At 42.5% G+C, this 144,179-nt stretch overlaps 1 protein-coding gene and 1 non-coding gene across 2 annotated transcripts; both read right to left on the reverse strand.

Annotated features, from left to right (window-relative positions):
- Window positions 1-11,006: 11,006 nt before the first annotated feature.
- On the reverse strand, window positions 11,007-113,750 carry FRMPD1 (FERM and PDZ domain containing 1). Its single transcript, XM_053578315.1, has 17 exons — window positions 113,649-113,750; window positions 66,558-66,662; window positions 51,919-52,076; window positions 50,950-51,052; window positions 47,314-47,359; window positions 42,113-42,247; window positions 40,284-40,391; window positions 34,409-34,504; window positions 28,441-28,566; window positions 27,071-27,190; window positions 26,060-26,196; window positions 24,951-25,077; window positions 24,723-24,818; window positions 22,535-22,717; window positions 21,523-21,667; window positions 17,200-17,994; window positions 11,007-13,504 (listed from the first exon to the last, which is right to left on the reverse strand). Exons 2-17 carry the CDS (start codon window positions 66,656-66,658, stop codon window positions 11,130-11,132), a joined length of 4,851 nt encoding a protein of 1,616 aa, XP_053434290.1. The 5' UTR covers window positions 66,659-66,662; window positions 113,649-113,750; the 3' UTR covers window positions 11,007-11,129.
- On the reverse strand, window positions 31,410-31,516 carry LOC128579996 (U6 spliceosomal RNA). The gene has a single exon (XR_008378361.1). It is a non-coding gene; the product is annotated as a U6 spliceosomal RNA (small nuclear RNA).
- Window positions 113,751-144,179: the final 30,429 nt, after the last annotated feature.

Genomic DNA, 144,179 nt, shown 5'->3' on the forward strand with positions numbered 1-144,179 from the left:
GGTCCCGGGCTTTTCTTTTTGGGGAGATTTTGTATGGTTGATGTTATTTCTGAACTTGATATGGGCCTGTTCAACATTTCCACTTGATTTTGGTTAAGTCTTGGAAGGTGACATGCTTCCAAGTAACGGTCAATTTCCTTCAGATTTTCATATTTCTGAGAGTAAAGTTTCTTGTAATATTCATTAAAGATTTTTTGGATTTCTGAGGAGTCTGTTGTTATTTCGTCTTTGTTATTTCTGGTTGATGATATTAGAGATTTTACACTTTTTTTCCTGATTAGGTTGGCCAAAGGTTTATTTTGTTGACCTTTTCAAAAAACCAGCTTTTTGATTTATTGATCTGTTGGATTATTCTTTTGTTTTCAATTTCATTTAGCTCTGATTTTGGTTATTTCTTTTCTTCTACTGGATTTGGGGTTGGAGTGTTCTTCCATTTCCAGTTGCTTGAGATGTCCCATTAAGTTGCTTACTTCCTCTCTTTCCGTTCTCTTGAGGAAGGCTTGCAGTGCTATAAATTTCCCTTTTAGAACTGCCTTTGCGGTGTCTCTGAGGTTCTGATAGTTCGTGTCTTCATTGTCGTTTTATTCCAAAAATTTGGCAATTTCCTTCTTGATCTCATCTCTGATCCAGCTATCATTCAGCATAAGGTTATTTAACTTCCATGTTTTTGTATGAGTATGCAGATTCCTGTTGTTACTCATCTCAAGTTTTATTCCATGATGGTCTGAGAAGATGCATGGAATAATTTCTATTCCTTTAAATTTACTGAGATTAGACTTGTGACCTAAGATGTGATCGATTTTGGAGTAAGTTCCATGGGCTGATGAGAAGTGTGTGTATTTAGTTTTGTTGGGATGAAATGTTCTGTAGATGTCTGCTAAATCTAAATGCTAGATGGTTAGATTTAAATCTAGAATTTCTTTACTCAGCTTTTTGTTGGAGGATCGATCCATCACTGCCAAAGGAGTGTTAAAATCTCTGACTATTATGGAGTTGGAGGAAATCAAGTTGCTCATGTCTGTTAGAGTTTCTCTTATAATTGAGGTGCATTCTGGTTGGGTGCATAGATATTAATAATTGAAATCTCATCATATTGAGTCTTACCCTTAACAAATATGAAGTGACCATTCTTGTCCTTCCTTACTTTTGTTGGTTTAAAGCCTATTGTATCCGCAAATAAAATTGCAACATCTGCTTTTTTCTGGTTACCATTTGCCTGAAATATGGATCACCATCCTTTCACCCTGAGTCTGTATATGTCTTTTAAGTTAAGATGTGACTCTTGTATGCAACAAATATCTGGCCTGAGTTTTTGAATCCTGTCAGCTAACCTATGTCTCTTTAGAGGGCAGTTTAAGCCACTCACATTAATGGAGAGTATTGATAAGTTTGGTGAAATTTTGGGTATTGAGTTTTTCAAAAGTCCAGTGGACATTTTTAATCCTTTTGCCATTGTGGAAGTTGGAGTTTGATCAGAGGATTCTGAGTGAGTTTACTTTTGTAGTAGAGGATTGGGTTGGTTATTATGGAGGATAGGTCTGAGAATATCCTGAAGAGCTGGTTTGGTTATGGCAAATTTCTTCAGCATATGAGTGTCATTAAAGTATTTAATTTCTCCATCATAAATGAAACTCAGTTTAGCTGGGTACAAGATCCGGGGTTGAAAGTTATTTTGCTTTAGGAGATTAAACGTTGATGACCATCCTCTTCTGGCTTGAAAAGTTTCAGCAGAGAGATCTGCAGTCATTCTAATGTTCTTCCCTTTGAAGGTAATAGTTTTCTTTCGCCTGGCCACTTTGAGAATTTTCTCCTTCATATTAACTTTAGTGAAGTTAATTATGATATGCCTGGGGGATGTCTTATTGGGGTTGAGTCGTGCTGGGGTTCTGAAGCTATCTGCTATCTGAATTTCAGGTTCTCTAGGCATGTCTGGAAAATTCTCTTTCATAATTTCATGCAGAAGGGCCTCTGTGCCCAGTGAGGCCACTTCATCTGTTTCAGGAATTCCTATGAGTCTGATATTTGCCTTCTTCGAGTTATCCCAGAGCTCTCTGAGAGAATGATCCGTTTTTGCTCTCCATTTCTCTTCCTCTTTGAGAGTTTGGGAGCGTTCAAAGGCTTTATTTTCAATGTCGGAAATCCTTTCTTCTGCTTGGTCCATTCTGTTGCTAAGGGATTCTACTGTATTTTTCATATCTTTGAGGGCTGCAAATTCTTGCTTCAGTGTGTGGTGGTTTAGTCTTTAAATTTGTTAAATTCTTGAGACAGCTTTTGAATTTCTCCACGAATTCCTAGTTCCATTTCGTTAATCTTGTTTGCCATCCAAATTCTGAATTCGATTTCTGACATCTCAGCCAGTTGTTTGTGAATGGGATCTTCAATTACATCTGCCATATCTTTCCTTGGGGGGGTTGATCTATTCTGGTTATTCATGTTACCAGAGTTTTTCCGCTGATTCCGCCCCATGATTGTTTTACTCCCTTTGATTTCTCCCCTGGTGTTTTGTCGAAGACCCATACAGTGCTGTGGCCTGAGAAACTGGGGCCCTGTTTGGTGTAGAGGGGCTAAGTGGTTCTGTCTTGTTTTCAGCTGGTTTCTATTTGACCCTAGTGAAACAGTTACTGGTATGCTTTATTTATTTATTTATTTTTATTTTAGACACAGAGTTTCACTATGTAATTCTGGGGAGAGTGCCTCAGCCTCCCAAGTAGCTGGGTCTACAGGCGCCCTCCACGACACCCAACTATTTTTTTGTACAGTTGTTGTTTTAGCTGGCCCAGGCTGGGAACCCACCAGCCCTGGTATACATGGCTGATGCCCTGTCCATTGAGCTACGGGTGCCACCAGGGCATGCTTTTTTTTTTTAGAGACAGAGTCTTATTTTGTCACCCTCGGTAGAGTGCTGTGGCATCACAGTTCACAGCAACCTCCAGCTCTTAGGCTTAGGAGAATCTCTTGCCTCAGCCTCCTGAGTAGCTGGGACTACAGGCACCCGCCACAACGCCCGGCTATTTTTTTGTTGCAGTTTGGCCTGGGCTGGGTTCAAACCCACCACCCTTGGTATATGGGGCTGGCGCCCTACTCACTAAGCCATAGGCTCCGCCCAAGGGCATGCTTTTTGTAGAGATAGGGTCTTGCTCATGCTCAGGCTGGTCTTGAGCTCCTGGCCTCAATCTATCTTTCCACCCCGGCCTCTCAAAGTGGTAGGATTATAGGATTAAGATGCTACATGTGGCCCTGTTGACTTTCTTAATTGAAAAAGAGAGGTGAGAATCTGAGAGACAACATAATTAGTTCTTTTCCAGGCTTAGGAGGAACTCATTGTCTAACAGAAATTCTGTTTATAAATGGGGATGACTACAAGCATTCCAAAGGATTCCCCAGATGCTTCCTCAACAACTGAGATAAATTTAAGTTAGAAGGTCTAAAAAGAAAGATACTTTTATCTTCTATTGCAATACTGCCTGACCACAATACTAATTTGGAGACGAACAAAATGGCCCCAAAACGGTTCTTTGAACTATAACACAATTTTCTGATTGGGTTTATTCTGTAAAAAAGAAAGGAAAATAGGGAGAAATCCCTTAGGTACAGGCCTATCCTTTATGGCCCTCGATCAAGATCATGTTTAAGCAACAACAAAAGGATACGGCTTATGTTACTCTCAGGCACCAAGAAACCATGTTGGACATCCTAGATGATCTCCTTCAGCCATCCTCTCAGGAGGCCTGCATCCCAGCTTGGAGTCTCCTCGGTCCTCTGGCTCTGGAAGGGGTCCCTCTAGCTCTGTGGCACAGGATCTACCCCAGCGTTGTTAGATATACCCACCCCCTCATCCAACCTGTTAGAACATTTTAAGGTGTCAAGATTTAACCCAGAGATTATAAAATTGATGGCTTAATAACCATCAATAACTTTTTCAGTTTTCAGCAAAAAATACCCATGTGCTTAACTTTAAGGGTCTTAAAGCACCCGTAGCTCAGTGGGTAGGGCACTGGCCACATTCACCGAGGCAGGCAGGTTCGAACCTGGCCCAGGCCAGCTAAAAACAACAATGATAACTTCAACAACAACAAAAAATATCTGGGCATTGTGGCGGGCACCTGTAGTCCCAGCTACTTTGGAGGCTGAGGCAAGAGAATCGCTTAAGCTCAAGAGTTTGAGGTTGCTGTGAGCTGTGACACCACGGCACTCTACCAAGGGAAACAGCTTGAGACTCTGTCTCAAAAAACAATAAATTAAAAAATAAATAAATAACATTTAAGTTACTCAAAAGAGGAATTCTAGTTGATTTATGTGATTCTATATTTGGAACTATATTCTATACCAAGGAACAGGATGTTCTGTGCAAGAGGCATGAAGTGTGTCTTTATTGAAACAAAATATACGTAATTTTGTCTAATTCAGAGGTTGCTGGGAGCTTGATTCAAAATATGTGTTTGGAGGGGAAAAAGCAAGACAGAAGTAACTAGTAAAGTGGGAGAAATACATGTAGAAAAACTATGAGTATGAAAATGTATTTTTGGTAAGAAAGATTGTAACAGAGAGGGAATGTTTTGTGTGGGAAAGGATATTGTGTGGTGAATTTTTTTTTCCCCTGGAATGGAATGGCTGGTTACTTGGCAAAGGGGAAATTTAGGACAAAGAAAAAACAAAAAGCCCAAATGTGTCATAGATAGTCTGTGTAGGTTGAGATGGCGTTCACAGAGGGCAATTTATAAAATTTTTTTTTTTGTAGAGACAGAGTCTCACTGTACCGCCCTCGGGTAGAGTGCCGTGGCGTCACACGGCTCACAGCAACCGCTAACTCTTGGGCTTACGCGATTCTCTTGCCTCAGCCTCCCAAGCAGCTGGGACTACAGGCGCCTGCCTCAGCGCCTGGCTTATAAAATATTTTGTATGTGGTTGAGTTGGCTATAATCAAAGGAGAAACGTTTTGGTCAAAATCACAGGTTTTCTTAAAATATTGATTTGCTCTTAATAGAACTGAAAAAATTTCAGTAGATTTAATTCTATAATCTGCTTTTTTTTTTTGAGACAGAGCCTCACTTTATCACTCTCAGTAGAGAGCTGTGGTGTCACAGCTCACAGCAACTTGAAACTCTTGGCTGAAGCAATTCTCTTGTCTCAGCCTCCAGAGTAACTGGGACTACAGGCATCTGCCACAACACCTGGCTATTTTTAGAGATGAGGTCTCACTCTGGCTTGGGCTAGTCTTGAACCTGTGAGCTCAGGCAATCCACCAGCCTCAGCCTCCCAGAGTGCCGGGATTAAAGCCATGAGCCACTGCACCCACCCTCAAATGTTTATGTTTTGTATAATAAGATTCTCAATGCTTACAGATAAATTAATTTTGCAACATTGCCTTTGGTATTTTTGATTTTGCTTTTACGTTTCCTCAAGGGTTTTTTTATTTTGCAGTTTTTGGCCGAGGCTGGGCTTGAACTCACCACCGCTGGCATATGGGGCTGATGCCCTACCCCTTTGAGCCACAGTTTTTAAAGGATTCATTGTAACAAGGGTTCCCTTTTCCATGACATACAGCAGTGGTCAAAAGAACAAAACATAGATTGGAGATTTCACCAGCATATAATACAACAGGGACAGGTCTGCTAAAAAAAAAGGGGGGGGGGCAGCGCCTGTGGCTCAGTGAGTAGGGCGCTGGCCCCATATGCCGAGGGTGGCGGGTTCAAACGCAGCCCCGGCCAAACTGCAACCAAAAAATAGCCGGGCTTTGTGTGGGCGCCTGTAGTCCCAGCTGCTCGGGAGGCTGAGGCAAGAGAATCACGTAAGCCCAGGAGTTAGAGGTTGCTGTGAGCCGTGTGACGCCACGGCACTCTACCGAGGGTAGTAAAGTGAGACTTTGTCTCTACAAAAAAAAAATAATAATAAAATAAAATAATAATAATAATAAAAAGTGCTGTGCCCTCCACAGCTGTTAGGTTACAGGGAATTGCTAGTTGGGAACAGTTGTTTAGGATTAATTCTGTTTCTCTGAGCACCCACAGGTTGGCACAGAGGAGCTAGCATATTCCTGTGAGCCCAAAGAGGACCTCAAGTACTTGTACAAAAGGCTGCCTCCCAAAGACAGCAAGAAAGATAATACCCTCATTCAAATGACTAAAATGAGTGTGCTTGCTTTTCTTAATCTTTGTTGTTATTTTCCTAATAATCTACTGGATATCGTTACTTTGCTTGCTTTCTAGTGGCTGGAATCAAGTCACTTGCCAAAGCACAGTTATTAACCAAACTTGCATTTTGCTTTATTTGTTCACCATATTTATATTATACTTCCTCCTCTCCCTGGAAAAGACCTTTTCTGTCCATTTTGGATACAAGAGCATAACCATGTTGCATTTTAGCGGAACAGGGAGAGGTATGTGCTCTTGTAAACACATTTTATGTATTTACATTCATGTTTCAGGGGAGGTAGAGCAAAGAGCAGACATTATCTTCCAATACGCTACTTGGCTGATTAACATCAATAACCCTATTGCCCAGACCATCTGAGATTCCATTAACGCAGTGATCCCTAAACTTTTGGGCACCAGTTTCATGGAAGATAATTTTTCCATGAACCAGAGGTAAGGAGGGATGGGATAGGCTGTAGAGATCAGGGGGCAATGCTGTGTGGCCCAGTTCCTAACAGGTGACAGTACTGGTCCATTGTGCAAGGGTTGGAGACTGCAATATTAAGGTATATTTGTTCAGCATCATTTGGTTCCTTGCCCTCTTAGGGCCTTTATTAGCTGCCTTTTTTCTTTTGATCTTTGGACTATGTTTGTTTAACTCTTTGGTAAAATTTGTGTCTTTCAAGTTATAGTAATTTCAGTTCACATTATGTCACAATGGGGATTCTAATCCATCTTGCTGGCTATGCCATCCTGCCTTTGGGACTCTTAGACCAGGTTTCCAGAGATTTTTACTCCTCCAATACTAGGCAGGGTCAACACCCAGAAGACAGATCTCAATCCTTCCACAACCCCGTATGATTAAGGAAGAGTCTTATCTGTGGGGGGAATGAGACAGGAAACTGGCCAGCCCTGCTTCAGGTGCTGCTTAATTATGCAGACATTTCTTTTTTTTAGAGACAGAGTCTCACTTTATGGCCCTCGGTAGAGTGCCATGGCATCACACAGCTCACAGGAACCTCCAACTCCTGGGCTTAAGCGATTCTCTTGCCTCAGCCTCCCAAGTAGCTGGGACTACGCTGGCTATTTTTTGGTTGCAGTTCAGCCGGGGCCGGGTTTGAACCCGCCACCCTTGGTATATGGGGCCGGCGCCTTACCGACCGAGCCACAGGCGCCGCCATGCAGACATTTCTTAACTGGGTCAGGAAGTCTCAAAACAAAGTTTCAAACTATCCTGATGAAAACAAGATGGGGGCAGGGCAAGTTCTAACCAGTCAGAACCAAGGTGGCAGAGAAATCAACCATTCTTGACATTACAGCTTCATTATAGTGTCATTACCATAAAAGTTTCTAAGGAGATCTCCCACTTCCAGCATGCACCTGATACCATGACACTTCTTATCTGATCATATTTAGGCAAAAGGAGAGTGTCACCCTAATTCCAATAAAATATTGCCCCCCACTCCTTTTTTTTTTTTTGAAACAGAGTCTCACTTGTTGCCTTCAGTAGAGTGCTGTGGTAGCTCACAGCAACCTCAAACTCTTGGCTCAAGTGATTCTCTTGCCTCAGCCTCCCAAGTAGCTGGGACTACAGGTGCTCACCACAAAGCCCCACTATTTTTAGAGCTGGGGTCTCACTCTTGCTCAGGCTGGTCTCAAACCCATGAGCTCAGGCAATCCACCTGCACCCAGCCATTGACCCTTTCTAAGAAAAATAATTTTTTTTTTGAGACAGAGTCCCACTTTCTTGCCCTTGGTAGAGTGTCGTGGCATCATAGTTCACAGGAACCTCAAACTCTTAGGCTCAAGGAATCCTCTTGCCTCAGCCTCCCAAGTAGCTAGGATGACAGATGCCCGATGCCCACCACAGTGCCGGCTATTTTTTAGAGATCGGGTTTCATTCTTGCTCAGGCTGGCCTTGAACTTGGGAGCTAAAGTGATCCACCTGCCTCCATCTCCCAGAGTGCTGGGATTACAGGCGTAAGCTGCCGCACTCAGCCCACTTTCTAAGAAATTTTAATATTTCTCTCCTTATTTATCCTATAATTAAGCAATTGCTTATGTCCCTTTGCCTCTGGATAAGCTCATGGCCACTTTCACATGGAAGGAAAAGACCTTCTAGCTTGTCTTGCTTCTTCCCTCACCTCAACTCCATCCATTTACCAGATGATTGTGGGTCTTCCCTGCTATACTAACCCCCTGTATGTGTCTTCTTAATCTCCACCAGGAGCTCTTGAAAATAAGATTCTCACTCAATTATTTATATCCATAATCCTGCATCAGGAATCAGTAGGCATGTGTGCCATAAATGTTTGTTGGAAGAAATGCATCAGAGAATGTGGTGGTGGGTGGGGAAAGGAAGGAGTATAAATACCCACCAGTTTCTTAGTCATTAAACAATTGACTCTTGTCATTGCATGTGAGAATTAGGCCGTGGGATTCAAAGAAAGTGCTAAACAGTGCAACTTCCCTGGCTTCCTTGGCTTCTCAATAAGTAATGATGGGTTTCCCAGCAGTTTGGGACTTATTCCTCCTCATGGGAACCGCAGAAAGACTGCAGTGCCTATGGCTAAGTGAGTAAGGTGCCAACCCCATATACCGGTGGTGGGGGGTTTGAACCCGGCCCTGGCCAAACTGCAAAAAAAAAAATAGCCAGGCATTGTATCAAGCGCCTGTAGTTCCAGCTACTCAGGAGATTGAGGCAAGAGAATTGCCTAAGCCCAAGAACTGGAGGTTGCTGTGAGCTGTGATGCCACAGCGCTCTACTGAGGGCAAAAAGTGAGACTCTATCTCTACAAAATAATAATAATAACACCAGCTCCATGTAGTACCAATCTAAGAAAGTGAATGAATTGGAGGGGAGAGAAAGCAAAGAAAAAAGGGAACATTGACTGAGTGCCTGAGTTGGAGGTTTCAATATTCTTCCTGCCTTCCATGAGTATTTCTCACAACTCTGCTGTATATATATAACAATCCCTAGGGTGGTGGTTCAGAAAATGCATTAAAGGTTTCTAAATAAGGCATGTGGCACATTGTAGGCCCTTATTAAATGGAGACAACTATTATTTCCTTATATCAGTTGGGGAAACCGAGGCCCTGAGAAGTGCCTGTGATGACGCAGACCACAGCTAGGAATGTCCTGGTTGAGTGAAGCCCTGAGCTCCTTCCCTAAACTTGTAGACATACAGATTGCATTCACATAAGTTATTTAGCTCCTATTTAACATCTACATTTATTTATTTAGCCCTGTTTAACATCTACATTTTTTGTTATACTGGTGTCCAATTGTTCCCATTTTTAATGGCCATGAAATCACTTCAAATCTATGTTCGAGTCTTTTTTGAAGAAATAAGAAAATAAACAGGCCTCTAAGAAACTTGTTACCAGTTAGTTAATAAATAGCTGGTAGCAGGGGATGGGGAAGAATATTTTTCCCCTCTTCTCCCAAGTATAGCTTTCCTTCTGACTGGAGAGAGCTTATGCATGTAACTTAGCACTCTTGTCCCTGTTTCTGTGTTGCTGGGTGAAGGAGAGAAATTAGGAAACCCTGGAGGAAGAAAGCCACAGGGGTGGCCCTGAGCTCACCACTGCTCAGGAGCAGCAAAGTGAGAAAGTTCACTTTCGTGAACTCTAGTAGCCAAAGATGAACGATGAAACCATCTTTGGGCTGGACAGAAAAGCCAGGGGAAAGGCATCACAAGAGATTCTGCAAAAGAGTTTCCCTAGAATCAGAAAGCAAAATTCAGGGAGGGGTTTCAGACTAGGAGAGACATCCATAAAAGTTGAGGATTATTACTAACACTCGTTTAGTATTTACCAGTTTTCTATCCCACAAAGTGGGCTCTGATAGTGTCCCAATTTGCAGAAGAGAAAACGAAAGCATTGAGAGCTTAAGGAGCTTGTCCGAGGTGCACCAAAATTAACTGGCTAACTGAGATGAGAAAGGTATCCAATGTATTTCTTTTGCTCTAATATTATTCCTGAAAGATACATTTAATTCAGGAATTTAATGTTTGACCTGTATATATTTTTTATCTTTTAAAAAATTAATCTAATATCGGCCAGTGCCTGTGGTTCAGTGGGTAGGGCGCCAGCCCCATATACCGAGGGTGGCGGGTTCAAACACGGCCCCGGCCAAACTGCAACAAAAAAATGGCCGGGCATTGTGGCGGGCGCCTGTAGTCCCAGCTACTCAGGAGGGCAAGAGAATCGCCTAAGCCCAGGAATTGGAGGTTGCTGTGAGCTGTGTGACGCCACGGCACTCTACCGAGAGAGATAAAGTGAGACTCTGTCTTAAAAAAAAAATCTAATATCAATTCTGATCTTTAGATACAATGTTTAAAACAGAAATAAAGTGCAAGATTCAGGGATGCAATCAACCAGCTTAAGCACAGTACACGCCTGCGTGTGGGTGGAACCGTACTGCCACCTAGTGGCTATCTGTGCATGCCACAACAAGAATATTAGGCTTCTGGCACAGGTGCTGCAAACCCTGTGAAGGCAGAATCTACCAAATACCATGCGTTCAGCCCTATTTGAGAAGGTTATGCCACATAAGCACAGTCAGGACTGTTTCAGTGACTCCTCTACCCTCCTTCCTCATCCCTTGATCCTTGGAACAAAGTCTATAACTTTCTTTACTTCCAAACTCCCAGATGATCTCCTTTTATTATACACACTCTACTGACAGTGATCTACTAATCTGTACCCCAGAGGGTGTGTGGGCATCCTGATCAGGGGCCGGGATTTGTCTTACTCATCTATGAACCCTAAGCTCCTAGCACAAGACCTGGCACAAAGGAAATATCTAGTGAATGTTGAATGAATACGAGTGAATGCTTTTTACTCAGACTTATCACTCTGTATGATTCAGGCCAAGATTAAGCAGCAGTTTATTTGAATATATAGTAAACATTTGAAGGGGATGGCTGGGAAATGGAGGGGCTTCTCAAGGTCGTGTCCAGGGCAGGATAGGGGGCCCATGGGCAGTTGACCTGCTTACAGGGCAGTGGAAGCCCGAAACTTCTGGGTCAAACAAAACACAGCAGCTGTGAGGGCCGTGCACTGACGGGCTAGGAGTTTCACACTCAGGTCATGGTAGCCCCTCTCGCAGGTCAATTTAGCGGCCTCTACAAACTGGTGGTAGGTGTATACCACATCCCTGAGGTTCCTGGCTGCTTCCCTGTGCCGGGCTGAGCAGTGGCTGCAGTCTGTGAGCTGAAAGCACAGGCCAGCCAGTTGGACCAAGTACTGGAAAGTGTCACGCACAGCACCCTGTCTCTCTTCGGGGGACTGGTCTATTTTGATAACATGCTGACAGCTCGACAGAAGCTTCTGGGAGCCCATGCAGAGGCGGCTCCGGCTTTCAGAAAAGTGCCAGGTGCACTTCTCTGGGGGATGTTTGTTTCCTATCCCCCAGGAAGTTTCTAAAATGTCTTGTAGCTCTAGCAAGCTCTCCATGAGTTGGATGAAGCCCTCTGGGGGGCTGGCAGGAGTGGCCCTCAGCTGTCTCAGAGCTCTGGAGCAGTACTCTGGCCAGATGTGGTTTGTCCCTGGCAGGGGCACCGCACTGCAGCTGTGGGCTCTGGCAGACCTCCAGGGCAGAACCATCTGGCTTCCTGCAGAGGGCGGCGAGGTGAGGGGAGCTGTGGGGTGTGCGTCTAAGTCCCTGTCTTCTTCCTCTGTCTCAGGCTGTGGGCCACGGAAGCAAGTGGCATAGGAGAATTGACAACTGCACTGCTCCATCCCAATCCTTGGGGCCTCTGTGTCATTCATGCCTGCAAAACCCAAAGAGGTGGCCATCCTGAGACCCGCAGAAACTTCAGGATGGATTTCTGGAGCAAAGCATAGAAAAGAATTCTCAGCAGGAAGGCAGATGCTAGAGCTGTTGTCTTTGTTTTCTGAAAGTGAGCAATGGTTTGAAGCTTCTAAGTGAGGCTCCTCTTGTGGACATGGTAGTACCTTTGGCAAAGAAGGCCCTGGCACCCACTGAGAGGCACCCCTAGGGATTGTATCTTCCCCTATCACCTGGTTAGGTGGCTCTGTCTTGACTCTTTCTAGAGGGAAGTTTGATGAAATGGTTGGCTCCTCACGTAAAAAATCAGGGTCTAAATCCAATTCTGCCAATAGTTTTTGTTCTTGGGCCTGGAAGGCCTGACCTAAGGTTTCTTTACTTTGTCCTTGAGGTTCTCTGGGGGTATGTGGTGGGGTCTGCTCAGTCTTTGTTATGGGAGCATCCAAGGAGAGGGAGGTTATTATTTCACTAGCTGGAGTATTAGCATCAAGAGCCTGTGAAACAGCATTTGACACGTCACCCTTGAGGTCATCTGAATCCTTCCTCGATTCCTCCTGAAGTAAGTTGGTGCCATTTTTGTTTGTAACTTCTCCATCATTTTCCAAAGATAGTTGTCCTTGTTGCTTTTCCTTTGTAGGCACAGAAGCCATCTTCTCTCCTGAATTTATTCCACATTCATCACTTCTAGGCCCATCTCTCGGAGATGACAAAGGCTCTGTGTACTTGGAGGCAGTTTCTTGCATATGATTTCTAAAAAAAGATCCCAACCCCATTTCCAACTGGACTCCTCCCATCTCCAGTGTGTCTCTTTGAAAGACATTATGTGACCCTGAGCTTATGGGCAGGCAGACTATGTCTGGGTTAGGGCCACCACCGGAAAGGGAGGAGAAGCTGTCCCCACACTCTGTGGCAAGTTCTTTGGGGACAATGCCATCTGGGTCTTGAAATGAAGATGAGGTTTGGGAAGGCTTTGCCTGAGTAGTATCTGTGCCAAGTAAACTTGGATTGGAACAGTGAGGAGTACTTGCTGAGGAACTTGTAACAGTGGTAATCAAAGGAGCAACTCCAGGATTCTCTTTAGGGTTGGAGTCAATCCGGAGGCGAATGGCAGAAATAGAAGACACTCGAGAATCGATGACAGACTTGGTTTCCATGGTCTCAGGCTCCATCTCCATGACCCTGGAGACTGGGTTTGTGTTCTTGGTTTCCCTCCGGGGAGCCTGCAGGCCTAGGGCCTTGGTTTCTAGGAGGCCAGGCTCACCTTGCACATCCTGCAGAGAGGACACAGTGGGAGAGGGTGCACTGAGGGCCATGTAGGGCTCTCTGTCATAGTAGCACACGTCGTCCATGCTCTCCAGGGAGGCGGATGGCTCCAGGGGAAATGAGACCTGAGAGGTGTAGTCAGTCTGTAGGAAAGACCTTCTTTTCCTCAGGGCCTTGGCATACTTCTTCACCCCTCGCCTTCTGCTTGGCTCTTTTCCATCTGGCCGGGGATTCAGGCTATTCTCAGAACTGCAAGCGCTGGCTTTATTCTGAAAGCTTGTGGCACTGAGTTCTGCATCAGAAACAGCTCTGGGCCCTGGGAGTCAGGAAAGAAAAAAGTACATAAAAAACAAAAAAAATAAAGAGGTTTATAGAGCCTGGGCTCAGGCATTGGGCTTGCCTGCGTTCAAATCATGGCATGTATAACCTTAGGCAAGTTAAATTTTGATCTCCTCATTTGCCTCATCTGAAAGATGGGATCTGTAAACATGATAGACTTATCTTTAAATTTTTGATTGCCCAAAATTTTTACTGTCTTTTGGTTGAAGTACCTCAACTTCTTTTCAGGGAATGACATCTCCACCAGAACTGCTAATGAAGATGCCTTGTCCATATCAGCCAAGTGATTAGATTCATGACCTGTCCAGCCAGCTATAAATTCCTCAGAATTTCAAACCCTAACACATTGATTAAAAAATAATAAAAGTAGAGTCCATTCTTTCCAGCCACAATATCCTGTAAGAAATCCTACTACCCAGGCTCCTGGTGGGGGTGCCGTCCATTTCTGAACCCAGTTCTTCAGGCTTGCCAATAATACTATGAGCTATCTTTTGTCCTTGTACCATTTTTTTCTTTGTGTTTATATTAACCCACGTCTGTTAGTACCAGGGGTTCCGATCAGTGCTGCCATGCAGGTTAAGTGAATTAGTGCATCACTGTAAAGCATCTGGCACAGAATGCCTGTGCCTAGCAGGTGTTCTCTAAAAGAGAGTTGCTGTTGTTACTGTCATTTCATGTGTGAGGGTTCTGAAGGCACTTTCTTTTGACAAAAAGGGGCCAAAACTCTCAGTCATAGCATGAGGGATTTTGTGCATGCTGGGACGGATCTTTCTGAGAGGAGAAGCACACTTGTAAAGAAGACCTGGGAATCAGCCAGAAGGAATTAGGCTCCGAGCCCAGCACTGGAGAAGCAGAGAGCTAGTATACTCAGACCAATCATTTCCCACCCGGCTGCACATGATTAAAAATCTTATTAAATGCAGGGCTCCCCACAATTCCTAATTCAGAATCTCTGAAGCTAGGAGTGAGGAACCTATACTTTTCATTTATTTATTTTTTTTGGAGACAGTCTCTCACTTTGATGCCCTGGGTAGAGTGCCTTGGTGTCATAGCTCACAGCGACCTCTCAAATTTGAGCAATACTCTTGCCTCAGCCTCCCAAGTAGCTGCAACTATAAGCATGCACCACAACACAGGGCTCATTTCTCTATTTTTAGTGGAGACAGGGTCTCACTCTTGCTCAGGCTGGTCTCAAACTCCTAAACTTGAGCAATCCACCCACCTTGGCCTCCCAGAGTGCTGGGATTACAGGTGCGAGCCACTGCACCCCACTGGAATCTATAGTTTTTAAATAAGGCCCCTCAGGTGATTCTGATGCCCCACCATGTTTGGGAGCTGTTGCCATAGGCTACCAATAGCCACTGAGCACAGAAGTTTTTGAGGCCTAAATTAGGAGAGGCTCTCACAGTGAGTCAGGGGCTGGACAAGAACCTGGGGGCAATAACCCAGTTTTAGACTGTCTTCTCAACACTACACTGGCTCCCAGTGAAAAACAGACCATACAGTATGAAGCTTATGTCCTTGGTTAGATTCTCATGTGTCTCCCTGTCTAATGGTCTCTGTCATGACCCTGTTCTACCCCTAGCACAACAGCTAGCCTGGCAGGGTAAGCGAGGGGCACAGAAAGCTGTTGGCTGGGTTCTTTGGGAAGTAAGTGCATGGTCTGGCCATGGTGTCTCCTTTCCCTCGCAGAATAGTCAATTATTAAACTCAGGGTAGATGGTGAAGAGTTCACTCATTAATTTAGCAACAACTGCCAAATGCTGTGTGCCAGGGACACACAGTCCCTGCACTCAAAGTTCTCAGTCTAGTGATGGAAAGAAACATCAACACAAAATCATACAAATAAATACAGGCAATGCTAAGTGCAAGGCCGGAAAAGCCTTAGGGTGCTTTAAGAACGAGTGACAGAGATAGAGGGACCTGCCCTGGTCTCAGAAGTCCAGGAAATGTTCCCTGAGGAAGTAAGCTTCCAGCTGGGGACCTGGTAGATGGCACCAGCAGCCAAGAATCAGAGTAAGGAATGTTTGGGACAGAAAGAGCAGCACGTGCAAAGGCTGGAGGTGAGAAAGACATTGGCACTTGTAAGCTGGGTGGGGTGGTGAGCATCTGTAGTCCCATCTAACTGGGCAGGGTGAAAGGAGAGGACCACGTAAACCCAGGAGTGAAACTCAAATCCAGCTGGGGCAAAATAGCAAGACACTGTTTGAAAAAAAAAAAAATCAAAACGAGAAGTTGTCACTGTGAAAAGTGGCCAGGAAATCTCTGTGGCGAGCATGGCAGGAATGTAGAGAGAGAGAGAGATGTAGAGACCATGTCATGATGGCCTTAAAGGGTCTCACAGGGCTTATGAAAGATCTGGCATTTTTCCCCAGAGCATGGGAGACCAGGGAGTAGGGACTCAGAGAGCAAGAGGAAAGGGCCACAGCCGTCCTATCACCTAGTAGTCTCCCTCGATATCTCTATTTTCCAATATTTTTCCTTCAGCATATGGTATGAGCAAGTGTGTGCATGAATGTATGTGCACATGTATGTGTCCTGCAAGGATCTCTGATCAGCTTTGGGAATGATTTCATGTGGAAACACACTCCACGTTCTTTGTGGAAGAATGTATGAGGAACTTGATAGGGACAGAGGCAACACATCCCTCACCTTTTTCCTTTTCTTTTTTTTTTTTTGAGACAGTTTCATTTTGTCATCCTCGGTAGAGTGCTGTGGCGTCACACCTCACAGCAACCTCAAACTCATGGGCTTAAGCAATTCTCTTGCCTCAGCCTCCCAAGTAGTTGGGACTACAGGCGCTCACCACAATGCCTGGCTATTTTTTTGACATGGGGGTATCGCTCTGGCTTAGGCTGGTCTTGAACTTGTGAGCTCAGGCAATCTACCTGCCTCAGCCTCCCAAGTGCTAGCATCACAGGCGTGAGCCACCGCGCCCAGCCTTTTCTTTTTTGAGTCTTGCTTTGCCACCCAAGCTAGAGTGCAGTGGCATGGTAGCTCACTGCAACCTTAAACTCCTGGGTTCAAGCAATCCTCCTACCTCAGCCTTCCCAGTACTGGACTATAGGCACTTGCCACCATTCCCAGCTAGATTTTCTATTTTTAGTAGAGATAGGGGTCTCATTCTTGCTCAGGCGGGTGTCCTCCTGCCTCAGCCTCCTAGAGTGCTAGCATTACAGACATGAGCCACTGTGCCCAGCCCCCTACCTTCTGACTTCAGGGTCACTTGGCATCTAAAAGTCCTTGCAGGACTATTGATGGCCTATCAGTCAGGTTCTTCTTGCTTTGAGGTCTCATTTAATGCAACTTCAGTGTCAATAATGACAGTGGATTTCCGTTGTTGGGTAGTCCTATCAAACCTTTTTCTTTTTTGTAAATTCTATCCCACAAGGCCCAGCCCATTTGCCACCTCTTCTGGAAGCCTTCCCTGATTTCTATTGCTGAATGAATCCCTCCAATTTGCTTGTCCACAGAACTCTGAACCTCCCTTGCAACCCTGACTTGAAGCCATGACACTTGTAGTTTGGTAGAATCCAGCTCTGCCTTCTCAAAAGTGGACAAGGCCCAGTTTTACTCATAAGTCCTCCTCCCAAGCTTGGCCCTGGGCCCTGGGCCCTGGTGGGTACTCAGGAGCTGCCTGCTATGTCTATAGACTTGCTGGGACGGACTCACCTGAGAGGGTGTCTGGGGGTGTGAGCTTATCAGCTGCATCATAGTATTCCTCATCTGAGCTGCCATCCTCAAAGGCCAGTGGTGGGTGCAGGGCCAGGGCTTCCACTGTGGAGCTGGGCTGGGCCTCAGTCCAGCCTTGCTGACCCCAGGCTAGTGGGGCTCCCCACTGTCGGGATACTGTGCTGTCTGAACTGTCGCTCAGGTGGCTGGCCAGGGAGATGTTGGAGCACAGGCTATAGTAGTTGGTCCGGCTGCCTTCATACAGCCTGACTGCATTCAGTTCTGGTCTCCAGCTGAATGTCTCAGGAGTAAGACTCTCAGAAAACTCTGTTTTCTGGCACTGAGGGTTGGCTTTCTGGGCCAGATCCAGGAGACAGAGGAAGCCACTGGTTTCAATCCTGCTCTTTTCCTCTTGGCTGTGAGAATCAACACTCTCCAGGAGGCCTGGGGAGCCAAAGTGCAAGAAGGGGGACCTACTGGAGGAGCAGGCATCTAAATCATCCTCTTCCAGGGCATCCATGGACTCGCTTGAGCCACTGGTCCTGGAGCCTCGGCTCTCAGTGTTGGCTGAGTTGGACGCCTCGGACTCGGCGCTGTCTGTCACGCTGCTGGCCCCACATGTGTTAGGGTCTCTCCTGGCTATCTCAGGTGTGGGGCTGTTCCCAGAAGTCTGCTCTTCCTTTACAAGTGGTCTACAGGGGCCCAGCTTCACCAGGTGTCTGTCGGAGAGAGGCTCTAGTATGCAGTCCATTTCAGAGGACTCCTCTGAATCGCTGCAGGCCCTGGATTCGTAGCCTGCAACATGGGGACACCAAGGATTATAAAACAGCATCCCGGGACCAGCATGTGGTTGTGTGTCCTCCCACCCCTGCTACACTGGCAGATATGAAAACCGAGGACCAAAAGGGTGACTGGCCCAAGATCGCACTAGACTAACCCAGAATGTGAGGGATGCCAAATACCATGCTATCCAAGCCACCTGTCCCACATCTGTGTGAGCCACCTGAAGGAGACATGTTTAACTCCATCTCTACTTACAAGGAGATCTATCTCTTCATGGAAACATGATGGCTACTTAATTAGATTTCATTTTGCCATGGATAGCATCACCCAGGTCTGCTAAGCCCCTCACCGAATCTCAGCTCTGTCCTGTCTGGATTCAAAGCAGATGGGGAATCATATTTAAAAAACAAACAAACAGATCCTTTTCCTAACCTTGAGTACTGAGTCAAATCTCTAGGAAGTAAAGCCTAAGAATCTGTATTTTTAGCAATTTTATGGGGATTCTGAGGCTGGTAGGCAGCATCTGGCTGAGGTCTGGCCGTGAAGATCCACTGGTACTAGGCGCCTTTCAGGACGGCGAAAACTGAAGGTTTTCAGGGAAGGTCCTCGGAAGGATTCAGGGCAGGAAGGTGAAGAGCAGTGAGACAGGTCTCCAATTTCATTTCCTCCAAAAGCCTCCAGAGTTAGCGTTCTAACACTTTTCTCTGATCATAATACAAGCTGCTAAACTTCCCTGAGAGCTTCCCTTGGCTACAGGAAAGAGCTTAACCTCTCCTACTGGAGTTAAAAACAATCACTGTATGGCACTGACGCGGAGCCCTGACAGGACAGACCTGCCCTTCTTCAGCATCTAGTTCACCTCACAGGACAGCCCCCACTCAGGATGGCCATGATACTCCTCAGCAATCTAGGCCACCTCCCAGGATGAGGAAGGCCCAGACGCTACTCAGTAGTCTCATCCCCCACTTAGGATGGCCCACGTGCCCCTTAGTGGTACAGTCTGCCTCACAGGACAGCCCAGACTCTCCTCCGCTGTCTAGCCCCTCACACAAAGGCCCTGAGTCTCATCAGCAGTCACATCTATCTCACAAGACGAAGGGACCATCCTCAGAAGGGTCCATAAGGGACCATCCTCAGAAGTCTAATACCCTCAGAGGTTGGCCCTCACCTTCCTCAGCAGTCCAGTCACTTCCACAGGATGGCTCTGACCCTCAGCTGCCTAGGCCTCCTCATAGGACAGCGCTGACCCTCCTCAGTACTCTTTTTTTTTTTTTTTTGTAGAGACAGTCTCACTTTATCACCCTCGGTAGAGTGCCATGGCATCACACAGCTCACAGCAACCTCCAACTCCTGGGCTTAAGCGATTCTCTTGCCTCAGCCTCCCGAGCAGCTGGGACTACAGGCGCCCACCACAACGCCCGGCTATTTTTATATTTTTTTTTTTGGTTGCAGTTCAGCCGGGGTCAGGTTTGAACCCGCCACCTCGGTATATGGGGCTGGCGCCTTACTGACTGAGCCACAGGCACCGCCCCACTCCTCCTCAGTACTCTTGTCCAGCTCACAGAATACCCCAGACTCTCACCAGCAAGATGACTCTTACCTTCCTCAGCAGTCTAATACATGACATAGGACAGTCCTGACCCTCCTCAGCGCTCTTGTCGCCCTCATAGGACACCCCAGATCCTTACCAGCAAGATGACCCTTACTTTTCTCAGCAGTCTAACACACTTCATGAGACAGCCCTGACCTTATTCAGAAGACTGGTCACCTCACAGGACAACCTTTACCCTCCTCTGCTGTTTAGTCCACCTCACAAGATATGCAGAACCCTCCTCAGGCGTCTAGTCCTCTCACAGAACAACCTAGACTCTCCTCTACAGTCTAATTCACCTCCCAAGATGGTCTTGATGCTCCTCAGCAGTACAGATCCCCTCACACAGGATGTCCTTGACCCTCACTCACAAAGGATGGCCACAACCTTCCTCAGCAGCTTATCCTCCACACAGGTTGACCTTGACTCCTCCTTCAGTCTAGTTTTCTTTCTCACAGGATGGCCCTGACTCCTCCTTCAGTCTAGTTTTCCCTATCCCAGGATGGCTTATGTCCCTTTTCAGCATCCTTATTGCATCTTCTCACAGTATGGCCCACCTCCTCCTAAAATCCTGGTCAGTCCCTGCAGGATGCTCCAGCCACCCAAGAGCTTCTCATAGATCACAGCCTTGTCCTTGTATCATGCCTCCATGTCCCCTCTGCCTCAAATGACCTCTCCTCCTTCCTTTGCCTGGTTAACTCCTGGTTAACTTAAGATCTATTTCAAATTCATCTTCCTCTAGAACACTTTCTCTAGTCACTATTTCCTACCCACCTCCCACCACTCATTTCGGTAACAGCACTGCTCCCCCACGGTGCTGTCTCCCTAACCAGACTCTGAGGTATCATCCCCCTCCTTCACAAATATGTTGTATAAAAACAAAGGTAACAAATACCCCAAACTCATCACTGCCTATTTTACTGTATTATACGTGTATTATTATCTATTCCACTGAGATGATTTATGCCTATTTCATGTATATAGGAGAAATACTACATGAGAGGTGCCACTGAGCAACTTCTTCCTGTCTTCACATTCAGTGACATTACCTTAGGGACTTGAAATTAGACAAGGGGAGAGTTTTATCCCACAGAATTAAGCAAGTATTTCAAATCAGAATTTTTTTGCCCTGCAGAGATAGATGTTAGCACTTATCAGCATACCAATGGAAAAAGGCTGCATCAGCAGTACAGAAACAAAAGCCCGAAGGAAACTGGGAGTTGGCCTGGGACACGCTCTCACCTGCCCTCCACTTCTTTATTCCCTCTAGTCTGCAGGTACCCTCTTTTTCCAAACATGTGAGGTTGAGAATTTCTATTCTAATTCCAGTCATCTACTTCCTGAACAAGTAAGTGGCATTTCTTTTTGATAAGAAACAATGATAAAATACAGTAGATCTTAGAGATGGTTTTAGGAAATACTACAGGGAATCAGAGATTTTCTTTTTGTTGAGACAGAGTTTGACGCTGTCACTCTGGATAGAGTGCTCTGGTGTCATCATAGTTCACAACAACCATAACTCCTGGGCTCAGGCTATCCTCTTGCCTCAGCTTCCCGAGTAGGTGGGACTACAGGCACAGCCACCACACCTGGCTAGTTTTTCTATTTTTAGCAGCGTCGGGGGTCTCATTCTTGCTCAGGCTGGTCTTGAAATTCACACTACTTGGCCTCCCAGAGTGCTAGGATTACAGATGTGAGCCACTGTGCCTGGCCAAATCAGAGATTTTCAACAGCATTCCTTGGCTTTCAGATTATTTCAGGTGCAAAGAAATCTTCTCGATTTAGTATTCAGGAAAGATCAATAGTTAACTAGGAATAAATGAAGAAATAGTTCTCATCTCTGTAAGTTGAAACCTCAGCTTGGTTTAATTTACCACTTTTAGCCTGTCCTTACCTACAAGGCCAGTGAGATGGGCCTGTTCTTACTAGGGCAAGACTCAATGCCTCACCTTCTTCAGCAGATACCCGGTGCACTGGTTTGTTTCCAGACCAGAGGAAAATGCAGGTAACTGGGTCAACAAACAGCCTGTAGTACCCAGCAATTAGGCAGGCTAGGTCTTTTGCACTGTTGGATTCTAGCAGCAAAGTCAGAACCTTGGAAAGCAAAGAGAAATTTCATGTTTATCAAATATCAGAGGGCAGTCTGAAGACTGACAGTGCTACCATGTCAGGCCAATGAGAGATTCCAGGTAAATCCAGCCATAGTCAACCAGCAGGTCTCATAGTGCCCCATATTCTCACCTGAAAGGCTTAAATGAACATATATACATATACACAGATACAGACATAATCAGACCTGTACTCAACATGTGCACACACACTCCCACACACGCATATTCACACATGCAGGGAAGGTTCCTCTCATCCAGTCTGTACGCTTTCTCCTGCCTCTCCATCCTCTACCCCAGACTCCCATCCCAACCACCCCACCCTATCCCACTCAGGCATGTGACAGGGACTCTTCAAGACTTGACCTAGAAAAGGAGCAAGAACAAGTGGAGAAGGAAGACGGTGATAAGAATGAAGCAACATTCTTGGGCATGCTGGGATTAAATCAAAGGAGGGCAGGATAAATGTAAGACCTTTCAGAGAGGTCCAGGATGTACCCTGTCCTATTTGCCCATTTTAATTTTTGCCACTCAAAACTCTTGGGCAGCCATCTGGTCTCATGCACATGTAGTAAAAACTCTCTTCTGTATTCCTAAGTTTCTGAACCTAGTAGGAACTTTTCCATCAGTAGAGAACATGGTCCAGCTTAGTTTATACAAAAACCTTTCATAGCCTTCCCAGGAAAATCCACTGTTAGCCACTTTTCCCTTTGATGGGACAGGATGGACAATTCATCCTCTTAAGCAGATGTTGGACATTAGGCTTATTATCCAAAACTCATATAAACTACCTTAGAATAATTTAGCCCCCAATTCCAGAAGCTGGATTCAGAATCTCTCCCCATTGTGTTACCTTGACATCCTGAAGATACACTTTGACCATGCTCACTTTCTCAGACTCTTCTGTTAGCTCTATACGGCTGATGTTTGCAAACTCTGCCAATGTGGATATGATGTTGAGTTTACTATTGATAATCTGGCTAATCCCATACTTGGCTCCAATTAGAAGGGCAATGTAGGATTCTCTATCCTGTAACTGCAGAGGGGTAGAAGGGGAATTAGTTTCTATTCATAAGAGAAAATATGCTGCACATGTAAGAAATAATACCTCTCTATAAACTTCTTCATCCTTATGTTACGCCCCTGGACCATTGCCTAACTTGGGCCCCAACTACAATTAAATCAAGTATAAATGTATTTACCATAAGACCCTTTCCAACACAGCATGCAGCCACAGGACTATCACCTGTTCCATAAATACAACCTGTATTTTCATACTTATATTCATGCTCTGCCTTTCTTTTGGAATTCCTTCCCTGCTACTATTACCTGTTTGAATCCTGATCCTTCTTTAAAAGCTTTCATCAAAACCTACTGCCTATAGAAAGCATCTGCCTAATCTCAGCCTCCTTGAAAAAGATTAGTCACTCTCCTCTTGGCTGTGCTCACACCATTTCCTCTGTACTTCTCTGATAGCACTGAGCACTTATGACTTTGTATTGCCATTATTAGGATTCAAGTCTGTTGTTCTATCTCAAGTCCCTTGACAACACTTTTATCACTATTTGTAAACCCCAGTGCCCTGCAAGCACCCTGAGCCAGGTCAATGTGTTTGGTTGCTTTTCCCATCATCAGTTCTTCTCTAAGTGGAGGGAGACTGGGGAAAGGAACTGGACAGCTGGGACAAGGCAGGATTAGCTTTAGAAAAAGTGGAAAGCTTCCTTTCTGGCTTCCTTTTTCACCTTTTGGCTATTCTACTTATACAAAGATTCCAACTATTTTTTCCCTTCTTCTATCTGATTCTCTTCCTTTCTCTTAAAACATTGGTTCTCTACCTACATTGTTAGGTCAACGGTCTGATTAAATTGACCCATCACTGTAAATGACTTAGAAGCACACCAAATCCTCTTAAACAACTTTTATTAATATGTATTTTTTAAAAATCCTCTAATTGGGGGTGGTGCCTGTGGCTCAGTGGGTAAGGCACCAGTCCCATATACCGAGGGTGGTGGGTTTGAACCCAGCCCCAGCCAAACTGTAAAAAAAAAAAAAAAAAAAAAAAAGAAAGAAAGAAAACCCCTCTAATTGGTAACTGGGTGTGTGCTGGAGAGTTCTTGGGCTGACAGTGATGGGGAAGAGTCCCCTTCCAGACCTGGATTACTAAAAAGTGCATGCTCTAGACCCACGTTCCAAAAAAGGAGGAATTAAAATGGGAACAGAGCACAGGGTCTTCTGCTTCTCTTTTCCATTCTCAGGCCCACCCCTCAGTTATTCCAGTCTTCTGAACAATTGGGGCCCCAGCCCAGCAGTCTAACATTCCTCTCTTTCATGATTTCTAAACTTTCTGTTACACCAGAATGCCTTTCCTCCATACTGAAGTCTGGTCCAATCCAACCTTCTTGCCCTCTCTTAATCCTTTCTCCTCCCTGTGCTCATCCTGAAGCTAGCAGTGTTCTGTCTTCAGACTCTGCAGCAATAGCTCTGTACATACCTCATGGCTTTTGCCGTGTCTTATTAGGTAGCTTGTTTTGTCCTTTGATTCAACTCTGCCTTCCCCACCATCTATCACAGAGCTAGTACCAAACAAGCCTAAAAATACTTGCCAATGGTGTACTTATTAGCTTCTTTTTCTTTCATTCTTTTTTTTTTTTTTTTGAGACAGAGTCTCACTTTGTCGCCTTTGGTAGAGTGCCGTGGCATCATAGCTCATAGCAACCTCAAACCCTTGTGGGCTCAAGCAATTCTCTTGTCTCATCCTCCCGAGTAGCTGGAACTATAGGCACCCACCACAACGCCCACCTATTTCTGTAGAAGAGGTCTCGCTGGGGCTCAGGCTGGTCTCGAACTTGTGAGCTCAGGCAATCCATCCACCTCAGCCCCCCAGAGTGCTAGGATTACAGGTATGAGCCACCGCGCCTGGCCCTTATTAGATTATTGAACAAGTTCTAGTACATGATAGAGTTCTCAGGAATTCATTGATTTTTCAGATGACCTCTAAGTTCTCTTATAATAGTAGGTTTCCACAGTTCTCTAATACATACCATTAAAGTAGCATTAAAGATTTTCCCACCATACGTCTTGAGTTCCCCAAGGATCTGCAGATAATTCAAACGTAGCTGAGCAGCAGAAATAAGTTGCTTAAATTAAAAAAAAAAAAGTTGAAGTCAGAGTTATTCAGTTTCCTAAAATCCAGTCAAAGTTGAAAATGTTTTCCCTGAGGTCTCACAACAGACAGTTTGATGGGTCAGCAGAAGCCACTGCTACATTACCTTCTGCCGGGGTTCCAGCAAGTTTTGGTTCCTCTTCATGTGGAAACTAATGGCTTTCTTGATGTCTTTGCCTTTCATATTTCGAAGTAAAGTTGGAGAGATAAAGTTTTCTATTCCCCAGTCTTTCCTGCCATGAAACATAGGAGGCAAGAAGGCCCATTTTTACAGTGCACTTGGCTCTAATGAAGAGCATAATTACATTTGATTCATCATTTAGTGTTCCCATAATATAGCAATTATGAGCCTCTTTCTGCAGCGGAATACACACACACACATATACATATTTTCATAGATATACACATACACGTATACCCTCCAGAAAAATCACCATAGCCATTCAGGAATTAAGCCCCACTGATCATTCTGGAAGCTCATTACTCTCAGTGTGGTGTGATATTTCATTAATCAGAGCAGGTGTTCTCAATCTCTTTCACTATAACATGTGTGACAAATCATGCTAGTGCACACGTGTAACACTCTCATGGAGCAGTCACGCTCCAGAATGATGCCAGCCTGGCACCCTCAAAATCCCCACACCAACTTGTTAAAAATGTACATTTTGGGGTCTTGCTCCCTAGAGATTTGACTCAATACCTCAGGGCAAGGGGCTAGAATCTGTTGCATTTTTAAATTATGATTCCCCATCTGATTTTGATGCCTGGACGGGAGAAAGCTGAGATGTGAGGAAGGGCTTAGTAAACCTGAGTGATGCCGCTCAGAATGACTCTAAGCTAAGAAACAGGAGGTATTGGAACCCTAGGACTTGAAACTACCCTAGTAGGGGTATAATGGAATAGGAATTTGTTCACGCTCCTAGGAAAAGTTAATTTCTAAGGTGTTCGACACTGAAGTTGTCAACTGATTTCCCAAGATATCCTTTTAGGAACTGAGAATTTACAAGGGGAATCTATGTCATCCCATCTGGACTTGGCTTCTGTCCCAGAGGAGCAGCCAGGTTCTGACGTCTGGGGGAGACAGGCTGAGATGGAAAGACAACAGACAGATAGATGGGTAGGTGGGTGAATATCAGCTTTCTGCGGCATCTGGCCATTCTGGCCAGGGGCCAACATGTTATAAATACAAGGCGGCCACTGTCCCCTGCTACTCACTCTATATACTTCAAAGAGATCTTCTGTGGCTGGGCACATGCATAGATGCGCTCCTGGATGTGCAAGGCTGCGAGTCGGAGTGCAGAACTGCATTTCATTTCTATAGCAAAGCGTTCCTGGAGCACATCGCTGCAGCTCTAGAAGAGATTGGATAGAACATTTGGGAAATAAGAACAGACATATTGTGCCCCCGTAGATCTCTCAGGAAAGGCAGCAGGACGGAGCTCAGCTTTGAGAGTTGGCTCTGACAGTCCTTGGCCATGTGACCTTGGTGAAGTTACTAAGACTCTGTGAGCACTGGTGTCTCCCATTGCTAAGTGAAGATAGTTAAATCTACCTTACGTACTTTCTATGAGGTTTAAATTAGGTGATAAATATATATGAAAACAAGTATAAGGCACACATTATATAATATAACGTATTGATGGCATTGTTGTTGTTATTTTTTTCTGCAACCATTTCTCTAAGACTTTGGACAAGTCAATCTACCTAGTCTGAATGATCTCATCTATAAAATGGCTATGCTTCCCAAATAATCTTTTTCATCCAGAATAAAAACAACATAGTAACTCTCAACTAAGGGGGGGCACCAGGCTAGGGGTCAAGGAATGATCAAGTAGGTGGTTCTGCCACTAAGTGGGTAACCCAGACAAACCACAAGAACCTTCTAAGACTTAGTTTCATCATCTCTAAAATGAGGCTTTGAAGCACTACAGCCTCTTTTACATAGCCATACAAACTAATTCTAAAAAATCCTGAAATGATATTAGAAAGTATATCATCTACATTGAAGACTAAGCCTAAGTTTTATTATTATATTGTAAATCTCCTAACATAGCAACTCAGGGACAGAAAAGGGAATTCGGAGGGATAATCATGCCCATTCCCCTTCAGAGAAAGATAATCCCTACCAGGGAATTGCTTAATTGCCTGGAGCTCATGTTCAAAATAACCTATCATGCCATCATTAGGAACAACCACTGTTATTTTAGGCAGCACAGACATAGTCACCTGCAGATAGAGATATTCAAAGGCCACAGGATCTTCTTTCAGGAGGTCCAGAGGGTCCTTGGGAACAAAACACACCCTGAAGAGGCAGCGGTAGTCATGTGACTCTTCCCTTTCTACCACCTGTGATGGGTGAGGGAGAAACTATCAGTCTTCTAACTGCCTTTGTCTTTGTAGTTATGCCACAATACTACTTTAAAAAATAAAGACAATGAAAGCGAGTCCCCAGAGATTTCAATTTTAGTGTTTCCAAGATAGCCATAAGCCTTTATTCCTAATTTGACTTTCTTTCCTGTTTCCTGTAGGTATAAAATGTAAAAAGATTTAAAAGGGTGACATTTCCCACTCACCCATCTCACAGTTCCCCTTTCCAAAAGAAACCCCTGTTTCCAGTTGCTGTGCGCCCCTTCCAGAGACAGCCTATATCTACGTATACTTGCATTGACACATTTATATTCTTTTCCCTTTCACAAATAATATAATATGCATCATTCTGCATCTTACTTTTTTCACTTAAACTGTTTTAGGGATTTAATTTGATTTTCTTTCCCAGTGCAAATGGAATATAAGTAATCAAAAAGTCTGCAAGCAACAAACCTCTCACAGGTGAGTGACTGGGGTAAGAACTCATCTGCAATGAGGAAAGCTCAAGGGTCTTCTATGAGATCATGCCTAACTCATGTGATTTCCCTGCTTTAAAAGCCTCTTTCCTTTTCCAATTATTGAAATCCTATTCATTGAATAATAGTACACATTTAACAAGTATTTGTTGAATTAACCTGTGTTTGGCTTTAAAATGCTGGTACAAAAATGACTGAAGAACTGAAAGATTGAGTGGTACTCGTGGGTCACCTCTGTTCACTCCTGTCTTGCCATCAGGGATCATCTCAGGTGAAATCCACAAAAAGGGCTGAGACACAGCAACACACGCTTCTCTAACTTCTCGAAGGCAGTTAGTAGGTCTAAGGCAGCAGTTCTCAGCCTGTGGGTCGTGACCCACAGGAATTGTATTAAAGGCTCCTGGCATTAGGAAGGTTGAGAACCACTGGTCTAAGGGAAGATCATCATAGAAAGTGAAAGACTGGGGCCCTATTAGCCTTATTACCTTGAGAACGTTACCTTGAGAACATCACCTTGTTTCTCTAAATCTCTGTCTTCACATCTGCTAAATGAGGATCTTAAATCTGTGCCCTGATGAAAGTTGGTCCTGCTTCTCATCCTGTTATCCCCAGGCTGAGTGAGCGATGCCTTCCGTGGCATGAGAAGTGCATAAAACCTACAGGCATGCTGAGCCCTGTCCTCAAACGTTCTGGCTGAGGCGCACGGCCAGCATGGCCTGGGCCTCCCAGGAGTAGGCGGTTGGGGCTCCTCACCTGCTGGATGAGTTCCTCCTCATGCAGCAGGTGCAGCTGGGAGATGCTGTACTGCTCTTCCAGGGCCAGTGCAAAGTACTCGATACTTCGGATCGACAGCTTCTCCTTCACTGTGAGGATGATGTCCTAACAGGCACAGAGAGGCAAGGGGTCATTCAAGGAAGAGAGAAGCCTTCTCCGACCTTCTCTCTTGCTTTTTGGTGCAGCTAGGGAGAGCAAAAGCCTCCTGATGGGCTCACTGCCAGCTCAAGCAGGCTCCAGGGCCCAGTTGTCAGGCCCTCATGCCCCTGCACACACTGCTCCCCTCTCCTCAGACCCAGCATCACCCACATGGCAGAAGCCCTCTTTCCTCCATGTCCCTGGATTTATCTTCTCTCTGGAATCTTCACTCTGTATCTTCAACTGCTTACTAGACAAAATCCCACCATCTGCTTGTGACACAACGGAGGGAAATTTCTGAACCTTAGTATCTTCATCTGCAAAATGGTGGTAAGGATGTCTATTTCTCGGAGTGACTGACAGAATGGAATCATAATTAATTCTGTGCATGACAGTTCCCATGTCACACTCCCCTTGTTCACTCCAGAGGCCCTCTGTCACTAAGGGCTTTGCTGCCTCTGAGAATTCATACGTGCTGTTCCCTCCGCCTGCTATACTTTTCCCATTACTCGTTACGAGTCTGTTTCTTTCTCTTCCTTCGAGTCTCAGCTCAAATGTTACCTCTTCAGAAAGGCCTTCTCTGGTCATGGAATACAAAGCTAATTGTTCTTGTTATTCTCTGTCCCAGGTTTCTATTTATTTCTTTCATCATTATTTAATATTATTTTCTTTAATTAACAGCTTTATGGTAAAGTTAAGTGAATGTGTTCTAGACCTACACTGGCTGTGTGTCTGTAGATAAAAAGAAAAACACTCCCAGTGTTTTAATCTGTAAAATAGTGATAATATTAACACCTGCTTTATAGGGTTGCTGTGTCCGTTAAGTTAATTTCCCCACAAAGAACAGTACCTGGCAGATGGTGGGTATCCAGTGTGTGCTAACTGCTGGCACCTGTCTTTTTGCTTACTGCCTTTGCCCTGCTGGATGGTGAACTCCCTGAGAACTGACCTTGCCTGTCTTGAGCTTCATTATACATAATATCCAGTGCTTGGCGCTTAGTAGATGCCCAACAAGCTTTCACTTGAGCAATAAATACAAATCAAAAATGTTCTGCTAGAACCTCAAATTCAGTAAGTCCAAACCATTAGGTGCCACTGCTCCTCATGACTCCTGTTCTGAATCCTCTGTCCACCTGTTCCATCACCCCCTCCCCCCAACAACTAACCAGTTCCTAAGTCCTGAAGAGTCTGTTTGCTTCTGCAACTCAGCAGCACTAAGTCAGTGCCTGTCGTGTGCCAGGCATTGTCGTGTGCCAGGCATTGCCTGTCGTGCGCCTTCCTCTTGACTCTGTCTCTTCTTCCCCATTCTTCCAGGCCTACTATAAGCTCACATATTTCTCCTGGCTTTGAAGAACAGTGTCCTATGGATGCCCCCTGCCACCTGTCTGTTTTCCAACTTGCATCTGGAGCAAAGGTTGGCAAACCTATGGACCAAATTCAGTCCACTGCCTGTTTTTGTAAATAAAGTTTTAAGGGAACATAGCCATGTCCATTCATTATTATGGCTGAGTTAACTAGGACAGAAACCCTGTGGCCTGAAAAATGCTAAGATATGTACTATTTGGTTCCTTATAGAAAAAGTTTGCTAACTCCTAATTTAGGGGAACTTGTCAAAGGCTTGTACTGGTTATATTCTCTCTTGCATAAGAACATTCAGTGGCTCCCCAAGGTCCACTGACCAAAATCCAAATATCAGGTTAGTATTCCAGTCTTTCAAGTGTCAGATGCCAACCTACTGCTCCCACTTTATCACCTGCTGCTTATCTCAATGCACCCCACTTGCAAGCCCAAAACATTTGCCAAACTTGCCCATTTCTGGGTTTTTGCTGGTGCTGTTCCCCATGCCTAGATGCCATCTTCAAACATCACTCCTGGCCCACTTCTGTCAAAAGCCCATCTAATCTTCCCATGTCTGCTATGTAAGCTGCTGTTCCCCAGAGGCCTTTACTTGCTAGTTAGCTGGAAGCTCCCTGAGCTTCCACACCACACTGTTTCTGTCCCATTTTTTTTTTTATTAAATCATAGCTGTGTACATTAATGTGATCATGGGGCACCATACACTGGTTTTATAGACTGTTTGACACATTTTCATCACACTGGTTAACATAGCCTTCCTGGCATTTTCTTAGTTATTGTGTTAAGACATTTACATTCTACATTTACTAAGTTTCACATATACCTTTATAAGATGCACCGCAGGTGTAATCCCACCAATCACGCTCTCTCCGCTCCCTCCCCTCCCTTTCCCCTTTCCCCCTAGTCTTAGGTTATAACTGGGTTATAGCTTTCACGTGAAAGCCACAAATTAGTTTCACAGTAGAGCTAAGTACATTGGATACTTTTTCTTCCATTCTTGAGATACTTTACTAAGAAGAATATGTTTCAGCTCCATCCATGTAAACATGAAAGAGGTAAAGTCTCCATCTTTCTTTAAGACTGCATAATATTCCATGGTGTACATATACCACAATTTATTAATCCATTCGTGGATCAATGAGAACTTGGGCTTTTGCCATGACTTAGCAATTATGAATTGGGCTGCAATAAACATTTGGTACAAATATCTTTGTTATGATGTGATTTTTGGTCTTCTGAGTATATGCCTAGTAGAAGAATTATAGGATTGAATGGCAGATCTATTTTTAGATCTCTAAGTGATCTCCAAACATCTTTCCAAAAGGAATGTGTTAATTTGCATTCCCACCAGCAGTGTAGAAGTGTTCCCTTTTCTCCACATCCACGCCAACATCTCTGGTCTTGGGATTTTGTGATATGGGCTAATCGTACTGGAGTTAGATGATATCTCAAAGAAAAATATGGAATGCTTCACGAATTTGCGTGTCATCCTTGCACAGGGGCCATGCTAACCTTCTCTGTATCATTCCAATTTTAGTATATGTGCTGCTGAAGTGAGCACTCTGTCCCATTTTCATGGTCCTAAGCACACTATACTTTGTTTCATCATGACTTGTCCTCAGGTCTTATATCCTTATCCCACCCCCAAGTTAAAACTCTGGGCTCCTAAGAGCATGACCCTGGGTAATTTATTTTTTCTGTATCACAACAGCTAAGCTGGCACACAAAATGCCTGGCATGCAAAAGTCTTAGTAAATGTTACCTGGGTCAAATAATATATTATTTTTATTGATTTAGAGAAAGAGGGTTTTCTTTTTCTTTTTTTTTTGAGACAGAGTCTTACTTTGTTGCCCTCAGTAGAGTGCTGTGGCATCACAGCTCACAGCAACCTCAAACTCTTGGGCTCAAGCGATTCTCTTGTCTCAGCCTCCCTAGTAGCTGGAACTAAAGGCACCTGCCACAACGCCCATCTATGTTTTTTTTGTTTGTTTGTTTAGCAGGCCTGGGCTGGATTCGAACCTGCCACCTCTGGTGCATGTGACTGGCGCCCTACCCACTGAGCAACGGGCGTTGCGCCAGAAAGAGGGTTTTCTTTTATGTATAAGAACTTTTCTTCCCTTAAGGGAAAGGGGAAGAGAAGTCGCTGATGCACTGATAGTGATTTTTTCCTTTTTTTCTCTATAAGGATTTATTGATATTCACCTCTCTCTCTCTTTTTTTGAGACAGAGTCTTATTTTGTTGCCCTCGGCAGAGTGCTACGGCATCATAGCTCAAGCAACCTCCAACTCCTGGGCTTAAGCAATTCTCTTGCCTCAGCTTCCCAAGAAGCTGGGACTACAGTCACCTGCCACAACACCTGGCTTTTTTTTTTTTTTTTGTTACTGTTTTAGCTGACTGGGGCCGGGTTCAAACCCGACACCTTCAGTATATGGAGCCAGCACCCTACCCACTGAGCCATAGGCACCACCCGCACCTCTCTCGCTTTCATAAAGAGCTAAAGAGTTGCTTTAAAAATTTGGCTACTATAGATAAGTAAGATTAACCAGAATTATACTGGCTAAATCATTACTCATTTGCCCAACTCTCTCTATCATTTTGGGTTTAATTCCTTTGTGATGTGAGGACTTTTATTGTAAATCATCTCAAAGATTTTTGGCCACCAAAGGGGGACTCGCTTTAAAGAAGTCAACCCTTCCATCCTAATCAACTTTGATCAAAGATGGTAGAAATAGAACTGTTGCCTAATTCATTTGTAAAAGCTTTCCTTTTATGCAGAATGGCAGAGAAATAGGTTCCAGTACAGAGTTTAAAAAAATAGTCCAAGTTTGAAGCCAGTTATGAGCGAGCTGACTTTGGCAAGTTTTAGACCTCTTGGGCCTGTTTTCTCATCTGCAAAGAGGGGATAACATTAGTCACTTCATGAGGTTCCTGGGGCATTCAATAAGATAGCATATAAGGAAGTTGTTGTAATAAACACTTAAAATTTGTTCCTCCCTGAGGCTGGGTGCACCTGTGGCTCATGCCTATAATCCTAGCACTCTGGGGGGCTGAGGCAGGTGGACTGTCTGACCTCACGGGTTCAGACCAGCCTGAGCCAGAGTGATACCTCGTCTTTAAAAACAGTTGGATGTCATGATGGGCACTTGTAGTCCCAGCTACTTGGGAGGCTGAGGCAAAAGAACACTTGAGGCAAAGAGGTTGAGGTTGCTATGAACTGTGATGCCATGTAAGGAATGGGATGGAGTATTTGGGGAAGCTCTAGGAATTACCAAAGGAAGATGTCAGAGAGAAACAACGGGTGTGTGTGTGCATGTGTGCGTGCGCGTGTGTGTGAATGTACCACACTGGTGTGTGTGCACGCCCTACCGTCTATTACTATAGCAGCATTAACCCACCTGAACCTGCTCCTTGCCCAGTACCAGAGGAGCAGGGTTTGATGTTTCCTCTTACAGTTTTTAATGTTTAATTAACTTCTACTCTTCACTGCAGCCTTACTCCAACACTATTTACTCCTTTGTTCAAGAACTAACAGTGCCATCCCCCTTACTATCTATGGATAAAATCCAAACACTATATTGTTGCCTGGCAATAGCTGAGGCCCTCCATAGTCACTCCTCCCCTGAGAAAATGGACTGTGCTTCTGGCTGGTCTTGCTATTTCCACCTGGGCAATGCCCATTTTTCTGGATCTCTGTTTTAGTCCATGTGACTCCCTCAGAGCAACAGATATGCCTCCCCTCAACTGCCTGTTCTTGTTAAAATCTTAGTTGCCCTCCAAAGCTTAGCTCAGGCCCAGCTTCTTTCCAAGCCTTACCTGACGTCTTGAGAGGCTGGAAGGGGAAGAGATGATGTCCCGCCCCTTGCATGCAAAGCACTTCCTGGTCCCTCTCTTTCCAGCCTTTATTTCATCCTGCCTGGACACTGGAAGCATCTTGAATGTCCACCCTGACTCTACTAGACTACAAGCTCCTGAAGATAGAGACCACCTTCGACCGGGCTCAGTAACCCCTGTCAGAGCATTTTGTATGGGGGAATTTGTTAAGTAGAAGTTGAACTGAATTTAACAGAACAGAATAAGCAAGGTTCTGGTCCTTTCCTGACATTTCACCTGGGTCTTTAGCTGCTCTAGTGTTTTGGGTAGTAGGTGGAGTCACAGACAAGAGGCAGGGAGGCTGGTGATTAAGGATGAAGGCCTAGGAGTTCTAATTTGAGCCTGGGCAAGTCACTTTATCCCTCTAAGTCCTGATTTCCTCCCCAGCAAGATGGGGATAAAAGTACTGTCTTGCTGGGCAACTGTACAACTAAAAATGAGATAACACAGTGCTTGGCTTATTGGAGGTGCTCAGACCATGGTGGTTATGAGACCAAGGCAGATGCAGGGAAAGAAGCCTGAGGGAACTAGGAGGCAGCAAATTTTTCCTGGGAATGAGGTTCAAGTATATATTCTTAATACCTTCACAGTTGTGTTCATATCAAACTTGAAAGCTTTGGTCTGTCCATTCTCCAAGTACAGCTTGAGCACGTTGGGCATACACAGCAGAGAATTACCCTGGAAAACATAACAGTATTGTTGTGTCCCTGTCACACCCTTCTTGCTCCTGAGTATGACAAACCCTTGGCCACGCGGCCCGGCCTGGTCTAGAGAACAGGATCCTCCCTAACCTCCTCACCTCCTTGTTGGCATTTGGAAATTTCTCCAATGGACAGGCATGCTACATCAAGGGATACTTACGAAAACTGTTAGATAGGACAAATGGTAGAGAGGGTGAGTCCTGCCATGAGCATACTGATATCACTGCACAATCTTGTGCAATATCTTCGTGACCATCAGCTCACATTTTGCTGCTGGCTGCCTCATTCATGGGATGCAATCTGGCAAGCCAGATGACCAGCATGTACTTTGTCTGAAATGGGCCTTTCTGAGATTCTTGGACCCAACTAGGAATTATTACTGCACTCCCTATAGTGAAACATCACCAAAGGGCAGAAGGATGCTTCTACCTCCAGTCACCCCATCCATTGCCCCAGATACGTGAGGCCTCCTACGGGACTCTGCTATTCTTGGAGGGCTCCTTGGGAAAGAGGCACAAGACTGGTATGCATTTGCTGACTCCACACCAGCCAGAATTCTGGGGGTGGAACAAGGCAGGGTTTTAAAGAATCCCCCTAACTCTTGTAAAAACTAATCTCTGAGTGAGTAGCTGCAAATACAAAGGACCCTTAGGGCTGGTGTCCCTCAGAAGCACTGAGAGATTCTGGAGTCCCCAAGATTTGGGCTAACATCACTCCCAGCACTTGTACCAACAAAGAGCTTGGGTATAAAGCCCACCCCAGTAAAGAAGTTTATTATCTCTTTTCAAAATACTTAACAGCCTTTTCAGATGAGAATCCTGCATTTTCTAAATAGAAGAGGTACTTAGATCTTCCAACCTAGACTCGCAAATATCATTCTTTATAATGTTTTTAACAACGTAGTATTTTTATAGAAGGAAAAGGAAGATGTTCATAGTCCAGTGCCATTTCCATTAGCATCACAGATTTCAGACTGCTTACTCTGCTGTCATCTTACTTCTCTGGCTTGGGGTGTTTAGAAATCGTAAGTTTTTGATTTCCCAAGTGGAAAAATTTTCCTTGGTATTTTATGATTTAAAAGGTTTACAAAAAATACATTCATATCAATATCACAAAACTACTACCATTTACTATTTTTATTTTTTTGAGACAGAGTCTCAAGCTGTGGTGTCACAGCTCACAGCAACCTCAAACTCTTGGGCTTAAGTGATTCTCTTGCCTCCGCCTTCAAAGTAGCTGGGACTACAGGCGCCCTCCACAGCATCCAGCTATTTTTGTTGTTGTTGTTGTTGCAGTTGTCATTATTGTTTTAGCAAGCCCAGGCCAGGTTCGAACCCACCAGCCCTGGTGTATATGGCCAGTGCCCTACCCACTGAGCTATGGGTGCCACCACCATTTACTATTCTTTAAGACTTCTTTCAATTTTTATCTGTGTGTAGATATTTTTTAGAGAGCTGCAATAATATACACAATTCTATGTTCATTTTTTACCCAGTACATATTTCATATACAATTTTTATGTGGGCTTAATATTTATAATTCTAATGGCTTTATAATATTCCATTGAAATTGAAATATCAGAATTGATTTAACTGTTCCTTTGCCCTAGACATTTAACATTTCTTCCATTTGGGGGGCTATTTTAAATATCGATACTATACATATCCATATCTTTAAATACGGCAGAATCTCCATAGTTGACCACCTCCCTACACTGACCACCTCCTTACGTTGACCTAATTTTCCCAGACTGGACATGCACCACATGTATGTATCAGTACAGTGGGCCTAGTCCCTTATGTTGACCACCTCCATATGTTGACCAGTTTGTTATAGTGCCTGGGGTGGTCAACTTACAGAGGTTCTCCTGTATATAAATTTTTGCATTTAAATTATTTTATAGACTACATTAATAGAAATGTAATCTCTGGGCCACTCTGTATGGTGGTCACTAAGTTTTGTTGTTTTCTACCCCCAAAAAGTTAAAACCAATTTAGAAAGCCACCAGTTAGTGCACAACTGTAGTTAACTTTCTCAGCATCAGGGCTTACATTTTTTTCTCTATTTGTGCTCATTTACTAAAGCAGCTAAGGTGCTAGCCATATACACCTGAGGTGGTGGGTTTGAATCCTGGGCCCGCCAAACAACAATGACGGCTGCAACAACAAAAAAATTAGCTGGGCACTGTGGTAGGCGCCTGTAGTCCCAGCTACTTTGGAGGCGTTGTTTTTTTTTTTTTTTCCTTTTTTTGAGACAGAGGCTCAAGCTATCCCACTGGGTAGAGTGCCGTGGCATCACAGCTTGACAACCTCCAACTCCTGGGCTCAAGTGATTCTCCTGCCTCCGCCTCCCAAGTAACTAGGACTACAGGAGCCTGCCACAATGCCCGGCTAATTTTTTTTTTTTTTTTTTTTGGTTGCAGCCGTCATTGTTGTTTGGCAGGCCAGGCTAGATTCGAATCCGCCAGCTCAGGTGTATGTGGCTGGCCCTAGCCACTTGAGCCACAGGTGCTGAGTCATAAAGGACCATTTTTTTTTTTTTTGTAGAGACAGAGTCTCACTGTACTGCCCTCGGGTAGAGTGCTGTGGCATCACAGGACTCACAGCAACCTCTAACTCTTGGGCTTACGCGATTCTCTTGCCTCAGCCTCCCGAGCAGCTGGGACTACAGGTGCCCGCCACAACGCCCGGCTATTTTTTTGTTGCAGTTTGGCTGGGGCTGGGTTTGAACCCACCACCCTCGGCATATGGGGCCGGTGCCCTACTCACTGAGCCACAGGCACCGCCCCATAAAGGACCATTTTTAAAAATGTTTTCCTTTGTATTTCTTTAACTGTGAGCAAAGTTAAATATATTTCAAATGTTGATTTATCATTTCAGATCCTTCTAGAGTGCATATTAACACAGTCTGTGTTCAAAGGGGGACAATTTTATCAGCTTTTTAACAACCAATTTTATCAGTTTTATTTATTTATTTTTTCTTTTTTATTGTTTGGGATTCACTGAGGGTACAAAGAATTAGGTTACACTGATTGCATTTGTTAGATAAAGTCCCTCTTATAACTGTGTCCTACCCCTAAGAGATGTGCCATATATCATGACCCCCATCCCCCTCCTTCCTCCCCTCTCCCCATATGCTCATTCCCCAACCTTTATCAGCTTTTAAACACCTGAAGAGCTGCCAAGGCCGGTCACAGTGATGAACTCTCACTGCTTTTACTATCTCTGCCTTGTGTGGTTGATGCAGAGACTCATGTAAATTCCCCTTGGTACCCCAACCTGTAAGTCTTCCCAGAAATACCCTTTTTAGAACCCTCTTCCTCTAAACTCCCTATTCCTCCAAAACTCTGAACCAGTTTTGTAGCCAGTTCAGGTCAAAACTTGTCTTTTTCTGGTCTCTTCAGCACAGATACTAGTGAATGGGAGGTCATGGTCATTTTAGCAAACCATCAATCAGGCGACCTGATCCACACCTGTAGTGCCCTTATTTTATACCTGTCCCACTACTCATTACTGTGCATGACTCTTAAAAACATGTATTGAGGGCGGAGCCTGTAGCTCAGTGGGTAGGTTGCCGGCCACATACACCCAGGCTGGTGGGTTTGAACCCAGCCCAGGCCAGCTAAACAACAATGACAACTGTAACAAAAAAATGGCAGGGCATTGTTGTGGCAGGCGCCTGCAGTCCCAGCTACTTGGGAGGCTGAGGCAAGAGAATCGCTTAAGCCCAAGAGTTTGAGGTTGCTGTGAGCAGTGATACCACAGCACTCTAACCAGGGTGACATAGTGAGACACTGTCTCAAAAAAACAAACAACAAAAGAAAAACACGTATTGAATCTACATTTAATTTGCTAAAGAGGTTTGATCCATTTTCACAAAGATGGACACACAGAGACTAAAATGTTGCCATTGACAAAATATCGGGTGTTATCTGATTAATGATTAGGTCTCCCACCGGACCCTTCCTGAACAGATCCACCTTTCTCAGCTCTAACTGGAAGTGTGCTGGGTTAAGTAGCAAGATAGGTAGAACATTGAGTGCTCTGTGCATGTGGAATAGGAAACCTGGATCCTTTGTTAAAATGGCCAGAACTCCCTCCTGCCCTCATTTGCTGCAGTCTCTGATGAGAAGACCTAATAAGGACAAATTTTGAAACTTTCAAAATCTAATGATTGCTGATTTCAAAGGGACAATAGCTACAGACCACTGGGGAAAAAACTTGTAGACTATGAATAAATGTGGCTTTTAGACAACAGTCCACATTACTATCAAACTTAGCCAACATTTTCCCTTTACAAATGTGTCTTCTGAACCCCTAACTCTGGACTTCTTCATTTCCAAAAGGACTAGATAGCATGTTATGGTGAAAAACCAAAGAACTGAAGTTGCACAGATTAGGCTCCTTTTCTGACTACATTATCTTAGAGGTTAAATCTCTCAAATTGTTTTTTGTTTTTGTTTATTTTGGAGGGCCAGAACTGGGTCTCATTCTTGCTCAGGATGGTCTCCAACTCCTGAGATAAAGCAATCCTCCTGCCTCGGCCTCACAGAGTGCTAGGATTACAAATGCGAGCCACTGCACTTGGTCAAGTCTCTCAAACTCTTAAGCCTCTGTTTCCTCTTTTGTTAAAATATTTTTCTTGTAGGATTTTATAATGACTAAGGATTATATACACAAAACACTTAGGTCACATAATAAAGGTTCAATAGTTGATAGACTCTTAAAAAAAGCAGTCCCTACAACCACTATCACTATTATCAACATATCACCTATAGAGGGAATGGTAAGTTTGAAGACTCACAATGAGAAAATAACTACATGCAGTTCCTGAGTTACAAACACCCAATTTACATATAACCCTCACTTAAGAAAGAGGTTATTACTGTAAGTCCCCAAGTTACAAACATCCAACTGACATATGACTCACATTTATGAATGGAAGCTATTACAAGTAATAGGTAAATGTACCTGTTCCAACTTATATACAAATTCAAGGACTGCCTATATTAGAATCTTGAAATTTCATAGACAGGAGAATGGAGTCACAGAGTAACAGAAAGCCCCACAGTGCTTTTCTCCCTGGTCTGCACCCATGGCCCAGAGTCCCCACCCGCTAGCTCCCCTTGTCCATGTCTGCTGGCATCTGTTGGTGCTGCTGGAATCCAGCGTGGCAGGGAGTTAAGTGCATTTAAGTCTCTTATATGTGGAAACCTATTAGCTTCCTAAAGAGTAACTTTATGTATAACTTCTTAATAATAATTAAAACAGTGATTCAGACTGTTTGACATAAAGACTACAGCCAAAGAGGTGACCAAAGGAAAATTCAGTTTTAAATATTTATATCAATAAAAATAATGAATAAAAGGCTGGACAAAGTGGCTCACACCGGTAATCCCAGCACGCTCAGAGGCTGAGGCAGGTGGATTGCTTGAACTAATGAGTTCCAGACCAGCCTGAGCAAGAGCAAGACTCCATCTCCACTAAAGATAGAAAAACTGAGGCAAGAGGATTACTTGAGCCCAAGAGTTTGAAGTTTCTGTGAGCTATGATGTCACCATGGCACTGTACACAGGGTGATAGCTTGAGACTCTGTCTCAAAAAATATATATAAATAATAAAAAAGTTAGATATCGAATACAAAAAGCAATAAAATAAATCAAAGAAAAAGATAAAGAAGAAATTATTATAAATCAAATGAGAAATGAATGAATAGAAAAAAAAAGAGTAATTTCAATCCCCTGACTAGTGACGCACCTGGCTGTGTCCACTGACAAGTACTTCCTCAGCAAAGTGCACCTTCACAGGGTTGGTCTTTAGCCTGGCTCTCTTCTCCTCAGTCAGAAAGGATGATTTAGGGGCTCCCTGAAAAACAACATGACACATTTTAGAATAGGACTTTCATAAAAGCCGTGCATAGCTTCTTGTTTCTTAAAAAAAAAAAAAACTCCAAAACGTTGACAGCTGTTGCAGATCCTACGACCCATAGGAAATGATGACATCCCGCTAAAATCTAGGTATCCCAAGCCAGACGATATTCTCATGAGAATAGCTGACAAGTCAGTGTGGTAGCAAGATGGCTGTGAAATGATGAAGACAGAGAGAACTGGCCTGTGAACGAGGAGACCTGAACTCCAACCTAAGTTCTGGTACTCTACAATTATTAGAATGACCTCAAACACAATTCTTATGAAAGAAAACAAGGTGTGTGTGTGTGTGTGTGTGTACGCGCGCGCGCGCGCGCACACACGAATGTGCATAAAACAAAACAAAACAAATCTGCGTGACTTTGGCCAAGTCTTGGACCCTCTCTGGACTTCTGTCTTCCCATTTATACAATGTGGGAGTTAGACACTCTGATCTTTGTAGTTTATTCTTGCCCCACTTTTGCTCTTGTCTTTTGGGGCACTCTCTTTTTCCAGAGTTAAAGAGAGTCATCACAAGTTAGTATGAGTATATGGTGAAGCCCTGGGACTAGATTGTATCTAGTGATACTTGATACTCATCAACTGATACTTGATGAATAGCCTCTTATATGGTCTCTAGACCAAAAGGGTGTTTTCCTGGATGAAACCTTGTTGAACTATTTCCCAGGCTATCATCCTAGTTCCTCTGGCCTGGCTAGTCCTTTAGGGCAGCCTCTAAAATGTCTCCATGTGTAGAAGTACCAAAATGGAACAGTGGGCCATGTTCTGTAAAGCTGAGACAAGAAACACATGGTGGTAATCAGGGAAACTTTAAGAAACCATGTTCATAGATTTAGATCAATAGACCTAAGCCATGAAGTACATGAAATGAAGAATGGCCCTTAAATTTTATTACAAGAAGATGAATGGGATCTTAAAGATAACTATAATCTTGGTGTGACAGGGTTCTCCGACTATGATTTGGCCTCTCAAATTTAGTTTGTTAAAAAAAAAAATGAGGGAGCAGGGCCAGGTGTGGTGGCTCATGCCTATAAATGCCAGCACTCTGGGAGGCTGAGGCAGGAGGATTGCCTGAGCTCACAGATTCAAGACCAGCCTGAGCAAGAACAAGACACTGTCTCTAAAAATAGCTGGGCATTGTGGTGGGCACCTATAGTCCCAGCTACTTGGGAGACTGAGACAAAAGAATTGCTTGAGCCCAAAAGTTTGAGCCCAAAAAAAGCACTCTACTGAGGGCAACTGAGTGAGACTCTGTCTCAAAAAAAAAAAAAAAATGAGGGGGGAAATAAAATGTTCCCAGAGAAGAAGTACACCTATAGAAATTACTGGTCTTTCAATCACAAGGGAAAGAAGAAATAAAGGAAAGAGAAAGTTAAAGCCCACAATTAGTGATGAGATTATCAGATTGCTTTGAATGAGTTCAAGACCCATATACCAGGTGAACCAAGGAACTACGGACCTATTATATGTATTAATTGGCATTACCCATAGAACAGAGTGGAAGAAGTATTAGGAAATTTAAGTTTCCCAGAAAATAAATATGGAGAATTCAGGAAAACACAGATTGGTAAGCTTGGCATTAATTCTTGGCAAAATCCAAGATAAGAGCTGGTAAGAGAGCTTTTAGATAGTGATCACTAACAACCAATATGGAGTTACCAAGAATAAGTCAGAGCCAACCAAGTTCATTTTTCTTTTGAAGATAGGATTCCAGTTTGGTAGACCAGGGATCTGTGGATTTAGTAGTATTCCTTCATTCTTGCAAAACATTTGATAAGGTCTCCTATAATCCCCCTGTGGAAAAGGCCAGATGCAGAGCCATTAGGTAGATTCAAAATTAGTTGACTTATACTCAAAATACTCCTGATTTCTAACTAAGCAACTCAGGCTCCTCAATGGTGTTTAGCAATGCCTTGGTTGAAGTCAGAGAAAGGGAACTAACCAAACCTGCGTATGACACAGAACTAAAAGATATTATCAGATACGAGACAGCCGCAACTGGAGGGAGGGGGTGGTGGTGGTGGGAAGTTGAGGAATTGGGATTCTCAAAGAAAAGTGCATGGGAAACTTAAGGACTAGAGACAACAGTAGGTCAAGAGCTAGAAAACAAACATAAGAGGAAGTAGAAAGACAGGGCTGTCAAGAGCTGAAGGGAAGAAGGTAAAGCGAGTGGTCAAAGCAGAAGGTACAACCATCACCACTCTCAAGACTCAAGGGTATGAGAAATCAGGGACAAAACAGAGGAGAGATGCAGAGAGAAAAGGAATCTGCAGGAGGAAACCATTATTGTCTCTCACCCTAGGAAGAGTAATCTTGCAGAAGTTAGGTGCAGAGCTGGATCATGCCAAAGAAAATCAACTGGCCTGGAACAGAAGGAAGTGAGGGAGACTTGGGAAGAGGAGGTTCCTTGGTAGGAAAGGAGAATGACTCTAGCTGACAACTGTACAAATAAGCCTTTCAGCCCCACAACTCCCTGACTATAAAACTCAGCATGCCAGAACACTGGGCCAAAGCAACATGATTTGATAGGGATTAATGTGAAGTGTGGTACTGAGGATCCAAAAAAATCACTTGCAACAAGCTGGGGATTAGAGAGACCTGGCTCAGAAGTTATTCATTTGAAAACCAGCTAAGCATTCAGTTGGCCACAAGTTTCACCAAAGCCAATAGTGTGACTGGGCCTGCTAAAGCATTAACCCAATCTTGGGCTTCACTAGCATTCTTGGTGCAAGTCAATAGTGCACCTTCTATTCTGCTGGCCCTTGTTAGAAATGTGTTCCTTTCTAGGTGCCACCACTTGGGAGGGTCACCATAAAACTGGAATGTGTCCAGAGAACTATCTAAGAGGTGAGAAAGCAGACAAGCACATCTATGAGGAACAGCTGATGGAACATTTGGTTAGCCTGGCGAGGGAACGCTACACTATCAAATCTTCGAAGAGCTATTTCACACAAGGCAGACTTGTTCTGAACTATGACTAGTTGGTGGGAGTCACATGGTAGAAGAACCATTTTTACATTTGCAATCACCCAACCAGGAAATAGGCAGTTTTGAGACAAATGTGTTGTCATGAAAATGCCCAACCTACAGGCCCCACTGTGCACTCTATGTTTTTATAACTGAACAACAGCTCTGCTGCATATGTACCTTGGCACCTAGAACATATTGTAATCTACCTTAAGTCCACATGAGCTATCTAGAGACAATTCAAAAGATATGAGCTACCGATTATTCTAGAACTTCTGAATGCTCCCTGATTTCTAAGGTAATTCATCAGAGAGCATCAGACTTGATAAAATCTCTTTGTGAATATTTTTGCTGAGGAAGAGTTCATGCTTAAAAGGGCAGTGAAAGAGACAAATTGGAAACATATAAAATATATTTTTGCAATACCCTCCGCCCTGGGTTACACATGCCATTCATGGAGACAGCAGGTATCGAGGAGATAGGACAGCATAATGCTGAGGAAGGGCAGTTCTGGCATCTAACTATCTGGAATACAACCCAGCCTCACTGATTTCTGCATGTCAGACCACAGATATGTGAGGCCACACTGTTCTCATATGCAAAAGGGGGGTAGTGACTGCATCTTCTTTGTAGGATTTCCTTTTGGTGAAAATTAAATGATATTAAATATTAGCATTAATATTATTACAAATAATTGATATATCCCAGACAATATAAACTATACAGATATACAAAATTAAAATAATTTTTTCCATACAATTTTTATTTTTATTTATTTACTTTTTGAGACAGAGTCTCACTTTGTCACTGTTGGTGGAGTGCTGTGATGTCACAGCTCACAGCAACCTCAAACTCTCGGGCTCAAGCAATTCTCTTGCGTCAGCCTTCCAAGTAGCTTAGACTACAGGTGCCCACCACAACACCCAGCTACTTTTAGAGACGAGGTCTCCCTCTTGCTCAGGCTGGTCCTAAACTCCTGAGCTCAGGAAATCCACCCACCTCGGCCTCCCAGAATGCTAGGATTACAGACGTGAGCCACTGCTCCCAGCCCTTTTTTCCATAAAATTCTATGACCTAGAGAAGCAGTAGTTAATACTCCAACTTTGGACTTTATAATTTCTAACCAATTTGAAGTCATCTGAGGATTCTAAGAACCTGCCACGATAACCACAAGCCTCCCTGCTGAAGCAGGACGTATATGGTTATTTTGCCATGTCTGTAAAAACGCTTCAGGATGCTTCTGGTGAGAGGCCCACGAGTGGGTCAGTCAACACGTAGGGCATTTCTCAGAGGCAATGTTGTCCATAAACTGGGCTCACAACAACTCTTCCTGAAGGACCTCCAGAGCATAGTGTTCACATTTCCCGCTTCCTAGAAATCTTAGGATTTCTATTGGCCATATACCAATTTTCATCCCCCCATACCATTTATCCTTAAAGGATGCACCTATGTGTTGTTTCCCTCTTTTGTTACTTAACACATATGTTTTTTCACTCATTTCTTAGAAACAGAGTAGGAAAAAAACCCACCTAATTAAGATTAAGACATTCTCTGTTAAGACAATAATAAACTTAATGAAAGAATGTTTTAACACCCGCAGACCATTTATACTGATTAGCTTTCTCTGTATTTAAATTGTTATCACATTATTTTATAAAAAAATTCTGTTGGGTGGCGCCTGTGGCTCAGTCAGTAATGCGCCGGCCCCATATACCGAGGGTGGCGGGTTCAAACCCGGCCCCGGCCAAACTGCAACCAAAAAATAGCCGGGCGTTGTGGCGGGCGCCTGTAGTCCCAGCTACTCGGGAGGCTGAGGCAGGAGAATCGCGTAAGCCCAGGAGTTGGAGGTTGCTGTGAGCTGTGTGAGGCCACGGCACTCTACCCGAGGGCCATAAAGTGAGACTCTGTCTCTACAAAAAAAAAAAAAAAAATTCTGTTTAGTATAGAAGAACCTCCACATATTTGTGCTGAAAACACGGCTGTCATATTTACAGCAAACATCTTAGTGCTAATCAGGTGGCTTTTTCCTACTCTAGTTCCAAGAAATAAAAACAAAAGATAACACTTGCCAAATACGGAGAGGAAACCATTCATTTCTTTGCTTTTTGGTGTTGTAAAGTGTTTGAACCACAGACATTTTATATTTTCACGTAATCAAATAGTCATTTGTCAAACTGTGCTTCTTTCTAATCTATATGCCTAGGAATCTTCCACAACTAACGATCAGATAGACATCCACCCATACTTGAGACTACAGGCACCTGCCACAAAGGCTGGCTATTTTGGTTTGTTTGTTTAGCAGACTCAGGCTGGGTTCGAGCCCACCAGCCCCAGTGCATATGGCTGGCACCCTAACCACTGAGCTATGGGTGCCGAGCCATGTATTTGATATTTTACCAATACTATATTGCTTTGATTATTGTAGCTTTACTAGTTTTGAAATCTGTACATAAAGGCTATCTTCATTACCCTTTTTAAAAAAGATTTTCTTAATAAGTCTCACTTTGATATACTTTGTTGAAATCCAAGTGAAAGTCCCATAAGAGTTTGCTTGCATTTGCATTAAATGTTTTGTGTATATTAAATCTGAGAATAATTGATGTATTAATAATACTTAGTTCCCACCAAGGAACACTATATGTATCTCCTTCTATAACCCCCAATTTTTTCCACATCCTTCAGCAGTAATCTAGTATCTTTCCCCAAGGGTTCACATGCTTCTTTTCCTTAAAGTTTCCCTATGTTACAATTTTTTTTCCTTAAATAGCTCTTAGATTAACCAACTTTACAATCTTTCTGTTTTTCAGGGCATCATTTAGATTTTAATATTTATTATTTTCTTTATTCTCCTTTATGTTTCTTTTGCTAATCTTTTCTTCCAACTTCTTACACTGAATATTTACTTACCTTGTTTCCTCATTAAATAAGAAAAACTCTTAAGACTATGACTTTCACTCTAAGTGTAGCTTCAACCACACAGTGAATGCTAAGTACAGTTCTAATTTTCAATAACTTTCTAAGCAGTCTGTGATCATAGTTTTGATTTTCTATTTGACTCTATCTTTACTTAGGAAATTACATTTTCATTTCCAAATGGCTAGATGGTTTTAATTAAATTTTTGATAGTTATTACTTTCTACCTTATTATATTCAGGAAGGACCTCTATGGTTTTTCATTTGGGGAATTTATTGTGTTTTCTTGGTAGCCTGATATGTGGTCAATTAGATTAGATAATAAAATGTATTATTAAAATTATCTATGCCCCTATTTCAGGGGGGATATTATTTGTCTATAGAAGTCTCTCACAATGAGAATCTCTGTCAATTTTTCCTCCTTGGTCGTCTTTCCTCTTATATTTGATTATGCATTTTTCTCCAAGTAATACATAAAGGGCTCCTTGGCTTGTGGTGGTTCAGAGTCGCCATTTGTTCCAGGTGCGTGATTTATAGCACACCTTGCCTTGCGATGAGCCTCAGATCTGATAACACACTTCACATCCGGCACCTCATTTGGTCCTCATAACAATCCACTAGACAGACAAAGCAGTTATTGTCATCACCACTTACAAAAGTGAAAACTGAAACCGCATGATTTGCTCCAAGTTATGCCACTCAAACCTGTTCTGAAACACCAAATTTGTGCCCTTCTCATTGTCCTATTCTACAAAGTCACAGGTCTGTCCCGTTGGCTGGACCCCGAATCCCTGAGGCCTGCATCCCATCTATTTCCTCCATAGTACCTGCACGTGGGTCTTCAGACAGTCCCCTTCCTGGCAGCTGGCAGACTCTCCCTTTTGCCTTTTCTGCTTACTCTATGAGGGATATTCTCTGGGGGTACAGGGTAGTGTGGGGTGAAGGATGGTGAAACCAACACACAGGACATAGAGATTTACCGATGTGCAGCGAACAACTGTGATTGAGAGAGAATCTTCAGCTTCCCTGAAAAAGAAAAGAAGACGGAAGACAAAAACATTTAGTCATTCTGTGTGATGTGTGTATGTGTGAGAAAAAGACTGGCAAGACTTATTATAAAGCAGCCTCCTTTACCCAGCTTCTTTGGCTCAACAAAACTAAGAAGGATGTTGGGGAAACCACAATGGCAAAGGAATGTGAGCTGGCCCAGATGCTCCTTCTACCTGGAAGGAATTCTTAGATATCTTCCTCTACATCAATGTCCATTAAATTAATTCAGACAATTAGCTTTCATTGAGTCTCACATAATGGAGAGCTCATCTAGTTGATACTATCTAGACGTATCTTCAAAAAAATTTTTAAAGTCAAACATGGCAATAACACAGATAACTTGGGTTGCTATTTTAAACATTTCACTGAATAGAATGAATATCTGTGGCTAACATTTATCAGATACAAGCCAGAGAGTCGATGGTGTTTGGGCACACAAAGTCAGTGTAATGAACCTAATCGTATAGTCAAGATAGTCGACATTTTTGTCTTGCATTATCTCTTAGATTTCAAACATGATTGAATCAACTAGATAACTGCCAAACCACCACTTTGTATTAGTGGGCAGGACAGAGAAATCAATTCATATTTTCCTTTCTCTTTGCCACTGCTACATAGAGAAGCAGTTTCAAAACAATTTCATATGACTTCTTGCAATGTGAACATTTAGGCCAGTTGCTGCGGGTTTGTTATTTCCTCAAATGGATAAATGCAACCCGAGAGTCTCAGTATCTTGGGACTGCCTCATTTCCATTTTATATGAGAACAGGTCTTTTCTGAGATAAGCCCCAATAAACCACGGTACAAGTCCTCTCAAAAGGACATTTTGGACTCACAGATTATTTGGAGGAATTGGAGAGGTTTTCTTGTGTCATTTTTGCTTTGTGTTTTTCCATTTACAAGTGACAATGAATAATACATGCTGTTTTTAGACATTGGGAACTTGGCTAAAAAACATAAGCAGTCCTGGGATTCATACATGCAAAATACAGCACAGGGCACAGAGGCATAGCCCACCTCAAGACACACGCCCCTGCTCAGAAGCCTTTATTTTCTCTTCCTTCTAGGAAGACAATAACACTGGAACTGGCTGCATTGGCATTCAAGCCCCTCTATCATCTGGGCTTCATGTCCCAGAACTTCTCTAGAAAAACTGAACCGCTCAGCACTGCCTGTTCCCCTTCCCTACCCTGTTGCTCCTTCCATTGTATACTGAACTTGTCAAATCCTTTCTCCTGACACAAATAAAAGATAACATTGGGTGGCAGCATGTAAAACAGCTCTGACAAGATAGCAAAGGCAGACAAAGAAATATACATATTTTGATTCTGGGTCACCCTTCACCTCGGGATTAAATATACAGCTGAACCATTTCTGGCCCTTCTCTGTTTTATCAAATTGCAACATCTTCCCAAGCTGGAGGGAATCTCCAGCATTCACAGCCCATTTCCTCTGCTTCTCTTGATGCGTGTTTGCCCTCAAGCTCAGAGGGACATGCAAGAATTGTATCTGCACCACCAGATATCTGTAAGAGTCTGGGAGTGGAGTTCATTTGTCCCACATAGTTCCTTGCCCAGAGGAGGTGCTCAGTGAACAGACAGGGGTTAAATATTACATGAATGCCCCAAATCTGGTCTACTGCCTAAATTATAAATGTTTCTTTATTAGTCAGAGTTTTTTTTTTTTTTTGAGACAGAGTCTCACTTTGTTACCCTTGGTAGAGTAACTCACAGTAACTCACAGGCATCATAGCTCACAGAAACCTCAAACTCTCGGGCTCAAGCGATTTTCTTGCCTTAGCCTCCCAAGTAGCTGGGACTACAGGTGCCCACCACATCACCTGGCTATTTTTAGAAATGAGGTCTTGCTCTGGCTCAGGCTGGTCTCCAACCTGTGAACTCAGGAAATCCACCTGCCTCGGCCTCCCAGAGTGCTAGGATTATATAGGCATGAGCCTCTGCACCCGGCCACTATTAGTCAGAGTTTTGATCTAGCCCTGCAGAAATATTAGTAGCACCGAAAATCTAAATTGCTGAAAGCTATTGTTCTTGAGAAAATAGCCCAATAATTGGGAAAGCAAGCTTTTTGGTTTTCATAACTGTACTCTTTTATTTTTAAATGTAATCATCAAAGCCTTTCCTGGCTGCCTTTCTTGTTTAACTTATTCTCTGGCATTCCTGAAGCAATATTGGACTGAATTGAAGGAATTCTATTTTCTACATCTTGATAGATTCTCTGGAAATCTTTTTTTTTTTGAGACAGAGTCTCACTTTGTTGCCCTTGGTAGAGTACAGTGGCATCACAGCTCACAGCAACCTCAAACTCATGTGATCCTTGAACCCAAGCCTACCGAGTAGCTGGGACTACAGACGCCTGCCATTACGCCTGGCTATTTTTAGAGATGGGGTCTCGCTCTTGTTCAGTCAAGTCTCAAACCTGTGAGCTCAGGCAATCCACCTGCCTTGGCCTCCCAGAGTGGATTCTCTGCAAATCTTAGAGTGTAAGAGAGAGAGAGAACGTGTGTGTGCGTGTGTGTGTGTATAAGCAGTGAGTGTGTGTGAGTAGGCAGTCTCTTCCTAAGCACAAAGACAGCATCCTGCATCTTCGTTTTCTCATGCTCTGACCTTGCAGTTGCTACCTGTTACCCAATGTGCACTGCATATGATATGACCACAGAAACGAGTACCCCCAAAGCCAGCCGGCCGCTCACAAGAGGTCACAAACTGCAGTACACATGTATCTTCAAGTAAGCTTTCACCTAATTCTACTTCTCATCTCTTTATATTAGTCCTTAAAACAATGTTGAGTGAAACTTTAAAAGCCAAAGCCTGTGTGTGCCTGTAAAATGTCTGTTAGTCCTCTTCACTCCTGACATCCCTCCATCTTAAAACCAGGGTCACAAATTCTCAGTGCCAACCACACCACATTCACTTGTTCTACTGAGCACCCCCTGAACCCTGATCTTAGGAGATTATGATTTAGGTAGAAAGTAAAGCATTTCTGGCTCGGCACCTGTGGCTCAAGCGCCTAAGGCACTAGCTCTGAGCTGGTGAGTTCAAATCCAGCCCAGGCCTGCCATACAATGACGGCTGCAACCAAAAAACAGCCGGGCGTTGTGGTGGGTGCTGGTAGTCCCAGCTACTTGGGAGGCTGAAGCAAGAGAATCGCTTAAGCCCAAGAGTTTGAGGTTGCTTTGACTGTGACACCATGGCACCTACCCAGAACAACAGCTTGAGACTTTTTCTCTCTCTCAAAAAAATTACATTTCCCAAAGCACCTAGGATGTTGTCTTTGGGTGTAGCAGGGGTTAACAAATATAGCACTCTGTGCCCCCTGAGCTCTTCTGTAGGCAGGTGAAAAAGAGCATATTGTAATAGCCACCACTTAATAGAGAAGTGTCTATTAAGAAGACATCACATAGGGTTGAACTTTAAAATGAGACTGTTATTGCTACTTTAAAGAATACAAGGGCTTACTGGAATCACAGGATCAGTTAGGCCACTCCTGCTGCCCTTCTTTGCTCTATGATAATTTGTGCAACCTTTAGATGATGGAAGACCATTTACCTCAGAATATCAACTGCTCGTTCACAGGAAAGGTCTTCAACAGGCTCGTTGTTCATCTGGAGGATCTGATCACCGGGAAAAAGTTTGCCATAAGCAGAGCCTCCTGTTGGACAGAAAATAAGTAATTGGTGCTCAGACTCCATATGTTACAGTGACCCAGATAAATGGCGGCCTGATCTGGTCCCCAAGGTACTGGTTCACTTCCCCACCTTCAGCCAGGCTGGGGCTCATGTGGATCTTCATTTTATAACTCTTCATTTTATAACTAAGCCTCTCTGTTTATAAACCATGGATAAGGTACCTAAGGTACCTCTCACCCATCAACTTCAAAGGATGTTAGGAGGCTGTTCTGAGAAAGAAAACCAGCAAAGACTTTCTGAATCAACAAAGCTGACCAGTGAATCTATGACAATCATCTAAAGATCTCTGGTGTGTGTATGTGTTTAAATTGAAATCAATATATTTTAACTAATCCTAGATCTAACATCAATACACAGCTCAAGTATGCAAACAAATAGTAGACTTTCCCAGCTTGCTCCTCTCTACCCTGGTACAGTCTATATTTCACAGAGATTCAGGTGGAAACAGATCAATGTCTCTAGTACTGTCTGACCAGCAACTCTCTCAGTTAGGAACATGCAGGGTTCACAGGGGAGGGCTGCATTTTACAAATAGTCTCCCTGTCCCTGAGGCTAGTCAGGGAGCCAAGGGTAGTAGGCAAAGCTCTGGCCGGGACAGTGGGAGTCTGGGGTCCAGGGCAGCAAATACACTTACTTGGGGCTCCCTCCCTCTCAGCATCACAGGAAAGTGAAAAGTCCATGACAGAATTAGGACAGAATTAGTCTTGCCTTGTCTAACTTCCTAGGGTAGCCTTCCCTGCATTGTGTTATAAGACAGAGCTGGGAGGAGAACCAGGGCTATCTTCCCCTAAGAAGTCCAACTCCTTTCTCATTTCCAGTCAGTCCCCACCTGCTGTGACGGCCACCACGGTGAGTGGAAGGCTGTCGGAAATGTGAAATCCATAGTCCTGGAGGAGGGCATCTTTGTCTATCTTCACTGTGTGCCTCACAGGGGTGAGGGTCTGGGCTGGGATCCTGGGGGGCCCGTCAGCTGCAGCAACTTTAGTCCTGGAAGAGAAGGAATATGTAAAAAAGAGGAAAGGAGGATTCCAGTTGGTGGCCACAAACTGAGTCAGTCCCAGGATTACCGAGAAAGCTGTGGAGCTGAGCAGACAGCAACTCTTCTCTTGAGAGGGACGAGACACAACACTACTTAAAACACCAAGTAAAATTTGGCACTATGCTCCAAAAGAGAAGTCATGAGGTGCTGTGGGCACTGGCACAAGGAGGAGAGCCATTTAACTTTGCAGGGCAGGGAAGAGGGAAGCAGGGAAGCAACTGCTCCCTGGGAGAGGTACCATTGGACCCGTCCCTGAGAGCTATCTAGGGTAAACCTACACAGCCCAGATCCTGGCACTCAGAAGATACTCAGTAACTGCTGCAAAGTGAATCAATGAATGGATGGAAGGGTGGGTGGGAGGAGGAAAGGACGGACAGGCAGGTGTTCCACTGTTTGAGCAGAGGTGCTGGAGAGGAAAAACATGAACTGGAACAGGAATGAATTGGGTCTGGATGTTTGATGAGCTCATTTTAAAGGTAGATTGTTTCTTTGATGATATTTTCCCTTTTTTTCTTTATGATGAATTTTACTTTCTAAACTTTGTAACTGTGGTATAAATCCCACATAGCAAGGACTCCCTCTCTATATCGAAAAGCCGGTAAATTGAAAGTTGTATTTTCTCTTTCTCCAAACCATAAAGAGAGTTGCAAGTGGTTTCCACTTGTCTGTAGCAAATGATTTTTTTTTCCCCTCCAACAGTCAGTGATTCTTTCTGAGGAAGGTCAAATAGGGATGGGATGAGGTGTTTATTGTCATGGTAAACAACAGAAATGAGAAGGTCTAGTAACAGCTTCCTGGGGGCTCTGCAGTTAAGATCTGTCATTTAGTCTCATCTATTTACCAAATACTGTCAGCGACCAGGTCTAATGCAGAAACTTATCTGAAAATTACCTGTCATTTATAATGATCTCGAATTTCAACAAGGATCAGGAAATTTGAAAAACTAGTCTCATGGAGCCAAAATGCATGTGATAAGTCCAAGTACAAAGCCTTGTGCACATTATCCATTGAAGAGGCCCTCAGGCCCTTGCTTAGAGCAGAGTTAGACTCTGTCTGAAGAGAAAACCCTACCCCACAACTTAGAAGCCGGGAGGATTTCTCCTAGGCAAGCATGCAGGTAATACTGACAAGGGTCAGCAGAGGGACCTAACAACAAGAGGGAAGAAACACACCTACGAAAATTTACACAGAAAACCCCCATAACTATTCCTGATTTAAAAAAAAAAAAGGTAAGGCTATAAAAAGGGCCTTTCTAAACATGATAAATAACATGCTTTACACTAAAAGTTGAAACTCAACATTTTGCATTCTTTTCAAAAAGCAACAGAATAAGGACATCCTATTTAGTGCAGTAGGACAAATGTTTATAACAGTTATCAGGGAGGGACAATGACAAGAGGAATAATAAGCATAGAAATGGAAAAATACTACTTTTTAAAATTTTGTTTTGTTTTGAGACAGAGTTTTACTCTGTTGCTCAGGCTACAGTGCTGCAGCACATAGTTCATAGCAACCCCAAACTTTTGGGTTTAGGCAATCCTCTTGCCTCAGCATCCCAAGTAGCTGGGATTAAAGGCATGCACCACAATGTCAGGCTAGTTTTTCTATTTTTTAGAAAATAGAAAAGTTGTCCAGGTTGGTCTGAAACTCCTGAGCTCAAGCAATACACCAGCCTCGGCCTCTCAGATTGCTGGGATTACAGGCATGAGCCACCATGCCTGGCCCATACTAAGTTTTTGAAGTCTAATGTATTTTTTACACTTGTACCTCATATCAATTTGGACTCTGTTTTTCATCAGAAATACTTAGGCTTCATGAAATTCATAGTTTAAAAGGAAGTGCTCCTATTAGACAGGGGGATAATTAAAATGGCACGGTGTAGTCTTCACCAATGAAACTGATTAGATGGCTGGGCGCCAGCCACATGCTCTGGGGCTGGTGGGTTCAAACTTGGCCTGGGCCTGCTAAACAAACAAAAAAAAAAGCCAGGTATTGTGGTGGGTTCCTGTAGTCCCAGCTACTAGGGAGGCTGAGGCAAGAGAATCACTTGAGCCCAAGAGTTTGAGGTTGCTGTGAGCTATGTCACCAAGGGTGACAAAGTGAGACTCTGTCTCAAAAAAAAAAAAAGGCAAAAAACTGATTAGAAATTCTAGAAAATTAAGGACACAACTCCCTTCACCATAGCTTCAAAGAAAAGGAAATACCTAGGAATATACCTAACAAAGGAGGTGAAGGACCTCTATGAAGAAAATTATGAAATCCTAAGAAAGGAAATAGCAGAGGATATTAACAAATGGAAGAACATATATCATGCTCATGGCTGGGAAGAATCAACATTGTTAAAATGTCTATATTTCCCGGGCGGCGCCTGTGGCTCAGTGAGTAGGGCGCCGGTCCCATATGCCGGAGGTGGCGGGTTCAAACCCAGCCCCGGCCAAAAAAGCCACAAAAAAAAAAAAAAAAAAAAAAAGAAAAAAATGTCTATATTTCCCAAAGCAATCTACCGATTCAATGCCATCCCTATTAAGACACCAACATCGTACTTTCAAGATTTGGAAAAAAAGATTCTGCGTTTTGTATGAAAACAGAAAAAAAACCATGTAGCTAAGACCAGATTTTAGGCTGTACTACAAGGCCATAGTGGTCAAGACAGCATGGTACTGGCACAAAAACAGAGATATAGACATTTGGAATCGAATAGAAAATGAGGAAATGAAACTAACATCTTACAACCACCTAATCTTCGATTAAACCAAACAAGAACATACACCAGGGGAAAGACTCCCTATTCAATAAATGGTGCTGGGAGAACTGGATATCCACATGTAAAAGACTGAAACTGGACCCACACTTTTCTCCACTCACAAAAATTGATTCAAGATGGATAAAGGATTTAAATTTAAGGATGAAACAATAAAAATCCTCAAAGAAAGCATAGGAGAAACACTGGAAGATATCAGCCTGGGAAAAGACTTCATGAAGAAGACTGCTGTAGCAATTGCAACAACAAAAAAAATAAACAAATGGGACTTAAACTGAAAAGCTTCTGTACAACTAAGGACACAACAACCAAAGCAAATCGACAACCTACACAATGAGAAAGGATATTTGCATATTTTGAATCAGACAAAAGCTTAATAACTAGGATCTATAGAGAACTCAAATTAATCCACATGAAAAAAGCCAACAATCCCATATATCAATGGGCAAGAGACATGAATAGAACCTTCTCTAAAGAAGACAGATGAATGGCTAACAAACATGAAAAAATGCTCATCATCCCTAATTATTAGAGAAATGCAAATCAAAACCACCCTGAGATACCATCTAACCCCAGCGAGAATGGCGAATGGCGCACATCACAAAATCTCAAAACTGCAGATGTTGGCGTGGATGTGGAGAGAAGGGAACACTTTTACACTGTTGGTGCGATTGCAAACTAATACAACCTTTTTGGAAGGAAGTATGGAGAAACCTCAAAGAACTCAGGCTAGACCTCCCATTTGATCCTGCAATCCCATTACTGGGCATCTACCCAGAAGGAAAAAAAATCCTTTTATCATAAGGACACTTGCACTGGACAGTTTATTGCAGCTCAGTTTACAATCGCCAAAATGTGGAAACAGCCTAAATGCCCACCAACCCAGGAATGGATTAACAAGCCATGGTATATGTATACCATGGAATACTATTCAGCCATTAAAAAAAGTGGAGACTTTACAGCCTTTGTATTAACCTGGATGGAAGTGGAAGACATTATTCTTAGTAAAGCATGACAAGAATGGAGAAGCATGAACCCTATGTACTCAATTTTGATATGAGGACAATTAATGACACGGTGGGGGTGAGGGAAGGGGAGAGCAGAGAGAGAAAGGAGGGGGTGGGGTGGGGAAAGGAAGAGCAGAGAGAGGGAAGGAGGGAGGGGGTGGAGTCTTGGTGTGTGACACACCTTTTGGGGGCAAGACACGATTTTAAGAGGGTCTTTACCTAACAAATGCAATCAGTGTAACCTGGTTTCTTGTACCCTCAATGAATTCCCAAAAATAAATTAAAAAAAAAAAAAGAAATTCTAGAAAATCCTTTAAATGTCTGGCAGTTTCTCAAAAGACTAAACATGGAAGTACAATTGATCCAGCAATCATACTGCAGAGTATATACCTTAGAGAAATGAAAATGTAAGTTCACACAAAAATTTGCACACGAATATTTATAGCATCATTATCTTTAACAGTCCAAAAGTAGAAACAACCTGGGTGGCTCCTGTGGCTCAGTGAATAGGGCGCCGGCCCCATATGCCGAGGGTGGTGGGTTCAAACCCAGCCCCGGCCAAACTGCAACAAAAAAATAGCCGGGCGTTGTGGCGGACGCCTGTAGTCCCAGCTACTCGGGAGGCTGAGGCAAGAGAATCGCGTAAGCCCAAGAGTTAGAGGTTGCTGTGAGCCGTGTGACGCCATGGCACTCTACCCGAGGGCGGTACAGTGAGACTCTGTCTCTACAAAAAAAAAAAGTAGAAACAACCCAAATATCCATCAGCTAATGGCATGGATAAACAAAATACAGTATTTCACAACAGGATATTCAGCAACAAAAAGGGATGAAATATTGATACGTGCTACAATATGAATGAATCTCAAAAGAAGTCAGAAACAACCACCTAGTGTATGATTTCATTTATGTGAAATATCTAGAACAAGACTAATCTGTATAAAAAGAAAATAGATAAGCAGTAACCTAGGGCTGGGGGTGGGAGGTTCTGGAGGAAATGGAGAGTGACTGCTACTAGGTATGGGGTTTCTTTTGGGGGTGCTAAAAATCTACTGTGGTGATGGTTGCACATCTCTGTGAATATACTAAAAAAACACTGAATAGCACACTTTAAATGGGCGAATTATTTGGTACGTAACTTATACATCAAGGAAACAGTTAAAAACAAGAAAACCAATTTTTTAAATATTCTGGGGGGAAGCTTACAATACAAATATATGAAGAATGTACATAAATACACACAGCAAACACCCAGATCTTACATGCTCAAAGCAAATGAATTCACAACTTTCACACGAGGAAAGCAAGCTGGTAAATAATATAGAAAATGCACAGCTTTATTAATTCAAGAAGCACAAATGAAAGAGCTACAGAGTACTGTTGTGGGTCTACTAAAGTACCAAATATGAATAAAAATAATAAGGTCCAACATGTATTGGCCTAAAGATCTAAGGATGATAATATTAACTGGCTATTCAATCTCTCTAGGAAATAATTGGGGAAATTATAATAAGAATTTAAATGTGATTATTCTCTTTGACCTTCTATTAACTATTTTCACCGCTAATCCTCAAAGTCATGATCTCAAAGGAAAGAAAAATATGGTATTATTTACATTAGACCATGAGTTCCTAGAAGACAAGGGTGGCATCTATTCATCTCCATGTCCCCTACACCTAGGAAAGTCTTACAACAGAGTATGAGCTCAAAAAACGCTGGCTCTTGAATACTGAAAAATATTCATTACGGTTTTACTTAGAACAGTGAAAAAAACTCAAAACCACCCAAGGGGGAATAGATAAGCCACACACAGCAAAAAATTACCCCAAAGACTCCACATCAACAAATTATCATAGGCCTGTAACTTCAGACATGTAAGGAAACATAGCTCAGAAAATGCCCGTCCAGAGCATCCTGTAAGGTGTAGTTAGAGCCCTCTTCCTACATGAGAGCTGAGATTACTCTGCCTTTTACAATTCCCTCCCACCCACAGAACAGAAGCCAAACTTCTCAGCCTTGTCCTCATGGCAAGTCCCTGGCCAGCATCCACCCACCCACTCTGCTTTCCAGGCCTTCACTCCACACTAATCTTACCTGTTATACCAGTTTTATCTCTGAGCCTCAGCTCGCACAGCTGCCTCTGCAGGGAAGGGTGAGGGCCAAGTCAAGGTCCATCTCAAATGTCACATCTTCCTTCTCTGATTTCCTAGCCAGAATTATGTTTTCTCTTCTCAGAGCTCTGTCCATCTCTTCTGGCCCAGGGGATTCCAACCTTTATTTAGAGCTATCTGAATCCATATATTATTGCCCTTAATAGGCTGCACATTCCCTAGAAGCAGAAACCATGTTTCATCTATCTCTGTATTTCTCATATTGTCAAGTGAAGATCTTTGCTCATAGGAAGTGTCATTGCTAACTGGGCGAATGAATGAAAAAACTGTTGTACATATACAACATGGTATTGCTAACACAGTTGTACCTCTAAGACAATTAGCAAAAGGTGAAAAAATATGTATAACCACTAACAAATAACAATTTGAACGTAAACTTCCGAGTTCAAAGCTTTTCATTTTCCTTTGTTTGCTTAACTTGATATACAGCTCAACTCCATGACTACTGCCCTAATCAGGACTCATCTTCTCCATGTTCCAGAGCTCAGTAAATGCTATCATACAAATGATGATAATTGCTCCAGCCAGACTCCTGGAGTCATCCTTGACTTTCTCCCACTCTCATCCCTCATCTCATATCTCTCAGAATACTAAAAGATCTCTTAAAATGTCCATTTCTTTCCATCTCCACAGCCACCATTCACTTTCAAAACCCCATCACCAGTCCCTGCTGACAGATTTCTGCAATAGGCACCTAACTGATCTCCACCGCTCTTCCTTTTTTTCTCTTCTGAATGATTCTCCATCATTAGCAGACAGACTAAATTTTTTTTTTTTTTTTTGAGACAGGGTCCCACCCTATGCCCCTGAGCAGAGTGCAGTGGGCGTGGTAGCTCACCACAACCTCAGACTCAGGCTGCGGGCACCCCGCTGCCTCAGCCTCCGGAAGCCCCTGGGATTACAGGTGCTCGCCTAGGCGCCCGGCTGGGTTTTTCCATTTTTTTCACGAGTCGGGGTCTCACTGTTGCTCAGGCGAGTCACGAACTCCTGAGCTCAAGCGATTCTCCCTCCTCAGCCTCCCATGTGCTGGGATTACAGGCGTGAGCCACCGCGCCCGGCCAGCCAGACTAATTTTATGAATGCAACCCTATTCATATGTCTCCTCGACTGAATGGCCTAATCCAAAATCCTGAATATGGCTTAATATAGTCCCTGCCCATCACTTCGGCCTGTAAGACCAAGCTGTTCCAAGCCACACTAGTCTCCTTTGAGTTCCTCAAACACACTAGCCTTTGGACAAGCTCTTCTCTCTGCCTAGAGTATCTCCCTTACCTCCAACATGCTCTGTTTTTCCAATGTATCCAACCATGCACTTTATGTGTCCAGCTCCTACTCAGTCTCTTGGTTTTGTGTTTTTTTTTTTTTCTTTTTGAGACAGAGTCTCAGTCTGTCACCCTGAGTAGAGTGCTGTAGCATCACAGCTCACTGCAACCTCAAACTCCTAGGTTCAAGCAATCCTCTTACCTCAGTCTCCCAAGTAGCTGGGACAACAGGGCCTGTGACCACACCCAAATAATTTTTCTATTTTTAGTAGAGATGGAGTCCTGATCTTGCACAGGCTGATCTCAAACTCCTGAGCTCACCCGCCTTGGCCTCCCAGAGTGTTAGGATTATAGGTGTGAGTCACTGCACCAGGCCAGTCTTCTGGTTTTTAATAGAAATCTCTCTACCTGGTGAATACAGCCACAGACTGGTGCAAAGTCTCTTGTCCTCTCTAGACTGTGGTTTGTACAGCAAGAACTGTGTATTTCTCGTCTCACAAGCTGAACTCAGTACCAGTCATAGAATAAGGCTTAATAATTGTTTGGAGAACAAAAGAAAGAACAAACCTTACTACAGAGTTTCAACAGACTCCATTTTAATGCTTTTCAAAAGGGTAAGCACAGCTATCTGACACTTTCCATTTGGAAGGGTGCCTTCCTCAACAATAGTGAACAAATAACACCCCACTGTGTTGACTAATCCCTGGACAGTGTCAATGGCTTTGCCAAAGTCTGGATTTGACATTTTCCCCAAAGGCCATGTTCTAGCTTTTGTTTGAAAAGGGATTACCTAAATACATGACCAAACTGTGGCCTCTCATAGAGAACATTTAATATTTGACAGTAAGCTGAAGGAAATGATCTCTGTAACAAAATTTCCTCCTCTAAAGCATCTTATAAATATCAAACTAAACACTAATCTAAAAACATCTGTCTGCTGCCTTTGTAATGGCTTCAATCCATAAATCTGAGGTCATTTCTGTGGTCTCATACCAGAAGAACTTAAGACCTGTAGTTACACTAATGAAATTTCTATTAGATAACTGGCTCTACCCTAAGGTAGAACCAGAAAAAAAAAATCATGTTACATTTAACAGGAAAACAGTCTCAGGTAGACTAATTCTGTATTTTATGGGTCATCAGTTCATACTGAACTGATTAACAACACTGAAAAGGAAAAATACCAGATGAATACTGATTATGCTTCAGATATTCTCTGTTTTTTATCTGCTTTTTTTATTTTCTGATATGTTGGAAAATATATGTTACCTCTATCCTGTAACAACAAAAATTCGCCTTCAAGTTCTAGCAGGATGTGGAGAAACTATTTTGAATCTGTATTTAAACACTTTATTATGTTCAGCTTGAGTGATTTTTAAGAGCTAAATCTGGTCTAAACTGGATTTTGTAATTTAAAATCTATTCAGAGAAAGCAAAAATAGGGGCAGCAGTCTTTGCCAGAAAGATTTAGCATGTAGTTGCAATCATAAGAATATGCTTGCGGTTATGACAATTTCTAGGGAGCCATTCAGTGCAGACACTGTGAGCGTAGGGCACATTCAGTTTAGAGGAAGAAAAATTCTTCTATTACGACTTTTAAAAGGGGATTCAGGAAATAATGGCAACTCTGCAGATGTAGTTTGGGAGCCTTCCAGATTGTTCTTCCTAAATCTTTCTACTTTTATCCCTGGGTCAAGAGGCAATAAAAAATTGGTACCTGAGGCTGGATGTGGAGGCTCGTGCTTGTAATCCTAGCTTTCTAAGAGGATAAGGCAGGGTGATATCTTGAAGTTGGGAGTTTGAGACCACCCTGAGCAAGAGTGAGACTCTACCTCTACCAAAAATAGAAAAATTAGCCAGGTGTGGTGGCAGGTGCCTATAGTCCCAGCTACTTGGGAGGCTGAAGCAGGAGGATCACTTGAGCCCAGGAATGTGAGGTTACACTGATGCCATTTCACTGTACTCAAGGTGATGGAGTAAGAGTCTGTTTCGAAAAAGAAAAAAAAAAACATTGGTACTGAAAGCATCTTTCTACACAATTAGCAATATTAGAAAGGTCAAATAAAGCCATGCCTATAGTCAGTAAATAGACTATTGATAGTTGTAATAACCAAGTAAATTTGGAAATGTGTAAAACCATTAGCAAGCTTCTGACACTGAGATACCAGATGTGCACACGTGGGTGTGTGTACACGTATGCATGTAAATGTTCTGTGTCAGTGTTTGCAGACATGTGCATGTATTTTCATTAGTATTTTTTTGTTTTGTTTAGCAGGCCGAGGTTTGAACCTACCAGCCCTGTTTTAAAGGGCCAGCGCTCTAACCATTAAACTACAGGTTCCCAGCTGTATTTTTAAGATTCAAAATAAGTTGAAAGAAATCATCTTTTCAAGCCCTGAGGTCAAAACCAAGCAATAGTGAAGAAGGCACAAAGGTGCTTTAGGTTCCTTATGCTTCTTTAGATCTTGTTCCATAAAACTAACATTTCCAGATTAAGCATAAGAGAATTCAGTAAATCTTGGGCTTTGTTGTTTTATTTTTATTTCTTTTATTTTATTATTATTACTTTTTTTTTTTTGAGACAGAGTCTCACTATGTCACCCTGGGTAGAGTGCCATGGCATCCTAGTTCCCAGCAACCTCAAACTCTTGGGTTCAAGCAATCCTCTTGCCTCAGCCTCCCAAGGAGCTAGACCTGTAGGCATGCACCACTACACCCCACTAGTTTTTCTATTTTTAGTAGAGATGGGGTCTCGCCCTTGCTCAGGATGGTCTTGAACTCCTGAGGTCAAGCAATCCACCCACCTCAGCCTTCCTGAGTGCTAGGATTACAGGCATGAGTCACCTTGCTGGGCCAAAAAACTTGATGTTAGTAAGTGGAAGGTATACTATACAATCTTTAAGTCTTTCTCTCAGGAGATAAGTACTAGGGAGCAAACAAAAAGGATGAACCCACTGCGCCTTAGGTGGTCAGGAAAGGCCTCTTAAGGGAAGGTGCCGGTGAAGCTTAACCTGAAGAATAAGGAGCTGTCATTAAAAAGAGAAAGAGAGGGCGGGGCCTGTGGCTCAGTCGGTAGGGCGCTGGCCCCATATACAGAGGGTGGCGGGTTCAAACCCAGCCCCGGCTGAACTGCAACCAAAAAACAGCCGGGCGTTGTGGTGCGCGCCTGTAGTCCCAGCTACTCCGGAGGCTGAGGCAAGAGAATCGCTTAAGCCCAGGAGTTGGAGGTTGCTGTGAGCTGTGTGATGCCACGGCACTCTACCGAGGGCGGTACAGTGAGACTCTGTCTCTACAAAAAAAACAAACAAACAAAAAAAAAAAAAAAAGGAGAAAGAGAAAGAACTTTCTAGGCCAACTAAACAGCAAAGCCCCTAAGATAGGAAACAGCTTGATTAGTTCCAGGAACGGAAAGGAAGCAAAACAATGGAGATGGTGAGCAAAGAAGCAAGAGGAACAAGATGAGGTTGCAGTGTTGGGCTGAGGCAGATCATGAGGAGGCTTATAGGCTGTGGCAAAGTGGGAGGCGAGCCACTGAGGGGGTTAGGGTGTGGGAGGGCAGGGTAGAGCTGGGGGCTAGTGCAGAACAGGAACATTTTGCATTTTGAAAAGCCACTGTAGAGCTGCAAGGGTAGAGAATGAGCTGGAACAGGGAAAGGGTAAGGGAGTGACCCTGGCAGTGATCCCGAGACAGGGAGGTGGATAGATATGAGACATGTTTGATGGCCAACTGACAGGCGCTGCTGTTGGGATGTATGCAGGGAATTCAAGGATTTGGGATGACTCCCAAATGTCTCACTTAAGCAACTGGGTAGAAGAGGTACCATTTACTCTACTCCCGGGAAATGTCATTATTTACCCCGAACTTAGTTTTTTTGTTTGTTTGTTTGTTTGTTTTTTTGAGACAGAGTCTCACTTTGTCACCCCTGGTAGAGTGCTGTGGTGGTGTAGCTCACAGCAACCTCAGACTACTGGGCTCAAATGATTCTCTTGCCTCAGCTTCCCGAGTAGGTGGGATTATAGGTGCCCACCACAATACCCGGCTATTTTTAGAGGTGAGGTCTCACTCTAACTCAGGCTGGTCTTGAACTCGTGAGCTCAGGCGATCCACCCGCCTCAGCCTCCTAGAGTGCTAGGATTACAGGTGTGAGCCACCATGCCCAGCCTCATACATAGCTTTTTTTGGGTTAGTGGTGCCCTTCAAGTAATCTGAAGACACCTAGGACACAGGATTAGAGATGAGGAGCAATTTAACAAAGCTACATGTGATTTATCCTAGAAACACAGAAATGATGTCTTCCATGGGCAATGAAAAGAATCCTTCTCCCTTTACCTTCTCTTTCTCAAGTACTTAGAAAGTAAAATTCTCTAGACACAAGGAAAAATGTTTAATGCCATCAGGGAAATGTAGATCAAAACCACAATGAGCTACTACTCTATGCCTACTAGGATAGTGGGGGTAGCGTGGTATCAGATAAAACAGATAATAATAGCAAGTTTTGGCAAAGACGTGGAGGTGTTGGAACCCTCACATGCTGCTGGTGGAAATCTAAAATGGCACAGCCACTTTGGAAAATAGTCTAACGGTTCCTCAAAAGACTAAACATAGATTTACTATATGACCCAGTTCTTTCACTTCTAAGTATATACTCAAGAGAAAGGAAAACATATGTTCAAACAAAAACTTTTACAAAAATATTCATAGCAGCATTATTCACAATAGCCCCAAAGTGGAAACAACTACAAGGTTTATATTATACACATTATATACATATTGAAATATATATTGAAAATAAATATATGTGATATATACATTTCTATATATATATTTATCATTATTGGCCACATATAATATTGAAAATAATATATGAAATATTGAAAATATGTGATATATATAAATAAAATAAATATATATGTATATGAATAAAATTGGGGTTTATATGTCTGCCCAAATGTTTATATCAACTGATGAATGAACAAAGAAAAAGGAATAATATTTGGCAATGAAAAGAAATGAAATGCTAATCCATGTTATAACATGAATGAACTTTTTTTTTTTTTTTTTGTAGAGACAGAGTTTCACTTTATCGCCCTTGGTAGAGTGTCGTGGCATCACACAGCTCACAGCAACCTCCAACTCCTGGGTCTAGGCGATTCTCCTGCCTCAGCCTCCCAAGTAGCTGGGACTAAGGTGCCCGCCACACGCCCAGCTATTTTTTTGTTGCAGTTTGGCCAGGGTTGGGTTTGAACCTGCCACCCTCGGTATATGGGGCCGGCGCCCTGCTCACTGAGCCACAGGCGCCGCCCAACATGAATGAACTTTGAACACATCATCCTGAGTGAAAGCCAGTCACAAAAGATTCCACTTATCATTCCATTTATATGAAATATACAGAATAAGCAAATCTTTAGGGATAGAAAATAAAATAGTGATTACCTGGGACTGGGGGAGGGACAAATGGAAAATAACTGCTAATTTACACAATTCTGTATACATACAAATATATACTAAAAATCACTGAATTGTACATTTGGGTAAATTGTACAAAATGGGTAAATTTTATGGTATGTGAAACACATCTCCAAAAAGACATGGGGAAAAAAACTTGCTATAGGCTTTTTTTCATTACCTTTCATTTACATTCTGTGAGAGAAGCAGGATGTTTGAGGGTTCCAAGGTCAAATGCATAGGTCACCTCAAGTTAAACTGCAGGGTTTCTCAGAGCCTTTAGTTCATATTATGTGTATAATAAATCATCCCTTCTACTAAAGGGGGTAGAAGTGGATGCAGGCTACATCTTTTCCCAAACTCATCTGGCCACAGAACCGTTTTTAGTGGAGCAGCATCACACTGGACCCGGTTTTGCAGAGCCCACTCTGGGAAACCATGTGCTTAGCAATTTTCCCATTCACTCATCAAGCACCACCTGGCCACCTACACTGTTTCTGCAGCTCAGTCACTTCTAGGCTAAAGAGATGAGGTCAACACTTTCCTTGAACTCACAGAAGGCGGATCTAGAAGAAAGGAAAGCAATGTGCCCAATGTGAGTTGAGCACACCAGGAGAAGCACAGTGCCAATGCTGTGAATCAAATACTGTAGGAACCCATGAGAGAGATTAATCCGGACTGTGAATCGGGGAATGTTTTATGGAAGACCCAGCACTGTCAGTCAGGCCTTCAACTGGGGGTGGGAGAAGCTTAGGTCCCAGGGGAAAGGGGAAGAGGAGGTGTTTATAGTAGGGGAGCAATGAGTGGTTCACTTCAGCTGGAGTGCAATGTGAATGGAGCAGAAGTAGTAAGATGGTGGGTCTATCTTGGAGAGCCTTGAAAGGTCAAACCAAACCGTATTTGCACTTAATCCTGTAGGAAATGGAGAACTGTCAAATGTTTCTGAGCACTAGGCTGTAGTGGTCCTAAACAAGTTACTCTTTCAGCCTTAGGGGCTTAATCTGTAAAATGGGACCCATTCTATCAGCCTTATCTGACCTCAGCATATGAGGTTCAGAGAACTCAGACACAGGGCAGTGTAGCCCTGAGCAAAGCTTATTACTCAGCAGTAGAACAGCTGTTTCCAGTTCCTTAGGAAGAATGTGTGTCTCAGAAACACCTGACACGTGATATTTATCTCTAGGCCAGATGGGGAATCTGAGATGGAAAATGAACGCTTTGAAATGGAACATATTTTAAAGTTCTCTTGTAGCAGTCAAAACAGATCTGTATTTGATTTCATTTTATTTTGTTTAGAATGAAATAGGGACTGTAAGGAAGGAACAGCTGCTGGAAACAAAGACGGGGAAAGAATATAAACAGCAGATTGCCTGGCTTTCCTGTCAAGTCTAAGACTTTCCTGTGTGTGTATGTGTGTAGGTGTGTGTGAGAGAGAGATCAAGAGAATATATATATTATACCTACATGTATACATATGAGTGTTCTAGAAAGTATATATGCATGTGTGTAGGAGTACATAAATCTGTGAGTGTGCTTGTCTCTGTTAATATGTGTGTGAGTTTGGAGTGACTAGGTCTGTATGTAGGTGAATGTAGTGAATAGGGACACGCAGAAAAGGCACTCCAGCAAAATTGCTGACCTGCTTACATTTCCCCTACCATGTTGTATAAGAACAAGGCAAGCTGGAGACAGTGATCTCAAGGTGCTGCCAGGACTGGCAAAACTCCTCCCAGAGGGACACCAAACCTTTACAGATAGAAATCTCCACTAGTCTAGGAGTCTTACCCTGATGAGCTGTCCCGGGAGCGCCGAAGCCATCTCGCCACCATTTGTTCTATTCTGTGCGCTTTCCGTGTCTGGAATAAACTGGTCTCCAGCTCTTCCATTTACCTAAAAGGAAGAAAAACATTCATGACAAGCTAACTTAAATATTACAAAGAGGGTTCTGGTAAATCAGTTTGATGTTTCCTGTAATTGCCCATTTTAAGACATGCTGATTACGTGACTAGTGCTTTCCTTCTATCCGAAATCATCATACCCGGGTGCTCAATGTCCACAGAGTGAACAACTTCCATAACCCTAAGAGAATGGCCCTAAGAGAATCTGTGGTAAACAGACTGACTTTGTTTCTTAAAGAGTTACATATATGGACAAGAGAATAAAATAGATACAGTTTCTCAAACTTTGTGAAGAAATACATAGGAAATACACATATAAATCTGTGAGTGTGCATGTCTCTGTTACACTTCACTGTGTGTCACTGTCCCCTGTCCCCGATCTACTTGTGCAGCCCTGGACAACCCAGTTCAGTCTGCCGGCATCAGGAGCTACATGTTCATGGAAGCATTCTTAATCACGCCGTACACATCTTCTGAGTGCTTCTGCTTTTGCTCAATATTTTCTACTTAATTTTTGAATACGTGTATTTCACCTGTATAATTCAATGCTAACCTATACAAAAGGATATACAGTTACTGTCCTGGGCACTTAAAGAAATGTTAAGAGGAAAGATCTCATGTTACATGTTCTTACCACAATAAAAATATGTAGACAGTGAAAAGTCTCTCTTCTATCCTTCCCCCAACCATCTAGTTCTCAGGTCCATACAATCACTGCTCTTGTTTTCTATTAATCCTTCCAGAGTTTCTTTTTTTTTTTTAAGTGAGGGAAGACTTTAATTTAATCACAGACTCCTCTTTGATGAAATACTACTATTGGTTACAACTTGCTTTTATTGTTAAAATGTAATAAGGAAATTGACGTGTCCAAGGTCATACATGAAGTAGCAAATTTTTTTTTTTTTTTTTATTGTTGGGGATTCATTGAGGGTACAATAAGCCAGGTTACACTGATTGCAATTGTTACGTAAAGTCCCTCTTGCAATCATGTCTTGCCCCCATAAAGTGTGATGCCTATACAAGCGAATATAAATAAAAGGATTGGATTTCTTCTTCTTAACACAAAGGGTAGTACACCACACACACTGTTCTGCACCATGCTTTTTTCTCCTAAGCATATGTAGTCTTGACATTTTTCTACATCAGAAAAAAGAGTGCTTCTTCATTCTTTTTGACAGCTACTGAGTATTTCATTGTATGAATGTACTATAATTTAAAAACTACTCCTCTGTTGACAGACATTTGGGTTACTGCCAATTTTTTTCTACTGTAAACAATACTGCAATGAGTTAAGTTGTATATATATAATTTCTGCATGTATGTAATTATACATCTGGGTAAGTTCCCAAGTTTAAATTGCTAGCTCAAAAGTTATATATATTTGTGCTTTCATAGATAATGTCAAGCTACCAAGAAAATCCATACATGTGCTTGAGGTTACAGTTTCATAAAGCAATGTACATTGATATTTTTCTATTCTAGTCTATTTTACTTTTTTTTTTTTATTGTTGGGGATTCATTGAGGGTACAATAAGCTGGGTTACACTGATTGCATTTGTTAGGTAAAGTCCCTCTTGCAATCATGTCTTGCCCCCAGAAGGTGTGGCACACACCAAGGCCCCAGTCTATTTTACTTTTTAAAATACTACTCTCAACTCACCAATTTCGTAATCCAATAAATAATTGTACAATATAACATACGGCATTGGGAAATAAACATGGATACAAAACAAATTAAAAAAAATTATAAGAGACTGACGTGCTTAACATTTTACAGATACATGTGAAAACTCTGATGACACAGATGGTTTTCAAGGAAAATAGAAATAATCTAAGATAATCCAAGAAGAAACAGAAAATCTGCAAAGACAATTGCCAGAAAAGTACAATTTGTTCTTTTCTTTTCTTTTTTTTTTTTTTTTGAGACAGTGTCTCACTCGTCACCCTCAGTAGAGTGCTCTGGTGTCACAGCTCACAGCAACCTCCAACTCTTGCGCTCAAGTGATTCTCTTGTCTCGGCGTCCCAAGTAGCTGGGACTACACACACCTGCTATAATGTCCGGCTATTTTTAGATACAGGTCTCCCTCTGGCTCAGTCTGGTCTCGAACACATGAGCTCAGGCAATCTACCACCTCAGCCTCCCAGACTGCTAGGATTACAGGCATGACAGAAAAGTACAATTTGTTAAAGAGCTAATTCCCCACTCCCTTCCCCCAAAAAGCCAGGCACTGACAGGTTCAGAGGTGAATTCTTATACATCTATATGAAGCTCAGCCTAATGATATTTTTTATTTTAAATAAACTTTAATTTTAGAATACTTTTAGATATATAAAAAGGCTGCAAAAATAATATAGAGTTCCAATATGCCCTTCTTTCAGTTTTCCTTATGTTTGTTTGTTTGTTTGTTTTTCAGTTTTCCTTAATGCTAACATCTTACGTAACAATTGTACCTTTGAAAAATTAAGAAATTAATATTGGGCAATTTTTCTATTAACTAAACTATAGAATATATTCAAATTTTACCAGTTTTCCCATTAACATTTTTCTGTTCCAGGATCCAGTCCAGGATACCATGTTGCCTTTAGCCAGCCTAGTTAATTTTTCCCCAATACTATTTCAACTGCACTAGATCATAAAGAAGGAAAGTTTCCAACTTCTTTTTAAGGAGACAGCAGGACATTGATACCAGTTCTGATAAAACAGTACCATAAGGTAAAAACACAATCTCCTTACAAATACAAAAGTAAATATACTACATAAAATGTCAGCAAACAGGATCCAATAACAATTAACAAAGTAATAGTGGCGGGCGGCGCCTGTGGCTCAAGGAATAGGGCGCGGGTCCCATATGCCAGAGGTGGCGGGTTCAAACACAGCCCCGGCCAAAAACCACGAAAACAAAACAAAACAAAACAAAAAAAACAAAGTAATAGTGGGTTCTATAAAATGAAAAGATGGCCTAGTGTGGTGGCTCACCCCTGCAATTCCAGCACTTTGAGAGGCCAATAGGAGAGGACTGCTTGAGGCAGGAATTCAAGACCAGCCTGGACAACATAGCAAAATGCTGCTATACACAAATTTTAAAATTAGCTAGGCATGGTAGTGTGCACCTGTAGTCCCAGCTACCCAGGAGGCTGAGGCAGGAGGATCCCTTGAGCCTAAGAGTTCAAGGCTGCAGTGAGCTATGATCATGCTACTACATTCTGGTACTCCAACATGGACATGAGAGTGAGACTCTGCCTCTTAAAAAAAAAAATGAAATAGTTTAAAACAGAACATCCAAACTGATCTCTTTGAAAACCTGGGAACTTACTTTTTTTTTTTTTTTTTGCAGTCTCTGGCCGGGGCTGGGTTTGAACCCACCACCTCCAGCACATGAGGCTGGCACCCTACTCCTCTGAGCCACAGGCACCACTCCAGGAACTTACTTTTTAGGTAAATGGAAGCCAAATACAAATTAATGGATAAAAAGGCGAGTATAGACATAGGCTGTAATCAAAAATAAATTCTGACTCTGGTTTCTCTTCAGATTGTATAAATCTTTCGCCTTTTACAAAAATAAATTCTGACAGTCTAGCTTTATTTTACAATGGGAGCCTCAGTTCTAGGCATCTCGCTTTTTAAAAATATATAAAAATTGGCCTAACAGTAGTGAGTTATCTGAATTGATTTGTCACAATTAGTTGAAGAGTGAACTTCTTAGTCTACTCTTTCTTCCTTTCTCACTACTATACTTGACTAATCTTAAAAAAAAAAAAAAAGGAAGGAATAATGGAGAATAGATTACTGATTAAACATGATGAATTGAAACAATGTCTTAATCTCTTCTTCCTAAACCCTATAAGTTACAATAAAGGAATAAAAAAGGTATAAACTCATAGGATAATGAATACAGGAAAAAGACAACAATAGATAAGAGATATTAATGTTGGGAAGATAGAAAATGTTTGGAAGAAAGGTAGCTGAGTTTGCAGAACTAAGAAAACAAAAAGCTATGTGCCTTCAGAGAGGGATTCTGATGAAAAATAACATGCTTTGCCCAAGGACTCAGGAATTAGAGGCAGTAGGTATAGGAGAAAACAGGAACAAGACACAAGGCTTAAAAATATCGAAACAGGTCTCTGTAAGCAGCAGTTGTATTCACAGCCCCCATCTACCCCACTTGCCCACCTAGACAACTATCCCTTTCTTAGCCTACTGTAGGCACGAGGCTTATTTGCTGGAAAAATAAAACACGAGGAGCTTGGGAAGACTAGGCACAAAAGAGAGTGCAGGAATAAAAATAGAAGGATTAAATAAAACTCTTCCTACTGAATGACAAGAACTCCCATCCCTTCTTTTGCCCAGGTCTTAAATATTGGCAGCTAGGACTTTATATCCTCTGTGGTTTGAATATGTCTCCCAAAGCTCAGGGGCTGGAAACTTAATTTCCAATCTAACAGGTTGAGAAGTGGGATCTTTAAGAAGTGAGAGGTCATGAGGGCTCTGCCCTCACATATAGATGAATGTCATTATTGTGGGTGTGGGTTAGTTATTGAGGGTGTGGGTTCTTGATAAAAGGACGCGTTCAGCCCTCTTCCCTCCTTCTACCACGGGATGACAGCAAGAAGGCCCACACCAGATGCCAGCCAGTACCTTGACGTGGGAATTCCCAGCTTTAAGAACTGTGAGAAACAAATTTCTTTTCTTTATAAATTACCCATCCATGGTATTGCATTACAGCAACACAAACAGACTATCTCAAGTCTGAGAATAGAAAATCATGCCCTGAATAGCACCAGAGAGAAGACCTCAGCTATTGACAGCTTTAGGATTCCCTCAGTGAAAAGGTAACTTGTTACCACATCACCCTACATTGAAATCTGTTCATCCATGAGCCTGACCCATCATATGAAGCTTCTAATCACTTGTTTTTACTGCTTTACTTTTACCTATGAATGGATATTTAAGGAATGCCTCTGTTATGAAAAGCAGATCAAAACAAAAAGAAAAATTCAGAAGAAACAGAGATAATGTAGGAAACAGAAAAAAATTAAGGTAAATCCTCAAAAAAGATAAAGTATCACATCCATGAAACAAGAAAAGGATTTCTATTTTAAAAAAGGAACTATCAGAAAGAATAAACACTTAAAATTAAAAATGAGACAGTTAGAATAAAAAATTCAATTTAAAAACTGAAAAATCTAGGGCGGTGCCTGTGGCTCAGTGAGCAGGGCGCCGGCCCCATATGCCGAGGGTGGCGGGTTCAAACCCGGCCCCGGCCAAACTGCAACCAAAAAATAGCTGGTTGTTGTGGCGGGCACCTGTAGTCCCAGCTACTCGGGAGGCTGAGGCAGGAGAATCACGTAAGCCCAAGAGCTAGAGGTTGCTGTGAGCTGTGTGATGCCATGGCACTCTACCGAGGGCAGTAAACTGAGACTCTGTCTCTACAAAAAAAAAAGAAAACTGCCAGTGTTATTAAAAGAGAGAGAGAGACCGAAATGCTCTTCAAGGTGAAAGAGACTTGAGAAGTAAATGCAGTAAGGGATCCTAGATTGAATCTTGAATTAAAAAATAAAAACACTGTCTTAACACAATAACTAAGAAAATGCAGTGAAGGCTATGTTAACCAGTTTGATGAAAGTATTTCAAGTTGTATATTAAACCAGCACATTGTACCCCATGATTGCATTAATGTACACAGCTATGATTTAATAAAAAAATAAATAAATAGGGCGGCGCCTGTGGCTCAGTCGGTAAGGCGCCGGCCCCATATACCAAGGGTGGCGGGTTCAAACCCGGCCCCGGCCAAACAGCAACAAAAAAATAGCCGGGCGTTGTGGCGGGCACCTGTAGTCCCAGCTACTCAGGAGGCTGAGGCAGGAGAATCGCCTAAGCCCAGGAGTTGGAGGTTGCTGTGAGCTGTGTGATGCCACGGCACTCTACGGAGGGCGATAAAGTGAAACTCTGTCTCTACAAAAAAAAAAAAAAAAAAACTGAAAAATCTAATCATGAAATATTGTTGAAAGAGTAACGAATAGTCAAAGAGAAAACACAAAGACTATAAATGTAAACTATCAGCCAAGGAGATCCAATACTCATCAAATAGAAGTTCCAGAAGTAGAAAATAAAGGACATGGAAGGACGTAAATTGTAAAAAAATTCAATAAAATTTCCCTGAAGAGCCTAGATTAAGAACATCTACTAAGTGCCTGGCCTAATGAATGAAAAAAGACCCACATCAAGGACTAACATCATAAAATTTCAGAAACTAGAAACAGAAAATATCTTCAAAATTTCCAGAAAGAAAATAAAAGATCACATACAAACAACTGAGAATAAAAAAAAGCATATATTTCTCAGTAACAATGATGGAAGACTGAAGGAAAATAACTTCCAATCTAGAACTCTATACCCTATCTACTAATCAAGTAGTACGAACATGATATTTTAATTCTCCAAAAATTCACCTTTCATAATCCCTTCTCAGGGTGCTACTAGAGGGGATGTCCCTGCAAAAAATAAATTAAAAATAGATGAGATCCAGAAAATTACAGATGAAATAAGGCAAGAGGCAAAAGGAGCATCCAGGATGATTGTGAGGGAACGCACTATGGTAACACCTGTGTAAAAGAACTGGCCAGCAACCTGTAGAGCAGCAGTTCTCAACCTGTGGTCACAACCCACAGGAGCTGTATTAAAGGGCCGCGACATTGCATTAGGAAGGTTGAGAACCACCGCTGTAGAGACTTCTGTATAAAAACAGAGGTCTTCCTACAGTGCATCTTACAAGGGTACATGTGAAACTTAGTAAATGTAGACTATAACTGTCTTAACACAATAACTAAGAAAATGCCAGGAAGGCTATGTTAACCAGTGTGATGAAAATGTGCCAAACGGTCTATAAAACCAGTGTATGGTGCCCCATGATCTCATTAATGTACACAGCTATGATTTAATAATAAAAATAATAATAAATAAGAACAGAGGTCTTAGGAAAAAGAAACAGGAATGGGTAGATTAACTGATGTGTTTGTGCTGAAAATTTCACTGAAAGGCTGTTGGAGGGTGTGGGAAGAATTACCAGTAAGTATTTGAAAAACTAAGCAAGTCAAAAACAGGAGGAATTATGAAATCCAATAAAACCCAAAAGTTGTCCAAGAAAGGAAATAAAATTATAGTTTACTACTTGGTTCAGCAATGAACAATATTTACATTGTCATAATCATGTAAACACTGAAAAATGATCTTTCTAAAACAGTGATATAATGATATCAGGAAGATATAGAGAAGGGAAGTATAAGCAGCCTAAGGGCTCACATCACCATCTACTGTAACAGTTAGATAAAGTCCAAAATAAATACATTAGGAAATAAGAATATAAGCACATTTCCTCAGAAATATGGAGGAAAATACCAGAGGAAACAGCTAAAAGCACTTAAAAAGGTTTCTCCTAAGAAAAGAAATTAGAGGCTGAGGAGGAATAAATAGGTCAGGAACTGCTGATTTCTATTATAAGCCCTTAACTTAGTACTACTTTACTTTTGAAAACTATTTTAAATTTAATTTAAAAAGTTGAAGTAATATATGCTTATAGTAGAACACACAAAAAAATATAATTAAAATTAAATCACCTATAATTTTACTCCCAGGTATCAATTTTTCATTTTTCTATGCTTACACATGCATATTTTTTAAATTAAAATGAGATATTTTCCCACTATGATTTCATGAACATCATTACATTTACACCATCATCATTAAAATGGCTCTATAGTATTATTTTCTCATGATCATATCATCTTGTATTCAATAAATCTATCATTAAATGTTTTTATAATAAAATTTTTTACAATTTTTACAATAACAATTCTTATTTGTGGCAAATGGCTATGTCCCAGGTATTTTCTTGGGATAAATTCCTAGCAGTGAAATTACTGGATCTAACCATATGTCCATTTTTAAGAATTTGGATGTATATATATATATATATATTTTTTTTTTTTTTTTTTTGTAGAGACAGAGTCTCACTTTAACGCCCTCGGTAGAGTGCCGTGGCATCACACAGCTCACAGCAACCTCCAACTCCTGGGCTGAAGCGATTCTCTTGCCTCAGCCTCCCGAGCAGCTGAGACTACAGGCGCCCGCCACAACGCCCAGCTATTTTTTGGTTTGCAGTTCAGCCGGGGCCGGGTTTTGAACCCGCCACCCTTGGTATATGGGGCCGGCGCCTTACCAACTGAGCCACAGGCACAGCCCGGATGTATATTATTAAACTGCTTCCAAGAAGTTACCAATCTCCACTCCTGACAGGACAGACCTTTGTAAACACTGACTATCACACTCACTTCTGCAACACATATACTAAAAGTATAAGCACTGAATATCATAATTAAAAGAAATTGCCAACAGGATGAATATTATTGGCTTAAATGTTTATATTTTTAAAAACATAGAAGACAAAAGTATCCACATTTTATAAAAAGTATATATTATCATTTAACAATTAATTTGGTAATGGGATGAAAAGTAGAATCCAATTAAAAGTTGAAATATATATATATATATATATGTATATATACTTTTTTTTTTTTTTGCAGTTTTTGGCTGGGGCTGGGTTTGAACCCGCCACCTCCAGCATATGGGGCCAGCACCCTACCCCTTTGAGCCACAGGTGCTGCCCTGAAATATATATATATATATATATATTTTTTTTTTTTTTTTTTTTGTAGAGACAGAGTCTCACTGTATCACCCTCAGATAGAGTGCCGTGGCGTCACACGGCTCACAGCAACCTCTAACTCTTGGGCTTACGCGATTCTCTTGCCTCAGCCTCCCGAGCAGCTGGGACTACAGACGCCCGCCACAACGCCCGGCTATTTTTTGTTACAGTTTGGCCGGGGCTGGGTTTGAACCCACCACCCTCGGCATATGGGGCCGGCGCCCCACTCACTGAGCCACAGGTGCCACCATATTTTTTAAAATACAGAAAGCAAAAGTATCACATATAAGTCCATCACAATACTATTATATAAAACAAGCATCCAACTTCAAGTATTCAGTCCCTTCCATCAGAAGTTAACACAGTTAACCACTGGGCATATGTTCACACTAACTTTGCCGTAAATTAATAAGAGCTTCTATTCCATATATTAAAATAAAACTAGAATGTCATATACTCAGTGGTCTTTACTTTTTCATTTCTTAATCTGTGACTATATCATAGACATCTTTCTAAATTATTAGCATATCTCAATGTTTTCATATGCTGTTGGACATTTGTACTTTTTTTTACTTCTGTTTCTGATTTTTCTTTACTATTCTATTTTTCTATGTTTGCCTTCTTGTTAACAATTTGTAAAGGCTCTTTTATAATAAGGTTTATTTAATGTTCCTTTGCCAAGGACACAAAAATCACATCATATTTCCATGAAACTTACTGTGGAGGCCCAGGAGTATAATTTCTAGTGTTCTGGCACTATAGGAACTGGTCACAGAGGACAGAAGAATAAATGTCTAGCAAAGCCCACTGGATATTATTTTCTTTCTTTCTTTTTTTTTTTTTTTACAGTTTTTTTTTTTTGCTGGGGCCGGGTTTGAACCTGCCACCCTCGGTATATGGGGCCGGTGCCTCACCCTCTAAGCCACAGGCACTGCCCTGGATATTATTTTCAAATGTTAATCGCCTCAGTCAGGCCCTCTATAGGATCAAGTCAGATGGCAGTCCTAGGCTATGGAGATTAACTTGGTCCATCTTATACCTGAGCACTTTCAGTACCTTTCATGGGGTCTAGGATAGTAAGTAAACTTAAAATCAAATCATACAAAGACTCACTGAAAAATCAGAGGATGTTTATTAGTAAAATCTTGGGGGTGGCCTATGTGATCATGGTCACAAACAGCCCATGGGCTGCCATGTAAAAGATAGACACATATTCATGATTTTGGGATGCAGAGCCAAGAGAAACGGGGAATGTCACAGAGAGGGTGACTCTAGCTCAGACAAAGGCAAGATGCTTTGTAGTGTTCCTTGTGATTTAGGGATGGAATGAGTTTCCTTAAGAATTATTAAGATCCCAGCCACTGAAGGTATTCTAGCAGAGGCTGGATAATTAACTCTGCATGGATATAGTAGAAGGAATGCTACAATGGAGTTCAGGGACACATCCATGGAGTACAGGGAACAGATGACGTCTACGATTCCTTCCATCCATGTAAAGTGAGGTTTCTTTAAGATCTAGGAGCCAGGCAAGATGGTACCTGTTGTAGTCTGTCTTGAAATTCAAAGCCTCATATCACCCAGAGTGGTTTAGAAATCCTAAAGTAACCCCAGCACTGGAAGATGCTATGTCTGACCTCTACATTGTTTCGGTCTCCTAATAACGATAGAGTAGTCAGGGATCTCCAACATATCCTTAAGAAATGAAGGCTACCAAGCCTTTCCATTCCTTTTGAAGGCACCAAACTGCAGTGGTAACTTACAAGAGACTGGAGAAATTGATGCCAAATACAGTTTAACTAATTGATTTCTATAAACATATATGGCTCTAATTAAGAGAATTAATTTGCATTGTATATCTAGACTGTGGGTTGGCATGTACCTTCATCCAGAGATCCCAAAAGACTAAACAAATAGCTACAACCACCATGCCATTAAAAGTGCTCCCTGACACAGCAAGGTCTGAGCAGGAAAGTTTAAAGTCAAGAGAATGAACTGCCGCTAATGGTTTTAATATTAGCCTCTTGAATGCTGGGCTAATGGAAGAAAATAAAAGCCTATATAAACCCCGAAACACTGCCAAGAAGTCATCTGGCCTCTTAACTGTCCTGTCATTCACTGTCCAACTCATCTTATTGCTAGAAAGTTTATTTACATAAAGCTGAATTCTACCTCTCTGCAGTAGCGTTGCCCTCTGGCCATTCCCACCACCACCCAGAATAAATCAGCTCCCTCTTCTGTACACCAGCCTTTCTGGATTTGGACAGAGAAATCTTGTTTTCTTTAAGTCTCCTCTACTCCAGACTAAACATCCTCAGTTTCTTCAACAGGTCTTCATAAGACTGGATCACCTTAGACCATCCTCCACTGAGTACACACCAACTGGGCAAAACCCTTAAAACGGTGGCCCCCAACTGCCATGCCATGGACCAGTATCAGTCTATGGCCTGTTAGGAACTGGGCTGCACGTCAGGAGTGAGCATCAGTCAAACCAATAAAGCTCCATCTATATTTACAGCCATTCCCCATCACTCACATCACCACCTGAGCTCCTCTCAAATCAGATGCAGCATTAGATTCTCAAAGAGAGAACCCTACCATGAACTGCACATGTGAGGGATCCAGGTTGGGCACTCCTTATGAATCTGATGCCTGATGATCTGAGGTAGAGTTTGGACAGTGTTCTAGTGCTGGGGAGTGGCTGCCAATACAGATTATCATTAGCAGAGAGGTTTCACTATGCAGGGACCATATTAAATCAATTGCTTGTAGATTCACATCAAAACCCTATCAGTGAGTGGCAAATAACAATTAAGCTGCATCTGCATTATGGTGATTTGTATAATTTTATCATTATATATTACAATGTAATAATAATAGAAATAAAGTGCATGATAAATATAATGCACTTGAATCATCCTGAAACCATCCCCATCCTCTGCCCCTAGTCCATGGAAAAATTGTCTTCCATGAAACTGGTCCCTGGGGCCAAAAAGGTTGGGGACTGCTGACTTAAAAGATACAAACCTCCAAAATGAACCCACTTCTGGTTGTCTGGAATAAGGTAAATGTGAAAAGGCAAACTCTCTCTAAACATTTTGTAAATGGAGAAGGCCTGACAATTGAGTTCACGAACTCATCCTAGAAAAAGTGCTACATAGCTCATTGCAGCATATCACTATAGTCATCTTCAAGGTACTCCCCTTTGGAAGCTATGCACCAATGCTACCGCCTAGTCCACCCTTAAAGCAATTTTGGAACTCTTGTTCTGGAATGACCATCAAAGCTGCCCTTGTATTATCTTTGAAGTCCTGAATGCCATCAAAATGCCTTCCTTTCAACATTCCCTTTATCTTCAAGTAAAGAAAAAGTCATTGGGGGCCAGATCAGGTGTGTATGAAGGTGTTCCAATAAAGTGGAATACGATACAATGTGTAACAGACAATGCCATGTGAGCTGGTACACTGTCATGATGCAAGAGACATGAATTCTCGGCCAAGATGTTCAGTTAAGATTTTCCTGTTTCTCTATTGATATTTACTTGGTTGGCTATGCTTTCCACAGTCAGCCAACAATTTTGATGCATAATTAGATGAATTTTCATAATGTTTTTGTCAGTTCTGCTCATTACTGACTGCCTTGACCTCTCTTCATCAGTGACATTTTCTCTCCCTTCAGAATAATGTTTAATTCATTTGTGTACTACACAAATGCCATTTTCTTCATGGCATTGTCCCCATAAGCTTGGTCTAATATACCCCTGATTTCACTTCACTCTTGCCAAGTTTAGTAAGAAATTTAATGTTTGTTCATTGCTGTAATTTCAGTCTCTGACATTTTTGCAATGGTACACAAAAACATGCAATAATAATGAATGCTACTCAGCAAGACACCTCCACATTGACACAAATACAACTCTGAGACACTGATATACTAAGGTTATGAAACCTTACCAATTTGTTTGCACAGTGCTGCCAAGGTAATCATTGGTGGCAAGTTCATGAACTTAATTGTCAGACCTTGTATGTCATAATGATAGCTGTCTTTTCTTTCTTTCTTTTTCTTTTTTTTGAGACCCTGGGTAGAGTGCTGTGGCATCAGCTCACAGCAACCTCAAACTCTTGGGCTTAAGCGATTCTCTGGCCTCAGCCTCCCAAGTAGCTGGGACTACAGGCATCCACCACAATGCCTGGCTATTTTTGTTGTTGTTGTTGTTATAGTTGTCATTGTTGTTTGGTGGTCCTGGGCTGGATTTAAACCCACCAGCTCCAGTGTATGTGGCTGGTACCCTAGCTGCTTGAGCTACAGGTGCCACCCCAATAATAACTGTCTTAAAAGCAAACAGACACCCTTTAAAGGGGATACAAGATGCCTATAATCCTAGCACTCTGGGAGGCTGAGGCAGGTGGATTGTTTGAGATGAGGAGTTGAAGACCAGTCTGAGCAAGAGTGAGACCCTGTCCCTAAAAATAGCTGGGTGTTGTGTCGGGTGCCTGTAGTTCTGGGTACTTGGGAAGCTGAGTCAGGAGGATCACTCGAGCCCAAGAGTTTGAGGTTGCTGTAAGCTATGACACCATGGCACTCTACCCAGTGCAATACAGTGAGATTCTGTGTCAAAATAAAATAAATAAAATAAAAGGAATACAAGAGAGGATAATAAAATACTTTGGGAAACTGGTATATGCTATTGAGAAATGAAAAGCATCACTCTTTAAGATAGGAGTGAAACTGAAAAGCCAAAAGTCACATTATACTAAATCAGAGGTGGGGAACCTTTTCATATTGGAAGCCTACATTAAGTTAGCTATAATCAAATAAGGCCACATTCAAGAAACTTCACTTAGATATACTTAACAATGTACATTATTTTGTTAAAATCTAACTACTATCTATGGACTTAATAGTTTCAAAAAATGAAAAGTATGTGTTAATTTTAAAGTTGACTAACCTTTTAATGACTTTGTTGTGTCTGATTTTTGCTGGAAAGCATTTGAACATTTAGTTCCAGCATGGAGATCTGCAGTTTCAGTTGATTCTCTAAATGTGTATCAGTCATTTGTGACCTTAAAGGTATCTTGATTTGGGTGGTAAGAGAATGTAGATTCAGCAAGAAAGCACTTTTTGGGCATGCTGCAAAAGGCATGGGTATTCTACTCCACTTTTCCACATTTCAACTGGATCTTTCTTAGCATCAAACAATGACTTTATAGTGTCATCTACTGAGAACTCAATCCATTCCATCTGTAGTTCTTTAGGTGCCTTGGTGATATCAAGTAGGTGAGGCTGAAATGCTAATTTGAGTGTGATGTCATGGTTCTCCAAGTCAGTGAATCCTTCATTGTATTCTCCAATTAATAAGTCTATTATAGCTGCATATTCTTCAAATAATTTGCATATATCATCCTGTTCATTAATGATTTTTAATAACTGGGGAAAATATTCATCTGAAATTTCCTTTTGAAGAAATGTTTTGAAAAATAATACCTTTTTTTGAAATACTTGTTTTTTTTGGCACATGTCATATATAAACTTAGTTTTATCTTGCAAAGAAATATTCACATCACTTTGATTTGACATGATATCACTCAAAAATGCTGCATTCTTACAGAAATCATCTATCAATAATTCACATTGCTGATTCTGTTCTTCATAAAATTTAACTATCTATTCTTACAGATAAAAATTTTGGCTAACACTTGTCCCTGTGATGGCCAACTCACTTTAGAATGATATGGCAAATCCACATTGAAGACCTCATCTTTAAACTTTAGCATGTTACAAAACAGACCAATGATGCCCCTGTCACATTAGCTCAAATATTGTTATCAATACTTATAACTCGTTGCCAGGTGTCACTTAAAATAGTAGCTTTAGCATAGAGATCTTGCTAATGCAAGATACAATGAAAAGAAACGAGGGCATCTGGATCTGTTAATACTTTTTAAAATCTGTGCAATAAACCCTTCATCTTTTCCTGTCATGGAAGGTGCGTCATGTGTACATATACTCACTAAATTTACCAAATTCAGTCCAATATCAAAATATTTATCCTGAAAGTTGGTGAAGACATCTATTCCCCATGTTCTGTTCATAAGTGTGCCCAAAGCAAGTAACTCTTCATGGCAAAGAAAATTTTCTGTTACGACCTGAATGAAGTATAAAACCTGTACAGAGTTAGTATTATCAGTTGATTCATCCAAAGAGACTGAATAGTACATATATTTCTATCAAATTATTGCATGCAGTTGTTCTATTAAGTTGAAGGCTAATTCATGCTCCCAATCAGTTATGGTTCTCTTTGAAAGAGGCAGTTATTTGTATTTTCAAACATTATTGGGGTCTAAACATCCTACAACTTCAACAATGCATTCTCTGTCTTCTTACACAATTTCTACATCACTGAATGGCTTCCTTTTTTTTGAAGTATATAAGCAACTTTATAAGTTGCTTCAGTGGCATTATTTCCAGGTCTTAAGGCTGCTTGAAAGAACTATCTTTCTTTGCTTTTGCTTTTTATCTTTTAATTTCTGCAATACAACCTTTCGTGCCTCTCCCTCTAATTTAAAATATTTGTGGTCTTTATGACTGTTATAATGTTGATGAGCATTGAATTTCCTTAACGTTGATATTTCAGTACAACGAAGCAAGCAAACCATCTTATCTTTCGCAGAGAAAAGATAATAGTGCCATTCTCCCTCCTCATTTAAAGATCTGGCTCTTGGCTTGGCGTGGTAGCTTACGCTTATAATCCTAGCACTCTAGGAGGCCGAGGCCAAAGGATCACTTGAGCTCAGGAATTGGAGACCAGCCTGAACAAAAGGAAGACCCCTGTCTTTACTAAAAATGGAAAAATTAGCCTGGCGTGGTGGCACACATCTATAGTCCCAGCTACTTGGTAGGCTGACATGGGAGAATCACTTGAGCCTAGGAGTTTGAGGTTGCAGTGAGCTATGATCACAGCACTGCACTCTGGTCTATGATGACAAAGTGAGATTCTCGCATAAACAAGTCTGTTTTCTTCCTTTAGCAATCTCTTGGTTTTCTTTTAAAAAATACTGTCTAGCTGTACAACTATTCACAAATTCCACTTCAAACAGAAACACGGTGTACCTTTGTCAAAGGTTGATCAAAGGGCTTGGTGCCTGTAGCTCAGTGACTAGGGTGCCAGTCACATACACAACAGCTGGCAGGTTCGAACCCAGCCTGAGCCTGCCAAACAACAATGGTAACTACAACCAAAACATAGCCAGGTGTTGTGGCGGGCACCTGTAGTCCCAGCTACTTGGGAGGCTGAGGCATGAGAATGGCTTAAGCCCAATAGTTTGTGGTTGCTGTGAGCTGTGACGTCACAGCACTCTACTGAGGGAGACATAGTGCGACTCTGTCTCAAAAAAAAGGTTGATAAAAGACTGGAGTAGTCAACCCCATAAACTCTCATCAGCCCTCGTAAGACTCCAGTGGTAGTGGTGCCAGTCAGGTTAGTACTAAATCATGAGCGTAACAGCCATCAATTTAGCCCTTTATGGCTTCTAATGTTCTAATTGTGCCACCCAATCTGGGATGATTATTTCATTGAAACTCCTTTTATTCTTCGGTACTTTAAAAACAAAATAAAAATATAAAAGAGGAACAAAAATGTGTTAATAAAAATAAAAGGATTTGTTCTCTAAAATTTTGATTCATGCTTGAGCCCATCAGTTTGAGGTTGCTGTGAGCTATGATACCATAGCACTCTAGCCTGGAGCAATAGAGTGAGACTCTGTCTCAAAAAGAAAAACAGTTAAAAAACAAATAAAATTTGGATTCAGTCAAAAGGCTACATATAAAGATCTTGAAGGCCACTGTAGCCTTAAGGCTGCAGGTTCCTCATTCCTGCACTAAATTGAAATTTTAAAATGAAACTGGATAGCACTTCAAATGAAACTGTCAGATACAAAATATTGGAGATAATAAATAACCTGAGCAAAATCGTTCAGTTGTGAAGACTTAGGAGCCTTTAGAAACAATCAAAAATACTGGAATGGAATTAATATGTAAAAGATTCTGGACTTGTTCTGTAAGGTCCTGAATTAACAACTCATCCAAGCTCAAGAAGACCAGCTTTGACTCAATGTAAAGAACTTGTCTCTTTAATTTTTCTTATGAAAATTTAAAGCACACACAAAAGTAGATAATAATATCATGAATCTCCATGTATCGATTATTCAGCTTTAGCATTTATTCACTTTGCCCATCTCGTAAATAATTCTTCATAATCAGAGATACCAAAACAGCATTGGGCAGCCCCGCTAGAGAGAGAGTTTTTCCTCAACCAGGTATATAAGAATACAAAAGTAAGCAGCAGGTCAAAGATCCTGCAGGGTTCAGTAAAGATTGGATGGGGACTAGATCCATATGTGCCTTCCAAGCCTGAGACTCTATGATTTAGAAGAAGAGATGGAGCTAAATTGTGAGCTGGTCTGGACCAGATCATAAACAATTTGAAGGTGGCATTTTGAGTAGGCTACACCTACTCAGCCTTCTTCATAAACTCCTCTTTCCTCCATCCTCTTGATTCCAGGGTTTGGTTCTCAGCTCCCTTCTCATCTAAATAAATGGTACCTATTATTTCTAAACCAATGGTTCCCAAACTTCGCTGCATATTAGAATCACCCAGGGTGTTTTAAAAGTTCCCAGGTTCGGGTGGTGCCTGTGGCTTAGTGGGTAGGGCGCCGGCCCCATATACCAAGGGTGGCGGGTTCGAACCCAGCCCTGGCCAAACTGCAACAAAAAAATATCTGGGCGTTGTGGCAGGTGCCTGTAGTCCCAGCTACTCGGGAGGCTGAGGCAGGAGAATCGCCTAAGCCCAAGAGCTGGAAGTTGCTGTGAGCTGTGACGCCACAACACTCTACCGAGGGTGACGTAGTAAGACTCTGTCTCTAAAAAAAAAATAATAAAAAATAAAAAAAAAAAGTTCCCAGGTTGCACCCTAGACCAATTAAATCAGAATTTTTGAGAATGTGAACCAGAAATTGGTCATTTTAAACTACCAATGATTCCCATGTACAGCAAAATTTGGGGGCTACTGCTCTAAAGACTCTCTACTGAGCATCTCTACTGAGACATCTCATTGGCACTTGACCCAGTTATGTGTAAAACAGAATTCACCATCTTTCTCTGTTCTACACTTCAAAACCCCCTCCTCTAACATGGAACATCCTGTTGAGGGAGACCCCCATTTTACCCTAACTGTCTAAGTCAAAAATTTGGCAATCATCCTTGACTCTTTCCCCGTTTCATGGGTCCAATCACCAAGTCTTGTTGCCCTTGTTCCCAATTATCTTAATTTCTCACCTCATCTTCTTTCTCAGTGTTACTGCCATAGTTCAAACTTTAATTCTATCTAAAATACTGCAATAACCACAGCCAGCCCCCTTACTTCTAGCTTTACCCTCCATCAACCTTCCTCCATACCACTGCCATGTGATATAATAATCGCTAATTGCATTGCTTTTATTTTCAAAATCCTCCAGTGGTTTCCTTGATCTTTAGGATAAAGTCTGAGTTCAAGAATTGTAGTAATATTAATAACACAACTATGTTCATAATACTACCATTTCCATTTACTTGGTGCTAAGCACTGGGCTAAGCAATTTACTTGTGTTATTTAATGCTTATAACAATCCTCATTTACAAAAAAGGAAACTAAGGCACAAAGAAGTTAAGTAATTTGGCTACAAGCACACAGCAAGGAAATAGCAGAACTGGCATTCAAAAATCAGATTAGCTTGCTTGTCTCTGGATCTGGACTCAACCAGATCACTGGTGAGTGATCATTTCCATACCACTGCCTCCCTCCTGGTGTTGGGGGCAGTCAAAGCCTTTCGTGATCTGGCCCCTGCCTACCTACCTGTGTCATCTTTCTCACATTGCACAATCCAGCAGAACTGAATTATCCAGTGTTGCTCCAAAAGGCCCTAATTTCTCAGGCCCTCATGCCTCTCCAGATGCCATTTCCTTTGCCTAGTCCACACTCTCTGCCTGTCCACCCATCACATTCCTACTCATAATTCAATGGACAGGCAGTGTAGGACACACTAGCACAGAACACTCTCCTCTCTGACTTGCTTTCTCATCCATGAAAGCAATGATGATGAACAATGATGAATGTGATGGACTCTGAAAAGTGTAAGAAGCCAGACATAAAAGGCCACATATTATTTATATGAAATGTCCAGAATAGGCAACCCCAGAGAGATAGGAAACTGACTGGTGGAGACCAGAGCAGTAGGGAAGGAGAATTAGGAATTGACTGCCATTGAAAGGGTAGAGGGATTTTTTGGAGGGGAGAGGGGGTTGTCATGAAAATGTTCTAGAATTAGACAGTGGTGATATCTGCACAACTTTGTGAATATACTAAAACCACTAATTATATACTTTCAAGGGTGGGTTTTATGATGTGTAAAGATAGTATGAAAAAAGAAGTTCCTTCCTCCTTCTTTCCTTCCTTTTTTTTTTTTTTTTTTTTTTTGAGACAGAGTCTCACTATATTGCCCTCAGTAGAGTGCTGTAGCATCATAGCTCACAGCCACCTCCAACTCCTGGGCTCAAGTGATCCTCTTGTCTCAGCCTCCCGAGTAGCTGGGACTACAGGCACCTCTCTTGCTCAGGCTGGTCTCCAACTCCTGACCTCTAGCAATCCACCTGTCTCGGCCTCCCAGAGTGTTAGGATTACAGGTGTGAGGCACCGCACCTGGCCAAGAAGTCTATTTCTGTTACCCAGTTTCATCCTTTTGTCCCCTTTTTCTTGATGAATTAATACCCCTACTCCTATAAGGAATCTATTTTTCTCATCTTTCCCCCATTTTTTCTTAGTAAAACCCTAAAAGTATTGGAAGCACAGAGAGAACTAGTTAAAACACAAATGTCTGAGCCCCAGAGATTCTGATTCAGTAGGTCCAGGTTGAGGTCTAAGAATGTACATTTCCAACATCCCTCTAGATAAAACCTAGGGAATGCTGAAAAGAGCATTGGATCAGAAATCAGGAGACCTGGATTCCTTCCTGGCTTTGCCACTAACGAACCTAGAATTGCACAAGCTGCCAAACCTCTGGTTATCTCTGTTATTTTAATGTTGAATTTCTTTAAGTTTCACACCAATTCTAAAATTATATTATCCTATCACTTCCCTCCTTTAATCTTCCAGGGCTCCTGTCTCTAAAATCTAATCTTTTCCCAAATGTCCAACTCATTCTCCCACTGTTGCCCCCAAAGTGACCAATTTGAGGAGGGAAAGAAACTAAGATTTTCATCCATAGCATTTCATTTACTTCTTGTGACAATCCCATATTGTGAGAATCCATAACTCCATTTGGAGGACAAGAAATTGAGGCTTGGAGAGATTAAAGAACTTCTTCAATGTTTCCAAGAGGAGCTCAATGCCCTATGCTTCTCTTTTTCTTTCTTTTCTTTTGAGACAGAGTGTCACTTTTTTACCCTCAGTAGAGTGTTGTAGCATCATAGCTCACAGCAACCTCCAACTCCTGGGCTCAAGTGATCCTCTTGTCTCAGCCTCCTGAGTAGCTGGGACTATAGGCACCTGCCACCAAACCCAGGTAGTTTTAGAGACAGGGTCTCCCTCTTGCTCAGGCTAGTCTGGACCTCCTAAGTTCAGGCAATCCACATGCCTTAGCCTCCCAGAGTGCTAGGATTATAGGCGTGAGCCACTATCCCCAGCCTGCCCTATGCTTCTTAAATCAGGTAATTCTCTGTTCGGCTATTTCTCTGACCCTTAGAAAAGCCCTGAGTAGCCACTGCTTCCTTGTGTCTTTGTTCATGATCTCCCTACTCTCTGGGACTTATTGAATCCTGCTTAACCTTCAACACTCATCTTAAGCCCCATCACATCCAGTATGGGTTCCTGGCCACCAGTCTACTATGTCCTACCAGTTACTCTCCCATACGGCCTGTGACCATCGCCTCTAAGCTCTTATCTTGTGTTTTCTAACTTAATATGCATTCAGGTCTTGTCTTTTGCCCCCCCTAGATTGTCAACTCCTTGAGGAAAGAAGAAAAGTGACCTGTTTCTTGACAATCCCTACAGGGCCTAGCAGAATGCCTTGAGGTCAACCAATCTTTGTTGAGTTAATAATGGCAGGCTATGGATATCTGAAATGCCATGGTAAGATTAGAATACGAGAACAATAAGCAGCTTTAATTCTTGAACCTTCTAACCCCAAAGAAAAAGTTATTGGCAAATATTTTAGAGAAGCTCACATTTATATTTCTGATGTCAATCATTTGATGTTGCCTTGGTTCATTACAGGGATCACAGCTCCGTGAGAGATAACAGGCTAGAGTCTCATTTGCGTGAATTCTTAAAAAGAATTCATATTAAGATGATGCTTTATCAGAAAACACAGTTCTTAGAAAGGAAGGGGGACTTATCTATTATACCACGTGATTATTCCTCAAAGTGCAATTGCAAACAAGAGACCATTAAAGAGTTTCATATCTCTCTTCCCTACCTCAGGGATCTCAGTCATGTCTTTTACTTATGGTCATAAAAAGTCAGGGAAAGGCTAACTGAAATTGTTTTGTTTTCCTTTCTTATTTAGAAATGGTACCTCATGGTACCTCAGTAGAGTGCTGTAGCATCATAGCTCACAGCAACCTCAAAAAGGCTTTAAAAGCCTCTTTCTTCAACAGGAGCCTTTTTGTATGTATGTATATATTTTGAGACAGAGTCTCACTCTGTTGCCCTGGGGTAGAGTGCCATGGTGTTGTAGCTCACAGCAACCTCAAATTCCTGGGCTTAAGAAATGCTCTTGCCTCAGCCTCCCAAGTAACTGGGACTTCAAATGACCACCATCACACCTGGCTAGTGTTTTCTATGTTTAGGAGACATGGGGTCTTGCTCTTGCTCAGGCTGGTCTCAAACTCCAGAGCTCAGGTGATCCACCCACCTCAGCCTCCCAGAGGCTCAGGATTACAGACATGAGTCACCAGGCCTGGCCTTAATTTTTATTTTTTATAGAAAAGGGCTTTGAATATATAAAAGGAAGTTTATCATGAACCAAAGAAAAACCAGTGACTCACTGCTGGTTCTCTAGGTTTTCTATGCCCTTTGGTCATGTTGAGAAGCTGGGGACACCAGCGCCTTCTGCCCTCTCACCTTGCCTTGCACCAGGTGAAAAGGAGATGCCACAGCTGGCCTGCGGGAACACGCCCTGGATCACCACCACCCAGAGGTAGCATTCCCCAAAGACAGTTGACCTCAAACCTCCCTGGTGACTTCTGGCAGTCAGCAAGCTTCCAGACCACCACCCCTGTAACCTACACAGTCTGCAAAAAAGATACTGTGACAAGGTGCCTCCCACTTCAGCTTCATCCTAGACAATAATGTTATTCATTAAACCACAGGTTTGATTATGCCAGCTATGTCGTTTTCCTTGGCACATATTAAGATAAATAAACCATTTAAACAAAAAACTTTCATTCGCATATCCCCTAAAATCAGCTTGAGGGTCACGTGGTACAAAGACGAGCCTCTGAGAACACTAGTTCAGGGCATCGTCATGGCCCTTAGATTTCACATCTGCCTAACAGGATTAGACGTTTCTTAGAAAAGGCTTAGCCTCTTATCTAGCTCAGTACAGATGGCCTCTGTGTGGCCCCCTGAGAGCTGCAGGGCGGCAGCAGAACAGTCAGCACTAACGGAAACTGGCGCTGCCTTTCTCTCGCTGGCAATCTGAGGGCATGGGGACCCAGGCCTCTCCAGGTAGAAGCCTGTAAGTTGGTCACACAAGTCATCCACTATCAGACAAACAGTGAGCCCTAGAAAGAGTATGGGGAAGGGGCGACACTAACACTGTCACCAACACTGATGCTACCTGCAAGACTTCACCTCACCACGGCTACCTTGCTGGGGCCCCTCAAGCAGCCTCAGATGTGGATGGCAAATGACATCTATAGGTAGACAGATAGATACACAAAGTTCTACCAGAAAGCACAAGAAAGTCCCCAGCAACAGAAGCTATTACATTGTTATTGATTTCAGAAGTTTTTTCATCTTGTCCACAGTTACTTAACTGTTGCATCTACATCCTTTTTGTCATCCTAATATAGTCTCTACATTGCCTTCCTCTCCCATTGCCCTCAGTCCTAACCAGTGCGTAATGAATTATTGAACAAATGAATGAATCAACCAACTGGAAATTGGAATGAGGGAGAGAGAAAAGGCTCAGACTACTGTCAGGTTTCTGGTTCAGATAGCTGAGGATGGTGGTTCCTTTCATCTGGGAGAATGGCAGATTTGAGAGGAAAAAAGAGGAGTTTGGTTGGGAACAGCCAAATTTGAGGTACCTGACAGACATTGGTAGAAATGTCCAGCAGACAGTTGGAGCTTAAAAATAAAAATTGGTCAGTCATCAGGTTGAAACCATGAGAAAGAATGATTATTTGGGGAAAGCTGCACTTGGCACCTTTACATAAGACCAATGCCTCCTCCACCCGCACCCCCCACATATGCAGATGCTGATTCAATTGGTCTGGGGTGAGGTGTGGGCAGGGTTTGTTAAAGAAGCCCTTGGTGCTGAGTACCACCAGGGTGGGATGACTAGAGCTGAGGAAAGAATGATGGTGGCATCATCATTTCAGAAGCTGAAGAACTAAGGAAGCCACAAAGGAAACTGAGAAGGAATTGTTAGAGAGGCCTGGGGAGAAGAAAGGTCCGAAAGGACTACATAATATTTTCTGGTTCCTTAATAAGTTAAACTTAGAATAACCTTGACCCAACAATTCCACTCATGCCCCAAAGAACTGAAAACAGCTGTTCAAAGAAAAACTTATATACTAATATTTACAGCACCACTATTCATAATGGCCCAAAGATAGAAACAAGCCAAAGATCTATCAACAGATGAATGGATAAGCAAATTATGATACCTATACAATGGAATATTATTCACCCATAAAATGGAATGAAATATTGATACATGCTACAACATGGACAAACTTCAAAAACATTTATGCTGAGGGAGAGAAGCAGACAAAGAAGGTCACATGTTGCATGATCCCATTTATATGAAATATCCAGAACAGGCAAGTCTACATAGAGACAGAGAGCAGATTAGTGGCTGCCAGGGACAGGGGAAGGAGGGCATGGGGAGTGACTGACTAATGGATATGAGATTTCTTCAGGGTGATGAAAATTTTCAAAATAAGGTAGTGGTAATAGCTGCACAACATTGTGAATGTACTTCGTGCCACCAAACTGAATGCTTTAAAATCGGTAAAAATGGTAAATTTTATGTTACATGTATTTTACCACAAAAATCAAACACATTACTTTACCATGTCAAATACAGCCGAGACAGTCATCCTGAAGAGGGTCCACAGGCTTGACAATTAGGACCTTCATGATAACAATTTCTTTGGTGCCACCTACTCTGATACAGCCACATAAAGTAGGGAGGAGTTGGACAAGATGCCTGTTAGGGCCTGTCCAGCTCAAAGATATAAACCCCAGTCTTTAGAATTCCTTTGCCATTCAGTGTGACGTTCTTTTCCTCTCCCATAGGCTTGTTGGTTATTACAAACACTCTAAATCTGTTAAAAGTCTTTTGACAACCATCTGGGCATAATTTAAGAAAATTATAGAATATGAACTCACAGTCTAGATTTTTTTACTATCAAATGATTCATCAACTGTCATTACACACCAACTAATATTCAAGAGCCTCTGGGCATGTTGGATACCACAAGCACCAAAAGCTAAACCCACAGCAACCACAATGCTCGGGAAATTCAGACTGAGGACTTCCAGAGCTGTCCATATGAAGCTGCTTGCTGCCCTGGTGGAATGAGATTTAACTCCATATCTCTGTGTCTGGGGAAGAAAGGCAGGATCACAAACCTGTCGTGCTTAAAAACAATAACAGTAACAACCACAACCACAGCACAGGAAACTGAGACTGGCTTCCAGGTGTGGGTGTAAGATATGCTTCGTAGAGCTCCTGCCTGTGATGTTGTCTTGCCTCCTGTCTTAACCTTGAGGTCCCCTTCTCTGAAAATCGTCACCCTTCCCATAGACTTGTCAGTGGCCATGGGCTTGTGGGTCCCTGGTCCCTGTATTTTTCAAGTTCAGTCCCTGGACTTCAAGCTCTAGTTTGAAGGGTCTGCAGCCATCTCAAGTCAAAAGATTTGGTCCAAAATTTAATGTAGTTAATTCCATTCATATCAAGCACCTTCCTTTCACTGGGACCCGTGTGTGTGGTAGAGGAGACTGAGGTTAACCACCACATGGCCCTTGTCCTTGGAGAGTTTATTGTGTTATAGAGAAGATTAGATACACAGACAAATAACTCCTCAAAATAAAGAAGAGTGTGGAGCCCATAAGAAAGGGATGTCTGAAGTGCTCTAGAGAGTCTAAGAAACAGCTCCAGCCAAAGAGCAGGGCAGCGGTGCCTTGCTCATCTCTGCATGGAGCTTGGGAACTGCTGATTCGTGCTGTCAGACAGCCAAGAATGCCAGGTGCCGCCTGCCAATCAGCACCCTGTGCAAGGGTGCAGGCCAACAGGCCACTCTGGTTGTCTTAATTAAGCCCTAATTAAGCATTCTGCCCGGAAACCTCTTCTCCCTCCTGTAGAACTGCCCAGTTCACAGCAAACGATTCAGGGAATCAGGTCAGCTGTTAGGAGATGGCAGCCATTAGGAGCCGTGCCGACAGCTGTGAATGAACGCCAAGGCAATTCAGAGATCACAGAAAACCACAGGGCCCCAAAAGCCAAAAATTCAGCCCTAATTAAGCATTCTGCCCTCTGTCCCTAACCTCAGTAGAGAAAAGTGTCCAGTGTGTATCCTTGCACTTTAAAAGCACATGGAGATTATCGTGGCTGGGACATACGAAGGAAAAGGCGATGCCACAAAATGCTCACCAAAGCACTATCTCTAAGAATGAAAAAGAAAACAACTGACAACAGGGGGAATGGTTACATAAGATACAGCACATCTTCTGTCTTGAATCCTTAAAAAAAAGCTAGTAAGAAATCATTTAACATTTCAGAAAATGTAGGGTTTACACCATAGGCTAGAAAGCCATACATGTGCTCTGGGTACAAGTGTAAAGTGATGCTGGGCACAGACAGGCAGGGAATACAAAACAAGTTTGAGTTTGATCTGATGGATATTAGATTTAGGCAGTAAACTATAATTATTTTTTTTAAAGACAGTCTCTCTTTGCTGCCCAGGCAAGAGTGCTGTGGCGTTAGCCTAGCTCATAGCAATTTTGAACTCCTGGGTTCAAGTGATCCTTAAGCCTCCTGATTAGCTGGAAGTGTCCACCACCATGTCTGACAAATCTTTTTCTTTCTTTCTTTCTTTTTTTTTTTTTTGTCATTACATTTTGTCCAATTAGTTTGTGAATTTGAATTCCCGTTGTTATTTTTTTTTTTTTTGGAGAGACAGTCTCACTTTACTGCCCTCGGTAGAGTGCCGTGGCGTCACACGGCTCACAGCAACCTCCAGCTCTTGGGCTTATGTGATTCTCTTGCCTCAGCCTCCCGAGCAGCTGGGACTACAGGCGCCCGCCACAACGCCCGGCTATTTTTTTGTTGTTGCAGTTTGGCCGGGGCTGGGTTTGAACCCACCACCCTGGGCATATGGGGCCGGCGCCCTACTCGCTGAGCCACAGGCGCTGCCCGAATTCCCGTTGTTATTGCTTGTACAGCATTACCTCCTTTAAGGATCAGAGAGACGATCTCTGAAAATCAAGTTTCAAAGAATGGAGCAGATTCCCTGGGAATGGCAACATGGCAGGCGAATCTACATCAGCCTGAGCACCAAAAGATGTTCACCTCATTTTGCCCCAGACTACCTGCTGTGCGAACTTCAGCAAGTCTGTTCTCCTTGCAGTGCCCCCATACCCACCTCTATATCCAGACAGATTTTTAAGGCCCTTTGCCATCCCAATTTCAAGATTCTGACTGGCAGATTGGGCAGAGGTATAATCTATTCTCTGCTGTGCAGACACTAACCAGCCCACACTGGGGCACTCCTAGGGCACCTGTAGCATGAGCACCACCCATCACCTACTCACCCAATTTCCTAAGTCCAGATCCCAGGCATTCATCTGAGTGTACCCTCCCCTCAAAGCTGACCACAATCCAACTCTTGTTAATCTGACCTCCTCAACATCTCTAAGTCTCCACTTCTTTCCCTCCCCGCTGTCATCACACACGTTTAGGTTGGCGTGATTACATATGTGGATCTTGGCAGCATCTTCACTCTTGCTCTCCTTCCAATCTATTCCATGGACCACAGAGTAATCTTCCCTAAGATGTAAATCCAACCTTGTGACTCTCTTGCATGAAACTCTATGATGTCACTCCAGAACTTTTAAGACCATGCATTAGGTCTGTAGGGTGAACTCTGAAGCCAGACCTTCTGGGCTCATATCCCAGCTCCGCCACTCACTAGCTCTGTGATGATGGACTAGATACTTAACCACTTTGGGCCTTGGTTTCCCCGTTTATAAAATGCTGATAACAATAGCACCTGCCTCACAAAGGTAGTTGTGAGAATGAATGATTTAATGTAAACTGCTTAGAAAAGAGCCTGGCATAAGATGCTCCCCCTCCAGCATCTTTGCCTCCCTCTAACTCACTGCTCTCCACCTCCCAGGGACTCCAGCCCTACTGAACCATTTCCTTTTTTGCTTGTGCCACTGAGATACACCTTTCCTGCTCCTGGCTTCCCTGGTTCTTTTTTAACAGTTTTACTGAGAAATGATTTGCATACCATACAATTCACCCATTTAAAATGTACAAGTCAATGCTTTTTTAATATATTCACAGACTTGTGCAACCATCACCACAATCAATTCCAAAGCATTTTGATCACTCCAAAAAGAAACCCCTTACCCATTAGTAGCCACTCCCCATTCCTAGACAACCATTAATCTACCAAAATTGGTTTTTAGGTCTTGGTTCCTACTTGTTAAGGTTTCTCTAACTTCCGATTCTTGGTTGGTGCGCTCAGAGAACCCAGTACTTATTCCTTTCTCAGACTACTCATATACACTTAACTTGTATATATGTCCTGCTTAAATATACGTTCCACCCAAGCAGGGCCATGGTTGTCTGATTCACCATGATTCTTCAGTGCTTAACAGATGTTCAGGATATTTTGGTTGAATGACTACAACCAAAGCCTAGGCCCTATAAAATGGCTCTACTAAAAAATCAATAGTAACAGAGTCTTCTGTGCACTACAAATGCTAGAAGTAACAACACATTTAAATATTTGGCTAGGTGCAGCGTAATCTTAGCACTCTGGGAGGCTGGGGCAGGAGGATCACTGGAGCTCAAGAATTCAAGATTATCTTGAGTAAGAGCAAGATTCTGTCTCTACTAAAATAATAGAAAAATTAGCCAGGCACAGCAGTGCATGCCTGTATTCCTAGCTACTCAGAAGCTGAGGTAGGAGAACCGTGTGAGCCCAGGAGTTTGAGTTTGCAATGGGCTATGACGAAGCCACTGCACTCTAGCCTGGAAGACACAGCAAGACTCTGTCTCGATAAGAAAAAAAAAGTAAAATAAATAAAACCTCTTGAGATCCCAATTTCCTGTAACTATTCTCATTAGAGCTACCATTGAAATAAAGAAGATCCTTGGAAAATGAGTTTGATTCAGGAACTTCAACAAAGTCAGTCCTTGGGTGAGAGGGAACTACAGCTCTGGAGGCTCGGTAGGATAAAACAAGAAGGAACCACATTTCAGGTGTTCAATTCCTGTAGATTTTATGTGATCTAGGATTATCAGATCATTACTGACTAAAATGATTACAAGTACATTTTATTTAAAAGAAAACATTAAAGAGAAGAGCAGGAAGAAGTTAGTTCTGGAAATTTCCTATAAAGCCATTCTGCGAAGCAGAATTTGCCTGCAGATTCCCCATTATAAAATTAGAGCTGCATTCCCCCAACAATAATCTATGCCCTGTGTACTTACTTCAATTACCTCCTAATTAATTAAGACAATTATTCAATATATCAACAAATTGCTGCAAAATAGTTACAACATAAAACCAACAAAAGCCCCCACCGCCCACCCCCACATACTTAAATGTATTTCATACACCAACGGGCAAATTAACCTTACTGAAAGCACAGCTCTGGTGATGCCTTGTCCCTATTTAAAAACCTCGATGGCTCCCCATTGCCTTCAAGATAAAGACTAAACTCCTAAGCGGGCATTTGAACATCCTTCTCCTTTTGACACTGACCTACTTCTATGGCCTCATTTCCTTCTAATCACCTTCAAATAACCCCAATCCAAGTAAATTGCACTGAGCACCCCTGCCATGCTTTTCTCTTTTTCTATTTTTGTCTAGAATGCTCTTTTCCCACCCTTAAACCTCCCATGTCAAACTCCAACCTCCTTTTAAGCCTCACCCAAATGCTGCTGTTTTCATGGAGTCTTCCATGACGTCCCTCTCCGTTACTCATGCTCTCTACCATCTCTAGGTTTCCACAAACCCTTTACTAAAGGTAATTCTCATATATTTATCACTGGCTGGCTTGTATTACAGTTATTTCTGAACATGTTCTCTACCTCCTGATAAAAACCTATCCACTTGACTACATTTCCCTGTCACACTTAACAGGGAAATGCAAATACAAAGTATTAAAATGCTTGTTGAGTGAAGGAATAAGATAAACAAACGATATGTATGTAGAAAACAGTGCGATACACTCTGAAGCAATTTCATTGATCACTGTGCTTAGAGAAATAGAGTTTTGAAACACAGAAAACATACTTCAGTGGTTGAGACGTTTTTCTATCTGCAAACCTATTTCTATTGAAATCCTCTATTTACTTTCATTATTGGTCCACATATATTTCACTCCTGCTAGGTATGTGTGTAAAGCAGCATGTAGAGAAGCAGAGAAGGGGGGTTACTATTAAAGCTGGAGGCAGAAGCAACAGAGAAACTCCCTCTTCAATGAAGAAAAGAGCCAAGATGCGTCCCTGAACTGGTTAGCAAACACCCGGAGGGTATGCCTTAAGCCCTGTCAGGCAGTGATTCTCCAACTTTATTGAGTATCAGGTCACCTGGAGAACTTGTTAAAACACAGATTACTGGGCCCCACCCCAGAGTTTCTGTAGATCTAGGGTAGGGCTGAGAGTGTGCATATCTAACAAGTTCTCAGGTAGTACTAGTGGGGATCACACTTGAAGAATCACAGATAGTCAAATGAATCAAGGGATTCAAGATTGAGGGATCAGCTGTGGTATATGGCATGAGGATTTCTAAAGCTAGACAATTCATTTTAATTAGAGTAAGGCATACAGAAAAGTTAACTTGGGTAGTGATTTTGGCTTCTCGTGTGTAAGTCACAGGCTAAATTCTACAGAGTAGACCAGAGAGTTACGGACAAGGGAGTTAGGGGATCCGGGTTCAAGTCCTGATTCTGTCACTAGATAGCTGTGTAATCAAAGACCACTCAGAACTCTCTCAGGTCTTACATCCTATGTTCCCGTAATTTTGAAAACCTGACGGCAATTTAGTTCCAAAGTATATAATGATTATCCCATGTACATGCAAAATGATTAAAGATATTGCCATTTAAAAGCACACACACACAAAAATTCATATGTAAGTAAGAAAAAAAAAAGGTGTAGTAAATAATTACCAGTTAAATTTCAGAAGACCCCATGACAAATAAGTTGCAGTTATGAAGACCAAAAGAACATTCAAACAGATTCCATAAAGGAGAAGTGCTCAAGAATAAATATGCCATGAAAATAGATTTTAAAAAATACAGAGAAAATACTACAACTGAAAAGAACCCAAAGAGCTTCCTTTCTGGCACCACTCTAGAGAAAACAGGACTCATTACAGAATGAGAAATTGTCTACTCACCAGTCAAGCAGAGCTGAAAGGATTGCTCCAAAGAAAGAAATCTGCACCTCTTCCCGCTGCTGGCCTCTCCCCTCCATCCCAGGACCCTGGGCCTCCCAGCACATAGCAATTTTTAAAGGTAAAAGGCCACATTCCCAAGACTGCGGCCACAAGAATATGAATATCATTTGACCTTCCCACATCCCTTCAATAAGCCCAAGTGAAATGGAGTGCTGGGCCATGTGGGCAAAGTTGGATGGTGTCTCTGTGGCATGGGCTCCACTCCTCACAGAGCTGTGACTCTCCTCATCCGCTGATCCTGGGCAGCTGCAGCTATGCCTCTCAACCTGACTCTGGCTTCTCTCCTTTCAGCACAATAGGCCCAAAAGTCCCCAGATGCCATGCTCATCCTCAAGACTTCAGCCACTTGAACCAGAAGAGAAAGGAAACCCTAGAGGTTATTGACTGGCAAACTGGTTTCCTCTGTGCCCAGGGCAACACTGAAGATGACGGCCAAGGTCTATTTTATGCTTGTAGCATTTATTCTGTGCCATATCATATGTCATCTCCTGCCGGTTCTGCCCAGTCATCTTCAGTTAAAGTTAATAGCCATGGCATTAGCTCACTAAGCTTCACAGCATCCCAGAGAGGTAGGTCACCCCCAAGCACATTATCCCCCCTTAACAGATGGGGAAATGACGCCACAGGAAGATTAAATAACCTGCCCAGCCGCACACAGCCTGCCCCAGGTGCAGCACGAGATGATCTCAGCCCTCGTGCCAGCTCAGGAACAGAGAATACTCTGGATAAAGCCCTTTGCAATTCTAGGATCCCATGCAATGTGGATAGTTTGCACAACAGAGGTTGAAAAGAAGTAAGCACAGAGGTAAGCTTCTTAAAACTGTTCCAATTGTCTCTCTTTTCCTTTGTCTTCCCAGAACACCATGAGAGAAGAATAATTTTTAACACACAAATATTAAATGAAAGATGGCGTGGGCACTGAGACAGTGGGAGGACAGAACAGGCCAGGAGGCACAAGGAGCTTTAGTGGTAAAGGAGCTAAAAGTAGGGGTGAGGCCAAGTTCTATCAGTGACCTCCATCCTCTGCACCTCACAGGATCTGCACAAACGGTGACCTCTGGCCTGAAATCACCCCCGTTTCATTCTTTTACAAAATGTGTATTTGCACATTTCGTGTACAAGGCAATGACAAAGACATGAAGATTAACTGAATCATTCCTGTAGTAAAGAAGCTTGAAATGTCATCAAAGAATGTACACAGGGCAATAAAATACAAGGTAAAAAACAATAAAGACCAGTGTAGAGACGCTGGTAGAATGTCTGGGAGTTGGCTGATGGAGATCACACCCAGCTGTGGGTACTATAGAGCAAGCTATTGAGACGCTTTGTGCAGGTGGTGACCAGACCTCGAAGGACAGGAAGGTGACACTGGCAGGATGAGGAGACAGGCAATGGGGCAGTGCCTGGGGAAGGGCGTAGAAAGGGCAGGGAGGAGAGATGGCATGGACTACCCCAAAGATCAAAGGTTCAGCTCAGGACAAGGAGTGTGAGGGACAAAGGGTGTGTGAAGGAGGATTGAGGTACCAGGGTAGGAATGGCAGGTAGAAGCCAGATCACCAAAGGCTTAAGTATGGGATTAAGGAAGTTAAATTTCACTCCTAGTCACAGTGCCCAGCACTGTGCTTTGCTCATGGTAGATACATCAATAATAAATGTCTGTGGGGCAAAAGGTGGGAAGGCAATTTAATTCATGGGTGATACAGAACAACTAAGAAGAATATACCAAAAAAAATGGCCTGTATTTTTTTTTTAACAATTGATATCCAGCCAGGAAAACACCTAAATTTACTTTACCTATATAATATTTGCTATGTTTTGCCCCTCCTGGAGACCATAATACTTGCCATCAGCTTCTCACCCAAGAACACTGTGAAAATTAACGATGAGGTAATGTCTGTGAAATGCACGGAGCTCTTTGGAGATGTGTGGCAAAAGGCATCGCTACAATTAATATTTAAAGAGATTCTACCCAGCTCTGATCTCTTTTTCTGCAGACTAATGTTACGTCCACAGGATAAGGTGATGCCAAATTGGCCCCTAAATAACTTCTCCAACAGACAGCACCTATACAGGTGCACACGCCTGGTCCCCTTCATGGGAGACGTGTGGCAAGGGGAAGGGGTGGTTTCCATCACAACAATACGGGAGTGGTTTCCAACTTGGGAAGGGAATCCAGGGTTGCCAAAGAATTTGGGAGCAAAACACATCAGGTAAAGGAGCAAAACAGATTCCAAACGGTGGTCTTCTTTGGGATTCCACTTTTAAGCACAAGAGAGAATCCGGTGAAGACTTCAAGGGGAATCATTTTAGCAAAACCCACATCCTAAGCTGGTTAACATTTTTAGGTCTAACGCAGTGCCCAAGAAAGGAAGAAATAAGAATAGCTCCCCGAGCTCAATTACAAATGGAGTGGAAAAAATAATTTCAAAAGTTCAAGGGGAAAAAAAATCAATCTATTCCTTTCCCCAAAGCTTTCTACTCTATAAATATACTCATACAAATGGACCCAAGACCACTCTTCCTTTTGAAAATGCTACCTGTCTGGAATTAGCAAGATAAATGATGTGTCCCCTCTCCTTTTCAACCTACTGAAGCTCAAACAATGCTCACCAAAGGCTTATCTCTTCTTTTTTAAATAATACTCATTTTACCTTCTTGGATTATAAAATTTAATACGTGTTCCTGGTGGAAAGTTTTGAAATTTTTCTTTTTTTGAAAGAAGAAAATAAAAATTATCCACTAAAAACCTGTAAGTTGCTAATTACCCTCCTGGCCTTTTTGTGTGGAAATACACATTTTCACCATAATTGGGAACTTACTGTATATCCTGGTTTATAACCTGAAAAATACCCTGCAAACATTTCCTTTTGACTTTATTATTCTATAACATTACTTTTATATCCTGTAGATAGGAGTGCCATTTTTAAAGCTCATCCCCTCTTGCTGGACATTTGGTTTCTTTTCAGTGCCTGTATTACAAATAATGTTGAGACAAACGTCTTTGCATAATATGCCTCTGATTATTCTCCTTGGTTAAATTTCTAGGAATGTCACAGCTGAATAAAAGGCTATGCACAAGTTTTTTAAGGTTTCGATGTAGCCGAATTGCCCTCCAGAAAGGGTATCCTAATCTCCTTCCCTCAGTCACTAGGAAAGCTACCCCCAATTGCTCACTGACCCCTAATTTAGTAGATGTATTAAGGTGCTTTTATTTGTAGTTTTTGATTTGTTTTTACTGCTGCTTTGATTTGTAGTTCTTTGATTATTGTGGGGGCAGATATCCCCCCAAAATGTCTAGTGTCTACAGTATTTTTCAGAGTAGTTTTTGCTGTGGGCTTCTATTCATCAGAAAGTCAACGTCCTCTCCCTCTCCTAAGGATATTTCCCCCACCTCACTCAGGGAAGCCCAGTGGTCTGCCTGCTGTGCACCTGCCACCCATATTTTCACCTTGGTGCCCCTCCACTCTTCTGTTGGGAAACATTTCACAGTTCTAGCAGCTGAGTCAGACAGAGAACCCAATAATCAGTCATTTATTCAGCTGATATCTTTGGGGTTCTATTATGCTCCAAGCACCACACTAAGGCAGAAGCACAGTCAGCCCTCCATGTCCATGGGTTCCACATAGGTGGATTCAACCAACCATGAATTGACAATATTAGGAAAAAATTGGATGGTTGTGTCTGTACTGAATATGTGCAGGCTTTTTTCCTTGATATTATTCCCTAAAGAATACAGTATAACAGCTACATACATAGCATTTAATGTTATATTAGGTGTTATAAGGAATCTAGAGACACTTGCAGGGGTAACCAACCTTTTTTCCTCTGTCCCATATTGGAAGAAGAGGAGTCATCTTAGGCCACATATTAAATACACAAACATTAACAAAAGCTGATTATCAAAAGCAAAAAAAAAAAAGGTCTATACATACTTTTGGTGATATCTGAAACCACAAATAAGCAAAAAAAATCCTCACAAAATAAACATGTAGCCAGTAGGCCACAGGTTGGACACCCCTGACTTAAAGTATACGGAGGGATGTGTATAGATTATATATAAATACTATACCATTTTATAGAAGAGACTTGAGCACTGACAGATTTTGGTATCTGTGGGGGTTCCTGGAACCAATTCCCCAGTGGATACTGAGGGACAACTATCTCTATAAGAAGCCACTCAATGACACTCACAGACAAAATACTGTAAGAAGCCAGGAAGGGAAAGTAATGAGATGCAAACAGCAGTACACATGAATTTAAAAATAACTAGGAGTTTTACTAGTAGATGAGAAGCAAAAGAAGGCTAGGCAAAGGGAATAGTGTGAACAAAAGTTCAGAGCCATACTTGTAGTCATGTGTTAAAGGAATTTTTTTTTTGAGACAGAGTCTCACTTTGTTGCTCTGGGTAGAGTGCCGTGGTATCATAGCTCACAGCAACCTCAAATTCTTAGGCTCAAAGCAATTCTCTTGCCTCAGCCTCCCGAATAGCCAGGACTACAGGTGCCCACCCCAATGCCAGCTAGTTTTTAGAGATGGTGTTTCACTCTTGCTCAGACTGATCTTGAACTCCTGGCTCAAACAATCCATCTGCCTCAGCCTCCCAGAGTGCTACCACCGCTCCCAGCCAAAGGCATATTGTGATTATTAAGGCATCAGAAGGAGAGGCTGAGGATGAGACTGGAAATTTAGTTCATGCCAAATTCACACACTGACTGCACCTGACTATCTTTCTCTTCCTTCAGCTTCTCAACCCTGGCTTGCAATCCCCACCTGGCCCATCTCCAATGCAGACTCCTCCAAAACGCTTCCTGGAGAACCACCCTTAGCATCCACCTATCCAGATCTCTCTGCCTGAGGCAGGAATCCTGGCACTCACACCACTCTATTCAGCAATCCCCAGAGAATAGATGATTCTGTTCACTGACTTGGGGATAAGTCTTTTCAGTCTAGCTAGAAAAGAAATCTCTGGGACTTCTGATATATTTTTTATACCCCTAGGTTCCCAACGCTGGGCTAAACTTACAACAGGCAATCAGTAAAAGCTTACAGAATCTAACCAAATTAAGTTGGGCAGAAGAACTACAAGAGAGAAAATGAGCATCACAGGTTGTATGCATCTTACTGACATCAGACAGCTGGGAAAAGTGGGGTTGTTTTTGCAAATTAGCTTCTGAACACAATCATGGCAAAAGATAAATTAATTCTGTTTAAGCGTGTAATTCTACATCCTCCTAGACATTTCTCAGGCACACAAATGATACTTGTTAAACTGAGCTGCTTATCCCAAGAGCTTCTGTACATAAAGGTCAATCTATTCTGAAGATTTAGATTTTTTTTCTTTGCAGGAAGGTAGGAGGAAAAGAAATGAAAGAAGGTCCCTAACATAGGCCATCTCTACTGGAATTTTCCATACTGATAATTTCGATTCGAAGCAAAAAATCCTAATGCCTTCTGGGAGGATCTCTTCTCTCTCATTCATGTTTTCATGTAGGCAACAAATGGTTCTAGATGATTCTCCCCTGAAGGCAATGAACCTATACATTTCTCAAGTGGCTAGTCTCTCCCTGTTCTGGTTCTGATTCCCTCAGTCCTGGATTCATCCCTACCATAGCAATCATCAGGCAGACTTCTTTCTTTGTCCCCACACTGGGTTGTGACCTCTATCTACAAAGCTGAGGACTGTATCTCCACTCCTACATGCCCTAGATCTCTGAATATCATCCTCCACATGGTGGATTTCTATGCTTTGAATGTGTCCCTCAAAGATATGCACTGGAAACTTGATCCCCAATGTGGTGGTGTTGGGACACTGGACCTAATGGGAAGTGTTTAGATCATAGGGGCACTGTGCCATGAAAAGACTAATACCATTATTGTGGGAGTGGGTTTGTTATCACAAGAGTGGGTTCATCCCCCTTGCCTTTTCTCACTCTCTCTTTCCCCTTCTGTCATGGAGTGATGCAGCAAGAGGTCCTTACAAGATACCAGCCTCTCAATTTGGACTGCCCAGCCTCCAGAAGCAAGAGTCAATTTCTGTTCATTATCAATTACCCAGTCTGTGGTATTCTGTGTTAGTAGCACAGAACAGACTGAGATATGGATTATTAATCTATGTTGTAGAATTAAATTTAGTGTCAAAGCTGTGAAGGACCTTAGAAATAACCTAGTCTGCACACAGGAAACTGAGGACCAGACAAAGGAAGCAAACTTCAAATTCACACAGAGAGTTAGTGGTAGTTATCAAGTGGAAAAAGGAAAGAAAAAAAATATGTTGCAATGCTGTAAGCTTGAAAAATTAGGAAACTAGAGGGCTTGATGAAATTTGGAAAGGATGACAACTTGAAGGAAAACCAAGTTTTATTCTAGACAGCTTTGAACACAGGACAAGTCTTATCTCTTCTCCATGACATCCCTTCAGATAATATAAAAATAAAATTAACATTTACTGAATATTTACCATGTACAGGTAGAAAACAGGGTTCATATCCTTCCTATGTCTTCTTTTCTGTAAGTTTAACATGCACAATCAAGTAAGTAAGCAAGTAAATAATAAGCCTCAGATCACATAGCTAGGAAACCAGGCCTGATGAGTCAAAGCTCCAGGTACTTTCTCCTATACCCTACTACCTTTCTGACCCTAGTACTAAGGCTACAGGGTACCAAGAAAAGCCAGCGGGACCACAGGTGCAATCTGAGTTCACAGGTCAGTTTGGCCATGTCTCAGACAACAGAGAGCAACTCCAGAGAGTGGACATTAGGTCTGCAGCCTCTTCATCCTCTAAAGTACAGAGAGCACCACCCCCCACCCCACCCCTCTGAGTCCTTGCTAGCTCCTGGCTGATGGAGCAGACCAACTCCAGGAGTATTTATAAGATGGAAAAACACAGATGTTCTTGACTTGGCCAGGATAACATTGGTGACTGTCAAGAGGGCAATGAAGCCCACTAGGAGCCAGATGCAGCTAAAGCAGTAGTGCTAGTCCTTCATCCCATCCATTGTACCAGTAGCACAGTAAGCCCCCAGACTCTGTCCTGGACCAGGCCCTCTTCTAGGCTCTGGACTGAAGAAGTAGGGCTCAGTCCCTGCCTGGGAGAAGCTTACAGTCCCATGAGACAAGTTCATAGCAATACCCCATGACCACGCAATCTGGGGAGTGTTACCTTGGAGAAATGAGCCAGCAGAGGGAGAGTCCCTCAATCTGGAAAGCACATCCCAGACAAAGCAGGACATTTCAATGTGGGGATATTTCCAGGTGACTACACCAAACAAGCCTCGTCAAAATGGAAAATCACTGTTCTTTAAACCCAGCAAGTAAAATGAGAAGCGGAGATCTCTGAACTTCTCCCTTCCCCTACCCTCAGGGATCCAAGCAGTGCACTCTGAATATTTGCCTTACTAGATGATCCTTAAGGTCCCCTTCCAACCTGAGCATCTTACAGTTCCAGCGCCAGGTGGATGACTAGGAAGGGGGCAATCTTGGGTCTTGTTGGGGACACAGCTGTGGGCACCTTTGGGTGTACTGCCCTATCAGCTTTCCCCCTTTTTATTTATTACTCAACCATTAGGGCTCAGCTCAAATGCTAATTTCCCCAGGAAGCCTTCCTGCATCTCCCCTAAGGCATGGCCAGCCCTATTCTGGGCTCCCATGGGTCTCTGTAAGGTGCAGCACCCTGCCCAGCACTGACTTGCTGCAGGGACTGTTTGATTCATCTGCTTCCTCCCATCCCACCTTCCCTGCCCACCCCCATTCCTGCACAGGCGTTTCTTGAGGCACATTGAACTGAGTGGAGTAGCAGTCCAGGAGGATGCTCTAGGCAGACATGACACAGGAATCCTGGGCGCAGTCATGAGTAGACAGTCTGGAGCTACTTAGTGCCCAGATCCTCAAAGGTCACTATCTGCCCCCTGCTTCCCCAACTCTGTCACCAGCTTTACCAGACCCAGTGCTCTTGCTTGCCCCTGGGCTTTTATGGCACTCTAGAATGTCCACTGCAAACAAAGTGGTATGTTCCCTTTTTAGAGAAAAGCACATTTCAGTGTAAGGTGCATTTGGAGAACCCAGAAGCCAGCAAAAGTCTAAAGATCACACTTAAAGGACTACAGAGTTTCTGAAAGAGGCTAATTGTAGGGCAAGAAGATCAACACTCTCAGGGTTGCCAAGGAGCATTTCTTTACAGAGAGAGATACACATTCAGACCCTAAGAATATACATAATTTCCCTCAAATTCAATGAGCTAATCTCAGACCTAATTATGAAGAAACGTGAGGATGCAAATCTTCCTCTCTGTGTCCCTTCTCTGTCCAGAGCATGTTCACTGTGGGATTGTCCCTAAGTGTAAGAACTGGCAATGAGTATTTTAATAGTCACAGCTTCTCCTTCCCATTGATTAAAAACTCCAGTGACTAACCAGAGTATGCCGGTGAAAATAAGGGGGCGAACCAGAAAGATTTACGATTTCCTGGGCAGCCCAACCCCTCAAGGCCCCATCTTTATCTGTATAACAGGGATCACCAGAACAGGCCTGGAACCCTTCAGAGCAGTAGTCAAGATGCTAAAGGAGGAAAGAGACATAAAACATGCAGACTGAAGACGTAGGCCAGTGACCCCAGAGAACTGGATTCAAATACAGTTGAGACAACAGAAAGTCACAAAAGAAAGCAGAAAGCCAAAGGCTGAATGGTAGCTCGCCTAAAGAATATGTCCAAATCCCATTTTTAGAAACCTGTGAGCTTATTTGGGAAAAGGGTTGGCTCGGTGCTTATGGCTCAAGCGGCTACCGCGCCAGCCACATACACCTGAGGTGGCGGGTTCGAATCCATCCTGGGCCCGCCAAACAACAATGATGAATTCAACAAAAAATAGCCGGGCGTTGTGGCGTGCACCTGTAGTCCCAGCTACTTGGGAGGCTGAGGCAAGAGAATCGTTTAAGCCCAGGAGTTGGAGATTGCTGTGAGTTGTGATGCCAAGGCATTCTGCCCAGCGTGACAGCTTGAGGCTCTGTCTCAAAAAAAAAAAAAAAAAGAAAGAAAGAAAGAAAAGGGTCTTTACACATGTAATTAAGGATCTTCAGATGAGGAGATTATCCTGGATTGACCAGGTGGACCTTAAATCCAGTGAGAAGTGTCCCTCTAAGAATGGGGCAGAGAGAGATGTGAAACAGGCAGAAGAGGAGGGAATGTTAATCGAGGAGAAAGAGATTGCAGTGACGCGGCCGCAAGTCAAGAAATGCCAGCAGCCACTAGACGCTGGAAGAGGTAAAGAGAGGATTCCTTTAGAGACTCTAGTGGGAGGGCAGCACTGCCGACATCTTGATTTTGGACTTCTGGCCTCCAGAACTGTGAAAGGACAAATTTTTGTTGTTTTAAGTCAAAGTTGGGATGATTTGTTCAAGCATCCACAGGAAACAAATACAGCACCTTAGAAATCATCAGACAGATGAGGGATCTGAGTTCCACAGAAAGAGTCCCTGTCTGTGAATCTCCAAATGGCCTAAATAGCTGTCACAGGGAAGAAGAAATAGATTTTTGTGTGGGGCTTCAAAGGCAGAAATTAGGGCCAATGGGGCAACCACTGCCTGGAGGAAGATCTTTGGCTCAGCATAATAAAGAACTCTGTAATGATCAGAGTCAAGTGAGAGTGGGATGGAAGTGTGTTGGGGAGCAGGGGGCATTGGCAGGTCCAAGCAGAATGAGGTTGAGTATGCTAGAAGAATTTCTGCACCAGACAAAGGCTGAACTTGATCATCTCTGGAGCCAGCAATATTGTCTGAAGGTCTATGACTGGCAGCCAAAAGGGTTTCAGCACCAGACAAGGCACACTCTCACCAAGAAATGTATTATACAGCTTTTGCAAAGAACTAAGCACTGAAAGTACCCAGGAATGAGCTGGGGAAAGACATAATCAATTCTTCTTGCCCCTAAATACAAAGTGTCCCCTATCTCCTCCCATGGAGGAAGAAAGAAGAAAAGCATGTTTTCTTTTTTTTTTTTTTAAGACAGAGTCTCACTATGGTGTCCTCAGTAGAGTGCCGTAGCGTCACAGCTCACAGCAACCTCAAACTCTTGGGCTTAAGAGATTCTCTTGCCTTAGCCTCGCAAGTAGCTGGGACTACAGGTGCCCGCCACAACACCTGGCTATTTTTTGGCTGTAGTTGTCATTGTTTGGCAGGCCCAGGCTGGGTTCGAACCCGCCAGCTTCAGTGTATGTGGCTGGTGCCCTAGCCACAAAAGCATGTATTTCCAAATAGACATTACCTTCTCACCTGACCAGGAGCCAACAGCACATGCACAGGGACCAGGGGAGCGCTGAACAATCTGGGTTTGGTGTCATTCAGGGGAAACCTGAGAGGATAGAGACTCTAGCTACCAACTGAATTATTTTCAAAAGAACAAATAAATGGCACCCTCTTCTTTATTTTAATAATTACTTGGTTTTTTTGCATCCTTCTGAATTCTACGTTTGGAGCAAAGAAAACAATGATGCAGTAACACAGAAGTTTAACATAATAATGCCCACAAGTTAGCCTTGGACTTGCTGGATTTGGAGAGGTTTTTTTTGGAAGGGGTTACCATTGCTGGTTCTAACAAGATCTAGCCTACACTCTACTATTTTCTAGATCAGGGGTCCTCAAACTGTGGCCCGCGGGCCACATGAGGCGGTGTGATTGTATTTGTTCCTGTTTTGTTTTTTTACTTCAAAATAAGATATGTGCAGTGTGCATAGGAATTCGTTCATAGTTTTTCTTTTAAACTATAGTCCAGCCCTCCAACGGTCTGAGGGACAGTGAACGGGCCCCCTGTTTAAAAAGTTTGAGGACACCTGTTCTAGATACTCAGAGAACAGGAAGCAAGCTTTTCTCACCTATCTGCACATCTGTCTTCTCTTAAGTTAAAATCTCAGAGAACGAAGCACCGCTGCATCTGGATGAATTCCTATGAAGCTCTTTCCATTCAGGACTTTGAAAATTTGCCATATTACCCTTTTACTGAAATAGATGACATTCTCAGATCATTCCTTAAAAGAGGCCAAAAGAACATGCTTTTATACTTTTAGATTTACCACTCTCTCTTTTCTAGTCTGTAATTAGTGGGTTTTTTCTCCTTTTTCTTCAAAAGAACCAATGTTAAGGGCATACATCATTTAGTAACCAGCTTGGGATGTGATTGGAAGACTGGACCACTTTCTAACCACAGGCAAAGACATCTCTAAACATCAGGCGGGTCCCTGAAAACACTGTGTGACTTCAGTGAAAATAATGGCTATCACCCTCACAACAATTGGCCAAGTACCGAATCTTGTTTCCCACTGTCCTTCAAGCAGATAATTAATTAACAGCAACAACAACAGATTTGCAGAGCTGCATAATGTAATCTGCAGTTAACAAAACAAATTTAAGCCAATGTCACCACTGCTCCCGTGAACATATATAAAGTTGAGTGTATAACTTGGAATATAGTAAAAGTACAATTAAAACAGCTGTGCATAAATCAAGACTTTACATATTGGGTGGTATTAAGTATACAGGTATGTTTGGTATCTGAAAACTTTCCACACCAGATCTTTTGTTACAGTAAAGAATGCTTTTACAATATAAACAATGACTGTCAAAAGCTTGAAGGTTCAAATCTTACCTTCGTATATTTATTTAAAATAGGCCATACTGAAAGTTAAATTCAAAATTCAGACTGATCTTTGAGGTTGCATCAACTTTTCATCAAATGAAGGACCTACATTTCGAGGCATCAGAATGCCAAGAGTAAGTTCAGCTGAGGACCGAATGCACCCCCCTCCCGCCCCCCAAGCATGTTTCTGGCTTGACTGAAACCATCTCAGATCCTGGGAAAATCACAGGCTGTTGTCAATCCAGTTCAGCAAACACATTATCAAGTTTGCACTTAGGGCTAAGCTCTGTGAAAAGGGCTGGGGGGTGAAAAGAAGAAGAACATCATACCCGCCCTCCTAGGGACATTTTGTGAAGCCACAGCCACATAGACAAGTGACTGCACACAAAATCCTTCAAAACTGACAGCAATGACTTCTCTACAAAAGATATCAAGTATAGTTGGAGATCAGGGGATGAGAAAACCCTGGAGCAAGGGAATTGGGAAGACAACTTCCTAGGGGAGGTAGGATTTGAGGCTGGCCTTAAGGCACAGGCAACATCACTAAAGCTGAGGCACATACTAGGCAGAGGGGCCAGATGGAGGGGCAAAGGCCTAGAGACCTGACGGTGGGGGAGCACTTAAGAGTGGAGGACAGGGTAAGGGAGCAGGGGGTCTGAGAGAAGGGATGAAGACAGCCCATCATGTCTGTTGAACTTCAGTATCCATGCACGGAGGATCCACTAAAGGTCTCTGAGCAGGGGCGTGATGTGGCCCGAGCCGTTCTTTAGGGTAGAAGACAGAAGCCAGATGCTCAGAGAGAGAATGGAAAGATGGGGGCATGTTTGAGAGAGATTCGGGGAGTAACAATGACAGGGATTGGTGGCTGACGAGATTTCAGTAAAGAGAGAGCCCCTGTTGTTCAGCGTTCGGCCTGGGAGAGGGAGCGGATGATGGCGATGGGTGCCAGGACTGGCAGCAGCAGGGGCACAGCCTGGCTCATGCTTTCCCTTTACACATCAGTGACCACTTCTAGGGGCCTGCAGACCTAGACACGGAACAAGAGACGAAAGAGGGGAGAAGGAATAAAGAGGAAAAGAGGAGGGTTCAAGAGAGAGGGAGGGTGAGAGAGAAAGGGAGGGAGGGAAAGAGATCCTGAAGAAGGATCTATTGTGCAATCTCCCCAAAGCAGCAGCAGCAGCTCACTATACCACTCTGGGCCTAATCCTGCAAGTGACAGTGCTGTGGGTGGTCCTTTCCTGAAAACTCCTGAAACACAGCTTTGTATTGAAGGGGCAGAGTGTCTGCTCTTGAGTCTGCCCAATAAACATGAGGACATTATCTGTGCAGGCAGCCTGTCCAGTCCTACTACACACCAAGCCCTTTCAGGTCTTCAGGCCTCTAGGCTTTCGCATTTGCTGTTCCTTCTGCCTGGAACACTTTCCTCAATCAATTTAACATTTATTTGGTGCTTACTGCATACCTGGCACTCTTTTAAGTACTTTATATATATCAACTCATTTAATCCCCACCATAATAACCCTATCATGTAGGTACTGTCATTCCCAGATGAATAAAGTGAAGTTCAGAAGATTAAATAACCTGATGGCAGAATGTATCTAGTTGGGGGCTGAGGGCAGTATTCAAATCCTGTAGGTGTGGCCCCAGAGTCTTCATTCTCATACACAAAGCTGCAGAGCTGTGCTGCCCCTCCCTCAGTTCCAGGCAGGCTGGCTCCTTCTCTCCTGTAGCTCTCAAAGGTTCAAACAGGCCTTCTTTGACCACCCTCAAATGGAGCCCCAACCCCATTACTTTAATGCTTTAAATAAGCATTACACGGCTTATTTTCTTCCCAATCCTCAGCAAAACCTGAAATCACCTTATTTATGTATTTACTTGTTTATTACGTTTCTCTAACTAGAATATAAACTCCGGGAAGGCAGAGTATATATAAAGTACTTGCCTTTTGTTTCAATGTATTCCCTGAGGCACCTAGAACAATTGTGTGGCACGCAGCAGGTATTCTGTGAATAACCATTGAATGAACAAATGAAGGACTATGATGCTACCTGATGCTACAAGAGGGTCAGATGGTATTTGCAATGTTCTTCATCCTCCTGTCCTTCAAATCTAAGGCAGAAGGGAGCCAGTACCCAGATCCCTACATATATGGACAAAGCTGATATATTTATAACTGCATCTGACTGTCAAATCCCCCTACCTGGGTCCTTTAGCACATAGTGATAAGCTTGTATAAAGCAGGGATTGAGTCCTCTGATGAACCCATCCATGACCTCCACCACCTAACAGTATTTACAGGGGATTGCCTACTGTTGATTGTCGGTACCTGATCAGAACACTCTACAAATAACGAAAAGCCCCTATCCCTTGAATCAGGGGGCACCTTGAATACACATCACATTGTCACAGGAAGTCCACGCTGGTGGTGATGAGGTTCTAAGTCAATGCACATGCTAAAACAAAACCAACATTTATATACTCCAGTGAGCCCTAGCAACATGTACTGAACTTGTCCATGAACATAATGACAAAAGGAATTGACATTTTTCAAGGACTTATTATATGCAAACACCCTGCTAGGCACTTCTACATATGATCTCATTTAATCTTGTTAGTTTGGAATTATTACTATTTCCTTTTATGAATGAGAAAAGTGAGGGTCCAAGACCCAACAGCCAGCGGGGATTCAAGCCCAGGTTCAGAGCCTCCTGAACCCTCCCCACTGTCCTCTGCTCTGAAGTATTCTGCCTTCTCTGTGGCTTCCACCAGACTCACTGTCCTCTATGCCTTGTGCTTTCCTAGCTCTGTGCCTTTGCTCATACCAGTTCCTTGACCCAAAAATGGCCTTTCCACGCCTTACCATCTGCTGAAATCCTCTTCTTTCCACCTTCCACTATAAAGGCTTCTTCAGTCTCTCCAGATGGAACTCACCCACCTTGATGTTTTCAGAGGACCCAGGTGATAAAGCCCAGAATTAATGCCTTTCTTTACTCCTCACTAGAACCTAAGCCCCAGGAATATTAGGGCCTGTCAGGAATTTTCACATTTGATTCCTCCTGAATGCGTGGTGAGAGAGTACTTGCTGAACCACCAGAGAATAAAGAGGAAAAAGGACTGGTGGGATTTAAATGCATCTGAGAGATAAAAGGCTCTAGACAAATCAGCTTCAAGTATAGGATCTTATTCGGGAAAGACAAACTTATTTACCACAACTCTCCTCCAGTCACCAAGCATACCCTCATCAGCCCTCTGATTTCATGAAACTTAAAACCAGAATATCTAGGAAGGAAAGACAATAATAAAATCACTTGTGTGAGAATCCTTTCACAGTAATGCATTTCACCCACACCCTAAGGAGACACTAATTGCTGCACAAGGGGAACAAGATATTGGGCAAAAGGAACAAAGTTCACCTTTTAGCTGTCAGTTACTACCTTGTGCTTGTTTTGCAGTGGCACGCACATACTTGCCAAACTATAGGCCTCTCCAACCCCACCTATATTGAACACCAATCAAAGGATGCCTGATTTGGTTTAAATTGCCTTGATTGGAAAATATCTCAACTATCATCTTAAACTGAAAACAAGTAGATACTGGGCTCTATGTCAGGACCCAAGAACGCAGCATTAGTTTTCCCCTCAAACAACCATTTTAAGATTTTTACAAAAATAAACGACTCACATACAGAAACACTTCCTGATCTATAAGCCACTGTGAAAACAAATCATTATGCTGTTGAATATTTTATGATGGTCCAAAGGAAGAGAGCTGAGCATTCACCAGTCCTTCCCATGTCTATTTTGGGACTCCCAAAGCAAACTGCAAATGCCTCCTTTATTTTCTAATCTCTCATTTGCATGTGCTAGATGGATTCTTGGTGAACTATTGCCTCCTTCCAAACTGACTCTACATGCAGAGACCCGGAGGTTCCACTTCTCAGGATTTCACAACAGAGGGACCTCAGCGAGCACTCCTCCCACCCTGTTTTACAGGCGGCAAACAAGTGGGGTCTCGCCCAAGGTCACACATCTGGTGGGTGGCAGAGGAGCCACCAGAAGCCAGAGTTCCTACTCCCAACTCTGGGAGCATCCTCTCCTCCCTGAGGCTGCCTCAATCCCTCCTAAAGCTCAAAGTTGCTGCAAGTCAGCGACGTGACCGAGAGATTGACTTCGTGGGTCCCAACATTCCTCTCCACCGCCAATGAGGTCTGGAGCTGAGACACTCAGGGGGGTCCCCTCTACTCACAAAACGACAATACAGGCACGGTGCTTCAACTGACCTTCCCTGGCCAACCCCTCCGGATCCAGGTGTGACTGTGAAGGACTGGCAGGGAGGGTCAGTCTGACTAAGGTCACTCAGAAAGTTAGCGCCGGCCGCGGCCGCACCTGAACCCAGGTCTTCCCGTTTTCAGTTTGCAGCTCTTTCCTCTAACTGCACCGAGCAGATCTCCGAAACTTAAGCGACACATCGATCCTGTAAAGAGTTAACAGTTGCAGGTCCTGAGCTGGCCGGCGGACGCACCCCCGAGCTGGGAGTGGGGACGCGAGGACAGGAGGAGGGCGCGGGTCACCCGGGACCGCTGGTGCAGGCGGAGCGCACGGCGGAGGACCGCGCGGAGGAAGCCGAGGCGCAGGCCCGGCGTGGGGACCGGGAGTCCCCCTAAAACTTTGCGACACGGGGACCTCGCCCTTACCTGCAGAGGCGATGCCGCCCGCGCGGACGGAGACCTGGCCGGGGACGCTCGCGGCACGGGGAGGCCCCGCCCAGCGGCGGGCACGGTAGCGGGCAAGGCTCGGGCAGCGGCTCAGCTCCGGCTCGGCTCGGGCTCCGCCTCCCGCGCCGCGGCTGCAGCCGGAGCGGGGACGCCGGCCCGGGCCGCGCCCGCGCCGTCTGCCGGCGACAGGTGCTGAGGCTGCAGCTGCGGGGCTGCCAGCTGCCGGCGCCGCGACCCCCGCCCCGGGGGAGGAGCCCCGCGCGCCGCCTCCCAGGCTCCGGAGGTCCGGGGCCGCCGCAGTGGGCGGTCCCGCTCCCACCCCAGCCCTGCCTCCGCCGGCCTTCCTCAGCTCACCGGCTGGGCACGCAGCGTCTGCTGCTGGGTACCCAAGGGGAGACTGAGGCTGGGAGAGGAAAGGCACTCCCAAGGTCACCCAGAACCGGCGGCGACTGGGCCAGGTCTGGAACCCAGAAGAGTCCCAAGGAACTCCTCCCTTCCCCCCGAGAAGAGCCCCAGCTACGTGGGACTTGGGGGCACAGATGATTCTGACTCGCCTCTGCCGCCCACCTCCCACAGGCCCTCAGGATGAGGGGAGGGAGGAAGGGGTGAGCCCACTGATACTGTGGACCACCGTTCCTGCCTCTAAATTCCTTCCACGCTGGGTTGCTGTGTTCTTCCCGCTCTGCTAGGGCCTCTTCAGCCACTCTTTCTTGGTCTCATTGAGGGCTCCTCAAACCTTGAAGCCCTGAAATTCTGGGGTGCCCTGGGGCTCTGCACTTAGCCCTCTTCTGATTTCCCACCTCACTCATTCCCCTGTCTTAGATTCTACCACCTTTCTGTTCATCATACTGCAAATGTGTTTCTCTACCAAAAACTCTTTTTTGTGTTGAACTATCTACTGTACACCTACACCGAAAATAAGACCTACTTACAGGAAAGATAAGGCGTCCCCTGAAAATAAGACCTAGCGCATCTTTGGGAGCACACCTTAAAATAAGACACTGTCTTATTTCCGGGAAACAGAGTAGGTCCATACCCTACGTTAGATAGACACTGGAGATTAAGCCTTAAATAAAGCATAGCTCCTGCCCTGATGCAAGGCACAGTCAAGCGAATTGTTAAAATACAGTGCAGTTCTTGTAACAATAGCATGATTCCAGAGTACTAAGAGCACCAAGGCAAGTGCCTGTATTGGCTGAGCAAAGGCCTCCTGGAGGAAACATCCTCTAATGGAAATCTGAAAAACCGAGAGGCTGACCAGTCACAGGGAGGAGTGTGGAGAGAGCCTTCCTGACAAAACCACAGGAACAAAGACCCCAAGATGAGAGAGATCCTGTAAGGGAATGGCAGGAGTTGAAAGTTGAATCAGGAGAGTTAACAGGGCTAATTCCTGTCAAGGGGTTTGCACTCTGTTCTCAGTGCAGTGGCAGGTTCATGGGAGGATTTTTGAGCAGGGAAGAGGCACCATCAGATTGGCATGTTTGATCATTCTGGGGATCGAATGGAGCACAGACAGATGTTAACAAGTGCGTCCTACATATAAGAAAAAAAAAAATCAGGACTTGGCAGCACTTTGGAGCCAGCCTGCTGTGGATGAAAGTAGGTGCTTCAGCCTCTACCTCCTCTAGGTCCTTTGTCCCCAAATCCAGGCCTCCATCCAGAAACTCTCCTGTGTAAGGTTAGGGTACCTTACACCCAAAGTTCTCACTCGGTGCCCCAACACTCTGCCTCCCAGATCCAAGGATACAGTGAGCCTTTTGCTCCATGAGGTCTGTTGCCCTCACCCATCTTCACTCTACATGTAGTATACAAAGTTCTGCCCCAGGTAAGCACCAGGAAGAAAAATGAACAAAAATGGAAGATTCTGAAGCCATAGTGGAAATAAAGAATGCTTTTTAAAAATTAAGTGTTCTATCTCTCTAAATTATTTGTTATGATTGCATATAAATATATAATTTTCTCAAAAGAAGTCTGATTTTAAAAATTGTGTTGAAGATGAAGATTAATAACCAAATTATTCTCTTCAATGTAGGTTAAACACCAAAAAGGGCACTTGTGAGAAAGGAAGATTGCTCAAGCCTCTTGCAGCAAGTACAATTTTCCCCATGGAATTTTGTCCTACCTTCTTAATTTCCTAGCTGCCCATGCCAGTGTTGGCCTCTCCCAGTGCTTTATGTGTTTATCTATAAACAATTTCACCTTTAGCCCCTGGACCGCACTGTCCTCAGGTTCCCATTATGATTACTCTTCCCCCCTTAGCCCCCTTTGGCATTTCTTCCTCAGCTGCTGGTGTGGCAGATGCTAAGGTTCCTCACATTCCCTTTTAGAGTCTCTTCTCTCTCCTCAAATGCACCAAGCAATTCTTGTGGTTATGGGGCTTCAGCCAGACATTCTGTGCTCAAACCCAGAGACATAACTGTCTGCTGGACATCTCTTGAATGTCCCTCTTGTGCCCCAGTCTCAACAGAGCCAAAACCAAACTCACACCTTTCCCCAAATTACCCCTTCTGCATTGTTTCCTTGTCTAAACTAGTGGTGGCACCTCCTTCGCCTGGGCACTCAAACTAGACACCAAAGGGAAATTCTAGCCTCTTCCCTCATCTGGGCTCTCACAGCCTACTGGCCCCTAAGTCCAGTCTACTCTGTTTCCTTAGAATCTCTTGTACACATCTCCTCCTCTTCATCCCGCTGTCCTTTATTTTCTTTCTTTCTTTATTTTAGAGACAGAGTCTCATTTTGTCACCCTCGGTAGAGTGCCGTGGCATCACATCTCACAGGAACCTCCAGCTCTTGGGTTTAGGCAATTCTCTTACCTCAGCCTCCAGAGTAGCTGGGACCACAGGCACCCGCCACGACACCTGGCTATTTTTTTGTTGTTGTTGCAGTTTGGCCGGGGCTGGGTTTGAACCCTCCACCTTTGGTATATGGGGCCGGCGCCCTACTCACTGAGCTATAGGTGCCGCCCTGCTGTCCTTACTTTAGATGGAGCCTCACTGTTTCTTACCAATGCTGTAGTCAACTGCCTCCAGTTTTTCCTATTTACAATTCATCCTTCACATGCTGTCAGTGATCTTTTTAAACCACAAAATTGACAAGTCACTCTCATGTTGAAGATACCTCTCTTATTCCTTCCTGATGTTGCAATAAGGTCTTAACTTATTAGCATGGCATGAAGCCCTCAGGGATCTGATCTGTTACTGATGTAGCCTCATCTCCTCCTCACCCCACACCTGTACATCAAACAACTTATTTTCCTAAGGTACACTGTGTAATACAAGGTACACAGCATAGTGCTAAAATATATAGCCTTGAGCCAAACTGCCTGGATTCAAATCCCAATGCTGCCACTTTTTTTGTTTTTTCTTTTTTTGAGATGGAGTCGTGCTCTGTCACCCTGTCTAAAGAACAGTGGCATTAACATAACCTCTGTCACCCTGTCTAGAGTACATAGCTCACCATATCCTCAAACTCCTGGGCTCAAGTAAGTCTTCTGCCTCAGTCTCCCAAGTAGTTAGGACTATAGGTACGTGCCACCACACCCGGCTAATTTTTTGGGTTTTGGTAGAGATGGGATCTTGCTCTTGCTCAGGTCAGTCTTGAACTACTAACTTCAAGTGATCTTCCTGCCTCAGCCTCCCAGAGTGCTAGGATTACAGGCTCGAGCCATCATGCCCGACCCCAATGTTGCCACTTACGCAATTTTTGGGAAGTTCCATAACTTTTCAATCCTCTGCAAAGAGAACATAATGAGGATACCTATAACCTAGAAATGTTCTAAATGCTGGAGATAAAGCAGCATTCATTACTTTCTAGCCAGCACTGTTAGTAAAGCATATAATCATCACGTGTAGTGAGGCTTACTGTGCTTATTTTACAGAGGAAGAAACTGAGGCTCCAAGAAGTAAAGTAACTTACCTAAGATTCCAGTGTTTAAAGTAGCTGCACTGGGATTCATATGGAATTCTAAGTCCTATACTGCTAAATCCTTTGCATAAGCTATTATCTCCTTGTGGGAGGCTTCCTTGGTTTCTTAACTTTACCCCAACCTGCCAGACAAATTCTTCTTCTTCCCTGGTCAAAATGTCATGGTCAAAAAATATCTTTTCTGAATTTGTCCCAGTCCCTGCTTGTGCCTCTGCTGTACTAAGTATATATCGCAAATAAAGCACTCAGAGTACCCATTACAATGGTTTTTTTACATGTCTGTCTTCTTGAGATCTCTGTGAGAAAGACAATATCTTATTTATTTTTGTCTTTCTATAATTTTATAGATATTTGTTGAATGAATGAATAAATCAACAAATAAAATATTTATGAATCTCAGGTTTTACCCTAACAGCTGTCATTACAATACAGATTACTTTTAACCTAATTTTGTTACTCTGAAGAGTCATTTTTGGTGATATGATAGCAGCATCAAATGATCCAATATTAATATAGAGCAAGAGATAGCAAGACTGAAATTCCTCATATTGCTATTTGGTTGTGCCTTGTCCTTCTCAGATGTCTCTCCTTTTTTTAGTGACACGATGCAATAACCCATAATGAGAAGCTGTGTTGCATCCTAATGAGACTTCCTGACTCAAACATCTGAGGTTTGAATTTATTTCCCATAAGTACCACTTCAGCTCAAAGTTTGCTTTCTCTGTGGCAACTAGCATGCCATTTGTCATCTGCTAAGTGCCCATACCTTCTCTGTATCTGTATTAATCTCCTTTGCATTCAAATATTTCTGAGAGCTGACTTAATAGTTAGCTTTTCTATTCAATTTCCTTCTTAGAAAGACTAACTCTTCCTGACTTCCTATCTATTGTTCCCAGAATAGAATAGTTTACTGCTTCAACTTTCAGCTTTACTGTCTGCAGTGATTTAGGACAAGTTTCTGCTCTTTCTCAGAATGATCAAATTCCATATGGTTAAGAAAACCCTAACCCTGCCATTTTGTATGGACTAGTATTTTTAAATTAGATGTTAGAAACATTTATTTTGTTTACCAGAATACAAGTAAGTTGGCCATTTTAAAGCCTTCATATCAAATTAATAAGAAGTAGCATGGGTCAAAGAAATAATAATAGTGTTCTGCTACTTGTCCAGGTCCTCTTATTCTTCAGATCTCAGTAGAAAGGAGGAATGGGACAGAATGACCTTCCAGGTCTCTTTTAGATCCAAATGACGTGATTCTTTAATGGTCCTCCCAGACCCATTCATTCATTCATTCAACACCGTTGAGTGCCAACGGTGGACATAAGCCTGTAGAAGTGAATTCAGACTGGACAGGGAATGGAATGATTTGGCTGAGAGAGTTTATGTTTTTGAGTACTTAATGTTTTCTTAATATTCTTAAATATTAAGAACTACAATGAACCTGGATGGATGTGGAAGACATTATTCTTAGTAAAGCATCACAAGAATGGAGAAGCATGAATCCTATGTACTCAATTTTGATATGAGGACAATTAATGACAATTATGGTTATGGGGGGGAAGCAGAAAGAGGGAAAGAGGGAGGGGGGTGGGGCCTTGGTGTGTGTCACACTTTATGGGGGCAAGACATGATTGCAAGAGGGACTTTACCTAACAATTGCAATCAGTGTAACCTGGCTTATTGTACCCTCAATGAATCCCCAACAATAAAAAAAAAAAAAAAAGAACTACAATGAACACAGTCACATGGAGACTTTGGTGAGCCAAGACACATGGACCATTGGAGAATCATTAGAAATAGCCCTGTCTGAGATATTTGCCAGCATTTCTGGTGATCTACTTATAAAAAAGCAGGGCCCTGGACTTCTAGGCCCTTTTTCTATTCCTCCCTTGCACCTGGCTGTGGGAACGTCATATCACCTCTCTGAGCTACAGTTTGCTCCTTTATTAAAAAAGGAAATAATACCTGGAACAACCAAGGTCCCTTGATCTCTTAACCAAATGATTCTTTGAGATTAAGGAAGCTAAAGTGTTACCTACTCAGGAAGAGAGGTACAGCTGTTTACAAAAGAAACTTATCATGAGGATTATATTACCTCTTGAAGACAAGTAAATTGCTGCTCTAGATAGAGAAATAATGACATAAAAACAACATGTTCTTACTCCCAAGATTCTAGGACACAGAAGCAGACATTCACTGCTCACTTTTTTCAAAACAAGTTGTCCAGTTCACTGTAAAATACTAAGAACAGGGAGTTGGACTAGAAAGTCCATTATCTGGGTACTGATAAAGAGAGATCAGTCTCCCAATGCTTCCTAAACCCTACTTGATTACTTACCATAATCATTCTCCCAAAGACAATCTATTTTTACTTTTTGGTGATGGGGCAGAGGGATAGAAAACATGTCTTACTTCTGGATTGCTTCCTTAGCTCTCATATAAGCCTCATCTACTTAAATTTCTTTTTCTTTTCCTAATCTCATTCTCTACCCTTTGATAAAATTGGTATTGCTAATGCAATGGGCTTAATGATTTAGTTAGAAACAGAGAGACAATGAGATAGTTGTATAGAATTGGGAGTGATTATTTCAAAAATACAATCAAATTTTTTAATAAAAAAATGTTAAAGCTCTTTATGTCTTTTGCCAAATGAATTTTTTTTTTTTTTTACATTTTTTTTTTCTTTTGTAGAGACAGAGTCTGACTGTACCGCCCTCGGGTAGAGTGCCGTGACGTCACTCGGCTCACAGAAACCTCCAAACCCTGGGTTTACACGATTCTCTTGCCTCAGCCTCCCGAGCAGCTGGGAGTACAGGCGCCCGCCATGATGCCTGGCTATTTTTTTGTTGCAGTTTGGCCGGGGCTGGGTTTGAACCCGCCACCCTCGGCATATGGGGCCGGTGCCCTACTTACTCACTGAGCCACAGGCGCCACCCTGCCAGATGAATTTTTATCACATTCCTCAGGTGTTAAATCTTTCAGTGTTGTGAGAGACAGCTTTGAAAAGATAGGACTGGCTTCAGTATCTTTTACCTTTCCTCTTTATCTTCTTAACAATTCTTTTTCTACTGGCTCCACGTTTGGGAGATCAGCTCCTAGGAGGAAGGCATGTCACTGAGATTTCAGCCAGCACTGAGTATGGCTCTATCCTGGTCTTGCCAACTACATTTGGTCCAATTTCCAGAGGCTCCCTTCTTTTCTGCCCTGCAGATGGTGGCGGACTGCTGCTTCGTATTGCTGCTGTGCTCCCCAGGACCCCAGAGGCAGATACCACCATCTCTAGCATTCTTTTCTTCATCTCCTTTACTTTTCATAGCAATTAACAGTTTGTAAAGCACCAGAGAGAGCAGTCATCTCATTGCAGTCTCTGAACAGCCCCTTGAGTTATGCAAGACAAACACTATGATCCCCTTTTTACAGATGAAGAAACTGAGACAAGCTCAGAAAAGTCAGATGATTTGTGCAAGGTCACAGAGCTGGTAAATTGAGATTCAGATTCAGGTTTATCTGGGTAGCAGAGCTCTGTTCTTGGAAAGAAAAAGATGACTGCCCTTTCTTAAATCACCTTAGGATGCTTTCCCAGGGGTATTTTCTTGGCTCTCTTCATTGATTCTCTTCATCCTGCAGCTGACTCCTTTTATCACCCAGCTCCCTGCTGGGGTGACTCAAATTGTGATACATACAGTGAATGGAGAGCATAGGACACTGGGACCTATAGCTTCAGCCTAAGAGAACTCTCACATACACCTGGTGAAGGGTGGTGTCTCTGTTTAAATTTGCAAGGAGCACCAGGACCCAGGAGTCTGGGATGTGGTCTGTTTCAATAGTGAGTTTACAGTGAAAGCTTTCAAAATGGGGCTACCTCAGGGGCCCAGCTGACCCTAACTGAGCAGGATCCCTCAGCAGATGTGGAGGACTGCTCCTCCCTACTTTCTGCACATAGCTTTGAGGGAAGACACCTGATTCTGCTAACACCTGCCTCTATAGAGGGTAATGTCACAGTTGGGCCAAACTATATCTCTCAGGGCCACTCTGAGCCCATATGGCATCTTTATGGGAATTTTAAAAAGGTGTTTGCTCTCAGATGCTTTTGTGAAAATAAGAAAATAAGTCTCTTCCTTTGGATAGATGTAGCTCTACACCAGGATACCCAGCTCAGCAAGTGGATCCTCTTAACCAGGTGCCCTTGGGCAGTAGACAATCTACATAAGGGAACACAGCAGCTCAGCCCCTCCTCATTCATTCTGGGAGTGTCTAAAGATCTTAAAGACCTTTCCCATCTTGTCTCATCCTAGTGAACCCAACCAATAGCCTTGTTCACCAGTAAGTCACTGGAAAAGAAGCACCTTTCTTTATTTTCATGATTGTCAAACCATTGCTACCCAAAAAGCCACAAAAGCCTGATTTGCCCAGGGCTGAGTAGCCAAAACAGATCAGAGATTATTTAAGGAGAGTCAATAGCTTGAAGGAGGAAGACCAAGTTCAATAACTAAAGAGAGAGATAATACTGAGATAGATTTAATAAAAGAAAGAATAACTTTTTAAAATAAGAATTGTAAGGATTCAACTAGCTATTGGAAAGAAATGATTAAAAAATGGATTTTGGAAAATAAATAGATAATTTTTAAATTTAAGCCTTCCAACTGTGGAAGTGACAAATGGAATGAACACCACTGAAAACTGAGTTTATGATCTGAAAGATGAAAAAGGAGAATTATCTACCCCATGGTACCAAGTCAAAAAATAAAAGGAAGTGGAAACTATGAGTAAAAATTTATAAAAAATTGATAAAATATCTAGAAGACCTGCAAATAATAGAAGTACCAAATGGAGCAAATATAGCAGAGAGCAAAACAACAACCAAAACTAATAGAAGAAAAATGTGTAGACTTTAAGAAGTACAGACTTGGATTACCAGATAAAATGTATGTACTTGAATTATCGATACTTTAAATGTATGGACTTAAGTTATCAGATTAAAAAGATGCACTGGTTTCTATACTGTATTAATTTTAAAACACATGTCTAAAAATTTTAGTCCTATACCAATGGAGGAAATGTATTTCTGTATTAATTTTAAAACACATGTCTAAAAATTTTAGTCCTATACCAATGGAGGAAATGTATTTCTTCCTATTCCTCCTGCTCAATACAGCTAAAAACATAAGTATGTATAAAACACAATATATAGGCTCGGCACTCATAGCACAGTGGTTACGGCGCCAGCCACATACACTGAGGGTGGCAAGTTCAAACCCAGCCCAGGCCACCAATGACAATGACAACTGCAACAAAACACAATATATAAAACAAACATAAGAAGACTATGAATGATGAAGAAAGAAGGTGGACCAGCTAGGGACCTCAGAACTCAAAGAACTACACAGCAATGAATTCCCGGGGTTTTCTTTTTGCCTCTTATATATCCTAGACTGGGCACTAGAGAGGCCTACAATTAGGAAATGTCAATAGCCACATATATATATATTTTTTAATCTAAAGAAAAGCTTGATCTCTATAGTCAAAGGAATGTGGAGGGAAGCCCCCTAACAAAACAGAAACCTTTGTGTGACAGTATCTATCCTAATCCAGCAAAACACTATGAAAGAAAAAAAGGCACACAGCCTTCCCCCTCCCGTTCCCCTGCCCCCATTCACTGCAGGTAGAGTGGAGAGCTTAGACTCCCATCCCCATCCTGATGTAACAAGGTACACCTCTCACTCCACACGAGGGTGCTCTCAACAGAGACCAAGGGGAAAACTTGGACCTCCATCTCCACCCAGTGATAATGTGGTAATACTCCTCTTCCCCTACCAGTACGGTTGAAGCCTGATAAAACACAAGATTCAAATAAGATCCATAATCTTACGGTATAATATCCAAAATATCCAGAATACAATTTTAAAAAATTGCTCATTATGTCAAGAACTAGAAAAATTTTGAATGAGAAAAAGTAATCAACAGATGTCAAAATGAACATGCTATAGGTGGTTGGAATTATCTGAAAATGTTTTTAAAGCAACCATAATAAAAATGCTTCAACAAGTAATTATGAATTCTCTGAAACAAATGAAAATATAGAAAATATCACCAAAGAAGCAGAGGTTATTAAAAAGATGCAAATGCACACTGTAGAACCGGAAAATGAAATCACTGAAATAAAAAACTCACCACATAGGCTCAGTAGTAGAGAAGAGATAACAAAGGATAAAATCAGCAAAGCTGAGGACAAATCAATAGAATTTGCCTAATCTGAACAACAGAGAGAAAACAGACCAGAAAAAATATATATAATTAGACTAATATTCATATCATATGAGCCCGAGAAGAGAAAGAACCAAAAAAGTAGTCTAAGAAATAATTGCTGAAATTTTCCAAATTTAGCAAAAGACATAGCCAAGAAACCCCAAATGGGTTTGAAACGGCCCCGGTCAGCTAAAAACAACAATGACAACGGCAACAACAACAACAACAAAATTGCCAGGCGCTGTGGCGGGTGCCTGTAGTCCTAGCTACTAGTGAGGCTGAAGCAAGAGTATTGCTCAAGACTAAGAGTTTGAGGTTGCCGTGAGCTGTGACGCCACAGCACTCTACCAAGGGCAACATAGTGACACTCTGTCTCAAAAAAAAAAAAAGAAAAGAAAAGAAAGAAAAGAAAAATGAGAAACAAACAGAAAATATTAATAAATAACAAAATGTTAAAGTCCTAACATTTTAATAAGTACATTAAATGTAAATGATTTAAATATACCAATTAAAGGACAAAAATTAGCAGAATGGATTTTCAAAAACATGTCCTGGTGAAATTTCTGAACTCTAAGCAAATATCATGAGCTTGCAATGTGAACATCTTACATATGGAGGAAAGAGCTCTCCAGAATTATTTTGCGGACTCCACAAATAGTCCTTGTTAAAATTTTTTGAAACCTAGTATTTGCTAGGCGCTAGAACACTAAACAGTTTATTTTATCTCATTTTAATTACCCTATGAATTACATATTAGTTTCCTCATTTTGAAGATGATGAGAAAACTAAGGCTAACTTTCCCAAGGTCACTCTACTAGTAAGAGCTTGGATTCAAATCCAAGGAATCTAATGAAGCAACTAAAGAATAAGTCTTAGTTATATACCTAAAGAGGAGAGAGAAGATAGAGCGTCCAGGCTAAGAAAATAGACCATGGGAAAGTTCGGAGGATGGGAAAGAACACCTATTATATGGTATGTACTTTTAACATACTATTAATTATCACAAAACTCCAATACACAGTTGTTATGGTGTCTTTTTTGCAGATGAAGGGATTTAGTGAGGTTAAATAACTTGTTCAAGATCATCCAGCTAGAAGATGATAAAGTTAAAATTTAAATTTAGTTCTGCCATCATCCCCTGTTCAGTCAATAGGCTAGAATGGATTTTGGAGCATATTTCCCATGGTGGTTGTCCTCAATACCCCAATAGTTTTCCTAGTGTGATCCAGAAAGTAAAACTCTAAACAGAAAGGGGACTGTCCTGCCTTTCTGGATGATTTTCATCAAGCCTGCCTACTTTGAGTGTATCTTTGTCTATAAAACGGAGATTTAGACATGAGCATTTTTCTAACTTTGGTAAAGAGGAGACAAGTAGAATTCTTTATCAACTTAAATCGTACTAAACTGGGCACCCAATGTTGAAGACAGGAATAAGCAGAGCAAACCTGAATGAAGGGAACTGGAAGACATGGGCACAGCACTGCCTAGACCTTCTCTAGCTAAAACACTCTTCGCATAACCCTAAATTCTGGAAACAGTGCATGGAGAGGCTCTAGGCACAAAGGGGAGTCTTGGAGGCTTTCTCTCCTATCTTTAGTATAGGATAGGAAGAGAGAGGAATGACCTAGATTTGCTTAAAAACAAGACTTTATTCATGTTTTGTTACTATGTACCATGTACTGCAACACTGTGTTTCAGCCTGTTCTTCCGATCAGAGGGATGTTCTGGAAAGGAGAGGGATGTTCTGGAAAGGGTCTGGGGTATGGAGTCAGACTTGGCTTGAATGCCAGCTCTTGCTATCTTTGTGACCTTGGACAACAAATGTAACTTCTTAGTTTTCCTATTATAACACAGAGAAAATTCTGACCTTGAAGGGTATTGTGAAGATTAAATGAAATAATAAGGATCTGGGGTATTGTAGTCATTTAATAAATGGCAGCTACTGTGGTGCATTTTGAAACCCCCAGATCTTGACCCTTTAAGTCTGCCTTTTCTTTCACAATTTGTGGAGCTTGGTTCTTTTTTCTTCCTTTTCTTCTTCCCTTCTTTTCTTATGCAGACTGATTGATATTAAAGCAGACTGACTGATATTAAGAGAAATGATACTTTTTGCAAAGAATGCTGAAGGTTGTATAAATATAACATGGTGATTTATGAAAAACCATGTACTTATTAATGACATTGAAGACATGATGTATTTTCATAATCTGGATCCTGATTAATGGTTATTATATGTGCTGATAAACCTGAAACCAAATAGCAAGAGCATTCATAAAATAATCCATTGTTAAAGCATAATTTTTTTCAAAAATAAAATATGCTTATATATGCCTACTACTGAAAGACAAGGGTAACTTACTTTGCAGACCTTGTCTCAACATCAGTAATGCCTTATGCATCATAATGTAGTTGGAGGCTTAGCCTGAACTTCCAGAGCCTAGGACACCTAAGAATATGCCTTACTGGAGGCTGAAGTCATGGCAGATTTCCTATAATGGACCATGAATTTCTGCCACTTCCCATGAAGCCTAATGGGAGAACTCTTCAGAGCATATGGTACTTTGTCAACTGATACTAATGTGTCCATTAGTGCAGCTCCAGAGGGAATTTCAGTTTGCGCCTAGAGAATGGCACTTGGGGAACAGAAATGGCTGTTAGGGTATTAAGTATGAAATGTCCGATTTCCTAAGTACTAAGTTTGACAGTTGATATCTTTGACATTTCACTTTGACCCTTTTTTTTTTTTTTTTTTAATTGTGAAAGTACATCCTCATTCTTTCAAATGCACACTTCGGCTTGTGATTATCTTTCCAAAAAAATTTTAGAGCAATTTTTGTGAAACCATAGATAAGTTAAAAATTTGTGTTATTTTCTAATATGAGTTCTGTTGTGGAACCAATACAGTACAGATAGCTCGAAATATCAACAAAGTGTTCAGGAAATACATGGTTAATGAATGCACAGTACATCGAGAGTTTGAGAAGTTCCAATCTGGTGATTTTAATCTCGAAAATGAACCATGAGGGTGACCTGAGACAAAGGTGGATCATGACGAACTGAAAGCTGTAGTGGAAGCAAATCCATTACAACGTAGGCATGAATTAGCATGAAGGTTTGATGTTACAGTGGTGCTATTCCAACGATACTGAGCCGTTTGAAACAAATTGGCAAGGTAAATAAGTTGGATAGATGGGTCATGCATAAAGTAAACAAGCATCAGAAGAAACATCATCTCAAAGCTTGCTTTTCTTTGCTGTCATGACATAAAGGTGAACCATTTCTACACTGTATTGTTAAAATGGATTCTTTTTGATGATTTCAGGTGTTCACTACAATGGTTGGATAAAGATGAAGGGCCAAACACATTTCAAAACTGAATATTCATCAAAAAAAAACTAGTGCTATCTGTTTGGTGGTCTAGTGCTGTTATTATCCACTACAGCTTAATGAAACCTGGTCAACAGATTACAGCAGATGTCTACTTCAACCAACTGGATGACATGATGAGGGTGCTTATAATTAAGCAGCTGAGATTGGTCAATAAAGACAGGCCATTCCTTTTGCAACACAATGCTCGACCACATATTACACAAACAAAGCTGCTCAAACTATAGAACCTGGACTTGGAAACTGTCATCTACCATATTCACCAGACCTTGCGCCAATTCATGACCACTTCTTCCAGGCTTTTGAGCACTTCTTGCAAGGAAAAATATTCAATTCTCAACAAGCTATGGAAAATGGCTTTCAGGATTTCATCAGCACTCACTCTCTAGGCTTCTTCTCTGCTGACATACATAAGCTACTATTAAGATGGTAAAACTGTGTCAACTTCAAGGTGCATGCTTTAATTGTACTATTTCTTATTTGAGATATGATAAACTAAACCTGTGATTAGAAATGAGATCTTTCACATTTAATGACCTAATACTCATAGCCCCTGCCTTTCCCGCAACTCTGTCCTCTGTTCAGCCTCCCACTCCTCCTTCAGCCCTATCAGGAAGAGGCATAGGAGCATGATATTAATGTACCTGTATATCCACACCTGAACCATACTCCCTTAATGAACACCACTCAGATAATCTTCAAAGCCCTATGACAATATTTGATTTGAACCTCACAATATTCCTCTGAGTGAGGTATTATTATCTATACCACAGAAGAGGAAAATAGAAATTCACAACAGTTAAACTACAGGCTTGAGATCAGAGGTAAGTGGCAAAGCCATGCTTAGTCTAATGTTGTGCCCTAAACTCACAATGGATGTGTAGAGGCAACTAGTTGGCTTGACTGGGTTCTGCTTTGCTGGCCTAAGTCAAGGTGTGACCCATATAAAGTATATGCAGTTCTATTCGTTCACTTAAGTAAAATTACCCGGGAACTTATGGGTGAGGCGCTGTCCTAGGTGAGGTAGAATAGGGTCCCAGGAAGTACATGGGCCTTGACGTTATCCAGCCCATGAATGTATGGACATCCTGGCCCTAGCAAGTAGTCATTAAGTGCTAATTGTTTTTAATAAGAGGTGCTACAGAGGCCACAAGATAAATTAGACGTGGTCCTGACCTTCAAAAAGCTCTAAGAGGAGACATAATACATGACTTCAAATAAGTGTCATAGTCAGTAGGATATACTCTTTTATCATCAGAGGTACTGAAAATCTCTAGGACCAAACTGTGGGTTGAGGTGCCCTGAAGAGTAACAAGAAATTCACAGGATTACAATGGAATATTTTAATTTTTCAGGGGAAACATAGCAATACTCAAAATCAAGTGGACATATGCAAATGACAAGCTCCAGGCAGTTCACAGTTGGATCATACTACATTCCTTTCTGTGACATCACATCTTTGCAAAGCTGAATTTTCATTGGTTGCTATAAAAAAAGCAAGTCTTGTGCAAAAACCAAACGAGGAACAGGAAATGAAAGTGACTGTGGCCAATCTGATTCCAAGGTTTGAGGTATGATAAACTAAACTTTTGATTCAAAATAAGATATTTCACATTTAATGACCTAATACTTATAGCCCCTGCCTCTCCCGCAGCTCTGTCCTTTGTTCAGCCTCCCACTCCTCCTTCAGCCCCAACAGGCACACACATCCCATTAGTAAGTAATAATGGTTACTTTAAAATACAATTTTAATATAAGTGCATTGTTCTTTTTTTTTGTTTGTTTGTTTGTTTTTGGCCAGGGCCAGGTTTGAACCCACCACCTCCAGTATACTCCAGTATATGGGGCTGGCACTCTACTCCTTGAGCCACAGGCACCACCCTATGTGCATTGATTTTTCAAATGACTTTTAGGTTATCAGGATTTAAGCACTTTTTAATTGTTTGGATCTAACTACTTAATATATGGAACTATTATGTCTTTATATTTGCCTAGGGGTGTTATGAAAAATTACAGAGAGTACTATGAAATGAGAAAGTTGAAGAATCACTGCTCTCTGGGATTTCAAGGAAGAAGTCACTCTGAGATGGAAGGACTGGAAGACTGGAAAGATCAGGGCAGACTTTGAGGGGGAAGAAAAGCTAATGTTTCTAGAAAGTGCCTTGCCAGAGTAAGGGTGCTAGAACACAACATAACAGTCTATAATAGCTCTTCCTTGGCAGAATTTTGAGTAAGCCCATTGGGTAAAAAGGCCAAATTCTCTTATCAACTTTGAGGAGTAAAGAATTTAGAAAGTATATCCTAAGAGATCACAGCAGGTGGCATACTTGACTTTGTGCACTATGATTCTAAGAAGAAAAGATGTTTAAATACAAGAAAGGCTTACTAAAATGAGGTCAGTTCCTAAAAGTCTGTGGGCAGAGTTTTATGATTAGACAGGTGGGTAGCCACCTCCCAGGCACTATCAGGGTGCTCTCTGGGCCACAGGGGCATGGACTCTCTATGACAGAAGCCTTTTCATTAAAAAGCATAATTAATTTCCACTTTGCTTGGAAATCAAAATTGAAAACTCACAGCTATTGTGAGCTATTCAAAAGCTAACGCTTGATTTTTTCTCTCCTGAAATCCTTTTTTTAACTAACTTTCTTTTTTTTTTTTTGTAGAGATAGAGTCTTACTTTATGGCCCTCGGGTAGAGTGCCGTGGCGTCACACAGCTCACAGCAACCTCCAACTCCTGTGCTTAAGCGATTCTCTTGCCTCAGCCTCCTGGGTAGCTGGGACTACAGGCGCCCGCCACAACGCCCGGCTATTTTTTGGTTGCAGTTTGGCCAGGGCCGGGTTTGAACCCGCCACCCTCGGTATATGGGGCCGGCGCCTTACCAACTGAGCCACAGGCGCCGCCCTTTTTAACTAACTTTCTATCAGGGTGACCATTTGTCTTGTATATTTGTACTTGTCAATGCATCTTCTTATCTAGCATGTCCTTTTATCCTCAAAATAATTCTGTGCTTTAGCACAGGAGTTTGAGGTTGCTATGAGCTCTGATGCCACAGCACTCTACCCAGGGTGACAGAGTGAGACTCAGACTCAAATAATAATAATAATAATAATAATTCTGAAAGGCAAGAAGACAGGTAATATAGCTTCCATTTCACAGATGAGCAGAAGCCTAGAGAGATTAAGTGACTTGCCTAAAACTTTTCTAGGCTATGCCTAGGCTAAGCAAAAGAAGCCAGATTCAAAAGCTACATACTCTATGATTTCATTTATTTGGCATTTACAAAGGCAAAATAAAAGGGACAGAAAACAGATTAGTGGTTGCTAGGGTGCAGAGGTTAGAGGAGGGGTTGACCACAAAGGGGCAGGGGGCAGTTGTTGAGGCGGTTGGAACTGTTCTTTATCTTGACAGTGGTAGTGATTCTATGACTGTGTATCTTTACAAAACTCACAGAACTGCATTCCAGAGGTAAATTTTATTATATGCAATTGTACCTTGATTTTTAGAAAAGAAAAAAAAACAATTTAAAAAAGGAGGAGACTAAACAAGAGTCTAATGAGGAGTTAAGTTGAAAGCCAAATGCTGGGGACTACAAATTTCCACTTCATTTCCCATAGAAAACATCAAATGGGGGTAGGGGGTGCCTGTGGCTCAGTGAGTAGGGCACCAGCCCCATATACTAAAGGTGGAGGGTTTGAACCCAGCCTCGGCCAAACTGCAACAAAAAAATAGCTGGGCGTGTGGTGGCGACTGTAGTCCCAGCTATTCGGGAGGCTGAGGCAAGAGAATCACCTAAGCCCAAGAGCTGGAGGTTGCTGTGAGCTGTGATGCAAAGGCACTCTACTGAGGGTGACAAAGTGAGACTTTATCTCTAAAAAAAAAAAAGAAAACATCAAATAAATTCTACATTGAAGATGAATGGCTTTGGCTTATGAAACGGTTTCCTTTTAATGGAGACTTGTAAAGAAATTTTTAATACTTTCTTCAAGGTTGGTGTAAGATAAAAACAGAGGCTATTCACCAGGGACAGCTAATTTATAGATTACGAAGTTCATTTAAAAATGAAAAATTAAGGACCAGGTGTGGTGGCTCACACCTATAATCCTAGCACTCCAGGAGGTGGAGGCAGGTGGATCACCTAAGCTCAGGAGTTCCAGACCCCAGCATTGTGGTGAGTGCTGTAGTGTCAGCTACTTGGGAGGCCAAGGTAAGAGGATTGCTTGAGTCCAAGAGTTTGAGGTTGCAGTGAGTTCTACCTAGGGTGCCATGGAACTCTACCTAGGGTAACAGAGTGAGACCCTATCAAAAAAATGCAAATGAATTAAATTAAAATGAATTGTCATTTCTCCACTATCATACTGGTAATTTCAGTAGTGCGAGAAGAGTGAGAAAGATTTAAAAGACAATGGACTGACGTCTTTGAAATTCTAAGGAAAACTTTTTCCACCTAAAATTTTATAGACAGCCAAATAATCAGACAAGTGGAGGACATAATAAAGGTATTTTCATACTTTAAAATTTCCAAAGTTTTACCCTCCATGCGTACCATCTTAGGAAGCAACTGGAAGAGCTTCTCTGAAAGATTGAGAGCATACTAGGAAGGAAAAACATGAGTTTTAGAAAACAGAAGAGCCAAATAGAAGAGAGTTGATCTTTCTCTATCCCTTTATAAAAAAAAAAAAAAAAAAGGAGCTGAAGGGAAGTAGGAAGTGTGGATAGTGCCGGGTCTAGAAAACAACCAGTTTAGACTAGCACCAGAAAGACAAGGACTATGAGAAGGAAATTTGCACAGGATAAAAGAAGAAGAATTGATGTGTTTAAAAAGATAATCCAAAATATTGACAGGTATGTGACAGATACCTATCTGGAACACATAGGAGAAAATAGTAATAAATACAGAGGAAATTAAAGAAATGAGAAATAACTATCTCCAAAAAAAGTTAAGGGTTATACAAGAAGGGGGTATGATGTGTACTTCTTGGCCTAGCAGTGAAGGAAATTTGCATGGTCATGACAGTGTAAACACTGGCTATCAACTGAACAACAACAACGAAAGCAGTTAAATCTGGGGAACCATGAAGGTGGGGTGTGGGGAGACTTGTAAGAACCAAATATTCATCCTACCATAATAGGAAGTATACATCTATAATTCCATAGATAATGTTTAAAATTGATAATATGTAGTATAAGCATGTCATTTAGTAATGTGGAGGTAAATAAAATAGAAAACAGAATAATTGAGGTTAGTGTTATGATGAGATGAGACAGGAGATTTTTAAATAATTAATTAATTAATTTTTCTGAGATAGAGTCACACTCTGTTGCTCTGGGTAGGGTGACCTAGCATCTTAGCTCACAGCTACCTCAAACTCTTGGGCTCAAGCAATCCTCTTGCTTCAGCCACTGGTAGCTGGGACTACAGGTGCTTGCCATGATACCTGGTTAGTTTTTCTATTTTTAGTAGAGATGGGGTCTTGCTCTTGCTCACACTGGTCTTGAACTCCCGAGCTCAAGGGATCCACTCACCTTGGCCTCTCAAAGTTCTAGGATTATAGATGTGAGCCACTGTGCCTGGCCAGGAGACTGTTTTTAAACACCTCCATTATGGGAGCCATAGTGGGAACATTTATATCACAGAAATTGGCAAAAATAGCTGGGCTGGTAGCTCCTGTAATTCTAGCACTCTGGGATGCCCAGGTAGGAGGATCACTTGAGGTTAAGGGTCAGAGACCAGCCTGAGCAAGGGCCAGACCCTGACTCTTCTAGAAATAGAAAAAATTAGCCTGGCTCACCCACCTGTAGTCCTAGCTGCTCAGGAGTCTGAGGCTGGAGGATCACTTGAGCCCAGAAATTTGAGGTTGCAGTGAGTTATAATAATGTCACTACACTTTAGCTGGGGCAACAGAGTGAGACTGTCTCAAAAAAAAGCTCGTAGCTCAGTGGTTAGGGCGCCAACCACATACACCAACACTGGCAGGCTTGAACCCAACCCGGGGCCTGTTAAACAACAATGACAACTGCAACAAAAAAATAGTTAGACGTTATGGTGGGCGCCTGTAGTCCCAGCCACTCAGGAGGCTGAGGCAAGAGAATCGCTTAAGCCCTAGAGTTTGAGGTTGCTGTGACCTGTGATGCCACAGCAATCTACCGAGGGCGACATAATGAGACTCTGTCTCAAAAAAAAAAGGTAAAATACAAATTAGGGCTTCTTCTTTTTTCCAGAGACCCAGTTTACAGCACACCATTGGTTCTCCTTGGTTTCTTTTATAGAAGTATTGTTCTGATAAAAATAAAGCTATTTTTAAAAAATACAATGGTATTGCCCAGTTGTTGTGAGGGCTTAAGAACAAGGACTTTCTCATGTACTATTAGGGAAAGCAAAAGATGTTCCACCTTTTTGGAATGCAGTTTAACTATATGTATTATAATTTTTTTAAAGAAGTATATCCTTTGGCCAGGCACAGTGGCTCACTCCTGTAATCCTAGCACTCTGGGAAGCTGTGGTGGAAGGATTGTTGGAGCTCAGAAGTTGGAGACCAGCCTGAGCAAAGGAAGACCCTATCTCTGCCAAAAATAGAAAAATTAGCCAGGTGTTATGGCAGGCACCTGTAGTCCTAGCTACTTGGGAAGCTGAGGCAGGAGGATCACTTGAACCCAGGAGTTTGAGGTTGCTGTGAGCTAGGCTGAAGCCATGGTACTCCATGGTACTCACCGGGCAACAGAGTGAGACTCTGTCTCAAAAAAATAATAATGGCAGGTGGCGCCTGTGGCACAGTGAGTAGGGCGCCCGTCCCATATTCGGAGGGTGGAAGGTTCAAACCCAGCCCCGGCCAAACTGCAAACAAAAAATAGCCGGACGTTGGGGCGGGTGCCTGTAGTCCCAGCTACTCGGGAGGCTGAGGCAAGAGAATCACCTAAGCCCAAGAGCTGGAGGTTGCTGTAAGCTGTGATGCAACAGCACTCTATTGAGGGCAACAAAGTGAGGCTCTGTCTCTAAAAAAAATAAATAAATAAAAATCGTTTTAAAAGTATATATTTTGGGCTTGGCACCTGTGGCTCAAGCGGCTAAGGCACCAGCCACATAAACCTGAGCTGGCGGTTCAAATCCAGCCCAGGCTGCCAAACAACAATGACAGCTGCAACCAAAAAGTAGCCAGGTGTTGTGGAGGACAACTGTAGTCCCTCCCAGCTACTTTGGAGGTGGAGACAGGGGAATTGCTCTAGCCCAGGAGTTGAAGGCTGCTGTGAGCTGTGACGCCATAGCACTCTACCCAGGGCAACTGCTTGAGGCTCTGTCTCAAAAAAAAAAGTATGTATTTTTGACTCAAATAACCCTCTTAGAGAAATTTATCTTGAGGAAATTTGTGAGTTTTCTAAAGTCTGACCAGCATCCCTTCCTTTGAAGACTCATTTCTTCCTCATTTAATAGTAATCTTGTTTATCTATGCAATTTGAGGGCAGCTGACCTCACCCCCAAGATGACTCAAGTCTTGGCTAATTGTAAGTATTCCACCTCTGAACATAATGACTGGTTCAGGGATGGGCATGCAACCCAGGCTGGGCCAATCAGTGTTTCTCTGAGACTTTTGCCAGAGGTATCATGAAAAATGCTTTCTTTTCCTCTAGAATTATGAGTTCTGAAGACTACTACATAAGCCTACCACTGCCAGTGACCATCTTTACTACTTTGTGGAGAGACCTTGCCTGAAAACAAAGCCAACACAGAGGAGAGTGGAGTTGAGATAGAGAGAAAGGAAGCTGTAGCACCTGATGACATTACTTGAGCTTTTTGGTTTTTTGGAGACAGAGTCTCACTTTGTTGTCCTCGGTAGAGTGCTGTGACATCACAGCTCACAGCAACCTCCAACTCTTGGGCTTAAGTGATTCTCTTGCCTCAGCCTCCTGAGTAGCTGGGACTACAGGCGCCTGTCACAATGCCCGGCTATTTTTTGTTGCAATTCTCATTGCTGTTTTAGCCGGCCTGGGCCGGGTTCGAACCCACCACCCTCAGTATATGGGGCGGGCGAGCCACCAACGGAGCCACAGGCACCGCCCATTACTTGAGCTCTTGAATTCAGCCATGCCTCAAGCCAATAAATTCCTGAATTTGTCAGTTATTACAATAAATTCCTTTAAATTTTTTTTGTTTTAAATTTCTGTAGAGACAGGGTCTCGCCATGTTGCCCAGGCTGGCTCTAAACTCCTGGGTTCAAATGATCTTCCTGCCTCAGCTTTCCAAAAAGCTGAGATTACATGTGCAAACCACTACATCCAGCAATAAATTATTCTTTTGTTTAAAATAGGTGATTTGTGGCCAGGCACAGTGGCTCACATCTGTAATCCTAGCACTTTGGGAGGTGGAAGTGGAAGGATCACTTGAGCCATACCAGTATGGTCTAGACTGGGCAACAGAGCAAGATCCCACCACACACACACACACACACAAAAAGCAGTAGACTTGGACTTCTAACACAATCATCCCAAAGAGATCTGACTAATATAGAAAACACCATGAATAGGCCCAATGACTTATTTAGAAAGATGTTCATCAACATATTGAACAGAATATTAGACAATTGAATACAGGTTCAACAATAGGATACTGTTTAATTATGCTATTCCATTATGTGATAACAACAAAAACTTTGTTGTAGAAGAATAATTAATGACATGGGAAAATGTTCCTAATATGTCTGTTTTTAAGTTTAAAAATTTAGGTTCAAGGCTTGGCACATGTAGCTCAGCCATGTGCCAAGGGTGCCAGCCACATACACCAAAGCTGGTGGATTCAAATCCAGCCTGGGCCTGCCAAGCAACAATGACAACTACAACCAAAAAGTAGCTGGGTGTTGTGGCAGGCACGTGTAGTTCCAGCTACTTGGGAGGCTGAGGCAAGAGAATCGCTTAAGCCCAAGCGTTGGAGGTTGCTGTGAGCTGTGATGCCACGGCACTCTACCCAGGGTGACAGCTTGAGACTCTGTCTCAAAAAAATTAAAAAATAAAGTATAGGTACAAATAGCTGTATTTAAACAATCCCGTTAATGAACATGATGTAGAGTCTATCTCAGTATATAAAAATCATGAGATGCTAGTATGACCAGCAGTTTTATTTTCTTCTTGCTATGACCAGTATATGGATTGTAATCAATATATATTACTTGTATTATCAGGGAAAAAAATGATGAAAATTATTATCTTAAGTTTTACTCAAGAATTATGATAAAGAAATGTGGAATTTTTAAAATTATCCTTTAATTTGTATTGTTCAGTGACTCCAATATCAAGATACACATTGGAAACTCCTTAGGCTTTAGGGCTGAGAAAATAATTTGCTTCCTTTTATCAGTTAATGAAAGTTATCTATTCATCATACATTTCTTTTCGCCCAGGCTGCCAAGAAAATTAGAGTTACTTTTAGTGTTAAAAAACAGCAACTGTTTCTGGTGGATAGCAACAAATCTCATAGCTTCACAGTCCATCCTGCTGATTTCCAAATCTCTATTTTCTACCCTCTCTCCTAAATTTCTGACCACTTAACATGACACGCAAAACTTCCCAGAATATAGTAAAACCCCTTACCTTATTTCTCATCATTCCCACAAGCACTCTTTTTGTTGGGCACAAAGATTTTCTTGTCATTTCCCAAATGTACCTTGTACTTTTCTGCTTTAATTTTTTGATCAGTTTTACTGAGGTACAACTTACAATCTACCATAAAATTCACCCACTTTAAGGGCACCCAAAGTGCTTTTGAACATACCGCCATTTCCCTCCTTTTCCACTTAGTGATCTCCTCTTCTTCTTTAAGACTCAGGCAATGTCGGGCGGCGCCTGTGGCTCAGTGAGTAGGGCGCCGGCCCCATATACCGAGGGTGGCGGGTTCAAACCCAGCCCCGGCCAAACTGCAACCAAAAAATAGCCGGGCGTTGTGGCGGGCGCCTGTAGTCCCAGCTGCTCGGGAAGCTGAGGCAGGAGAATCGCGTAAGCCCAACACTTAGAGGTTGCTGTGAGCCGTGTGACGCCACGGCACTCTACCAAGGGCGGTACAGTGAGACTCTGTCTCTACAAAAAAAAAAAAAAAAGACTCAGGCAATGTCACCTCCTATGTGAAGTCACCCAACAAATCCAGGCAATTTCTCCCTTTTCTTCTGTGGGAGTGTCTATTTGCCTCTATTACAGTGCTTAATATTAGGCATTATAATTGTTGACATTTGTGTCAAGCCCATGAGATGTGAGCTTCTTGAGGTCAGGGTGTGAGTCTACTGCCTTTTCCACCTGCCACATTGTCTTCCAGAACATTAGTCATTGCCCAGAAATAGAGGGACCACCTAGAGGAAGCTAGTCATCCCCCGCATTGACTAAGGTAGGGGCCACCGTAGTCATGGACGCTCTCCAGAGAACCAGCTAGACACCTTTTGCTTGGGTTTGTCAGAATGCCTAAACCAGAGGTATCCAGCCTCTTCCTCCTCTGCTTCATATAGAAGAATAAGGGTGTCTTGGGTTACACATTAAATACATAAACACTAGCAAAAGCTGATTAACACCAAAAAACATCCATTGCATGCTTTTTGTGATACTTGATACCACAAATAAGCAAAAAACATCCTCACAAAATCAGCATATGGACCACAGGCTGCAGGTTGGACACCCTGGATGATGCGCACTGCCTACAATGAACTCTATCTAAATCCAGTCATAGGCTTTATAAGAGAGTTTTTATTTTTTTTAGCCTGGTTTTTAATGTACATATAAATGAATTTTAGACTTCATAAAAATACATGGTGAAGGCCTGACATAGAATAAAACATCATAGTCCCAACAATATACCATATTTCATTGGACCTAAGGCAGCATCAATTGCAAGACACATCCCAAAGGTAAAAAAGATGTGCTTCTTAGAGTCAAGGAAGTATAGTAAATTCTATGAACTGAATGGTTATGTCCCCCCAGAATTCAAATGTTTAAACTTCATTGGTAATGTGATGGCATGATGAGGTGGGGCCTTTGGAAGGTGATTAGGTCATGAGCGGGGAGCCCTCATGAATGGGCTTAGTGCCCATTAAAAGGGGCTGACAAGACTAGATTTCACAGCAAGATGGCAACAGTCTACAAGCTAGAAAGGGGCCCTCACCAGAACCCAACCCTGCTGGCACCCTGATCTTGAACTTGCGGCCTCCAAAATTGTGAGAAATATTTTTCTGTCATTTATAAGCCACTCAGTCTGTGGTATTTCATTATGGCAGATCAAATGAACTAGGACAGTAGGTTACTTACTGCTTGCCTCCAGGAGAAGCAAGGAGGGAAGTAGGGCGTGATAAAGAACTTTAAATATCCTAAACTCTGAAAAAGTCATACAGTGCCCACCATGTCTCCATTCCTGCCTTGAGAGTTTCAAAAAACTTTTTTTAGGAATCTCAAAACTATAAACTAAATATAGAGAGGTCCAATAAAGTTTCGGTTTTTCCTACGAGGACTACTTTCCAAAGAAAATAATGTTCGCGGGTGCTCTTGCATCGCTGTGCCCTGAGCACGCCCTTGGGGTGCCTACAAAGGAGGAAGGGAGACTCCGTCAGTCCCACAGAGAGCAGCCTCCCCTCTACTCCATGACCAAATAGCTACGAATGAGTGTTCTCAAGGGCCAACCTCCGCCTCAATGACCTACATCTGCTTTGTATGGGCTTCAGTTTCCTCATTTGTAAACTAGAAACGCAGAATGACTAAACCAGTGGGTCTCACACTTGAGTATGCATCAAAATTATCCCGAGGGCTTATTCAAAGACAGATTGCTGGGCTCTGCCCCAGAGTGTCTGATGTGATAGAATTTCTGATAAGTTCTTAGATGATGCTGGTGGTGCTGGCTCAGAGACCACATATTTAGAACCACTGACCTGATGTAGTCTACTCATTTTATGGAGAACAAACTGGAAAGAAGGACAGGGGCCTGCCAAGGATCACACACCAAGTTTATGGCAAGTCCCTTATTCTCTCTGTAGTACAAATGGCTTCCTCTGAGCTACATTAGTTGCCAATCCCAAGAGGAGGTATAAGGATCCAATTAGCCCTTTGTATCTACAAAATTTGTTTTACATGTAAATTTTAAATACAGTTGCTAATAATCAAATGAGGCTCCTTGGATCATTAGGCTTATTAATGAAGCAAACCCATCCAATCCAAGCTATTATTGCTGTTTGCTTTTAAAACTTGATTCCATTTTTCTCCTAACTTCCTTTTTCTCTTTTTTCTTTTCTCTGTCTACATTCTTAAGAGCAATTTGCAGGAAGATTTCCCCAAAGACTAATATGTTTACAAGTTTTCTTTTGTCCTGAGTCCAAGTGTTTCGTTCACGTTTTCCAGTAAAACTCCATCCTGCTGCTGCCTCATCCATTATCCCAGAAGCAGAAGGAAGACTACCAAGACTCCAAGTATCGGTACACGCAGTCTTGCACCATAAAGCACTGCAAAAGCCTTCTATGGAAATCCAAATTCACAGCAATTAGGTGAAGAACATACATAAGCAAAAGCTTGTTAGTCTGAAAACTATTTTTTTCATTTAACAGATTTTCTTAAGCGCTTACTATATGCAAAAGAGCATACCTCGTTAGTAACAGGTTTTCCTTTATGTCTGAGCCTTATGTCTGAGCCTTATTCTGCTCTTGACTATGCCCTTGTAAGTCATTATCCTTTTCCTGAGCTCCTAATACATGTCTTACTCCCTGTTTGTATGCCCAATGAAGTTCGTCAAATTAAGCCGAGCATAAAACTGGATAGACCCTGTTGATAACGCATAAGGATCTCCCGTTCTTCTCACTGCTTTGTAGCCAGAATAGGATATATTTGTTCCAGACCAAAATCTGGCACTTAGCATTGCACCTGAGTCCTCCATCACCCAGCATCCCCAAACTAAAAAGATTTGAGAGTAACCCACTTGGGTAAAGGCATGGTGAAATAAAACTGAGCTGTTTAAAATGAAAACCCAGCTGTGAATGGAGATAAAAGGAGAAGATCCTAATCTTACCTCACATGGACAGCGAGGAAGGTGCCAGAAATATAAAGAGCAAGAAATAAAACTTTGTCAGGAGAGCTATTTCAGAAATTGAAGAATAACCTATGTCCACTCTGAGAGGACTAATAAAAAAAAGAACAATAATGAAAGAAAAAAAAAGAAATTGAAGAAGGCAGCAGAGGATAAAATAGCAATCTTAAAACTTAAGGGGAAGCAAAGAGGCGTCCTGGGTACTTAACATGACCCTTGAGCCAGGAAGGGAAATTCTACAACTTGGGGAACTGAGGTAAGGGGCTTGAGCTAGAATGAAGGAGCCATTCCTTAAAGACAGTAGTTTCCAACTGGACTTGAAGAAGTGGAATATGAAAGGGCCATGTTTCTGCAGGGCTATAGGAACAGAAAGAAACGACTGCGGAAATATAGGAAAATTGAGTTAGCAAAGATGACCTGGAAGGTGGAATAACTGGCAATGACTATAAAAGCCTAATTACGTGTGGCTCTCTGTTACAGTAAAGGGGATGAAGACATGCATGCAAACCCCTGCAAAGCAGTGTCTGTACGCTACACAAATCCCGTAGCTAGCTAACAGCACAGATTTCAGGGTCCCCGGCCCCCAAAGATGCCCATTCATTATGCATGTGGTGAGGCCCAAAATATGCATTTCTAATAAGCTTCCAGGTGCTGCTACTGAGCTGCAGACCACACTTTTTTTTTTTGAGACAGTCTCAATATTTTCGTCCTCAGTAGAGTGATATGGCATTGTAGCTCACAGCAACCTCAAATTCTTGGCTCAAATGATCCTCTTGCCTAAGTTTTTCATTTTTAGTAGAGACAGGGGTTTCACTCTTGCTCAGGCTGGTTTTGAACTCCTGAGCTCAAGTGATCTGGCTGCCTTGGCCTCCCTGAGTACTAGGATTATAGGCATGAGCCACTGTGCCTGGCCTGCAGACCACACTTTGAGTAGCATTGCCTGCAGGCAACCAAGCACAGAGGAGCACTCTGGGCATGGATGGGCACCGCTGTGGACACAAGGAGAGACATCCCACCCCACTCAAGATGGCTGCACGGTGAAAACTACATCACACCAGCTCTCTGTTCTCCATGCTCTACACCCATAGTTCCTTTGGCTCCTTACACATTTCATCCAGGCCTTTTGGCTCTGGAAGCAATTTAAAGCAATTATGTAAATAGGACCCAGGACCCATGGCCAGCTGACCTTCTATCAGAGGTGTTCAAGCCTTAGGCTTCTCTGCACCACTGGAAGAAGAGTTGTCTTGGGTCACATATTAAATACACAATCACTAAAGAAAAGCCAATAAGCCAAAACAAAAAAAAGTCCATGCATAATTTTTGTGATATCTACACCACGGATAAATAAAAGAATCCTCACATGAGGCTTGGCACCTGTGGCTCAAACAGCTAAGGTGCCAGCCACATACACCTGAGCTGGCGGGTTCGAATCCAGCTCGGGCCCGCCAAACAACAACGGCTGCAACCAAAAAATAGCCGGGCATTGTGGCGGGTGCCTGTAGTCCCAGCTACTTGGGAGTTGGAGGCAAGAGAATCACTTGAGCCCAGGAGTTTGAGGTTGCTGTGAGCTGTGATGCCACAGCACTCTACCCAGGGCGACAGCTTGAGGCTCTGTCTCAAAAATAAAAAAAAAAGAATCCTCACATGATCTATAGGCAGCCTGTGGGCCATGGGTTGGACACCCTTGCAAGCATTTAGGAACTGTCTAAAGTTTAGGAGAGATAAGTGCTTGGTTGGCTTCATTTATTCATGCTGATATCTGGGACCAATAAATGGGGAGCACTCCTGAGGCTGTAGGAATCTACTATGCTCCATGAAGCAAGCAATATACAGGACTTCCCTCAAACACCCTCCCAGCAGGGAGCTCTCTGCCTGCACTTCATCTAAGATACTTCACAAAAATCAGAGATCTGAATGCAGAGGCAGAACCATCAGTATCAGAAGCAGAACCAGCCTATTATCTCATTTAGGGCCTATCCCTGAGGATCAGAATAAGAAAAGCAATTACAGCATAAAAACTGAGTCTTTTCACACATGGGATTTAGTGATTTCAAACAGCTTTAAAAGGCTTTTCATCTTTCAAATGGCTGCCTCCTCCAAATCACAGTGTGTGCAGCTGTTGAAAACTATAAAAGCAAACTTAGTAAATTCAGTTAAGGAATCCCATGTTCAGACCTGGGATACTTGGTCAAAGCTACTAACGATGTCTCACTTCAAGAACATATGAAGGCATTCTCCCTTGAAGAGAAAAGTTAAATATTTCCCAAATATTTTAATCCTGAGAGGTCTTAATTTTTTCCTGGCATGATGTTCAAGGGTCTAGTATGTTGAAGAAGATAAAAAAATTGTCCCTCAGTAACAAAACTGATTGAAAGACATCATGAATGTATCGTCAAAGAGTGTGTGTGTACAGAATTCATTCCAAGTTCATTCACTGCCATAAACATCAATGGAGCAACCCTTTGGGCCAGACACTGTGCTGCTCAGGGGGAAAGCACCAAAAATGGAATGATCCCAATGACAATAACTTTTCACATCTTTTAGTGAAAAGTTTGTTTTTCACTAAAAATAATTTTAAAAATTAATTTTAAAAAGTTTTACATTTTTAAAAACAAATATTAATTAAAAAGTCTTACATTCTTTACCTCATTTCGTTTTCATAATAACCTTACTAAGCAAGCATAGCAGGAATTAATATCATTAAGATTCAACAAATTATGTGCCCCCACTCTTCATTGTTTATTACTTACTAGCTTTTATTATCAAATGTGTGACAACGATCATATTGGAATCAGGTTTCAAAGGAAACCCTCTGTCTGAAATCTCTAGGATTTAAGAAGCTCCACGATGTGGAGACACCTGAAAAGAAACACCTTGGTAATGAGGGAATGGGGAAGGGATTGGTCTCTCGTTAAAAAGCACGAGAGCACGTACATCATCGCTTGGCAGTTTCCACACCTGTGGTGTAAATAGCCACCGGAGAAGTTAGTTGAGGCTCCTACTAAGACTGACGGCGGCACCTTTGAGGCTCTCCGGCACCTCTGACCTGACTGAGACAACTGGTTCCTCCTGATGGGGAGCCATACCCCGAGCGGGTACAGTGGTCCTGTACAGCACTCTGCGTCCTGGCAGTTTCATGGGCCGGGACCGGCGACCTAGCATGCTGGCTCCAACACCAAGATATTAAATATCACCTAAAATATGACAACATTTAGTGCTGTATGTTGATTTTTCTCCCTTTGGCCCTGCCTTTTCCTATCCCTCATAAATAAGTCTTCCCATTTTTTCTCCTGGTCTGTGCCCTTAGAGGCCCACCTCTATAACTGTATCACCTTTCTGAGGAGTTTGACCAATGAAAGAAACTAGCAGGAGATCAAAGGGCAGTAACTAAGAGAAGTAGGGTTATTCCTTTCCTGCTTCCTTCATCCTTCCGAGACCATAGCACCTGCTGGATGGCCTTCCTCTATGGCTCCAGCTCTCACTGGAAATTGGCAATCCAGTGAGAGCTGGAGCAATAACACTTCCTTGCACCTTGGAAGTATTAATAATTTCCTACTCTTATCTCTGGATGCCTCACAACCCCCCTATTGATTTCCTTGACCTACCCACACCTCTGTGAGTAATGCCTTCATTAGATTCTCTTGAACCACCTTAGTTAGATTCTGCTTCCTGCTGGGACCTTGGACCATACTCATCTCTATCTCACACTGCCTAATCCAGAAAAATAAATCTAATGCCCAGAGGAATACAGGGAACCCAAAACATCTACAGTTACAGACTTATTGATTTTCCCCCTTTTAATAATTAACGTTTGTGTCTCCAGTGCTTCTTTGCCACAATCCTACCTTAGACCGTTGCTTATCCCTGGCCTGAACTTTTGTAATGGTCTCCTAACTAGACTCCCGTCTCTAAAGCCTCCTA

Source organism: Nycticebus coucang, chromosome 2, assembly GCF_027406575.1.
Source record: "Nycticebus coucang isolate mNycCou1 chromosome 2, mNycCou1.pri, whole genome shotgun sequence".
Lineage (NCBI taxonomy): Eukaryota > Metazoa > Chordata > Mammalia > Primates > Lorisidae > Nycticebus > Nycticebus coucang.

Excerpts from the sequence above, each read along its gene's own strand:
- FRMPD1 (XM_053578315.1), bottom strand. The coding sequence starts at position 66,658 with ATGGAAGAGCTGGAGACCAGTTTATTCCAGACACGGAAAGCGCACAGA. Across the intron at positions 51,053-51,918 it reads CGTGGTGGCCGTCACAGCAG|GAGGCTCTGCTTATGGCAAA; the intron begins GTGGGGACTGAC and ends TCTGTCCAACAG. Across the intron at positions 47,360-50,949 it reads CGAGCAGTTGATATTCTGAG|GGAAGCTGAAGATTCTCTCT; the intron begins GTAAATGGTCTT and ends TTTCTTTTTCAG.